The following is a 130672-nucleotide window of genomic DNA, read 5'->3' on the forward strand; positions in this document are numbered from 1 at the left end:
AGTGACACAATCTCAGCTCACTGCAACCTTCGCCTCCTGGGTTCAAGCAATTCTCCAGCCTCAGCCTCCTGAGTAGCTGGGATTATAGGCACATGCCACTGCGTCTGGCTAAATTTTGTATTTTTAGTAGAAGCGGGGTTTCACCATATTGGCCAGGCTGGTCTCAAACTCCTGACCTCAGGTGATCCTCCCGCCTCCGCCTCCCAAAGTGCTGGGATCACAGGCATGAGCCATCATGCCTGGCCACAAGTTCTCTCTTCTTGGCAGTTTATCCAACCTCACCCCACTCTACTTGCCAAGCTTAGAGATCACTTTATAGGCTAGGCCTGGTGGTTCATGCCTGTAATACAAGCGCTTTGGGGGGCCAAGGTGGGAGGATCACTTTGAGCCCAGAAGGGCTCACTTGAGACCAGCCAGGGCAACATAGCGAGACCCCCATCTCTACAAAAAAATGTTAAAAATTAACCGGGCATGGTGGCACATGCCTATAGTCCTAGCTACTTGGGAGGCTGAAGTGAGAGGATCACTTGAGCATATAAGGTCAAGACTGCAGTGAGCTATAATTGTGCCACTGCTCTCTAGCCAGGCGAGCGAGCAAGATTGCTCAGGAAAAAAAAAAAAAGAAAGAAAGAAATCATTCAGCCGGGTACGGTGACTCACACCTGTAATCCCTGCACTTTGGAAAGCCAAGGCTGGTGGATCACTTGAGGCCAGGAGTTCGAGACCAGCCTGGCCAACATGGTGAAACCCTATCTCTACTAAACATACAAAAAAATTAGCCAGGCATGGTGGCATGTGCCTGTAATCCCAGCTACTTGGGAGGCTGAGGAGGAGAACTGCTTGAACCCGGGAGGCAGAGGTTGCAGTGAGCCGAGATTGCACTACTGCACTGCCTGGGTGATAGAGTGAGACTCAGTCTCAAAAAAGAAAGAAAAAAAAAAAGAGATCATTTCACATCTCAGTTGAGAAAGGTTCCCTGACTCCTGTGCATCCTGCATCCATGACCATACGATGCTATTTGTTACACTGTCCAGAATCACCTCTTAGCTTATCTTTCCTCTACCCGCAGACCATGCTGTGTCAGGGTGCAGCACCTAAGCATCTTGTCATCCTCAGTATGCCCTGAGCCTAGCAGAATGCCCTGCTCAGAGCTGATGCTCTGTAAAGGGAAGACAAGGCCTACGCCCATCGTGCAGTTTGGAAAATAAATTAATTATGTCTTATGTGCAATCAAGGAATAGCAGATTGGTTCCAGAAGAGTTCAAAGGTCGTAGAGGGGTATAACAGTCTAAAAAGACTTCATAGACTGAGCCTTGAATAAGTAGGGTTTTTTGTTTTGGTTTTGGTTTTTTAGTTGTTTTTTGTTGTTGTTATTGTTTTCTTTGAGACGGAGTCTCGATCTCTGGCCCAGGCTAGGATGCACTGGTGCGATCTCGGCTCACTGTAACCTCCGCCTCCCGGGTTCAAGGAATTCTCCTGCCTCAGCCTCTCAAGTAGCTGGGATTACAGGCACCCACCCCCATGCCCAGCTAACTTTGGGGGTTTTTTTTGTTTGTTTTTGTTTTTTTGAGGCGGAGTTTACCTCTTGTCACCCAGGCTGGAGTACAATGGCACGATCTTGGTTCACTGCAACCTCCACCTCCCGGATTCAAGCAATTCTGCTGCCTCAGCCTCCCAAGAAGCTATGATTACAGGCACCCACCAGCACACCTGACTAATTTTTGTAATTTTAGTAGAGACGGTGTTTTGCCATGTTGGCCAGGCCGGTCTCGAACTCCTGACCTCAGGTGATCCTCCTGCCTCGGCCTCCCAAAGTACTGGGGTTAAAGGCATGAGCCACCATCCCCAGCCAAACTTTTTGTATTTTTAGTAGAGACGGTGTATCATCATGTTGGCCCGTCTACTCTCAAACTCCTAACCTCAAGTGATCTGCCCACCTTGGCCTCCCAAAGTGCTGGGATTACAGCCGTGAGCCACCACGCCCGGCCAGTTTTTGGTTTGGTTGGGTTTTTTAATTAACTTTTATTTTAGGTTTGGGGATACATATGAAGGTTTGTTACATAGGTAAACACGTATCACAGGAGTTTGTTGAACAGATTATTTCATCACCCAAGTAAGCCCAGTACCCAATAGTTATCTTTTCTGCTCCTCTCCCTCCTCCCACCCTCATCCTCAAGTAGACCCCAGTGTCTGTTGTTTCCCTCTTTGTGTTCATAAGTTCTTATAATTTAGCTCCCACTTATAAGCAAGAACATACGCTATTTGGTTTTCTGTTCCCATGTTAGTTTGCTAAGGATAATAGCCTCAAGCTCCATCCATGTTCCTGAAAAAGACACAATCTCATTCTTTTTTATGGCTGCATAGTACTCCATGGTGTATATGTACCACATTTTCTTTATCCAGTCTATCACTGATGGGCATTTAAGTTGATTCCATGCCTTTGCTATTGTGAATAGTGCTGCAGGGCTGGTTTTTTTTTTTTTTTTAATTAAATTTCTTTTTTTTTTTTTTTTTTTTTTTGAGATGGAGTCTCGCTTGGTTGCCCAGGCTGGAGTGCAGTGGCGCCATCTCAGCTCACTGCAAGCTCTGCCTCCTGGGTTCACGCCATCCTCCTGCCTCAGTCTCCCAAGTATCTGGGACTACAGGCGCCTACCACCACACTTGGCTAATTTTTTTTTTTTTTTTTTTTGTATTTTTAGTAGAGACGGGGTTTCACCGTGTTAGCCAGGATGGTCTCAATCTCCTGACCCTGTGATCCACCCACCTCGGCCTCCCAAAGTGCTGGGATTATAGGCATGAACCACCGCACCCGGCCTAAATTTCTTTTTTAAATAGAGACAGGGTTTTGTCATATTGCCCAGGCTGGTCTGGAACTCCTGGGCTCAAGTGATCCGCCCACCTCAGCCTCCCAAAATGCTGGAATTACAAGCATGAGCCACCATGCCCAACCTATAAGTAGGCTTCTGAGTCTTAAATAAGTAAGTCTGAGATGGGCAGAGCTAAGAAGGGAAGCCTTCCCAGGCAGGATTCACTGATGGGCAAGAGCAAGGAGGTGGGCAGAAAAATGATATGCACAAGATTGACCAGAGGCTGACCTGGTTGAAGCAGGAAATTCATATCCAGAAACAGTAAGAGGCCAGGCGCGGTGGCTCACGCCTGTAATCCCAGCACTTTGGGGGGTCGAGGCGGACGGATCACCTGAGGTCAGAAGCTCAAGACCAGCCTGGCCAACATGGTGAAACACCATCTGTACTAAAAATACAAAAATTAGCCAGGCATGGCGTGAGCCTGTAATCCCAGCTACTCAGAAGGCTGAGGAACAAGAATTGTTTGAACTTGGAAGGTGGAGGTTGCAGTGAGCTGAGATTGCGCCACTGCACTCCAACCTGGGTGACAGAGTGAGACTCTGTCTCAAAAAAAAAAAAGAAAAAAGTTGGAGGACTCATACTTTCTGCTTTCAAAACTTACTACAAAGCTGCAGTAATCAAAACAGTGGTACTGGCACGAAGACAGACATATAGACCAATGGAATAGAATAAAAAGCTCAGAAATAAACACTCATATATGAAGTCAAATAATTTTCAATAAGGATACCAAAACCATTCAGTGAGGAAAGGGCAATCTTTTCACAGATAATGCTGGGAAAACTGGATATTTGCATGCAAAAAAATGAAGTTGGTTCCTTAACACCATATAAAAAAATTTACTCAAAATGGATCAAAGACCTAAATATAAGATCTAAAACTATAAAACTTAGATGGCCGATCAACCAAGTTTATAGGATATTATAAATCCTTTGTTGTCATTTCAACAGTGTTCACACAATCTTCACCAGGAGTAGTTTCCATCTCAAGAAACCACTTTCTGGCCGGGCGCGGTGGCTCATGCCTGTAATGCCAGCAATTTGGGAGGCTGAGGCAGGTAGATCACTTGAGGTCAGGAGTTTGAGACCAGCCTGGCCAACATGATGAAACCCTGTCTCTACTAAAAATACAAAAATTAGCTGGGCGTGCTGGCACGTGCCTGTAGTCCCAGCTACTTGGGAGGCTGAGGCAGAAGAATCGCCTGAACCAAGGAGACAGAGATTGCAGTGAGCCCAGACGGTACCATTGCACTCCAGCCTGGGCGACAGAGCAAGACTCCGTCTCCAAAAAAAAAAAAAAAGAAACCACTTTCTTTGCTCATCATAAGAAGCAACCCCTTGCCAGGCACAGTGGCTCATGCCTGTAATCCCAGCACTTTGGGAGGCCAAGGCAGGCAGATCACTTGAGACCAGGAGTTCCAGACCAGGCTACCCAACAAGGCAAAGCCCCCTCTCTAAAAAAAAAAAAAAAAAAAAATACAAAAAGTAGCACGGCGTGGTGGTACACAGCTGTGATCTCAGCTACTCAGGAGGCTGAGGCATGAGGATCTCTTGAACTCACGAGGCGGAGGTTGCAGTGAGCCAAGATCACACCACTGCACTCCAGCCTGGGCGACAGAGCGAGACTCTGTCTCAAAAAAAACCAAGATGTAACAAAGAAGCAACTCATCATCTGTTCAAGTTTGATCATGAGATTGTAGCAATTCAGTCCCATCTTCACCCTCCGCTTCTAATCCTAGTTCTTTTGTTATTTCCACCACATCTGCAATTCCTTCCTCCACTGAGGTCTTGAACCCCTCAAAGTTATCCGTGAGGGTGGAATTCACTTCTTCTAAACTCCTGCTAATGTGGATATTTTCACCTCCTCCCATGAACCCTGAATGTTCTTAATGGCATCCAGAATGGTGAATTCTTTCCAGAAGATTTTCAATTTACCTTGCCCAGATCCATCGGATGAATCACTATCTATGGCAGCTACAGCCTCACAAAATGTATTTCTTAAATAATAAGACTTAAAAGTCTAAATTACTCCTTGATCCATGAACAGCAGAATGGATGTTTTATTAGCAGCCATGAAAACAACATTAATCTCTTTGTACATCTTCAGCAGAGCTCTTGGGTGACCAGGTGCATTGTCAATGAGCAATAATATTTTGAACAGAATCTTTTCTTTTTTCTGAGCAGGAGGTGTCAACAGTGGGCTTCAAAGATTCAGCGAACTATCTTGTAAACAGATGTGCAGTCACCTAAGCTTTATTGTTCCATTTCTAGAGCACAGGCAGAGTCGATTTAATGTAAGTCTTTTTTTTTTTTTTTTTTTTGAGACAGAGTTTCGTTCTTGCTGCCCAGGCTGGAGTGCAGTGGCGCGATCTCGGCTCACGGCAACCTCTGCCTCCTGGGTTCAAGCAATTCTCCTGTCCCAGCCTCCCGAGTAGCTGAGATTACAGGCAGGTGCCACCACACCTGGATAATTTTTGTATTTTTAGTAGGGACAGGGTTTCATCATATTGGTCAGGCAGGTCTCAAACTCCTGACCTCAGGTGATCTGCCCAACTCAGCCTCCCAAAGTGCTGGGATTACAGGTGTGAGCCACCGCACCTGGCTGATTTAATGTAATTCTTAAGGGCCCTGGGATTTTCAGAATGGCAAAGGAGCATTGGTTTTAACTTCAAGTCACCAGCTGCATTATCCCGAACAAGAGTCAGCCTGTCCTTTGAAGCTTCGAAGCCAGGCATTAACTTCTCTCTAGCTATGAAAATCTTAGATAAGCCGGACACAGTGTTGGCTCATGCCTATAATCCTAGTACTTTGTTTTCTTGTTTGTTTGTTTGTTTGAGACGGAGTTTCACTCTTGTCGCCCAGGCTGGAGTGCAATGGCACGATCTTGGCTGACTGCAACCTCCACCTCCCGGGTTCAAGTGATTCTCCTGCCTCAGCCTCCTGAGTAGCTGGGATTTCAGGCACCCAACACCACACCCAACTAATTTTTGTATTTTTAGTAGAGACGGGGTTTCACCATGTTGGCCAGGCTGGTCTTAAACTCCTGACCTCAAGCGATCCACCGGCCTCAGCCTCCCAAAGTGCTGGGATTACAGGCATGAGCCATGGTGCTGGTCAATCCTTTTGGTCTTAAAGCTTGAAACTTACATTTACTTGATCTGAGTTTCTTCTTTAGGAAATGACCATCAGCCCTCTCAAAAAGTATGAAAGAACTGAAACTCACCAGACCACGGCATCTAGACAATGAAATGCCAGGCCCCTCATTCATCATGATTGCTTCCTTACCCTTCCCCCAAGTTCTTGTTTTCCTATACATGGTTACATTTGTTCCCTGCTATATAAGACCCTAACTTCAGTCGATCAGGGAGATGGATTTGAGACCAATCTCCCATCTCAGCCACAGCACCCAATTAAAGCCTTCTTCCTTGGCAATAATCGTCTCAGTGATTGGCTTTCTGTGTGGCAAGCAGCAGGACCTCGCCTGAACCCCTGCTGTTTTGGTAACAAGAACAGTGCTTGGCATTTGTTAAGCATTACATAGGTGTCAACTGTTCTAATACCTCAGGGGCATCTCAAACATATAGAGCATTGTATAGGGAAAAGAAAGAGAGATCCGACTGTTACTGTGTCTACGTAGAAAAGGAAGACATAAGAAACTCCATTTTGATCTCTACTAAGAAAATTGTTTTGCCTTGAGATGCTGTTGATCCGTAACTTTAGCCCCAACCTTGTGTTCACAGAAACATGTGCTGTATGGCATCAAGGTTTAAGGGATCTAGGGCTGTGCAGGATGTGCCTTGTTAACAATATGTTTACAGGCAGTATGCTTGGTAAAAGTCATCACCATTCTCCAGTCTCGATTAACCAGGGGCACAATGCACTGCGAAAAGCCGCGGGGACCTCTGCCCAAGAAAGCCTGGGTATTGTCCAAGGTTTCCCTCCACTGAGACAGCCTGAGATGTGGCCTCGTGGGAAGGGAAAGACCTGACCATCCCCCAGCCCGACACCCATAAAGGGTCTGTGCTGAGGAGGATTAGTAAAAGAGGAAGGCCTCTTGCGGTTGAGATAAGAGGAAGGCCTCCATCTCTTGCACGTCCCTGGAAACGGAATGTCTATTCTGAGATAGGAGAAAACCGCCCTGTGGCTGGAGGCAAGATATGCTGGCGGCAATGCTGCTCTGTTATTCTTTACTACACTGAGCTGTTTGGATGGAGAGAAGCATAAATCTGGCCTACATACACATCCAGGCACAGTACCTTCCCTTGAACTTATTTGTGACATACATTCCCTTGCTCACAGGTTTTCCTGCTGACCTTCTCCCCACTATCACCCTGTTCTCCTGCCGCATTCCCCTTGCTCAGATAGTAATCAATAAATACTGAGGGAACTCAGAGACCAGTGCCGATGCGGGTCCTCCGTATGCTGAGCGCTGATCCCCTGGGCCCACTGTTCTTTCTCTCTACTTTGTCTCTGTGTCTTATTTCTTTTCTCAGTCTCTCATCCCACCTGATGAGAAATACCCACAGGTGTGGAGGGGCCGGCCCCCTACAGCATTGGGGTGAGAGCTAAGATGAATTACAGAAAATAATTTCATTGTGCATCTAAGTTTGTTATTGACATTTGGTAACTGCTAGAATGTCCCAAGTGGACACTCTAGGGTCTCCTTACTTGCACCCTATAGAGTGGAAACAAACAAACAAACAAAACCCACCTTCCCCATCTCAGTAAATAGCACAACTACTCGCCACCCGCATGTTCAATCCAGAAACCTGGGAGCTGTCCTTGGTGTCTTCCTCTCCCTCACCACCATCTTCCCCCCTCCCCATCCCATTCCTCATCAAATCCTGTTGATTCGAACTCCAAAATACATCCCAAATCTATCTTTCTTTCCCTACTTCCACAGCCACCTTCCAGTCATGTGACCATCATGCCTCAGCTGAATGTCTGCAATAGCTTCCTGATTTTGCCGCTTCTCCTCCGCTTCCCCTCTAATCTGCCTCACACCTTCTTCTACACAGCCAAATAGTCCTTTAAAAATGTAAATTGGGGCCAGGCGCGGTGGGTCACGCCTGTAATCCCAGCACTTTGGGAGGCCAAGGCGGGCGGATCACGAGGTCAGGAGATTGAGGCCATCCTGGCTAACACAGTGAAACCCCGTCTCTACTAAAACTATGAAAAATTAGTCGGGCGTGGTGGTGGGCACCTGTAGTCCCAGCTACTCGGGAAGCTGAGGCAGGAGAATGGCGTGAACCTGGGAGGCGGAGCTTGCAGTGAGCCGAGAACACACCACTGCACTCCAGCCTGGGCGACAGAGCGAGACTCCGCCTCAAAAACAAAAAAAAAATGTAAACCGGGCGGGGCATGGTGGCTCGCACCTGTAATCCCAGTACTCTGGGAGGCTGAGGCATGCAGGTCACATGAGGTCAGGAGTTCAAGACCAGCCTGGCCAAGATGGTGAAACCTCGTCTCTACTAAAAACACAAAAATTAGCAGGGCGCCTGTAATCCCAGCTACTTGGGAGACTGAGGCAGAGAACTGCTTGAACCCGGGAGGTGGAGGTTGCAGTGAGCTGAGATGGCACCACTGCACTCCAGCCTGGGCGACAGAGCAAGACTCCATCTCAAAAAAAAAAAAACAAATGTAAATGAGCTGGGCGCGGTGGCTCACGCCTATAATCCCAGCACTTTGGGAGGCCGAGGCAGGCAGATCACTTGAGGTCAGGAGTTTGAGACCAGCCTGGCCAACATGGTGAAACCCCGTCTCTATCAAAAATACAAAAAATTAGGTGTGGTGGCTCACACCTATAGTTCCAGCTACTCAGGAGGCTGAGGCAGGAGTATCGCTTGAACCCAGGAGGTGGAGGCTGCAGTGAGCCAAAATTGCACCATTGCACTGCAGCCTGGGTGACAAGAGCAAAACTCCATCTCAAAAATAAAAATGAAAATAAATAAAAGTGTAAATAACGGTGGTGTGCACCTGTAGTCCCATCTAGTCCAGAGGCTGAGGAGAAAAGATCGTTTGAGCCCAGGAGTTCAAGGCCAGACTGGGCAACATAGTGAGACCCCCATCTCTAAAACTAAAATAAATAAATATGTAAAATTAGCCAGTGTGGTGGTACACATCTGTAGTCCCAGCTACTCAGGAGGCTAAGGCAGGAGAGTCACTTGAGCCAGGAAGTTTGAGGCTATAATGAGCTATGATTGTTTTACTACACTTCACACTCCAGCCTGGATATGACACTGCAAGACCCTGTCTCTTTAAAAAAAAAAAAAAAGAAAGAAAAAGAAAAAAAAAAAAGAGGCTGGGTTCAACGTCTCACACCTGTGAACAATTTGAGAGGCTAAGGTAGGAGGATCACTTGAGCTCAGAAGTTTGAGACCAACCGGGTTATGTGGTGAAACCCCATCTCTACAAAAAAATACAAAAATTTGGCTGGGTGTGGTGGCACACACCTGTAATCCCAGCTACTTGGGAGGCTGAGGCAGGAGAACTGCTTGAACTCAGGAGGTGGAGGCTGTAGTGAGCCGAGATTGCGCCACTGCACTCCAGCCTGGGTGATAGAGCAAGACTCCTGTATCGCCTCCTCCTGGACTTGTCCATTTTGGCTCCTCCAGACATTTCCCTCCCTGGTCATCAGCATGATCTTTTAACAGCATAAAATATGCTTCTATGTTAATCTATTTTATTTTTTTGTACATTTTCCTGTTTTTCTGGGCTCTGTGTTCTGGGGTCTCAAACAAACAAAATTAGCCAGGTGTGGTGGCATGCACCTGTAGTCCAGCTACTTGGGAGGCTGAGGTGGGAGGATCTCTTGAGTCCAGGAGGCAGAGGTTGCAGTAAGCCGAGATCCTGCCACTGCACTCCAGCCTGGGCAACAGAGCCAGACCCTGTCTCAAAAAAAAAAAAAAGAAAAGGAAAGTCAGTTGGTTGTGGACCAATATGTATGGCATTCTAGCAGTTACCAAATATCAATAACAAACTTAAATGTGCAATGACATTATTTTCTGTAATTCATCTTAGTGTCCATCCTCGATGCTCTATTCTGCAGAAGCAGCTGGAAACAAATTTTTTTTTTTTTTTGAGATGGAGTCTCACTCTGTCACCCAGGCTGGAGTGCAGTGACTCAATCTCGACTCACTGCAACCTCCACGTCTCAGATTCAAGCAATTCTCCTACCTTAGCCTCCCATGTAGCTGGGATTACAGGTGGGTGCCACCACACTGGCTAATTTTTGTATTTTTAGTAGAGACGGGGTTTCACCATGTTGGGCAGGCTGGTCTCGAACTCCTGACCTCAAGTGATCCACCTGCCTCAGCCTCCCAAAGTGCTAGGATTACAGACGTGACCATCACAGCTGGCCTGGAAACAAGTTTAACCTCAGTCCTCCTGAGACTGGGCCACAATTCCTGGATACTCAACAGGGCCAGATTTGTTTAGAGAGGAGGGAGCCTGCAGGGAGTTGTACAGCATCCAGCCCTCAAGCAGCAATGACAAGACATCCATCATCCTGTGTCAACAGCCCCTCCAGTTCTGCAGGCTGCACTGTGTCTGCTCTGAACCCGGGAAACAGAGGAATATTTTGTAAGCTGCTTATGGTCCTGCCGGCCTGGCAGGCTCATGAGCCATTCTTCTCTGGGGACCCTGCCAAGAAGCAGGTGGCAGACCTTCCTTCCATTCTTGGCCAAGATACTGTCTCTGCTGAGGCATTCCCTTCCCTTAAGGGCTTCAGCTTTTGAAACACATAAACCAGCTTTTCCACTCTTAGGTCCAGCCGTATGCATCCCCCGGGGCAATGAGCCCAGAACCCAGAACACAGAAAAATAGGAAAATGTACAAAAGAAGAAAATAGATTAACATAGAAGCATATTTTATGTTGTTAAAAGATCATGCTGATGACCAGCGAGGGAAATGTCTGGAGAGGCCAAAAGGGACAAGTCCAGGAGGAGGCGCCTAGGCAGAGGAGAGATACGGCCCTACAGATGGAGGGCGCTGGATAGAAATCAGAGCTTGGCCGGGCCCGGTGGCTCAGGACTGTAATCCCAGCACTTCAGGAGGCTGAGGCCGGAGGCTCACTTGAGCCCAGGAGTTTGAGACCAGCCTAGGATACATGGCGAAACCCCATCTCTACCAAAAATACAAAAATTAGCTGGGCAAGGTGGCACATGCCTCTGGTCCCAGCTACTGGGGAGACTGTGGTGGAAGGATCACCTGAGCCCAGGAAGTTGAGGTTGCAGTGGCTAATACTGCACCACTGCACTCCAGCCTCGGCAACAGAGTGAGACCCTGTCTCAAAAAGTAATAATAAAATTAAAATTAAATTAAAAATTAGGCCAGGCGTGGTGGCTCACACCTGTAATCCCAGCACTTTGGGAAGCGGAGGCAGGCAGATTACCTGAGGTCAGGAGTTCGAGACCAGCCTGGCCAACATGGTGAAAACCCAGCTCTACTAAAAATACTAAAATTAGGTGGGTGTGGTGGCACACACCTGTAATCCCAGTTACTTGGGAGGCGAGACACGAGATAATCATTTGAACGCGGGAGGCAGAGGTTGCAGTGAGCCAAGATTTCACCACTGTACTCCAGCCTGGACAACAGAGTGAGACTCTGTCTCTAAATAAATAAATAAATAAATAAAATTTAAAAAGCAATCAGAGCTATTTAAGGGATAAAAATAAACAGAACCAGTGGGGCACGGTGGCTCATGCCTGTAATCCCAGCACTTTGGGAGGCCAAGGCGGGCGGATCACGAGGTCAAGAGATGGAGACCATCCTAGCCAACATGGTGAACCCTCATCTCTACTAAAAATACAAAAATATTAGCTGGGTGTAGTGGCGCATGCCTGTGGTCCCAGTTACTCAGGAGGCTGAAGCAAGAGAATCACTTGAACCTGAGAGGCAGAGATTGCAGTGAGCTGAGATTGCACCACTGCATTCCAGCCTGGGCAACAGAGCGAGACTCCGTCTCAAAAAAATACAGACACCAGGGCCAGGCGCGGCGGCTTACTCCTGTAATACCAGCACTTTGGAAGGCCAAGGCAGGTGGATCATGAGGTCAGGAGTTCGAGACCAGGCTGGCCAACGTAGTGAAACCCCGTCTCTACTAAAAATACAAAAATTAGCCGGGCATGGTGGCACATGCCTGTAGTCCCAGCTACTCAGGAGGCTGAGGCAGGAGAATCGCTTGAACCCAGGAGGCAGAAGTTGCAGTGAGCTGAGATCGTGCCATTGCACTCCAGCTTGGGTGACAGAGTGAGACTTCATCTCAAAATAAATAAATAAAGGCCGGGCGCAGTGGCGTCGCGCCTGTAATCCCAGCACTTCGGGAGGCCAAGGTGGGCAGATCACGAGGTCAGGAAATCGAAACTATCCTGACTAACACGGTGAAACCACATCTCTACTAAAAATACAAAAAAATTAGCCAGGCGTGGTGGTGAGTGCCTGTAGTCCCAGCTACTCAGGAGGTTGAAGCAGGAGAATGGCGTGAACCCAGGAGGCGGAGCTTGCAGTGAGCCGAGATCGTGCCACTGCACTCCAGCCTGGGGGACAGAGAGAGACTCTGTCTCATAAAATAATAATAAAAATAAATAAATAAATAAATAAATAAATTTAAAAAAATAAAGACACCAAAATGCAGACAGAGGAGACTGAGCTGTGTCCTGCAGGCAAGTGGGGTAGAGGTTGCTGGGTGTCAAAATACACAGACTCTCTCACCATCCTCCATTCATTCCAAAAAGAAGGTGTCCTCACCCTGCCACTTTAAGAATCACACCTGTAATCCCAGCACTTAGGGAGGCCGAGGCAGGAGGATCATTTGAGCCCAGGAGTTTGAGACCAGCCTGGGCAACAATAGCCAGACCCCGTCTCAATAAAAAAGAAAGAATCTGTACATGTGATGAGACTGTTCCTGGGAGACACTGGGTCTTCCACAGAATCAGGAGGCAAAAAAAAATAGTTGACAACCAGTGGGGCACAGTGGCTCATGCCTGTAATCCCAGCACTTTGGGAGGACGAGGCGGGTGGATCACCTGAGGTCAGGAGTTTGAGACTAGCCTGGCCAACACGGTGAAACCCCGTCTCTACTAAAAGTACAAAAACAGCCGGGCGTGGTGGTGTGTGCCGGTAATCCCAGCCACTCTGAAGGCTAAGGCAGGAGAATTGCTTGAACCTGGGAGGTGGAGGTTGCAGTGAGCCAAGATCGCGCCACTGCACTCCAGCCTGGGCGACAGAGCGAGACTCCATCTCAAAAAAAAAAAGAAAAATTGACAACTGTTACTGTCAGCAGGGCCTGTTGGAGGTTAGGGAGCAGAGGGAGGAGTGACTGGAAGCAGGAGAATCTGTGGGGCTGGTGGGAATCTGTGGACAATCTGTGGGAAGGCTTTGTGGGCAGCAGGTGCGGGTGAAGCAGAGAAATGGCAGAGAGAGCTCGTGGAGATGTTCTGGATACCAGAGCCCTGGCCTGATCCTGTACCGTCCCCACCTTCTCTGGATGACTGGGGCCAACCTAACCTGTTCCGAAGAAAATAAATACTCGGACATAATCCTTTGTTGTGAGATTGATTAATTTGTTGTTTTGTTCACGGCTGCGTCTAGGAAGGTGCTTGGCTCGCAGTGAGAGGCTCTAATGGATCTGGGCTTGTTGAAGCAAGGCAGGAAGGAGCCAGTGTTCTCAAAGTGTTGGGTGAGTCGTAGGGGAGGCGCAGCCGGCAGCAGACCTGCAGGGATTACCATTCCCACGTGGGAAAGGTTGCTGTGCGGATTAAACAAAATAATGTATATGAAAACCCCGGCTGCTTAATACATCAACTCAGGTTCAAAATCTGGGAGGAGAGAAGCTGGGCTGATGTGGGGGTCGAGATGGGAGGAGGTTTCGAGCGGAGTCACATAGGGGCCCCCTAGGGACGGCCCCACGGGAAAGCTCCAGGGGTCTTCCGGGAAGCCCCGACTGGTGCCAGCACAGCTGACACTCCTGCCCCACCCGGCCGGCCAGCAGGAATTTGCCCCATGACCTCCCCTGGCACGCTGCTGTCACCATGGCGACCGGCCACAAAACAAGCAGCCCGATTGTCCCTGCTCAGCGGGGCAGGTGAAACCCTGGCCACGTGACCGATACTGGGCCAGGTGCGGTTAAGGGACACCCGCCACCTCCCCTCCTTAACCCATTCAATGCCACCGCGCCACCTAGGCGCAGTGTCCCGGCCGCCTCAGGCCGCACCCCTTCGGCCCTTGGTCCCCACAGCCTGAAGGGTGGTGACGAAATACACAGAGCACTGCGTTGGGAGTCAGTGAAGGAAAGAATCCGAGCCGTGCACTGGCTGAGTGACCTGGAGCTGGGTTACTTCGCTGTCCAAGCCTCTCTTTCCTCATCAGCAGAATAAGGACAGCACCCTCCCACTTCACAGGAAGCCTGGGAACACGGATGGGGCAGTGTACACTTGACCTCCAAAGAGCAATAGTCCATTTCACCTCCCACCTTCACCTCTGCATGTCAGGGGCTCCGGAAGTCCTCCCCTCTGGCCTCCCCTAGAAGGAAGCCTTCGCCAACCAACAGCACGCTTCCTGGCCTGTTCCTAACAAGCTGAGAGGGCTGGGCAGCCCCCAGGATGACACCACCCCCAGATCCCTTCCCAGGTAGTAACGACCCTTCCCCTGCCCTCACCACTTTCTCTGGAATGTTCAAGTGGAAACATCAAACCAACTGGTTTTGCTGCTTGCCTTCACCAGCCACCTGATCAGGGCTGGGGCCCAGGACTCTGAGTAAATATCTCAAGGCTGCTTCTGCCCCTAGATGTGGGGCTTTTGGGCCAGGCTGAGATTACCTGGTGGAGGGTGGGGTGTGTGGCAGGGATCAATTTGAAAGCACCTTTGAGGCCAGGCACAGTGGCTCATGCCTGTAATCCCAGCACTTTGGGAGGTCGAGGCAGGAGGATCACCTGAGGTCAGGAGTTCGAGACCAGCCTGCCCAACATGGTGAAACTCAGTCTCTATTAAAAATACAAAAATTAGCCAGGCATGGTGGCGCATACATGTAATCCCAGCTACCTGGGAGGCTGCAAAAGAGAATCGCTTGAACCCGGGAGGTAGAGGTTGCAGTGAGCTGAGATTGTCCCACTACGCTCCAGCATAGACAATAGACTCTGTCTCAAAACAAACAAACAAAAAAAAGCACCTTTGAAATACTATTGTGCTGAATCTTCAACTCCCATGCCCTTCACCCACCAACTCTAAAAAAACACCCTCCAAAGACCCCTCCCAGGCCTGGGACCAGCCCCCATCCAGGGCTCAGATGTCCTCATCACTCCCCTAATTACTATGCGGGAAACATGATCACACCACCTGGTGTGCTTAGAGTCCTCGGTGACCTCAGCCCTCCTCAGATTAGAACCAAACACCTCAGGGTCCCATTAAGCAGGAGATGGAGCTTTACAGAGTTAGAACACATCCTCAGCTTGGCCAGCATGGTGAAACCCTCTCTGCCAAAAACAGAAAAAAATCAGCCGGGTGTGGTGGTGCGCGCCTGTAGTCCCAGCTACTCAGGAGGCTGAGGCATGAGAACTGCTTGAACCCGGGAGGCGGAGGTTGCAGTGAGCCGCGTTCCAGCCTCGGTGACAAAGCCAGACCCTGTCTCAAAAAAAAAAAAAAAAAAAAAAAAAGTTAATGGCCAGGTGCAGTGGCTCACACCTGTAATCCCAGCATTTTGAGAGGCTGAGGTGGGCGGATCACCTGAGGTCAGGAGTTTGAACCTGCCTGACCAACGTGGAGAAACCCCGTCTCTACTAAAAATACAAAATTAGCCGGGCGTAGTGGCGCATGCCTGTAATCCTAGCTACTCGGGAGGCTGAGGCAGGAGAGTCGCTTGAACCCAGGAGGTGGAGGTTGTGGTGAGCCAAGATCGCACCACAGCACTCCAGCCTGGGCAACAAGAGCAAAACTCTGTCTCAAAATATAATAGTAATAATAATAAATTAATTAATTAATTTTTTTTAAAAAAAGAGTTAGGACTCATCCTGTAGGTCCTGGACTGCCCTAAGGAGGTAGGGGAGGGGCCAGTGTAAGCCTAGCTGGCCCAGGTGTCATATCCGGGAGGGCCACTAACCCAGCCACCCGCAGGACTTTCACATAAGCATTTACCAGCACCCTGAAGCTCTCGAGGACTATTACCACTTTGCACCAGATGAACAAGACATAGCTCCCGCTGTGGACACACACAGGGAGGGCCGCCTCTATAATACTACACAGTAGCCTCTGAGAAATGCTTCGAGAACATTCAATCAAAGAGATTAGTTTTAACTCAGAAAGTCTGGGAAGGCTTGAGGAGGAGGCAGCAGTTATACAATGCCTTAAAAGGCCTATAGCTGAGGTCAGGCATGGTGGAGCACACCTGTAGTTCCAGCTACTCAGGTGGCTGACCAGCCTGAAACTGTCCCGTTGCTATGCCTAGAACATAGTAAGACCCTATCTCTACAAAACAGAAAAAAATTAGCCAGACATGGTGGTGCACATCTGTGGTCCCAGCTACTCGGGAGGCTGAGGCAGGAAGATTGCTTGGGCCGGGGAGGAAGAGGTTGCAGTGAGCCATGATTGTGCCACTGCACTCCAGTCTGGGTGACGCAGTGAAACCCTGTCTCAGAAAAAATAAAATAAAAGCCATATACCTCAGATGGGAGGGTCGCTTGAGGCCAGGAGCTGGAGACCAGCTTGAGCAAGGTAGCAAGACCCCACTTCTATTTTTTAAAAAAAATGTTTTTTGAGATGGAGTCTCCCTCTGTCACTGAGGCTGGAATGCAGTGGCAAGATCTCGGCTCACTGCAATCTCCATCTCCCAAGTTCACACGATTCTCCTGCCTCAGCCTCCCCAGTAGCTGGGATTACAGGGCAGTGCCACCACCCACGGCAATTTTTTTTTTTGAAACGGAGTCTGTCTCCATCCGGGAGGCTGGTGTGCAGTGGCGTGATTTCCACCCACTGCAACCTCCGCCTCCTGAGTTCAAGCGATTCTCCTTCCTTAGCCTCCCGAGTAGCTGGGATTACAGGCATTCGCCACCACGCCCAGCTAATTTTTGTATTTTTAGTAAAGACGGGGTTTCACCATGTTGGCCAGGGTGGTCTCGAACTCCTGGCCTCAGGTGATCTGTCCGCCTCAGCCTCCCAAAGTGCCGAGATTACAGGCGTGAGCCACCACGCCCGGCCTGAAAAAAAAAACTGTAACCATGATTCTGTTAAAAAAAAAAAAAAAAAGAAAGAAAAAAATGTTAAAATTAGTCTGCGCCTGTAGTCCCAGATTCTCGGGAGGCAAAGGCGGGAGGATCGCTGGAGCCCAGGAGGTCGAGGCTGCAGTGAGCTACGGTCGCGTCACTGCACTCTGGCCTCGGCGAGGGTAAGACCCCCCACCAAAAAAAAGTATAGGAGTCAGGCAACTGGCTATCTGGAAGACAGCACCCCAGCACGAGGAGGCGGGGTGTGGAGAAGACCTTGAAAGGCAGGGTGCCTGATAGGGGAGTATGACAATGTGGAGTTTGGGAGGGAAAGCAGGTGGGATCAGACTGGGGGAGGCTTCCCCAAATGTAAAAGGGACGAAGGGGCTTGGGGAAGAGCTCTAGAGTGCCCCCGAGCTCCTTCTAGATCAACGACTCCAGGATGGGTGGGTGCCCGTGCTCCGCCCAACCTGCCCGGGCCCCGGCAGTGGAGCACGGCGCCACCACACTGGCGCTCCGCCGCCCAGAGCCACCCTGCCGCCGCTCGCCCCCGCCGGCGGCACAGAAACGATGGCAGCCACCCAGGTCAGTGAGCGATGGCAGGTGCGGGGCGGGAACCGAGCCCTAAGCTGCAACCAGAACCGAGCACGCACAGAGCGGCGCAGACCCAATTCCCAGATTCTACGCACAGCGGCGTTTCGCGAGGAGAGGGGCAAGCACCTCGGGTTGCCCAGCCTAGGGCGAGGCCAGGTGCGGCGGCCAGGGCGACCGGCGCAAGGCCTGCGGGGATTACGTAATGGCGTAAGGGGCGGGGATGGAGGCGGGGCCGGACTGTTCTCGGCGATACGTAAGGAAACGGGACCGAGGGCGGAGAATCAGGCGATGGGGGCGGGGAGAGGGCGGGGCTCAAGCCGGAACTGGACAGGGCTGAAGACGGAAATGGGCGGGGCTCCAAGCGAGGGCGGGAAAAGTAGCGCTGGCAGGACGTACCTTGTGAGATGCGAGCCGGACAACAGCTTGCAAGCATGCTCCGCTGGACCCGAGCCTGGAGGCTCCCGCGTGAGGGACTCGGCCCCCACGGCCCTAGCTTCGCGAGGGTGCCTGTCGCACCCAGCAGCAGCAGCGGCGGCCGAGGGGGCGCCGAGCCGAGGTCAGTGAAGGGCACCGGGCGGGAGGCCATCCTCTGTCCTCCTTTGCCTGCCGGGCCCCAACGGCCCCATCTCCTCCCCTTGGGCCCGTCACCTCCTAGGCCTCTCCCCAAAAGCCCTTTCCCCCTACCCCTTTCCCCGTCTCCTTCGGCTCAGACCCTGACCCCGATCCTTCCCCTGCCAGGCCGCTTCCGCTTTCCTACAGGCTTCTGGACGGGGAGGCAGCCCTCCCGGCCGTCGTCTTTTTGCACGGGCTCTTCGGCAGCAAAACTAATTTCAACTCCATCGCCAAGATCTTGGCCCAGCAGACAGGCCGTAGGGTGAGCTTCCGAGTGGGCGGGGCTCCTTTGGGGCTGGGCGGGAGTGAGCGGGGCCTGGGAAGGGGCAGGGCAGGGGGTCCCGCTTCTCACTCTTACTTCCAGATCCCTCACTCTGAGTATGGACCCTGAACGGCAACCCCATTTATTCCCTCACGTTGCCATCTTCATTAATTCATGTTGTAGATCTCCATCGGTGCTGGCCGATGCCTAGGCGCCTGCACCCTTTCCATGAAGGGGGCTGCTTGTTCACTAGGGATGACCGGAAGCTCACCACCTCTTATGGCAGCCCATTCTTCTGTGCTCCTACTGTTGGAAAGTCCTGGAGTCTCGTTCCTGGCATTCTCCGAGATTGCCACCCAGCCAGGCCAGCCCTTCAGAGACATGGTCACAACCCTGGGGCCTGCTCTCCTCCGGCAGAGTGGCCCCAGGTTCTTCATCTGGGCCTCCTAGGTCTGGAAACTGGGCCCTTCCCCTCCGCAGGGTGTATCCCCAGGCTCTCCACACCTTTGACCTGCTGTCCCTACAAGCCTTTGGCTGTCTACCCCCAGAATGGGGATATCAACGCAGCCCCGTCTCACCCCACTCCCCAGGTGCTGACGGTGGATGCCCGTAACCACGGTGACAGCCCCCACAGCCCAGACATGAGCTACGAGATCATGAGCCAGGACCTGCAGGACCTTCTGCCCCAGCTGGGCCTGGTGCCCTGCGTCGTCGTTGGCCACAGCATGGGAGGGAAGACAGCCATGCTGCTGGCACTACAGAGGGTGAGCCGCCCATATCTGGGGCCTCCTCCCATTCGTTGTATACCCTGAGTGCCCCGCAGGCAACCTGGGACTCAAACGATCCTTGGATGACCAAGTTCAGGCTCCAGGAGCCATGCCTGGGACTCCCTATGTCTGCCTAAGACTGGTCCCAGTTTGGTTCTCTCCCACAGCCAGAGCTGGTGGAACGTCTCATTGCTGTAGATATCAGCCCAGTGGAAAGCACAGGTGTCTCCCACTTTGCAACCTACGTGGCAGCCATGAGGGCCATCAGCATCCCAGATGAGCTGCCCCGCTCCCGTGCCCGAAAACTGGCGGATGAACAGCTCAGTTCTGTCGTCCAGGTGATACACCCAAGGCCCCCCGGATGGTATTGTAGACCAGGACCTGTCAAGGGAAGAGTGGCACCCCCAGACCGCACAATGAACTCCCCCCAACTGCTGTACCCCCATAGGACATGGCCGTGCGGCAGCACCTGCTCACCAACCTGGTAGAGGTAGACGGGCGCTTCGTGTGGAGGGTGAACTTGGATGCCCTGGCCCAGCACCTAGACAAGCTCTTGGCTTTCCCACAGAGGCAGGAGTCCTACCTCGGACCAACACTCTTTCTCCGTGGTAGAAACTCCCAATTCGTGCAGTAAGCCAGCCTGAGTAGTAGGAGGAGCATGCTTTACTCGCCCAGGCCCCGGCCTGGGGACCCTACCAGGGGAGGCCTTGGGTGTGGAAGGGGGGTGGCTGAGAGGCCGGAAATACCACCTGGCATATGGGCTGACACAGCTCTCTCCATTTCTCCCCATTCTGCTTCCGCATGTCTCTTTCATTCCTCCTCATCCCACTTTCACCCCTTTTTGATGGCCGTCGCTGCGATGCACAGTCCCAGCCACCACCCTGAGATTATGCGGCTCTTCCCTCGGGCCCAGATACAGACGGTGCCGAACGCTGGCCACTGGATCCACGCTGACTGCCCACAAGACTTCATAGCTGCCATCCGAGGCTTCCTGGTCTAAGAGTTGCTGGCAAGAAGGTGGCCGGGCGTGGTGGCTCATGCCTGTAATTCCAGCACTTTGGGAGGCTGAGGTGGGAGGATCACTTGAGGCCAGGAGTTCGAGACCAGCCTGGCCAACATGGTGAAACCCCGCCTCTACTAAAAATACAAAAATTAGCCTGGCGTGGTGGTGCACACCTGTAATCCCAGCTACTCAGGAGGCTGAGGCAGGGGAATCACTTGAACCCGGGAGGCAGAGGTTGCAATGAGCCGAGATCACACCACTACACTCCAGCCTAGGCAACAGAGCGAGACTCTCTCAAAAAAACCAAAACAAAACAAAGAGGAGGCACAAAACCCTAGGCTTCAAGTCCCTGCAGCCTGCTCCACATTTGGGCACAGAAGGACTCAGATGGGCACTGAGTGGGCACGAAGTTTTACAGGGGTGGTCAGACCTCAGGCTTTAATGAATAAAGACACTACTCCCAAAGTCCTGGGCTGAGGTCTGTGTCACCACCAACGTCCCCAACCCAGGGAGAATCTGGACCCGGGGGTCCTGGCAGCTCCAGGGTCCACATGGGCTCCCTGAATACCCTTGGCCTCTCTCTGCAGCTGATTCTGGACCTGCTGCCACACCAGCTGCTGCACGTCCTCCTGTGGACAGGAGAGAAGATTCAAGGCTGAGCCTGTGCCCTCTTTCCCCACACCTCCCACGCCCTGGCAGCATTCCCCCTACCTCCCAGGCCTCCAGCTCCCGCCTCAGCCTCAGTTTCTCCTCCAGGACCTCCAGCAGCTGGGCCTCCACGGCGTGTAGCCTGGCTTTGCACCTCTGCAGCTCCGCCTCCACTGCCTGCTTCCTGTGGGTGGCAGAGAGAGTAGCTGAGGCTCGGACCCTGTGGGTCTGGTTATGAGGTCCTGGGGGTAGACGAATGTGGCCACAGCCCCCGCCTCAGTGAAGGGCAGCTGGTTGTGTGGCTTTCCTTCCAGAATGCCTGACTAGCTCCCCGCTCCTCCATTAGCAGGACAAGGCCCTGCAGGGGAGCTCCCAACTCCCCTCCCAGCCCCCAAAAGCAGCTTCCCCTTACTTGGCAATGGCTTCATCCCGTTCCTGGACCAGGACTTGGTCCAGGGAGGGTTCTGTCCGGGTGTCCCCCAGTGCTCCAGCCGCCTGGTACTCTGGGCTGTGTCACAGGGTGACAGAGGAGGAGGCAGCGACCAAGGCTTGTCTGGAAGAGGTGTCTCACTCTGGCCCTCCTGCCTTGGCCTCGGCTTTGATGTTGCTGTCAGGTGGGGAGGCGGCTGAGGTGCTCTGTACCTGCCCCTGCTGCTGCCCCAGTCTCGTGGACCTATGGAAAGGAAGAGGAAGTGGCTGGTGTGGCCACTGCCTGGCCTCAATGCAAGCAGCGTGGGCAGGGTATTTGGACCCCCAGGGAGCAAAGAATTTTCACCCAGTCATCAGGGAAGGACGAGGCAGCTGTGTTCAGAAGAACACTTACCCTCAAGGGCCGGGACTCAGGGTGGCCTGGTGACTGGGACTCTTGGCAGCTGGGTGGAGCAAGCGGAAGACATGGCCCTTTGCCCTCCCTTCCCAGCAAGGCGCTCCCTGGCAGGCCCCACCCCTGTCAGGCCAAGGAGGAAGGCCTGCTGCACCCTAGAAACCTCCGGCCAGGCCCAGAGCACACTCAGCCCCCTTCCTCTCTTCACCGCAAGAGGGTGCTCTACCCACGTCTTGTGAAAGGAAGGGCGGAGCTGGGCACAGTGGCTCATGCCTGTCATCCCAGCACTCAGGGAGGCCGAGGCAGGAGGATCTATTGAGCCCACTTCAAGGCCGCAGTGAGCCATAGGATCACACCACTGCACTCCAGCCTAGGTAACAGAGCAAGACCTTGTCTCAAAAAGAGAGGGAGAGATAAGGAGAGTAGGGAAGAAGGCATATGTTTCCAATGCTGAGAGACATAAGGTACCCCAGCCCCCATCCTGAAGGGTTAGCTTGGTACCTTGAACGGCATCATCCACACATAAAAATATAACCTTACTTCCACAGAAAGAAGGAAAAAGTGTATCCCTGGCAAATTCCTCCTCACATTTTATTTATTATTATTATTATATATATATATTTTTTGAGACAGAGTCTTGCTCTGTCACCCAGGCTGGAGTGCAGTGGTGCCATCTCAGCTCACTGCAAGCTCCACTTCCCAGGTTCACACCATTCTCCTGCCTCAGCCTCCCAAGTAGCCGGGACTACAGGCGCCCACCACCATGCCCGGCTAATTTTTTGTACTTTAGTAGAGACGGGGTTTCACCATGTTAGCCAGGATGGTCTCGGTCTCCTGACCTAGTGATCCGCCTGCCTTGGCCTCCCAAAGTGCTGGGATTACAAGCGTGAGCCACCGCGCCTGGCCATTTTTTATTTTTTTTTATTTATGTATTTTTTTGAGACGGAGTCTCACTCTCTTGCCAGGCTGGAGTGCAGTGGCTGCAGTGGTGCAGTCTTGGCTCACTGCAACCTCTGCTCCCGGGTTCAAGCGATTCCCCTGCCTCAGCCTCCCGAGTAGCCAGTGGCATGAGCCGGTGGCGTGAGCCACAGCACCCAACTCAACTTTTTTTTTTTTTTAAATGGAGTCTCACTTTGTTGCCCAGGCTGGAGTGCAGTGGCACAATCACGGCTAACTGCAAGCTCTGCCTCCCGGGTTAACGCCATTCTCCTGCCTCAGCCTCCCAAGTAGCTGGGACTACAGGCACCCGCCACCACGCCCAGCTAATTTTTTGTATTTTTAGTAGAGACGGGGTTTCACCGTGTTAGCCAGGATGGTCTCGATCTCCTGACCTTGTGATCCGCCCACCTTGGCCTCCCAAAGTGCTGGGATTACAGGCGTGAGCCAGTGCGCCCGGCGACATTTTTTTTTTTTTTTTTTTTTTGAGATGGACTCTCGCTCTGTCACCCAGGCTGGAGTGCAGTGGTGAGATCTCAGCTCCTTGCAACCTCCACCTCCTAGTTCAAATGATTCTTCTGCCTCAGCCTCCCAAGTAGCTGGGACTACAGGTGCCTGCCACCACACCCAGGTAATTTTGGTATTTTTTTTTAGTAGAGATGGGGTTTCGCCATGTTGGCCAGGCTGGTCTCAAACTCCTGACCTCAAGTGATCTGCCTGCCTCGAACTCCCAAAGTGCCAGGATTAGAAGTGTGACCCACATGCCCAGCCCACATTTTTTGTTCTTAGACTCAATGTGTTGCCCAGGCTGGAGTGCAGTGGCACAGTCATAGCTCACTGCAGCCTCAAACTCCTGGGCTCAACAGATCCTCCCTCCTCAGTCTTCCGAGTAGCTGGTACTACAGGCATTCACCACCATGCCCAGCAAATGTTTTTAAAATGTTTTGTAGACATGGGGTCTCTCTGTGGTGCCCAGGCTGGTCTTGAACTCCTGACTTCCAGTGTCAGCCTCCCAATGCACCCCGCCCTCCTAACATCTTCAATACTACCTCTAATATTCCCAGCATTCTGATCCAAGAGCATGGGTAGGTCTGCTGTGCCCCCAGGGGTCTCACTACCCCCCACCTCCCTTGAGGTGACCACCACTTCCACAAGTACCCGGAGTATACCAGCAACATATTAATAAATGTGTAAAAAGAAGCCTCCATTTCAGCAAAGGCCTTGTCAGCAAAGTTGCATATTAGGGATTAGGTCTTCAACCCAGCTCCACACAGTAAATGTCACCGGGTGCGGTGTCTGTAGTCCCAGCTACTTCGGAGGCTGAGGCAGGAGGATCACTGGAGCCCAGGAGTTCCAGGTTGTAGTGCAGTATGCCTGTAGTGCAGGTAGCTGTACTTGCACTAAGTTCACCACCAATTTGGTGACCTCCCAGGAGCAGGGGACCACCAAGTTGCCTAAAGAGAGGTGCACCAGCCCAGCTCAGAAACAGAGGGGTCAAAACTCCTTTGCTGATCAGTAGTGGGATCTTGCCTGTGAATAGCCACTGCACTTCGGCCTGGGCAACATAGCGAGACCCTATCTCTAAAATACATAAATAGGCAAGGCACAGTGATGCACTCTTGTAATCCCAGCACTTTTTGGGAGGCCGAGGTGGGTAATCATGAGGTCAGGAGTTTCAGACCAGCCTGGCCAATATAGTGAAACCTGTCTCTACTAAAAATACAAAAAAATTAGCCAGGCATGGTGGTGGGTGCCTGCAATCCCAGCCACTGAGGAAGCTGAGGCAGAAGAATCGCTTGAACCCGGGAGATGGAGGTTGCAGTGAGCTGAGATCATGCCACTGCACTCCAGCCTAGGCGGCAGTGCAAGACTCTGTCTCAAAACAACAACAACAAAAACAAATTTAAAACTGCTCTCCAATGTCCAAAAAATTTAACCTTTAAGGTGGAAAAAAAAAAAAAAAAAAACTGGCCGGGCGCTGTGGCTCACACCTGTAATCCCAGCACTTTGGGAGGCCACAGTGGGCAGATCATGAGGTCAGGAGTTCAAGACCATGGCCAACATAGTGAAACCCTGTCTCTACTAAAAATACAAAAATTAGCTGGGCGTGATGGTGTGGGTCTGTAATCCCAGCTACACAGTAGGCTGAGGCAGGAGAATCGCTTGAACCCAGGACCCAGGAGGCGGAGGTTGCAGTGAGCTGAGATTGCACCACTGCACTCCAGCCTGGGTGACAGAGCGAGACTCCACCTCAAAGAAAAAAAACAAAAACTGGTAAGTTGTGAAACCCTGTACCTAGTTGTGACGTCTCTATTCTCCCTCAATCTAGAACAATTTGCAGCCTTTGCGTTTCATGACCTTGATATTTTCAGAGATTACAGGGAAGTTATTTTGTAGACTGTCGTTCCATTTCGATTTGTCCACTCCTTCCTGACGATGAGACCACCGTGACACATTTTGGACAGAAATACCACAAAAATGATGCTTTGTTCTCACTGTAGCCAAATGTCCGTTGGAGCCATGAATGGTAGTACCAATGTCCATCACTTCATTAAGATGCTTTTTTTGGCCGGGCGCGGTGGTTCACGCCTATAATCCCAACACCATGGGAGGCCAAGGCAGGCAGATCATGAGGTCAGGAGTTCGAGACCAGCCTGGCCAACATAGTGAAACCCCGTCTCTACTAAAAATACAAAGAATTGGCCTGGCGTGGTGGCTCACACCTGTAATCCCAGCACTTTGGGAGGCCGAGACGTGCAGATCACTTGAGGTCAAGAGTCCGAGACCAGCCTGGCCAACACAGTAAAACCCCATCTCTACTACAAATTTAAAAGTAGCTGGGCATGGTGGCGCGTGCCTCTAATCCCAGCTACTCGGGTACCTGAGGCAAGAAAATCGCTTGAACCTGGGAGGCGGAGGTTGCAGTGAGCAGAGATCGCGCCACCACTGCACTCCAGCCTGGGCAAGAGAGTGAGACTGTCTCAAAAAAAAAAAAGATAAATACAAAAAATTAGTCGGGCATGGTGGCGAGTGCCTGTAATCCCAGCTACTCAGGAGGCCGAGGCAGCAGAATCACTTGAACCCAGGAGGCAGAGGTTGCAGTGAGCTGAGGTTGCACCACTGCACTCCAGCCTGGACTACAGAGAGAGACTCTAGCTCAAAAAACAAAAAACAAAAACAAAAACAAAAACAAAAAAAAGGAAGACCAAACCATGCTTTTTTTTTTTTCTTTTTTGAGACAGGGTCTCATTCTGTCACCCAGGCTGGAGTGAAGTGGCACAATCATAGCTCATGGCAGCCTCAACCTCCCAGGCTAAAGCGATCCTCCCTCCTCAGTATCCCAAGTAGCTGGGACTACAGTCATGAGCCACCATGACCGGCTTTTTCCTGTCATTTATTTTGATGCTCAAATTGTCCCAGATTTGATCAGTGGATGCCCCTTGCTGACCTCTTGTCATTTTGACAAGCCCCGTCATTCTTTAATCACTTCCTTTCTTTCTGGCTCAACAAGATATTTCAGGCTCATCTTGTTTCTCCCTGTCCCGGCCCTGAATTCTCCATTTCTTCAAGAATACTTGGTTTCTTTGTAAGGAGGAATAGTATTTAGAAACCAGGATTTCCATGGTAGGCACATTCAATGCAATTAGGGTCATTCTACGCCAGGGTCCACTCAGTGGACACACATTTATACACACACATAAACATACATATTTACATCTGTTTATTTTATCTGTCTACATAAACTAGGGGAAAATAGTTTATATTTACACCTTAAATTCCAGTCTAAAAGCACAAGTTTCATCCTTGCCGTTTTTTTTTTTTTTTTTTTTTTGAGACGATGTCTTGCTATTTTGCCCAGGCTGGGGTGCAATGGTGCAATCTCAGCTCACTGCAACCTCCGTCTCCTGGGTTCAAGCGATTCTCCTGCCTCAGCCTCCTGAGTAGCTGGGATTACAGGCATGCGCTACCACACCCAGCTAATTTTTGTATTTTTAGTAGAGATGGGGTTTCACCGTGTTGGTCAGGCTGGTCTCGAACTCCTGACCATATATATATATATATATATATATATATATATTTTTTTTTTTTTTTTTTTTTTTTTTTTGAGACAGAGTCTCACTCTGTTGCCCAGGCTGGAGTGCAGTGGCGCAATCTCGGCTCACTGCAAGCTCCGCCACCCGGGTTCACGCCATTCTCCTGCCTCAGCCTCCCCAAGTAGCTGGGACTACAGGAGCCCGCCACCATGCCCAGCTAATTTTTGTATTTTTAGTAGAGATGGGGTTTCACCTTGTTAGCCAGGATGGTCTCGACCTCCTGACCTCGTGATCTGCCCACCTTGGCCTCCCAAAGTGCTGGGATTACAGGCGCGAGCCACCGCGCCCGGCCTATATATACATTTTTTAAGACAGGGTCTCACTCCGTTTCCCAGGCTGGAGTGCAGTAGTGTAATCATGGCTCACTGCAGCCTCAATCTCCTGGACTCAAGCCATCCTCCCACCTCAGCCTCCTGAGTAGCTGGGACTACAGGCACTCGCCACCATACCAATTTTTTTTTTTTTTTTTGAGTTAGAATCTTACTCTGTCACCCAAGCCAGATCAGTGGCAAGATCTCAGCTCACTGCAACCTCCACCTCCAGGTTCAAGCGATTCTCGTGCCTCAGCCTTCTGAGTAGCTGGGATTACAGGCACGCACCACCACGCCCAGCTAATTTTTGTATTTTTAGTAGAGATGGGATTTTGCCATGTTGGCCAGGCTGGTCTGAACTCCCAGCCTCAGGTGATCTGTCCACCTCAGCCTCCAAAAGTGTTTTAAGATTACAGGCATGAGCCACCAAGCCTGACCTAATTTTTTTTTTTGTAGAGACAGGGTCTTGCTATATTGCCCAGGCTGGTCTCAAACTCCTGGGCTCAAGCGATCCTCCTGCCTTTGCCTCCCAAAGTGCTGGGATTACAGGTGAAAGCCACTGCGCCCAGGTCCCTTTCCTTTTTTTTTTTTTTTTTTTTTCAAGACAGGGTCTCGCTCTGTTGCCCAGGCAGGAGTGCAGTGGCACAATCTCGGCTCACTGAAACCTCTGCCTCCCAGGTTCAAGCGATTCTAACCCCTTAGCCTCCCAAGTAGCTGGGATTACAGGCAGGCACCACCATGCCCAGCTAATTTTTGTATCTTTAGTAGAGACAACGTTTCACCATGTTGTCCAGGTTGGTCACGAACTCCTGAGCTCAGGCGATTTGCTACCTTGGCCTCCCAAAGTGCTGGGATGACAGGCGTGCACCATGGCTCCCAGTCAGACTAGCACATCTTTCTAAGAGCTTTACAGTCATTCATTCAGCCCACAAATATTTACTGAGCACCTACTGTGTTCAAAGTATGTTTCCAAGTGGCAGACGTAAATCAAGACAGACGAAGTTCATTGAGCTCATGGAGCTCACATTCTTGTGAGGGGACATTGACCGTAAACAAATTAACAAGCGTATGAGATGGTAAGAAGTACTGTGGAGAAGAATTAAGCAGGGAGAGGAAATGAGGAGGGAACAGGCGATTGCTATTTTATTTTATTTTATTTTATTTTATTTTAGAGACGGAGTCTTACTCTGTTTCCCAGGCTGGTGTGCAGTGGTTCCGTCTCGGCTCACTGCAACCTCCACCTCCCGGGTTCAAGCGATTCTCCCGCCTCAGCCTCCGAAGTAACTGGGACTATAGGCGCCCGCCAGCATACCTGGCTAATTTTTTGTATTTTTGGTAGAGACACGGTTTCACCACGTTGGCCAGGCTGGTCTTGAACTCCTGACCCCAAGTGATCCACCCGCCTTGGCCTCCCAAAGTTCTGGGATTACAGGTGTGAGCCACTGCACCCAGCCCAATTGCTATTTTACATAATTCTCTGGTTACCCTAAGGAGATCACAAATATTCACCTACCATTTAGATGAAAAACAACCAACGTAATCACTCTCATGACTTGGAGTGATATTTTCAGTGACAGCATCATTAATGGGCTCAAAAAGTGCTGTGTCACACAAGTAGGAGTTAGCAAAACATAAAAAAATAGAAAAATTAAAAAGTGCTGTGTTTCCAAGCAAAAGCGAAGATGATGTGTTTGAGAAAACTAGGGAACTTTAAAGAGGCACTAGGGGATGACACCTAACAATGACAATGACCATGGGAGGCAGAAATGCGAATAAAGAGTTTGCACAAACTTTCACAAACCACAAGAGTGGAAAAGCAATGTTTCTAAATAAAACTATTCTTTAAAGTATAAGATTTTAGGCCAGGCGCAATGGCTCACGCCTGTAATCCCAGCACTTTGGTAGGCCGAGGTGGGCAGATCACTTGAGGTCAGGAGTTTGAGATCTGCCTGACCAACATGGTGAAACCCCGTCTCTACTAAAAATACAAAAAATTAGCCGGGCGCAGCAGTGCACGCCTGTAATCCCAGGTACTCTGGAGGCTGAGGTGAGATGGTCACTTGAACCCAGGAGGCGGAGGTTGCAGTGAGCCAAGATCGTGCCACTTCACTCCAGCCTGGGAGACAGAGGGAGACTCCATCTCAAAAAAAAGAAAGATTAAAATAACGCCGGGTGCAGTGGCTCATGCCTGTAATCCCAGCACTTTGGGAGGCCAAGGCGGGCAAATCACCTGAGGTCAGGAGTTCAAGAACAGCCTGACCAACGTGGAGAAACCCTGTCTCTACTAAAAAAAATACAAAATTAGCCTGGTGTGGTGGTGCATGCCTGTAATCCCAACTACTCAGGAGGCTGAGGCAGGAGAATCGCTTGAACCCAGGAGGCAGAGGTTGCAGTGAGCCGAGATTGTGCCATTGCACTCCAGCCTGGGTGACAAGAGCGAGACTCCATCTCAAAAAAAAAAAAAAAAAAAATTAAAATTAAATAAAATATGGGGTTTTTAAAGTCTAAATTTTAAATATTTAATGAAATATTATAAGTAGGGAGTTGATTATTCATCTGTATCTCTAAAAGTTTAAATTAGAATTTGGGACAAAATTTTTTTTAATCTCATTGAGAAAAAGAGGAAAGAAATTTACATTCAGGCATATAGTGAATTTCATCCCAAAGCACTATGCAAATGTCACACACTAAGTACCAGGACTCCTTCCCTGGCCGCCCACATCCTCCTTCTCTCCTGCTGCCCCAGGATGGCTGAGCCCAGGCCTGGGGTTGAGCCAGGAGACGGTTCCCAGCTAATGGTGAACTGGGATGGGGAGAGAGATCTACCAGGTGGGCTGCGGGGCTGGGCATGGTGATCAAAACACCAGGGATTGGCAAGGGTGGGCAATTTAAGCACTGCCACCCAAGCCTTATGACTTTGTATGCACCTCTAGGAGCCTCAATGTCCTCATCTGTGAAATGGAGCTAGTAGAGGGCCTCCCTAACAGAGTCACAGTAAGGGTTAAAGGAGGCAGGCAACTCACTCCATGGCCAGTGCTTTGTATAAAGCACAGGCCAGGGCACCAAACGCAGTAATCCCAACCCTTTGGGAGGCTGAGGCAGGAGGATGGCTTGAGCCCAGGAGTTCAAGACAAGCCTGGGCAACATAGCAAGACCCTGTAATTTTTTTTTTCTTTCTTTCTTTTTTTTGGACCCTGCAATTTTTTAAAATTAAATTACAAAAAGAAAAAAAAATGGACCAGGGCCAGGCTTCCCAGGAGAGGAGAAAAAGGGAATAAGCCTGCCAGACCCAAGAAAGCAACAACAAGAGAATTTCAACTACACACACACACACAGACACACAGACACACCCACAGACACACAGACACACACACAGATACACAGACGCACATACACACAGATACACAGACACAAACACAGATAGACACACAGACACACACACAGATACACAAACAGAACACACACACACAGGTACACACACACAGACATACACAGACACACACACACACATACACAGATAGACACACAGACATACACACACACAGATACACAGACACACACAGATACACAGACACACACACAGATACACAGACACACAGATACACACACACACACATACACACACAGCCATGCAGCCTGGGTCAGCCGCCCTTCCCATTCCCCAGCCCCCACAACCATGCTCCAGAAACAAGTCTGTTTCTGAATCCTACAAAAGCTTCCTCCTCCAGACCCCAGCAGCCCCTGGGCCTCCTCATCGTTGTCCTGTCACTGTCACTGCGCTTCTCCTACCAGCCCCAGAGGTTCTGGAGGACAGGTGGTGACTCTCTTGGTGCCAACCATCCACACAGTTACAAGGCAACGCAAGGCAATACCAGCCCTGCCCAGAAGGTGGTAGCAGCGCTCAACATCAGGGATGCAATGAGCCTGGGCTCACCCCAACCTTCCCAGCCTATGGGATGGAAACACCAAACTGTGCCCGGGAGCTCTGGGAGTTCCCAAATGCCCAGCCTTTGCCCTGTGCTTGCTTGCTTGCTTGCCTGTTTGCTTGCTTGTTTGTTTGTTTGTTTGTTTGTTTGTTTGTTTTGAGACGGAGGCTTGTTGTGTCTCCCAGGCTGGAGTGCAGTGTCACGATTTTGGCTCTGTGCAACATCCGCCTCCCAGTTCAAGCGATTCTCCTGCCTCAGCCTCCCAAGTAGCTGGGACTACAGGCATGTGCCACCGCAGCCGGCTAGTTTTTTGTATTTTTAATAGAGATGGGGTTTCACCATGTTGGCCAGGCTGATCTCGAACTCCTCACCTCAGGTGATCCGCCCACCTCAGCCTCCCAAAGTGCTGGGATTACAGGTGTAAGCCATCTCCCCAGCCTTTTTTTTTTTTTTTTTTTTTTTTTGAGACGGAGTCTCACTCTGTCATCAGGCTGAAGTGCAGTGGCAGGATCTTGGCTCACTGCAACCTCCGCCTCCCAGGTTCAAGTGATTCTCCTACCTCAGCCTCCCAAGTAGCTGGGATTACAGGCACACGCCACCATGCCTGGCTAATTTTTGTATTTTTAGTAGAGACAGAGTTTTGCCATGTTGCCGGTCTGGAACTCGAACTCCTGGCCTCAAGTGATCCGTCCAGTGGGGCCTCCCAAACTGCTGGGATTACAGGTGTGAGCCACTGTGCCCGGCCTGGCCTCACTTCCTTCGAGCGCATTCTCTTACCTCCTCTACTCCAGGCCTCCTCGCCTCCTTGCTGTTTGTCATTCACGCCAGGAAGTCTCCCTCCTCATGGTTGTTGCACTTGCTGTTCCCTTTGTCCAGAATGCTCTTCCCCAGATACCTACATGGCTCACTCCCTCACCTCCTTCAGAGATTTACTCAAATACCACCTTCTCAGCAAGGGCCTCCTTGACTAAATCATCTAGAATTGAAGCTGGGCGCAGCGGCGCTTGCCTGGAGTCTCAACTACTCAGGGGGCTGAGGCAGATGGATCACTTGAACCCAGGCATTCAAGACCAGCCTGGGAACATATCAAGACCCCGTCTCTGCAAAAAAATAACAAAAATTAGCCAGGTGTGGTAGTGTGCACCTGTAGTCCCAGCTACTTTGGAGGCTGAGGCAAGAGGATCACTTGAGTCCAAGAGTTCCAGGCTGCAGTGAGCCATGATCATGCCACTGCACTCCAGGCTGGGCAACATAGCAAGACCCTGTCTTTTAAAAAAAGAAGAAAAAGGCCAGGCGCAGTGGCTCATTCCAGCACTTTGGGAGGCCGAGGCGAGCAGATCACCTGAGGTTGGGAATTCGAGACCAGTCTGACCAACATGGAGAAATCCCATCTCTACTAAAAATACAAAATCAGCCAGGCATGGTGGCACATGCCTGTAATCCCAGCTACTAGGGAGGCTGAGGCAGGAGAATCGTTTGAACCCTGGAGGTGGAGGTTGCAGTGAGCTGAGATCGTGCCATTGCACTCCAGCCTGGGCAACAAGAGCAAAACTCCGTCTCAAAGAAAAAAAAAAAAGAAGAAGAAGAAGAAAAAAAAAAACTTGAACTGTACCAATAAAACTGGAATTCCTCACTCAAACCCAGTAAGTAGTTCCTACCCCGTCTTTCCTTGTAGCATATCATCACCATTATATATGTTATTTATTTGTGTGTTTGGCATCTTTACTAGACCACAGACTCCATGGGGGCAAGGGCTTGTCCATCTTGTTTTCTGCCATATTCCCAACGTCTAGAATAGCAGGCACATAGTAGATGCTCAATAAATACTTTTTTATTTGTATATATTTTTGGACAGGGTCTCACTCTGTTGCCTAGGCTGGAGTAGAGTGGCACAATCATGGCTCACTGAAGGCTCAAACTCCTGGGCTCAAGCAGTCCTCCCACCTCAGCCTCCTAAGTAGCTGGGAGTACAGGTGTGCACCACGATGCTCAGTTAATTTTTAGAAAAATATTTTTCTTTAGAGACAGGGTCTCCCTGTGTTGCCCAGGTTGATCTTGAACTTCTGGCGTCAAGCGATCCTCCTGCCTCGGCCTCCCGAAGTGCTGGGATTACTGGCGTGAGCCACCACCACACTCAGCCTAATAAATACTTTTTTTTTTTTTTTTTGAGATGGAGTCTCGCTCTTTCGCCCAGGCTGGAGTGCAGTGGCGCGATCTCCGCTCACTGCAAGCTCCACCTCCCGGGTTCACCCCATTCTCCTGCCTCAGCCTCTCAAGTATCTGGGACTACAGGCGCCCATGATCCGCCCGCCTCAGCCTCCCAAAGTGCTGGGATTACAGGCATGAGCCACCGTGCCCAGCCAATACTTTTTAAATAAAGGAATGAAGGCTGGGTATGGTAGCTCATGCCTGCAATCCCAGAACTTTGGGAGGCTGAGGTGGGTGGATCACCTGAGGTTAGGAGTTCGAGACTAGCCTGGCCAAAGTGGAGAAACCTCATCTCTACTAAAAACACAAAAAATTAGCCGGGTGTGGTGGCACATGCCTGTAATCCCAGCTATCTGGGAGGCTGAGGCAGGAGAATTGCTTGAACTCGGGAGGCGGAAGTTGCAGTGAGCCAAGATTGTGCCATTTTACTCCAGCCTGGGCGACAAGAGTGAAACTTGGTCTCTAAATAAATAAAGGAATGATAATGTGGCCCTCAATGGGCTTCCCTTGTCTGCACAATAGTTTAGCATCCAAGGCCTCACCCCTCCTTGGGCTCATCCCCCACCTATGTCCACCCATGCCCACCCGAGTGCCACAGCAGGCTCCTGAGGTGCTCCAGGTAGAGTGCTCCATTTTAAAGAGCTCCCCACCCCTACCCCTGCCCCAGCATCCTTCCTTTGTCCACTCTCTGCTGCAATCCCACTGCAACACCCTGTTCGAATGTCACCACCTCTGGGAAGCCATCCTGGTTCCCTCACCTACTAAAACCATGTCTGTCTCCCCCACTGCAGTGGGAACATCTTGAGTGCAGAACAGTGGCCCCAGAGCATGGTTTCCCACTTAATGTTTGATGAATGAATAAATGAATGAATGATTAAATGAGGAAAAGACTTAGCAGAAAAACAGAGTTTAAAGTGAAGGGCAAGGCCGGGTGCAGTGGCTCATGCCTGTAATCCCAGCACATCGGGAGGCGGGTAGATCGCTTGAGTCCAGGAGTTCGAGACCAGCCTGAGCAACATGACGAAACCCCATCTCTACCAAAATACAGAAATTAGCCAGGAGTGGTGGCTCATGCCTGTAGTCCCAGCTACTCAGGAGGCTGAGGAGGGAGGATCGCTTGAACCCGGGAGACAGAGGTTGCAGAGAGCTGAGATTTGCGCCACTGGACTCCAGCCTGGACAACAGAGTGAGACCCCATCTCAAAACAATAATAATAAAAGCTGGGTACAGTGGCTCACACCTGTAATCCCAGCACTTTGGGAGGCTGAGGTGGGTGGATCATTTGAGGTCAGGAGTTCAAGACCAGCCTGGCCAACATGGTGATGCCCCATCTCTACTACAAATACAAAAATTAGCCAGGCGTGGTGGCGGGTGCCTGTAATCCCAGCTGCTCAAGAAGCTGAGGCAGGAAAATCACTTGAACATGGGAGGTGGAGGTTGTAGTGGGCCTGGATTGCACCACTGCATTGCAGCCTGGGTGACAGAAAGAGACTCAGCCTCAAAAAAAAAAAAAAAAAAAAAGAAAGAAGAAAAAAAAAGTGAAAGGCACACATTCGTTTTTTTTTCTTTTTTTTAGAGATGGAGTCCAGGCTGGTCTTAAACTCCTGGCCTCAAGCAATCCTCCCTCCTTGGCCTCCCAAAGTGCTGGATTACAGGCACAAGCCACTGTGCCTGGCCACATTTATTTCTTTATTCATTTTTCATGCTACTATTTAATATGCGTCTCAATGAGTGATGCTTGGCATGACACCAAGGCTCTCAGAGGGCAGCAGCTGAGCCTCCCTTTCCTGCCCTCTCCCCACGGGGCCAGACACTGGGCTCTGGGGGCATACCGGTGACCCACCCCACTGACTCACCCTGCAGGCTAGACCAGGAGTCAGGCAGACTCCCCTGTCACTTGTCATCTCTGGGCAAGTTCCTGTAGCACTTACGTCCTTACTTTTCCTCTGTCAAGTGGGGCACCATCAATGCCCATTCTGCGGGGCATCCAAAGTTGAAGCCGGGACAACTGGAACGGGGTGTGGCTGTTCCCTCTGCCAGGCCACATCGGACCATCTTGGGCCAGATTTTCCAGGGAAGAAGGGAAAGCTGGAACAGTGTCCCTAGCTTGCCTGGCAGCCAGCTAACCTGTGCCCATAGTCTGGGAGAGGTGCCAGGCCCAGACACACTGGGCAGCAGGGGGCTGGATTGGCTCCAGAGCTCCAGTGCTTTGGCAGTCCTGGGGAAGGGAAGGGATGTGCTTGGCTTCAGGTCAAGAGGGTGTGGGCCACAGAAGCGACAGCTGGGGGTGGTGGAGGGCACAGCGGGCTTATGGGGGTGTGTGCGAGACCACTGTTGCAACAAGATGCTGGCAGGGACCTTCAAAAGAACATCTGCTGTTGACTGGCCTCCCCACTCCCACTCCTCCACAGGTTTTCCCATGAGTCCTAGAGGAAGCCAGGCCCCAGGCTTCTAGATAGAAAATAGAACCTACATTGGCCAAGCGTAATCCCAGTGCTTTGGAAGGCCAAGACAGGAGGACCGCTTGAGGCCAGGACTTCCAGACCAGCCTGGGCAACATGAGGAGACCCCGTCTCTACAAAAAGGAAAAAAGAGAAAATAGAACCTCAGGCCTAGAGCCAGAGCTCAGGATTGGGGACGCAGGGAAAGGAGAAGGAGAGGGGGGCTATAACTCAAATCTCTTTCCCAAAGATAGAGGAGTTCCTGGCTGGGTGCAGTGGCTCACACCTGTAATCCCAGCACTTTGGGAGGCTGAGGCGGGCAGATCACTTAAGGTCAGGGGTTCGAAACCAGCCTGGCCAACCTGGTGAAACCCCGTCTCTACTAAAAATACAAAAAAATTAGCCAGGCTAATTACAGGTTGTGGGTGCCTGTAATCTCAGCTACTCAGGAGGCTGAGGCAGGAGAATTGCTTGAACTTGGGAGGTGGAGGTTGCAATGAGCCAAGATCGTGCTACTGCAGTCCAGTCTGGGCAACAGAGTGAGACTCCGTCTCAAAAAAAAAAAAAAAAAAAAAAGGCCTGGCGCGGTGGCTCACGCCTGTAATCCCAGCACTTTGGGAGGCCGAGGCGGGCGAATCAAGAGGTCAGGAGTTTGAGACCAGCCTGCTCAACATGGCGAAACCTTGTCTCTACTAAAAAATACAAAAAATTAGCCAGGCGTGGTGGCAGGCACCTGTAATCCCAGCTACTTGGGAGGATGAGGCAGGAGAATCGCTTGAACCCAGGAGGCGGAGGTTGCAGTGAGCTGAGATAGCGCCACTGCACTCCAGCCAGTGAGCTGAGATAGCACCACTGCACTCAGACAAGAGTGAAACTCCATCTCATAAATAAATAAATAAACAAACAAACAAACATAAAAAGATAGAGGAGTTCCTTCATCCTGCAGGAAAAAGGGGTGGGTCACACAGCATCAGAGCTGTGAACTGAGAAATCCTAGGGAAAGAAGGGGCCAGTGCCTGAGTCCCTACTGGATGATGGGAGCAAGGGGGAAGGGTGGAGGCTCCCAGGCTGGAACTCTCCGGGAGGTTTTTGGCTGGGGAACAGAAGGGAGAGCAGGAGGTCCCAGGGTAATGAAATGAAGGAGGGAGTTACAACCTCCAGCAAATTCTGGGGAAGTGAAGGGATCTGAGGATGAGGACCGGATTCTGGGACAGCGATGCTGAGCGGCTAAGTCGGGAAGAGGCTGGAAGCCGGGCACGGTGGCTCACGCCTGTAATCGCAGAGCTTTGGGAGGAGGGAGGATTGCTTGAGGCCAGGAGTTCGAGACCAGCCTGAGTAACATAGCAAGACCCTGTCTCTACAAAATATTTGAAAATTATTCAGGAGTAGTGGCGAGCAACTGTAGTCCCAGCCACCAAGGAGACTGAGGCAGGAGGATTGCCTGAGCCCAGAAGCTCAAGGCTGCAGTGAGCTATGATTGCACCACTGCACTCCAGCCTGGGCGACAGAGCGAGACCCTGTCTCCAAAAATAATAAATAAAAAACGAGACAGGGCTGGGGCAGAGGAGGCAGCAGGGTCTCTGGGGACCCATCCCCGGGAGCGATCACGCGTGCTGAACGTCCAGGACGAGACCCCAGGGCTTCGACCCCCACGGGGCGGCTCGTGCGGGGTGGGGCGGGGTCTGGGCGGGGCCCGGGCGGGGTGGGGCGGGGCCGGGGTCCCGGGGGCCGGGGCGGGGCCGGGCTGGCGCTGCGCAGCCGCGGGGCGGCCGTCGCGCATGCGGGGCTCACACGGCTGCAGCCGGTGCCGCTGCCACTCCCGGGAGCATGAAGGACCGAACCCAGGAGCTCCGCACGGTGAGTCCGGCCCCAGCGCGCGGCCGCCCGCCTCCGCCGCCCGCGCCAACGCGCCGGACACTTCCCGCCCGGCTCCCGCGGCCAGGAGGGCGGCCGCTCCTGCGCCCCCAGCCGGGGCTGAAGGGAGCGGGGCGAGCCAGGGACCTCGACCCCCCTCCGGGTTCCGCCCCTCGGACCCACTCGGGGTCACGGGCTCGCGTGAGCTCGGCCGCGCTGACACGTGGACGGTCGGCTGGAGTCCGGGGTCCTGGATAAACTTTTCGGGGCCCCCTTGATTTGGGGGGTTCGGAGGGTATGATGGGGTTTGGGTGGCGGGACCTCTTCCCCCTCCCGCAGAGCAGGCCCTGTCTCTGGCCCCCTCACTGCCCCTCATCTCTGACCTCCCGTCCCCCCTCGGTGTAGACAGACGAGGGGACCGCGGTGGGAACCTCCTTGGTGTAGACAGACGAGGGGACCGCGGTGGGCCGGTGCCGGTCTCCTGCGCGGGGCCCCGCTGCGGGGCGCGCTGCGGAAACCTGGTCGTCGGGTGGGGGCGGCCTCCTCGGGCCACCGTGGTCACCTGTGGCTCCATCACCTGTGGCTCCCCCTCTGCTCGGTCGCAGTAGGGATCCACTGCCCGCCCCAGGTCTGGGGCGGGGGGCGTCACACCCGCCCCGGGTTCACCTGTCCACCTTCGGGCTTCCGGGCAGCCCTGGCTGGCGTTTCCAGACCCTTCAGGGTTCCTTGCGACTTGGATCTATTTTTCCACCTGTATCTGGGAAACCCCTGGGGTGTGGCTCCTGGGGCGGGGTTTGGGGGCAGTAGGAGGACGCACAAACGTTCTGAGTCAGAGCCCACCCTCTCCCAGCCCAGAGACCCCTGCAGCCTGCATGGGTCCCCTTCCCCTGGCCTCTGCCCTTAGGGATGAGGAGCCCAGGAGGATGGTGACCGGGAGTGGAGGACAGCGACGGAAATGAAGCCTCCCTGGGTGTGTCGGGGGGGGTGGGGATCAAGGCTCAAGACTAGATTGAGTCTCATCTGGTCATCTGGTCCCCTGGCTGGCCCCTGGCTGGCAGCCCTGCCTGCTGATCCCTGGGAGCACCCCCCACCCCGCGCCCTCGGCTAGGAACTAGAACCCTAAGGTCCCCTCCTATGGAAAATGTCAAGTGTCCTTTGGGCGTTTGACCCCACGGCTTGTCTTCTCCACCCAGAGGCTCCCTGAGTTGGAGCCTGTCTGCCCCATTATGTCATGGTTGCCTCCTGGGCATCCTGGAGCCGGGACCTGGGCTCCCCTGCCTTCATCTCCCCCACTTGCTCTGGCACCACGGCCTCCACTTTGCCTCCAGACCTGTTATTCCTGGCTGAGCGCCCGGCCCCTGGTGTAAACCCCATGAGGTTTCAAAGGAAGAAGATGGTCCCTCAAGTCGCATATGGGCTCTAAACACTTCCCCCGCGGCCCCTGTGGTTGCCCTCAAGTTTCCTGAGCTCCGTTGAGTCAGAATGAGTGTTTTCCTGGTGATGGATGGCTGTGTGGTGTAATTTGCTGATGTTTAGGCGCCTGGTAGGTTACCTGAGGGTGTGTGTGGGAACCATGGGCCCTTACATAGGATAATAGCCTCTGGCATGTCAGCCTGCATCCCCCTAGCTGAAGGGGAAACTGAGGCACAAAAGAAACACAGCTTGCCTGCTAGAGGGATGGTAGAAAAGGGCTTTGCCTCATCCCTGAAGATAGACTCAGGCCTGGCTGACACTGGGGGACAGCCAGTGGAGCTGGGGTTGTGAAGCGTTTGAACCCAGATCTTTTTGCTCTGATGTCTGTCTCTGTTACTACCTCCTCACCCCCTGATTAGATGGTGAAGCCAGGCTTTGCTTTGAATGGTCTGAGGCTTCCACTCCAGACGCCCCCACCCTCCCCACACAAGGCATTCAGAGCCCAGGGAGGCTGTACCCATTGCTGGGTGGCCCTGCCCAGGGAGGGCTTTCTAGCAGACAGGAGGACGGCTGGCAGGCAAGAGCCCACACGGGGTGGGGTAAGACAGTCAGTCTTGGTGGGGCCACCATTCCCACAGGCTGCTTTCCCTCTGGACCTGGGGTTCCCATCTGTGAAGTGGGGATGGGAAAGCCAAGAATTCAGTTTCTTGGGAGCAGAAGCAGGGCCACAGGTCTCCTGACTCCAGCTCCACATTTGTAGGAGGCCTGAAGCCCCAAGAGTCAGAATTTTCAGCCCAGAATCCCCAGGAAGGAAGAGGCCAGCACTGGCTGAGCTGGACTGGGCTGGACTGGGCTAGACTGGACTGGACTGGGACGGGCTGGGCTGGGCTGGGCTGAACAGAGATGGTGTTGGGGACAGCGGCTATGCACTGCTCCCAGCCCTCCCTCCCTCCCTCTTCCTCCTCCTCCTCCTCCTCCCTCTTCTTTCTCCTTCTTCCCCACCCAACGCCACCACATTTGGAAGGAGGCGAAGGGAGCTTATTTATAAAAGTCACACTTGGGGAAGGAGCTGGCGCGTTTCCTCACTCTGCAGGCCCGGCCCAGCCCTCCAGCCTTCTCCAGCCTTCTCTAGCCTTCTCCAGCTCCCAACTCTCCCTCTGCAGATGGGGAGTGAAGGGGGTCACTGGGGACTAGCAGGGGGCCTCAGTGCTGTCGCAGGCCCTCAGAGATCAGAAAGACCACTTGCAGGTTACAGGTAACAAAGAGAGACCGAAAACAGGGCCAGGGTCACACAGCCAGGGAAAGACTTTTGGGTTAGAGCATCCCCAGGGAGCCCCACTCAGGCTGTAGCTGCCTCCTCCCCTCAACTCAGAGACTCCCTAATTTTCTTCCTGGGGACTTTGCAGAGCTGACCTTTCTCCCTGGGCCCAGAACGTGTGTTTGTCTGTGTGCCAGGTCATGTGGGACAGACACATGGGACCTGTTGCAGGAGGCTGAAGATGTAGCAAGGAGGGAGAGTTGGAGCAGCACAATCCTGGAAGGCTTCCTGGAAGAAGAGACCCTGGGATAGCCCAGGAGCAGGAGCTGGATTTGAATAGGAGGAGAGGTGATCTAAAGGAGGGGACAGCTTAGTGAAGGCAGAGAGATTGGAATGCTCAACCAGGAGAGAATAGCAGGTGGCTCTGACAGCTGGTGTCTGGGGCCCCCTGAAGTGCCTTGAGGTCTAGACTAGGGCCCAACTCACTGGAACAGCCCAGGCAGGACTGGATGGGAAGGCCCAGGGCCCTGCTTTGCCCACCAGTTTCCCCTTCTCTCTTTCATTGCTGGGAAGAGTCTGGCAGTTGGGTGGCAACACCGGGCGGGTTCATCCTTAATCTCCCTCTGCTCACTTCCTCATCTGCAGAATGGAGCCAGTGTTACCTGCCTTGCAGGGTGGCAGGCACGAGGGTGTAAGAACAGGAGCCGGACAGGGCTCGCCCGATCCTTCCTCCCATTACCTCCCGGAGGTTTCCCAGCATGAACGATGCATTTGGGTACATTTTCATCTGGGGTGCAGGTGGAACGGCCTCCCGGGACCATCTAGTTCAACCTCCTATCTTACAGATCAGAAAACAGGTCCAGAAAGGGCCAGGTGTTTATCTGAGGTCACGCAGCCTGTGGGGGCAGAGCCTGGCCCCTTCCATGGCTTGAAGCTGCCTCCCTGAGCGGCTCTGGGGCCCTGTGAAGGGGCAGGCTCTGCAGGGCGGGGACCTGGTGTACACAGAGCTGGAGGCTGGGGACAGGGTGAGGAGGCTCAGATTGCACAGCCGTCTTTCCTGGAGACCCAGCTTGGCCTCTCACACACCCCTGACTCAGCTCCAGGCCTCTCTGCACTAGTGATATTGACTTTGATTAGTCATTTAAAAGAAGAAGGGAAAAAAATAGCCCTCGAGGCAGACAACAGCCATTGTGCTCAGCAGTGATGAATCAACCTTGCTGGCCTGAAGGCTTCCCCTGGGACAGGCCTGGAGGCTGCCTGGCCTCTGCACCTCTTGGAGGAGTCAGACTATTACATCCAGGAAGGGGTCCTGGAATCCTGGAGTCTCTGCTAGGAGAGACCACCAGGGCTGCCCCACCTCTGCCAGGGGAAGCTCAGGGCATCCAGCCCCCCGTGGTTCCAGCAGTGTCTGGCCTTCCTAGCAGTCTCCATGCTAGGGAGGTAAGGAAGCACTCCCTCCCAGCCTTCCTGGTTGGAGGTGGTGTTTTTTGTTGGTTTGTGTGTGTGTGTGTGTGTGTGTGTGTGTGTGTTGTTTTTGTTTTTGTTTTTTTAAGACGGAGTCTCGCACTGTGCCATCTCGGCTCACTGCAGCCTCCACCTCCTGGGTTCAAGTGATTCTCCTTCCTCAGCCTCCTGAGTAGCTGAGACTACAGGTGTTCATCACCACACCCGGCTAATTTTTGTATTTTTAGTAGCGACGGGGTTTCACCATGTTGGCCAGGATGGCCTCGATCTCTTGACCTCCTGATCTGCCCGCCTCGGCCTCCCAAAGTGCTGGGATTACAAGCGTAAGCCACCACACCCAGCCAATTGTTTTTTTTTTTTTTTTTCAGACGGAGTCTCGTTCTGTCATCCAGGCTGGAGTGCAGTGGCACAATCTCGGCTCACTGCAACCTCCACCTCCCAGGTTCAAGTGATTCTCCTGCCTCACCCTCCCGAGTAGCTGGGATTATAGGCATGCACCACCACACCCGGCTAATTTTTGTATTTTTAGTAGAGATGGGGTTTTGCCATGTTGACCAGGCTGCTCTTGAACTGCTAACCTCAGGTGATCCACCCACCTTGGCCTCCCAAAGTGCTGGGATTAAAGCATTAGCCACTGCGCCCGGCTACCCCTATAAATTCTGATTCAGCCTCTTTGGGATGGATCCCTGGAAGCCGTTTTTTTTTTTTTTTTTTAATCCCCCCAAAGGATTCTGGTGCTCGCCCAGCTTTGAGAACCGCTGAATGCAGAACAAAAAAACACGAGGATGTTAGCTGGGCTTGGGGGCTCACACCTGCAGTACCAACTACTTGGGAGGCTGAGGCAGGAAGACTGCTTGAGCTCAGGAGTTTGAGACCAGCCTGAGCAACATAGTGAGACCACCATCTCTACAAAAATTTAAAATTAGCCAGGTGTGGTAGCAGGCGCCTGTAGTCCCAGCTACTCTGGAGGCTGAGGCTGGAGGACTGCTTGAGCTTGGGAGATCAAGGCCGCAGTGAGCTATGATCTAGCCACTACACTCCAGTCTGGACAACAAAGCGAGATTCTGTTTCAAAAAAAAAAAATAAGAGCTGGGCGCGCTGGCTCACGCCTGTAATCCTAGCACTTTGGGAGGCCGAGGCAGGCAGATCACCTGAGGTCAGGAATTCAAGACCAGCCTGGCCAACATGGTGAAACCCCATCTCTACAAAAAATATAAAAACTAGCTGGGTGTGGTGCGGGTGCCTGTAATCCCAGCTACTCGGGAGGCTGAGGCAGGAGAATCGCTTGAACCTGGGAGGGGGAGGTTGTCGTGAGTCGAGATTGCGCCACTGTGCTCCAGCCTGGGCAACAGAGCGAGACTCTGCCTCAAAAAAAAAAAAAGTGCCAGGACAAATTGGATGTTGGTTGGATGGGAGAAGAGGAGGAAGATGGCAGATGTCCTAGGTTTCCGGCTTGGGGTTCTGCGCTAGGCAGTTCAGAGGAGGGGGCTCTGGCAAAACAGGTGGAGCCTGGTTTTGGCCAGGAGGCAGGCAAGGTGCCCGTATGATATCTGGGCACATCCGTCCGTAAGACACTTGGGTCTTTGAGTTTGTGCCCCACAGTTCCAGCTGCCACCTGCACAGCGAAGGGTTCCAAGTCCCCAACTCCAACCCAGCCCCCTCTCCAGAGCTGTGACTGCCACTCAGAAAGCACTGGTAGATCCCCAAGGGAGCTGGGCCCTAATTATTCCACAGAAATCTGTGTGTCCACTTTTGTTTTTTTGAGATAGGATCTTACTCTGTCACCTAAGCTGGAGTGCAATGGCATGATCATAGCTCACTGCAGCCTCGACCTTCAGGGCTCAAGCAATCCTCCCACCTCAGCCTCCTGAGTAGCTGTGATTTCAGATGCATGGCACCACGCCCAGCCAACTTTTGTAGTTTTTGGTAGAGATGGGGTCTTGCTATGTTGCCCTGGCTGGTCTCAAACTCCTGGACTCAAGTAATCCTCCCACCTCAGCCTCCCAAAGTGCTGAGATTACCGGCGTGAGCCATCATGCCTGGCCACTTTATGTATACAGTGCCCACCCTGGCCAGCCCGAGACACCAGAAAGACAGCATGCCAGGGCAGCCACATCACCTAGTTACATTTTGGTCAAGAGGGTGTCTGGGCTGGGAAACAGAGGAGGTGAGGGTGGCATTGGGGCTCTGCCATCCCGCGTCCTTATCAGTTTATTCCGTGTCCAGTGAGAACTGATTACGTGTCTGAGTTAATCTGGAGGACATCTCTAGAATGTTGCCACCAGGCTCTGGCTTGGATGTGGATGAGGGTGCAGGGGGCAACAGAGTCAGGAGCCATCAGAATCCCACAAACTGAAATAAGCATCGGAACAAATGAAGAAATGAAACAGGAAAAAGGTCCTTCGCTTGAACCCCAAATCCACTCCACAGACAGTGGTTGGGAAGGGCTTGAGGCTTTTCTTGACAGGAAATGCTACATGATCACTTATCTGATTCCTGGCTGTATTAATAGAGGTAGATCATATAGAAAGAGGGAGGGGATGGGCCAGATCTTTGGCATTGCTGAGACCACAGTCAGCAGCAGATTCAGTTTGTGTGCTGTATGACAGGAGACAGGCACAGTGGAACAACTCTTGGGCAGGGGCTGTAATTTGGGGTCCCTGGGAAGGATCTGAAAGGGAAGGAATACTTGAGAAGAAAAATCTAGGGAGGATGTGGATGCCGCCTTCAGATCTATAGCAGGGGTATCCCAGGGAGAGGGCACCTACAGGTTCTTTATGGCCTGGAACCAAACCACAGGGAAGAGAAGGACTCTAACAGTTGGGGCTGCCCAAGATGGGCAGAGCTGTTTGGGGAAGCTAGTGAGCTCACCGTCACAGGAGGTATGCAAGCTGAGGCTGGAAGCTGAAGCCAGGGGGACTTCTCAGGTCCCTTAGGGCCTGAGAGTTTTCAGCCATGGCTCCAATAGGAATGTGAATGGTGTGTGGAAGAATGAGGTGCGAGATACTGATTTGGGGAGGCAGGGAGGCTTCTGGAAGGAGGTGGCATTGAGGAAGAAGGGAATGTCACCTTCATGGAATCAGCATCCCGGGCAGAGGGATGTGCCTGGGGGAAGCTTGGGGGCAGAGGGTGGATTGTAGGGCCAGGAACCGGTTGTAGGTGTGGTGGAGTGGGGTCTGATCCCAGGGGAGGGCAGCGGGATAAAGAGCAGAGCTGGGGGTGAAAATTCCCAAGAACGAAGAAGTAGGAGGATGTGGGGAGGAAAGGCCCCCTTGGCCCATCCCCTCTAGGTTTTGCTTGGAGCCGTGGCTGGTTTGACCATGCCTCAGAGGTCAGGCCCTCAGCCTCCCGACTGGCTTTGGGGCCAATCTCAATGCCACCTCCAGGGTAGACTTGACCTGGGTGCCCCCATCAGACCCTGGCCCTGATCTCCCTTTCCCCAGCCCTACCCTTATAGACGCAGGGTCCGGAGGAGGATGTGGGCATCTCTCCTCCCAGCCCTTCTGTTAGAGAAGCTTCCTGGTCCAGCCTTCAGCCTTTTGGGAAGGTAGCAGGTCAGAGCTAGCCGGATGCCGGGAGAAGACCTGCCCCCATTACACAGATGGGCAAGCTGAGGTCAAGAGAGTCACCAGACAGGTGCCAGTGGTCTCTGAGGGCAGGACAGGGGTTCGGTGGGGCTGGCAGTGACGCTCGTCTCTGGCGGCGGGAAAGGAGCTGGAGAATTCTCCATCCACCCTTTGTCATCTACCCTGATCCTCTGAGCACCAGGGTAGAGAGGGCAGGACACTGAATGGCAGGAGCTCCTGGGGCCACTTCCCAACCTGGCAGCCTGCCCAGGAGGAGGAACTGGGCTCCTCCTGGCAGTGCTCTGCCTGTTTCCCTAGGGAGGGCTCCTCTGACTCAACTCCTAGGCCTGTCACGGTCTAAAAGCATGAAAACGGCTCCTGGATTTTCTGTGTCTGTGGGGAGCTTGGTAGGGGAGGGGGTACCACCTGGTGACAGCCACCGGCACTCAGTGGGGAGTGGGAACGAGGATTTATTTTAGCTGCTGGGGAGGTGGTATGATATCTTAAAGAGAGGAGGCCCCTCTGAGCCGCCTCTATCAAAGCTCCTAACTACCCCCTCTCCCGATGAGTCCCCACTTTGATGGGGTAATGTGAGCCCCTCACAGAACATGCTCAGGCCGGGCGTGGTGGCTCACACCTGTACTCCCAGCACTTTGGGAAGCCAAGGGGGGAAGATCACTTGAGCCCAAGAGTTTGAGACCAGACTGGGCAACATAGTTTGACCCTGTCTCTACAAAAAAAAAAAAAAAAAAATCAAAAAGTAGCTGGGTGTGGTGGCATGCATCTGGTGCATCTGTAGTCCCAGCTGCTTGGGAGGCTGAGGTGAAAGGATGACTTGAGCCCGGGAGGTCGAGGCTACAGTGAGTTATGATTGTGCCACTGCACTCCAGCCTGGGTGACAGAGCGAGACCCTGTCTCAATCAATCAGTCAGTCCATCCATCAATCAAACAAACATATATGCCCTGCTTCCCCACTTTTTCTCAGCCCTCCCTCCATGCAGCCAGGTGTCACTGTCCCCATTTCACAGAAGAGTAAACAGAGCCAGAGGGGTCAAGGCCCAGCCTGATGAGTCCCATCAGTTCTCTCAGCCCCTCAACCTCTACCTGCCTCTGTCCTGACGAGAGAGCACCGAGGTGAGGTCAGTGCTGAGCCAGGCAGTGGCCGCTCCCGTGAGGCACTCAGAAATGAGGTGGGAACAAGACCAGATGAGGTGGTTCATGCCTGTAATCCCAGCACTTTGGGAGGCTGAGGCGGGCGGATCACCTGAGGTCAGGAGTTCGAGACCAGCCTGGCCAACATAGTGAAACCCGTCTCTACTAAAAATACAAAAATTAGCTGGGCATGGTGGCAGGCACCTGTAATCCCACCTACTCTGGAGGCTGAGGCAGGAGAATTGCTTGAAGCTAGGAAGTGGAGGTTGCAGTGAGCCAAGATCACACCACTGCACTCCAGCCTAGGTGACAGTGCGAGACTCTCTCAAAAAAATAAAAATAAAAACAATAAATAAAAGAAGTGGGAACAAGCCCTGAGCCCCAGGCTGAGAGACGTCAGTCCGTGCCCCAGGGTGGCCACCCCGGATATCCTTGCCTTGGCTGCAGAGAGAGACCTGGCCTTGCCAGCAGTGTGGGCTGACCCTGGCCAACTCGCAGTATGAGGCAGACAGTAATGATTGTGCAGCATGCCGGGAAGTCAGAAGTATAATTACCCCTGCCCCATGATGGGGGTGGCTTTTGTACAGCTGCTTCTGGGACAGTGGAGTGGGGCCTGCACCTGTGGCTGAGGCCTAAGGCAGGACCCGAGCCAAGTGGCAGCATGACTGCCCCCTCGTGCCTGCTGGGCCCAGGTCTGGGGACTGGAAGGAGGCAGACCGAGGTCCGATGGCAAGACCGACAGGGAGGCCAAGTGCAGTGGCTCACACCTACAATCCCAGCACTTTGGAAGGCTGAGGCAGGAGGATCGCTTGAGGCCAGGAGTTCAAGACCAGCCTGGGCAACACAGTGAGACCCCCGTCTCTACAAAAATAAAAATTAAATTTAAAAACTGTTTTTAAAAAAGACTGACAGGAGATTCCTAAGAGATCTGATCCGTGCCACCTCGGGGCTGGGGTTTAGTGGTGCCCAGGCCTGGGACACAGCGGGCAGGTCTCCCCTTACAGGGCCCACTCTGGAAAGGGAGCTTGGGACCTCTGGGCTCCACCTGAATTAAAACCACTGGAGCCAGGCATGGTGGTGGAAACCTATAATTCCAGCTACTCGGGAGGCTGAGTTGGGAGGATCGCTTGAGCCCAGGTGTTCAAGGCTGCAGTGAGCTGCGATTGCACCCCTGCACTCCAGCCTGGGTGACACAGCAAGACCTCAACTCTAGGAATGTGTGTATGTGTTTGTGTGTGTATGTGTGTAAACCACAGGGCCAGGAGAGTAGAGAATGCACTTTCCAGGCAGCTGTCCTAGGGGCCTAGGGGACCCAGAGGGCCCAGACAGAGCGGCTGGCCCCAGGCTTGCTTGCCTCCCCAGCTGCAGGGAGGGGGCAGGCAGATAGGCGAGGGAGGAAGTCCCTGGCCCAGAGGCTGAGACTTGGCTTTGACACCAGTGTACCAGGCAAGGTTCCTCTCTCTGTGCCGGGCCCCCAGTGGTCCTCCAGATCTTACTGTGGCTGGGAGCAGAGGGCACAGCCAGGCCTGTTCTTGTCCCCTGCTCAGAGGCCCCCAGGGAGAGGGGGAGGGGAGGGGCCCTGGTGCTGTACCCTGGGCACCTGCGTGTGTACAGGTGGGTCCTGTACATACGTCTGCTCATGTGTGCACAACCCCGCACAGGCCAAGGACAGCGATGATGATGACGATGTCGCTGTCACCGTGGACCGAGACCGCTTCATGGATGAGTTCTTTGAGCAGGTGGGAGCCAGCACACCCCACCCTTCCCACACACTGGCAGACCTTGGGGGGCCACTCTCGCCTCTGAGCCAGGTTCTTTCGCACCTGCACCTGGCTCAGCAGCTCCGGGGCGCCAACGAATGAACCGTTTTGAGGGTGAATAGATGGAAGCTCAGAGCGGAGCTAAATCTGGGATCGCACTCCTCCCCATCTGGGTCTGGAAGGACGCACCCCCACTGCACCCCAGCACCCGGAGCCTGGCCCGTCCTCCCCGTGAGCCCTGACCGCAGCCCTACTCTGGGCCATCCCTGGGCCCCAGAAGCCTCCTCCCCCGATTTCCTCCTCCTGACCAACCGGCCTTGGTCCGCAGGTGGAGGAGATTCGAGGCTTCATTGACAAGATCGCAGAGAACGTGGAGGAGGTGAAGCGGAAGCACAGTGCCATCCTGGCGTCCCCCAACCCCGATGAGAGTGAGTGTGTGGGGTAGGGGACAGGTTTGAGGCCCCACAAGCCTCGGGAAGGGGCTGCTGCCAGGGAGGCCTCACGGGACCTCAGCAGCCTTCATGGCTGGTGGGCTTAGGAGTGCCTGGGCGGGCCAGGGTCAGGAGGGTGTCATGAGAAGCCTTGGGAAACGCAGCTGTCCCCGGCTTGGAACTGGGGGGTCAGTACCCAGCATCCCAGGCTGGCCAGACCAGGTCTCCATGAAAGACTTGGGTGATGGGAGAGGCGATCAGCCCTGCCCTTCCCAGGTGAACTGGGTTTTTTTTTGAGATGAAGTCTTGCTCTGTCGCCAGGCTGGAGTGCAGTGGCACAATCTCAGCTCACTGCCACCTCTGCCTTCCAGGTTCAAGCGATTCCCCTGCCTCAGCCTCCCAAGTAGCTGGGACTACAGGCACGCGCCACCATGCCTGGCTAATTTTTTGTATTTTAGTAGAGACGGGGTTTCACCATGTTGGTCAAGACGGTCTTGATCTCCTGACCTCGTGATCCACCTGCTTCGACCTGCCAAAGTGCTGGGATTGCAGGCATGAGCCACTGCGCCCGGCCGAACTGGCTTTTTTCTTTTTTTTTTTTCTTTTTTCTTTTTTTCGAGACGAAGTCTTGCTCTGTCACCCAGGCTGGAGTGCAGTGGCGCCATCTCGGCTCACTGCAACCTCCGCCTCCCAGGTTCAAGCAATTCTCCTACCTCAGCCTCCCGAGTAGCTGGGATTACAGGCATGCGCTACCACGCCCGACTAATTTTTGGTATTTTTAGTAGAGACGGGGTTTCTCCATATTGGTCAGGCTGGTCTTGAACTCCCGACCTCAGGTGATCCGCCCGCCTCGGCCTCCCAAAGTGCTGGGATTACAGGCATGAGCCCCCACGCCCAGCCCCAAGAAGGTATTTTTTTTTTCATTTCGAACTGGCTTTTTTCTAAGGCAACTGGGCTGGCTGCAGCCCTGGGCTTCTGGGAGCGAGGGAAGGAAGGAAGGAGGAAGCTGTCTGTGATCAATAGGAAGGCCTCTCAGTCCAGCCCCGCCCCTCCCCTCGCCTCTCAGGGGAGCAGATGGCAGCTCTAAGGCGTCAGCGCTGTGGGAGGGCAAGCTGGCCAAGCAGGCAGAGCTTCCGGAAGGAGCTGGCAGCCCTGGCACCTGGCCACGTGGCACCCCGGGGCAGGCATTCTCAGGGCTCCAGGAAGTCACCCCTCTCCCTCCACACTGGGAGCCTGTGTGTCAGGCTCGCACTCCGTCCCCAGACAGGTCCCCCTGACCCAGTCCTCACGTTCCTGTTGAGATGTTGGTTACTACACTGAGAGATGCCAGGCTGATGGCATAGGTGCCCTCCCCTGGAGGGGGGCTCACCGTGAGCCCCAGGGATGCAGCCATCAGGTGTTTGAGGGAGGCAAGCCCTGGCCACCCAGGTGCCCGGGGTCATATTTTCTTCTCACCTCCAGCACAGCCTCCCGGTCTATGACCCCTCACCCCCAAGCCCACCGGCATCTTCAAGAACCCAGAGTAAATCTTTCCACAGCCCCAAAGTGTGCATGAACCCAGGTCAGTGCCACACCAACTAAGCCAGTGCCCCGCCCTCAGAAGGCAAAATGGGTCGGGAGGGAGCAGGGTGGACTGCCTCAGGAAGGGCAGGAGGGAGAGAGGGACGCCCAGGGCTCACCACGCTGCGCTCCTCGCCTGAGAGATTTGTTGGATGGCAGCATGAGACGGATGTCTGTGCGCCCAGAGGTATCTGGGTCACTGTGTGTCCCTCTGTGGGCTGTTCCTGCTCAGGGTCAGGAGGTGGCTGATTGTGGGGTGGGGACGGAGGGCTCTAAAGAGCAGGGGAGTGGGTCTCTCACTGCTGGCAGGTGGGGCAGGCATGGGGCAGCAGAGCTGTCTGCTCCACACCTTGGGCTCCTGCAGGCCACCTCCTGCACCATCTCCTGCTGCAGTTGTCATGCACAGTCATAGGGACCGGTTCTGAGTCACCACCCGTGAGCTGAACAGTCAAGACCTGGTGGAGTCCCAGGCTCTCGCTAAGAGGAGGGGGCTCATGTTGGGGGTTCTAGGGCACAGGCGGCACAGAGTTAAGGAGAAGTCTCAAGGAAAGATGGCAATGAGTGAGGGGCTCTCCCGGGCAAGGCAGGCTCTGCCTCCTCTGGGGGCTGCCATCCGGCCTGGGCTATTTTGGGTCTGAGCAAAAGAGGCTGAGACGTCAGAGCAGCTGGTAACCGACTTTTCCTTTGTTCCTACGGATGAGGCGCCCTCCTCCGCGCCTCGGAACCCCCCCTTCCCCGCTCCACCTCACTGCATTCCACTTGGGAGGTGACCCCATCCGGGGCCTTCCTGATAGACCACTCTCAACACCCCTCCCTGTCCCCTCTAGGACAAACCCCAGCCCCAGGGGCAAGCAGAGGGACGGGTGGGAAGGTGATAGCCAGAGCTCAGTCCTGGCTTCTCCCGGGGCAGAGTCCTGGGGGTGTCCTGAGACTGGGGTGTTGCCAGGAGCACCCCCAGGGGAGGCAGCTGTCTTGTCCCACTTTTTCATCCAGCTCCTCTCAGGCAGGGGGGCAAGCTGGGCACCCCCGTGGCCTCTGCCAGCTTTAGGGAGATGGTTCTAGTTGGAACAAGGGCCACAAAACACTATGCCACCACCCTAGTCCAATTTCACCAGGGCCCCAGCTACCTGCCACGGCTGGGGCCAACTGTGCCCACCTCTTTGGACCTGAGGGCCCACATCAGCGCCCACCCAGGCCATCCACCCCTTGCCCCCTTCCACCCGCCAGGTACTTAGCACCCAGGGAGGCGCAGCTTTGTGGGAACAGCAAGGTCTGCCCCACCCAGAGTGTTTGCACGTATGACTCAGGGAGTGCGGGGTGGTCCCCTGTCAGCCCCCCGGCTGGCTGTGTACCCTCCTGAGCCACCAGGTAACACCAGGTGAGCCCACACCACCCCCCCCACACCTTCAACTCCAGCAAGCATCAAGTCACTGTTCCCGGCGCCAACTCCAGCATCGCCAGCTGCTCCACAATTACTTCTGCCTTAAATTTAGACCCATCTGTTATCTCCAGGGGGTGGGGGCGCCGGCAAAGGAGGAAGGGAGGCTCCTCCGAAGACAGCACAAGAGGGGGTGAAGCTGCAGCTGGTGCAGCCCTGGCCCAGAATTGGGGGAGGGGGGCAGGCAGGCAGAGCCTTAGCTAGGGGAACGGGAGAACCGGGATCTTCCCAGAGCCTACCACTGGGCCCCTGTGCTGGAGGCTGAGCCTGCACGTCAGTCCCGGCGGAGCCTAGGAGGCCTACCCCCACCCTTTCTACCTCCCCAGAGACGAAGGAGGAGCTGGAAGAACTCATGTCCGACATAAAGAAGACAGCAAACAAAGTTCGTTCCAAGTTAAAGAGTGAGTCAGGCTTGTCTGGGGGTGGGTGGGGGGCATTCTAGGCCTGCTTCCTCTGTGGAGCCCATGGGGTTTTGCTCGCCCTGAGGGGGTGCGCCGGATCTTGCTTTCCTTTCTGAGGGTGGCATCATGTGCCCATTCACTCAACAGCTACTTGGCAAGGCCCGTTGGTGCCAGTCTCTGGGCTGGGCCCAGGGACACACCCGCCCGAGGCTTTGTCGACGGAGGGCTCCACTCTGGATGGGCACTGCCCCTCACCTCTGCTAAAGAGGGTTGAAGAAGTGGCCAGTACTTCCTGGTCTCGTGCAGAAGCCCTGTACGCTGGGTGAACAGACACGTACACCCCATGAGTGTCAAGGCCTCGGGGCCACATGCCCTGCAGGAGGGGCCGCCTGGCTCTCCCCGCTGTGGGCATGGTCCCTCGTACACAGCCTCTCTGAGCAGAAAAGGAGCGGTACCCAGGCATAGGGTGGCCAGAGCTACCAGACCTCACACACACGCAGAGCTTGGAGTGGGTGTGCATTTACACACGTGCACACACCACACAGCGTCACAGCTGGAAGGGCCTCTGTAGGCCCCTCCTCCATCGGTGCCTGGCACTGACCCCACCAGCCACAGGCCACACACATACCCTAGGGGATGTGGGGAGGTGGATAGATGCCGGGTGTGCGGGTAGGGGACGGGGTTGAAGGGGCCTGGTTATGACTCAGCAACCACCTGTGCCCCCAGGCATCGAGCAGTCCATCGAGCAAGAGGAAGGCCTGAACCGCTCCTCCGCTGACCTGAGGATCCGGAAGACACAGGTGCGGCCACGGAGTCTAGGGTGGGCGGGCACCTGAGTCTCTGGGTCGGTCCCCGCGGGGCCTCACCCCTGCACCTCCATCTCGGGCCCCCAGCACTCCACGCTGTCCAGAAAGTTTGTGGAGGTCATGTCGGAGTACAACGCCACGCAGTCCGACTACCGCGAGCGCTGCAAGGGCCGCATCCAAAGGCAACTGGAGATCAGTGAGCTGGGGGTGGGGCCTGGGGCGGGGGGCGGGGCCCGAGTCTGCTGCTGAGTGCGTGGCTTGAGGCTGCTGCTTAGTTAGGGGCCCGAGGGGCGTGGCCCGAGGCAGCTGCTGAGTTAGGGGCCGGAGGGGCGGGGCCTGAGGCTGCTGCTGAGTTAGGGACCGGAGGGGCGGAGCCCGAGGCGGCTGCTGAGTTAGGGGCTGGATGGGCGGGGGCCTGAGGCTGCTGCTGTGTTAAGGGCCGGGGGGGCGGGGCCTGAGGCTGCCGCTGAGCTCGGGGCTTGGTGGGAGCCCGGGCCTGGGACTGGAGCGGGCGGGGCCCAGTGCCGCTGCTGAACTCCCCGGAGAGGGCTGGGCCCAGTGTAACCCCACTCGCTTGCAGCCGGCAGGACCACGACCAGTGAGGAGCTGGAGGACATGCTGGAGAGTGGGAACCCCGCCATCTTTGCCTCTGGGGTGAGTGTGGGCCCCATCCCTCCTGCCATGACCCCCTCACCATGTTCCCCACGTCCATGACCCCTAGTGCTGGGTCTGGACAGTATTTGGACACAGACCCCTTGTAAGGCAGGTTTTAGGGAAGGAAGAGTCCCAGAGAGGGGAAAACACCAGGCCGAGGTCACATAAATGTCGGTGGCGAAGGTGGACTCAAGACCCCTGTCTCCTGATGCTTCCCAGTTGGACATACTTTCGCCGGCGGCCAGCGGCTCCTCCTCTTATCCGTGGGCCCTTTTCCTCTCCTGGAGGACATTTGGCCATCTCTGTGTTCATGTGAAGCCGGGCAGGGGTGCTCCCTGAAGGACGTGGCACACAGGTGTTAGAGGCAGGCTTGGGGCTGTGAGTTCCAGGAGAGAGGGGAGGGGCAGTCACATTCGATGTGGGGGAAGGGACGGGAGAAAGGCAGTTCCAGGCTTGGGTCCACGGGGCAGTCAACTTCGGCCCTGCAAAATGCTGGTGATAAGGACTGTCACTGAGCACTCGCTCTGTGGCCAGCACAGGTGGAAAGTGTCACTAGCCCCAGGTTACAGGTAGGAGATTGGCTTGCAGAGAAATTAGGTAACAGCTAGCATGTGGCAGAGCCAGGTAGCAAGGCGGGGAAGGCTGCAGCTTGGGAGGAAGCCTCGGGCCCCCTTCCGGAGCAGCTCTGCCCACCCCAAACGCCCTCCCCCTCGGCCCTCTGCCCTGCCCCTCAGCAAGCCTCTGGGTCCCAGCCCCTTGCTCCCACCCCCAGATCATCATGGACTCCAGCATCTCCAAGCAGGCTCTGAGCGAGATTGAGACGCGACACAGTGAGATCATCAAGCTGGAGAACAGCATCCGTGAGCTACACGACATGTTCATGGACATGGCCATGCTCGTGGAGAGCCAGGTGAGCGCCAGGCCCCCTGCCCTCCACCCCAGCCCACACCAGCACCCAGGGCTGCACTAACCTCGCCCTTTCTGCCCGACACGCTGCCCTGCCGGGGAGGGACCAAGTTCTCAGGTAACCAATCACCCACTGTTGAAGCTGCTGCCAGGGCCCTGCCCACCTGAAGGTCCCTGTCCTCTGCATGGCTCTGCTTGAGCTTCAAGGACCCCAGGCCCTGCATGGCCCCACCCCCTATACCCCGCCGTCTCCCATTCCCCTCCTGTTTCTTCATGGGGCCACTGTGGGCCATGCATTTCCCCAGAGACTGAAAGTGTAGCAGTGACCAGGACTGCTCAGGGACCTGCCTCCTGGAGTGAATGGCTGTTGGGCAAAAGAGTTGCCTAAGAACAAATGGAAGGTTCTCCAGTGGGGCTCAAACTTGAATGAGTCACCTGGAGGACTTGTAAGTTTCCAGGTCCCCGTCCCAGAGACTGGCAGGTGACGTGAAGGTCCAGGAAGTTGCCTCTCTGACAAGCTTAAGGGTGGTGCCACCACCACTGTGGTTCCAAAGTGACACAGAGTAACACCGTGACCACGACGGGGCGGCTGCCTTTGTTGGAGTGAGTGGTCAAGGGAGGCCTCTCAGGAGGGGGCATTTGAGCTGATGCCAAAAAAGGGTGAAAAGGAGCCAGCTGTGAAGACTTCGCAGCGGAGATGAAGAGCTGGCCCCAGCAACACTAAGGTCCCAAGCCCAGCAAGACCCAGATTTATTTCAGGAACAGAAAAAGGAGGTCCTTGCTGCTGGGGCACAAGGAGTGGTCGGAGCTGAGATGAAGCTGGAGACGAGGTGGATGGGGCCTTGGCAGGCAGTGTGCTGGGGAATTTGCAGTCTCTTCTAGATTGGAGGGGGTTTGGGTTGTTTGTTTTGTTTTAGCAAAAGATGAGATCTTGCTGTGTTGCCCAGGCTGGTCTCGGAACTCCTGAGCTCAAATGATCCTCCCACCTCAGCCTCCCAAAGTGCTGGGATCATAGATGTGAGCCACAGCACCCAGCCAGGTTGGAATATTTTAAGTATGGGAGTGATGTGACCTTGGTTAGGAAGTACGGAGGCCGTCAGGAGGCTGCTGCTGCCGCCATCTGGTGAGAAACAGACCATGGTGACGTGGACGCCAGTGAAGGCAACCGATGGACTTGGAGAGGGAGACACGCCCTAGGAGTCTTGTGGGGCAGTGTCATGGTCAGACTGGCCTCTGGGGGCAGCATGGGACCAGATCACAGGGCTCAAAAGGGCTGTGGGCTGGGCAGGGGGTTCTATTTTTTTTTTTTTTTTGAGACGGAGTCTCACTCTGTCGCCAGGCTGGAGTGCAGTGGCAGGATTTCAGCTCACTGCAACCTCTGCCTCCCAGGTTCAACCAATTCTTCTGCCTCAGCCTCCTGAGTAGCTGAGCGTACAGGTGCTCGCCACAACGCCCAGCTAATTTTTGTATTTTTAGTAGAGATGGGGTTTCACCATGTTGGCCAGGATGGTCTCGAACTCCTGACCTCAAGTTCTTAAAGACCGAAGACCCCAGACAGCAGACAGAGCTGGAGGGAGCTGTCATGCCTGAGGATGGGGGTGTGGGAAGGCTCACCCATGGCCACCTCAGGAGCTATGGCCAGGGCAGGCCCAGACTCCAGCATACCCACTCCTGCTCCCACCTTCCTCTGCCTGGCACTGCCACCTCTTTGACAGTGTTCTCTGCATGGTCCCCAACCCTCAGCTGAGACTGCATGGCCAGCTCCACCCCCAGGATTGCTGCTCTGCGGGGAAACGTGGGAGCTGCCTTGGGGAGCCTGGCCCTCTACACCCCACCCAGGGTACCTGGCCCAGGTGAGAAGCTGTACCCCAACCTCCTCATGCCCCCTTTTTCTCTCTAGCCTCAGGGTGCTTTCCTGAAGTCCTGCCCTGAGCCCCAACCCAACCCTGAGGAGGGGGCCCTCTGGAGCTCGGGTGCCCCCGGCCCCGCAGGGAGAGATGATTGACAGGATCGAGTACAATGTGGAACACGCGGTAGACTATGTGGAGAGGGCTGTGTCTGACACCAAGAAGGCCGTCAAGTACCAGAGCAAGGCGCGCCGGGTCAGTAGTGCAGCCCTGCCCAAGCCCATGCCCCAGCACCCATTAGGGACCCCCAACCATCCCACATCCCTCCCCATCCCACCCCTCTCCCTGCTCTCAGGAGCTCCCCATGACAGCCCCCTCCCAGGCCATCACCTTCCCCTGCTTGGATCCCCCCCGACTGTCCAGCCCTCAGCCTTTGCCATAGTCCCACCCCACCTGCCGCCACCACTGTCTGAGGCCTCTCCTGCCCGCTTCCCATGCAGAAGAAAATTATGATCATCATCTGCTGTGTGATCCTGGGCATCGTCATCGCCTCCACTGTTGGGGGCATCTTCGCCTAGAAGCCACCCAAACTGCCACTCCACTCCAGGTGGGCCACTCCAAGGAGGCCCTGGCTGCTGCCACCTGGCTGGGCTGCCCTCCCAACCCCCGCCTCTGGCTCAGAGCACCCTCCCTCCCAGCCCCCACGCTCCCTTCTCTGCCATGGGCCCTCCGTCCCCGCCCCGTGTCGTGTGCATGATCTCTGTGAGTGTGCGTCTGTACGGGAAGAGGCAGAGGGAGGCAGTCAGCGGGGCGTGATGCAGTATGCACAGCGAGGGGCAGATCCAGGCAGGGCCGCCAGAGTGACACAGGCCACCCTTCCTTGCCTTCAGTAACTCGGTGGGCCCGGGTTCTGCTCTTCCCTGGGGACCCTAACCTCGCCTCCAACTGACCTGCCCTGTCCTCTGGCCTCTCCAGCTGTCCCCACAAGCAGAGCCCTGAGGGGTGGGGACCAGCTGGCCACATGGTGCTGCTTTTCAGGTTAGGGGAGAGGTGGCCCTGAGGGACAGCCCAGCTCTGAGTCTCAATCGCTGATCACTGCCAGGGAGGCTCAGGCTGCCATGGCTCCAGGCTCCCTCCCCTGCCTAGGGGCAAAGTCCATCGGGTCCTGGGCCTCAGCTTCCCTTCCCACATTTCTCCAGCCCCAGGAGCAACCCCTTGGGCTAGGTCTGACCCCAGGTGTCCCTCTGGAAGGGGCTGGCTGGTGCCCCATCTCCAGCCACCCCAGCAGCTAGGGAGGCAAAGCAGGCTGCAGTCAGGCCCTCGAGCCAGCGTTGCATGTTTGGGATAGTGGCTCCTGTTGTCTTGCGCTCTGGGAAGTCAGATGTCATTTCAGGCCTGCAGTCTCATCCTGCCCTTGCCATCCCCCCATCGATGTGCCACGTGGGTGTCAGGTGTCCCAGATGCAGTATTCGGCAGCCAGCCAGGGAGGGCTACCTCCTCCTCCTCCTCACCACCTTGGGGCTTCTCATGGGCAATGTGCCCCCGCCCCAGGACCCTCTCCCTCGGGGACAGGCAGGGAGACGCATGCGAGTGCATGCAGCAGGCAATGGGGCCGTGTCCGTGTGCCCCACCCTCCCTCGGCTTTACTCCTGCCCAGTGACTGTGACCACCGTCCGTGTTGCCTTCTTCAACAGCAACTCCCCCCAACCCCTTCACCAAAGGTCTTGGTACAACCAGCTGCCCATTTTGTGAAATTTTTATGTAGAATAAACATTTGTATCTGTACCAGGCCTCTGTTGTAGATTTCTTCCCCAGGTCTCCTGGGGGAAAACCTTAGGAGGGTTCTCCCTATTGCCCAAGCTGGCCTCCCACCTCAGCCTCCCACAGAGCTGGGACCACAGGTTGTGCCTGGCCTGGCTGCTCTAGACTTCTTGCCATCTGCAGTGTCGCAGTCTTAGAACCTGAGGATGAATGAACCTGGCACTAAGAGGAAGGGCTCAGAGGCGAGGATCCCAACTCAGCCTCAACCCCACCCTGGGCCTTCAACTTCCTCAGACCTGTCTCCGGCCATGCAGTGGAGAACATCCAGGCCTTATTCCCTGAGAACAGGCCCAGAGGCCACGCTCAAGGCCTGGAATCTGACACCTGCAGGAGACCCCACTGCAGGGCTTAGATCCTCAGGCCCCAAGCCTCACCCCACTCCCAGACACCCAGCCCCTCAGGCCCCTGCACCCCTTCCCTAATGTCTTAAGCTGCGGAACACCTAATCCAGCTCTGTACTGCAATGCCCATGGATCTTGCTCCTCTTCCCACATGGACCGAAAGGCTCAAGCAACCATTACACCTCCTCTCCTATCACAGCCTGCTGGACAGTCCCACACCACCCCAGAGCAAGACCTTCCCTTTCCAACCACTAGTGACGGGACAAGAGATCAGCCCAAGACATCCAAGCACTGGGCTGGTGGGCAGCTGACCGTGCAACTCAGTGCCACAGTTCAGGCTGGGGCTGCTGGACTGGCAAGGCCTTCACAGGAAGGGAAAATGAACTGGCCAGCAGGCACCACGAACACATTTCATGCGGGCCCTCTTCCGAACTTTGCTTGGTGTGATTACGATACAGTTATATATAAGCCCCAAATTAAAGGACTCTGTTCCTTGCAAATGGAAAGAATGCTTTCATCTAAGTTTTTTTAAACCTGATTGCTGCCTGGGGAGTCGAGCAGTAGCCCACCAGGAGGAACTGGAGTTTGGTGAGAATCACAGAGCTGGGAGATGCCAGAGCTCCACAAAAGGAAATTTTATTTCTTGCCTTTAAACAAAATAAGATGCTCTCAGAGCTTTTTCTTTTTTTTCCTCCCTAGAAAGGAAGTTTCATTATGTTGCCCAGGCAGGTCTCAAACTCCTGGCCTCAAATGATCCTCCCACCTCAGCCTCCCAAGGTGCTGGGATTACAGGCATGAGCCACCACGCCCGGCCCAGAGAATTTTTTTTAACTGCAGAAAACATTTTTAGAACTTTTAGAACTTTTCTAAAATACTATTTTGTCAGCTGAACAATATAGAAAAGTGCAGAGGCAAGTGCCTTTCCAGAATCGCATGGTGACTTAGAAGCGGGGCTTGCGCTTGCGGCCGGTGTACTGGGTGTCAGGTCTGACTTCCCTGTGCAGAAAAGGAATAGGACAGTCTCAGAAAAAAAGATCAAAGCAGCCCTGGACCCTTCAAATGCAGGGAAGCTCTTCATGGCAATAGTCATCCACCCCCCACCTACCCTGCCAGCTCCCAAGCTGGCACTCACCTGCCCTGGCGCCTGTGCCTCTCCTTCTTCTCCAGCACCCATGCCCGACTCTTCCTCACCATTCCCCGCCTCGACATCCTTGATGGGAACCTGTGGCGGAGACACAGCTCTGAGCTGATGGACAGCTGATGGATGGGGCTGCCCGACTGGCCCCCATGTGAATCCATGGCAAGCTTACTCTGAGTCTGGTGGCCTCGGATGCCCCTTCTCTCAAATGCTCCACCTTCCCTATAACACAAGTCCCCACTCTGGACACTCTCCTTCCCGATAACATCCACCCGGCCACACAGGTTGCTGGGTGGGCAGAGGAGGAGAGGGCTGGGCCGGGCATGGAGACCTAAACGCCAGCGAGCAGTCTGTTCCCTCTTCGGGAAGCAGCTAAGCAGCAGTAAGCAGGCCGCTTTCTACCAGTGCAATGACACATCATCACCTAGACTTCAAGAGCACAGTCGACAGTTCACGGCAGGAGCTTAGGGTCCCACAGCTTGGGGGCAGGAAGACAGGGATGGAAAGGAGGGGCTGAAAAGGAAGGACTGAGGGGTGTGAGGGAAGAAGGAAAGAGGGCGGGGTAACCCCGAAGACCCCTGTGACCATCCGTAGAAACCAGAGACAGGGCAAGCCAAGGAGCTGCCATTCGGATGCCTGAGCCTGATGGGCCAGCACAAAGCAGGAGCAGCCGCAGAGCAGGGCTGGGGACACAGGAGTCGTCATCTCAAGATTCTACAAGGAGGACAAAGTGAGGGCAGAGTGGCGAACCGGGGGCAAGAGGTGAGCCATGGGAGAAGCAGCAAGGGGGAAAGCCATCAACGGAGCTAAAGGAAGGAGGTGAAGACGGGGAGTGCCCCAAAGCACAGGTCCCAAGAGAAGTGGGGGCCCAGCCCTGCAGGAGGCACAGGAGAGGCATGGGAGGGAGGCAGCCAGGAGGAAGGGAGGGACAGGCCAAAAAGAGAGCCTGGAGACTGATTAGGTAAAGGCTTAAAAAACTTTTTCTTAATTCACCTGTTTATTTAAAATAAACAAGTGTCCTGAATGTGGTTAGACTGAGGTGACAGTAACGGGAGAAGCTCCTCCCTGCCCTCTATCTCATCTGAGGAACTGGAAGTGCGAGCCTACAGAACGAGGGATGGCAAGGTACATGCTGGGCACCCTCGACACACTGCCAAGATGGGTGGCACTACCCCTGCTTTTCAAATAGCTGAGGAATGGATGCTCAGGTCATTCAACTTACCCACGTTTACTTTTAGGACATGTCGTTTGAAGACACCAGTGTAAGGACAAGAGGGATCCTAAGACGCATGAAGATAAGGCAATGTGTACTTCCCCTGGGAGGGAGGAGATGGGAGTGCTCCCTGGGAGCACAAGATGGGCACCTCAGAGAAGAGGTCATCCAGAAGGGTCCCAGCTCCCCATGGGGAATGGACTAGGGAAACTAAGGGAAATGAGCAAAGACCCAAGGGGTCAGGCAGCATAAACCTATGGTGGACACGAGGAACATGCATGGCTGTGCCCAGCTGTGGGCCTTCCAAACACATGCATTTGGGGCTCATTTTTCCTCTTAAATGTCTTAAAGGTCTTAAGACCTTTCCCTCATGTCAACCGGAACTCAGAAATAACCTCCCTCTTCACTACCTTATAATCAATTATTCATTCAGAAAAATATTGAGCACTTTTTACTAACAAGACACTATTTTTAATGTCAGGGATATAATACCAGTCCTCACCAAGTTTTCACTCTAGCTGGAGATACAAATAATAACCAAATCAACTGGTATGTATGACTTAGAGCAGTGAAGGGTGTTAAGGAAAATCAACATGAGCGGGGAGCGGAACTGCAATGAAGACACTGAAAGAGCAATGACAAGATACAACTTACATTTTAGAAAAAAAGAAAAAGACCAGTCTTGCTGCTATGCAGAAAATAATCTGAAAGAGGCAAAGACTGCAAAGGCAGGGAGACAACACAGGCAGCTGTTCAGCAATCCAGGCTAGGGGCAGTGCTGGATTAGACTCGTTGGAAGCAGGGAGGGTCAGCACGGGGATACACACTGAGGGACGGACAGCAGGGCTCAATGACAGGCTGACAAGATGTAAAATGTAGGGAAAGACAGGAATGATCAAGAATGGTAAAGAATGGAGAATGAGGCCGGGCGCAGTGGCTCACACCTGTAATTCCAGCACTTTGGGAGGCCGAGGCGGGCGAATCACAAGGTCAGGAGTTTGAGAACAGCCTGGCCAACATGGTGAAACACTGTCTCTACTAAAAACACAAAAAATTAGCTGGGCGGGCGCCTGCAATCCCAGCTACTTGGGAGGCTGAGGCAGGAGAATCGCGGGAATCCAGGAAGGCAAAGGTTGCAGTGAGCCGAGATCAAGCCACCGCACTCCAGCCCGGGGGGAAAGAGTGAGACTCCATCTCAAAAAAAAAAAAAAGAATGGAGGATGGCCAGGCATGGTGGCTCACATCAGTCATCCCAGAACTTTGGGAGGCCGAAACAGGGGGATCGCTTGAGGCCAGGAGTTCAAGATCAGCCTGAACAACATGGCAAGACCGCATCTCTACCAAAAACTTTAAAAATTAACCAGGCATGGTGGCATGCACCTGTAGTCTCAGCTACTTGGGAGGCTGCAGCAGGAGGATCATTTGAGCCCAGGAGTTCAAGGCTGCAGTGAGCTAAGATTCCACCACTGCACTCTAGCCTGGGTAACAGAGAGAGACTACCCGTGGAAACTCCAGGTATAGCAGACACTGAGGAGGCATTGGGAAACCCCAGGTGGCAAGAGACTGAAGATACACATTTGGGAGTTAGGACCTTCCGGCTGGCATTGACAGCACCACAGATAGAGAAGGGATCCAATCCAGGCTGGGCCCAGCACTCGAGGAGGAAGCAGCAGTGGAGTGAGGAGCAGCCAGGAAGGCTGGGGAAACCACGACAGTGGGTGGAAGTCCAAGTGAAGGAAGCGTCAAGGAGCGAGCGCACTGCTGTCTTTGACCCTACTGAGCAGGCACGTTAAGGACATGAAAAAAAGTCGAAGTGACCAGATGTGGCTTGACGGAAATTGGTGGTGGAGCTGACAAGAACAATTTGTGATGAGACAGAACTGTCAGCCTGAGAAGTGGATTGAGAGAATGGCAGGAGGGGAAGAAGAGGCAGGTCTGAGTTCTGCTATGAAAGGAAGCAACAACGGGGTGGTTAGTTGTTGTTATGGGGTTAAGGGAGGAACTTTTCTAGAATAGGAGAAATTGTGCAGCATGTCTGTGTGCCGACAGGAGTGACCCAGGAGAGTCAAGATGAGGACGCAGGAAGGAAGGGAGAGCCACACAGCACCCAAGGGAGAGGGTCCCGGATGCAAGTGGAGGGCAGCATCAGGAAGGAAGGAGACAGCCTGCCAGGCGTGGCAAGGGGAAGGGGCACGTGTGGGCTCACAAAGGGAGTCCAGGCTGCACGGCTGCGCGCAGACATCCAGGACCCCAAACCCCTAGCCCCAAACAGGCACAGTCCAAATGGGGCCTGATGTTTCTACCGTCACCTTGGTGTCCCTGCTGCATGTGACCTGAGAGGCTTGGGTGAGGGCAGAGAGAAAGTCCACGTCTAACAAATGTGGCAGCCCCTGCTGCAGCCGGGGCAGGCTTCAGCAGTTGCTTTACCTCTCATTGGTGAACACAGACTCCCTGGGTTCATCTTCATCCTGATTTTCACTCAGCCCCTGCAGGAACCAAAGTGCACTCAGGTCACCCTGGAGAGTTCTCAAACCATCTGCCCCACTCCAGAAGCCCGGGCACCCAGGCCTGACCCTTCCGACAGGGACAAGTTCCAGTCCCACGAGAAGGAACTGACATGCCTTTCTGGGACCTGAAGAGCAGAGGTCTCTGCCTCCAGATTCCAGAGGATGTGAGCACTCCAGGGTCTGCACTCTGGGGCTGGGCCCTGCTTCCCCACCAGTGTTCTCCCAGCAGGCTCTGTAAGCTGAGCCCCACTGCCTGGAAGTCAAAAGACACAGGCCTGCCTGCAAACCCAGCGTCTCTCACCTCTGGTATAAAGGTCGAAGGCCCAGAAAACAAGCAGAGGTAGAATCTGAAAGGAGAAAGTGCAAAGTGAGGGTTGGGTGGAGAAAGCCCCACAGGGAGACAAGCCCTCAGCTCCCCCACCCGCACCCCCCTCCGCCTGCCTGGACCCTGGTGACCCACACCCCAGCACTCCTCTGCACCACTGAGTGGCCTGAAAGGGCTATGCCACTACCCTCCCTCCTGCAGCCCAGGCAGCACACCGGCCCCCAGTGCTCACTTCTTTGCTTTGGCACTGTTAGGGTAGTCTACCACCATGCCACCGGAGAAGCCTGCCTTTGTGGCCTGGGTTGTGATCAGCTCCAACTGAGGAAAGAAAGGCAGTGGGTCAGGCAGCGGAGGTTGAGAGGAACAGACAGCTTCACCTCCCTCCCCTCCTTCAGAAGCCAGTCTGCTCCAGGATGAATCCTGCCTGGGAGAACTTAAGGTCGCTGTAAGCCACATAGAGAAAAGTACAGGCTAGAATCTGGCATGGCCCACACCTCCCTCAGGAGAATTACAGAACAAAGCAACTCCCCTCATTCTCACTTTCCAGTGCAGGGACCCAGCTCCCCACTCAAGTTTAGGAAGGAGATGGCCACCAATTGGAATCCAGACTCATTCATGTTATTAGTCAGGGACAGCTCTTCACTTATCTTTCAACATCTACATCCTACTCCGCCATTCCTTAATTATACATCACACAACGGAGAACTGTCCGGTGCCCTCTCACCCTTCCTAAATGGCATTTACTTATTTGGTTATGGAAATCAGTCGCATCACCTTATCTGTAATACCATGTCATCTGCCAAGAGAAGGCATCCCACCCCACCTCCGCAGATGCCACCCCCTTAGGATATCAGGTCGTCAAATGTGCCATCAGGGGCCACACTAGGGTGCATGGTTCCTCCTTTTCCCGCCAATCTGCATAAGGTTCTTTGTCGCTTCCCCAGGACAGCTTACCTGTTGAGTCCCCCCACTCCCCTGCACACCCAGTAGCCGAGGGACTCACCTGCTCTGAGTTCTCAGGGTACAGCTGCAGGACAGCTCGGGATCCCCGGACCTGAAAGAAACAGGAACATCACTGTCTTACAAATGACCGCATGAGCTTAGGGCCTGGACACCCCTCTCTTCCTTCATTCACCGAGTATTTCCTGAATTTCCATTATGTGTGAGGCACTGTTAGGGCTGGGGATAGACATGAACAAAAGAGATCACCCTGAACTTTGGAGCTCACGTTTTAGTAGGGGAGGCAACTAATTCACAGTAGCAAATTTTTTCTTTGTTCCAAAAAGAGGAATTAGACAAAGTGACAGAGTTTCCTTTCAGTTCAGTTTACTTTTGGTTCCAAAAAGGCCTGTTTCAGATGGATACTTGAGCAGAGATTTGAATGGAGTGAGGAGCTGGCTATTTAAACGTATAGGGGAAGAGCCTTCCAGCAGGGAGAAGAGGAAACACAAAGGCCCTCGAAACTAAAATATTAACCCAGTGTGCCAGGAGGAGAACTCATGTGACACACAAGACCAGCAGCCAGATCGGCAGGGGCAGTCCACCCCAGGAAAGGCCAGCTGCCAGATCAGCAGGGGCAGTTCACCCCAGGAAAGACCAGCCGCCAGATCAGCAGGGGCAGTTCACCCCAGGAAAGACCAGCGGCCAGATCAGCAGGGGCAGTTCACCCTAGGAAAGACCAGCGGCCAAATCGGCAGGAGCAGTCCACCCCAGCAAAACTAGGGGTGGGCTAGATCAGGCTAAGGAGGCAAAAATCACTCAGATCCTTCAAAACGGACTCATTTTTAAGCTGGGCACAGTGGCTTACGCCTATAATCCCATCACTTTGGGAGGCTGATGCAGGACGATTGCTTGAAGCCAGGAGTTTAACACCAGCCTGGGCAACATACATAGACCCCATCTCTTAAAAAAAAAAAAAAAGTAAAAAATTAGCCGGGCATGGTGGTGTGTGCCTGTAGTCCAAACTACTTGAGAAGCTGAGGCAGGAGGATCACTTGAGCCCAGGAGTTCGAGGGCGCAGTGAGCTACGATCACACCACTGCACACCATCCCAGGCAACAGAGCAAAAGTCTGTCTCAAAAAACAAAATTTAAAAAGAACTCATTTTTAGGACTTAAAATCTCAGACTATCATCTAATCCTAGTGAACAACTGAAATTAACATCACTAATTAGAAGACAAAGCTAATAAAGGCTCTCTTTGCGGTAAATAACTATCCTGTTCCCCATCCGAAGAAAAGGATCAGCACTAGGAGGAGGGATAAGTGAGGAGTCAGAAGGATGTGGGCACTTTGGAAGGTACCCCTCTGGATGGTCTAGACACGACATCTCTGTCCTCACTCTGCTCAGTCCATGCCCCAAAACCAACTTCTGATTAAAACTCAGCGTAATAGACATAGGAATACCGATCAACACAAGTAGGCCCTATTACAAGTTAATAAATTGGTCTCCGATTTTGGTATCAGTGACTTCTGGGTTTGATTAGAGTATATCAGTCCACTGAGCTTGAACTTCCATTTAGGCTGAGGACCTGGACAGAAGTAACCACAGTAAGGTCCTGCCACCCCATGCGGTCCCATATGAGTAGCTTACCCATCATGGGACATCTCAATTTCCTCACTCTACCTGCAGGGCTAGGGAGGGACAGGCAGCTAACCCAGATGGGGAGAAGATCTTATACTCACGAGAACAGAAAAAAGAGAAGCAAAAAAGCAGTACAGGCGCTTGGCAGGGTTTTCAGACTTCTTGTTAGCATTACAGAGCCACTGCACAGCAGAAATGCTAAAAAGGAAGGGACCTAGTCAGGCAAGGGAGCAATCCACATTGCTCCCCCAACCACTTCAAGCCTCTTGACATCATCCGTCCTGGATCTCCAAGAGAAACCCCTCCTCCCACAGCTTCCCTTCTTAGAAAGTGCAGGTTGAGGCCACGTACAGTGGTTCACGCCCTATAATCCCAGCACTTTCTGAGGCCAAGACAGAATTGCCTAAGGCCGGGAGTTCAAACCAGCCTGGACAACATAGCAAGACCCCATCTCTACTTCAAGTATTTTTAAATTTAAAAATTTAAAGACAAAAAAAGTGCAGGTCCACTGCAGGTCATGACTCTACAACACTGGAAAAATAGGACATACAGAAGGACAGCATTCATGTCCCTTAGTCCCAAGAAACCTTTCCTCCACCTTGTTTCCATCTGCATCTCGAGTTGAAAAGTCCTCCGTGTCAAGGCTGTCTGCCCACACACCCCTCCTTGTTCCCTTCCTCCAATCCAAGGAAACAGGCTTTAGACTATTCACACACACACAGCCATCCCATCACCCTTCCTCCTAAATCACTCCCTTCCACTCTACCTGTTAAGTGTCTTCACAGCCCCCAGATTTAAAACCTCAAGCGGCCGGGCGCATTGGCTCACACCTGTAATCCCAGCATTTTGGGAGGCTGAGATGGGTGGATCACTTGAGGTCACGAGTTCGAGACCAGCCTGACCAACACGGTGAAACCCCGTCTCTACTAAAAATACAAAAATTAGCTGGGCTTGGTGGCATGTGCCTTTAATACCAGCTGCTCAGGTGGCTGAGGCAGAAGAATCATTTGAAACTGGGAGGCAGCGGTTGCAGTGAGCCTTGTGCCACTGCACTCCAGCCTGGACAACAGAGCAAGACTCCATCTCAAAAAATAAATAAATAAAACCTCAAGCAGTCACTATGTCTTCCTTTCTGCCCTTCCCCTCCGCCCTGCTGTACACACACAGAGCCCTACCTCCACCCCATTGGCTTGTCCCACAGCCTCTCCCAACTTTCACTTCCCCCCACCAATGCTCAGTGCTACCAGCTCAAATGCTTCCACCTAACTCCCTCTCCTCTTCCACCTGAAAATCACCTTCCTTAAACACACATCTGATCCCATCACCTGCCAACTTCCCATCATCTACTCCATCAAGCCCAAACTTCTTAGGACACACTTAAGCGCCTTCTAGGAACCAACCACACTCAACCCCATCTTCTGTGGAATCTCTCGTTCATCCCTCTCATCTCAGACCCCTTTCCCACCGGCGTCTGTGCCTCTGCCCACTGTTCCCTCACTCAGAAACCCTCTTTTTGACTACCCAAATTCCTCCCAGCCTTCAAGGCACAGCCCCTCCACCCAAGGCTTTCCTGTGCTCTAGCAGCCCCACGACTCCCTAGGGCACACACCACTCATGCCCTTATATTCAGTTGCCTGGTCCATGTCCTAAAGCACCTAATAAACTGTGGAGAGTCTTACACACAGAGACTGTTTGATTTCCCTGTACTCCACAGCACCTTGTACGCCTTACATGTAGCAAATGTTTAAAAAAAAAAAAAAAAGTCTGGGCCGGGTGCGGTGGCTCACGCCTGTAATCCCAACACTTTGGAAGGCTGAGGCGGGCAGTTCACGAAGTCAGGAGTTCAAGACCAGCCTGGCCAACATGGTGAAATCCCATACACTTGGCTAATACAAAAATTAGCCAAGCATGGTGGTGAGCACCTGTAATCCCAGCTACTCGGGAGGCTAAGGCAGGAGAATCGCTTGAACCCAGGAGGCGGAGATTGCAGTGAGCCGAGATCATGCCACTGCACTCCAGTCTGGGCAATACAGTGAGACTGTCTCCAAAAAAACAATTTGCTATACCACCTCACCTCTCCCCGAAGACAAACAAAACTGACCATCCCCTTCCGAAACACACAGACCATACTGCTGGCCTTCAGTTTTTCACAGCTTAAAACACCTCATCTGACCATTACCAAAAAGCATCTGCTACCCTTGAAATTATTCCCCAACCCCCCTGGGTCTTGTTCCCAGATGTAAAAGGAAAATGGTCTAATCTGAATTTTTACCTCTCACCTGGCTCCCCACTTCACATCCCCACCACTCAACTTAGGGTAACCAAAGGAAGTCTCCCCTGCAAGTAATGATTTGTAACTTCCTCCCCTATTTTCTCACCTTCACTCCCACACCACACCAAAAACTAAACAGAACTGATCACAGCAGGCTAAGAAAAACTTAATCAATTTTAACGTTCTAAGATCTGTTATCAAAGTGCTATGCGGATATTTAACCCGACTCTGATTACAGAGAAAGGACTGTGAAGCGCTAAAGAGATCAGAGCAAGCCCAGACGCTCTCCACCAGTTATCTGTTGGCAAATAAAGTAAGATGGCTGCTGGGGCCCACAAGATGGCTGGGGCCCATAAAATGGCCGCTAAAGGCTAAAAGACCACCTCCCCTCCCCCACCAGACATACAAAGCTGACATAGAATCTGTACCAGTGGTGCCTGAACCCGGCAATGCAAAATAATCGCAATAGTAGCACCCAGGCTGGAAGTGCAGTGGCGTGGTCTCGGCTCACTGCAACCTCCGCCTCCCGGGTTCAAGCAATTCTCCTGCCTCAGCTTCCTGAGTAGCTAGCTGGGACTACAGGTGGCTACCACCATGTCTGGCTTTTTAGGCTGGGCGCGGTGGCTCACGCCTGTAATCCCAGCACTTTGGGAGGCCAAAGCGGGCAGATCATGAGGTCAGGAGATCAAGACCATCCTGGCTAACATTGTGAAACCCCATCTCTACTAAAATACAAAAAAATTAGCCAGGCGTGGTGGTGGGCGCCTGCAGTCCCAAGTACTCGGGAGGCTGAGGCAGGTGAATGGCTTGAACCAGGGAGGCGGAGCTTGCAGTGAGCCGAGATCCCGCCACTGCACTCCAGCCTGGGCGACAGAGAGAGCCTCCATCTCAAAAAAAAACCAAAAAAAACAAAAAAAAACCATGTCTGGCTTTTTAGTAGAGGCTGGGTTTCACCATGTTGGCCAGACTGCGAAGTTTCAGAATCCAAAAAAAATACACTCTTGGGCCTTGCTCTAACCTTGTAAATCTGAAAATCCCACGGGATGTGTATTTGTAAATATCTGCGTGAGTCTGCTGCACAGCCAGGTTTGGGAGGCACTGGCCTGCAGGACTAAAAGCAGGAAGAAAGAGGCCAGGGTGGCTCACACCTGTAATCCCAGCATTTTGGGAGGCCCAGGTGGGTGGATCGCCTGCGCAACATGGCAAAAACCCATCTCTACAACAAATACAAAAAAAAGTTAGGCTGTGCACGGTGGCTCACACCTGTAATCCCAGCACTTTGGGAGGCCGAGGAGGGTGGATCACAAGGTCAAGAGATTGAAACCATCCCGGCCAACATGGTGAAACCTCACCTCCACTAAAAATACAAAAATTAGTTGGGTGTGGTGGCGCGCTCCTGTAATCTCAGCTACTTGGGAGGCTGAGGCAGGAGAATCACTTGAGCCTGGGAGGTGGAGGTTGCAGTGAGCCAAGATCGCACCACTGCACTCCAGCCTGGTGCCAGAGCAAGACTCCATCTCAAAAAAAAAAAAAATTAGCTAGGTATGGTGGTGTGGGCCTGTAGTCCCAGCTACTCAGGAGACTGAGGTGGGTAGATCACCTGACCCCAGGAGGTGGAGGCTGCAGTGTGAGCCATAATCACAGACACTGCACTAGAACCTAAGTGACAGAGTGAGACCCTGTCTCTAAATAAATATAAGCAGGAATTGAAGACCCTCACCTGATGCAACCATCAAATGTGCCTGGCTTGAATGGGATGCCCTGGCCCATATCCCCCAGCAGCAGGTCTCCCTCTATCTCTCGGTCCACGGCCTCATCTACATTAGAGAAAAGGCAGTCAGAGAAAGAGACAATACCTGTGGCTTCTCCACACCCATCAGGGTAACCCACCCTGGTGCCAGACAGGACATACTTACCCAGCATGGCAGGGCTGATATCCAGGCCCACCCAATAGTGCCCTTCATCTGACAGATAACCTCCACTCAGCCCAGTGCCACAGCTGGAAGACACGACCAGACACTCAGGGTCAGTTTGCAAAGACACTTCACCACCTTAGACAATCTGAACCAGGCCCCAGAATCTCACCCAATATCCAGCAGGTAACAGGGCTTATTCTCTGGCAGATAAAGAAGCTCCAATGCTCGCCCAGCCATCCTGGTCTGGATATCAATCATCCGTGAGCTGGGAAGGCAGAAACACAAGTGGACATGGTAAAGGAGTTCTGGGTGAATACTTCCCTCAGACCAAAAAACAAAAAACAAAAAAAAAAAAGCCAAGTTAAAAACAAACAAAAAAAAAGGATCAATCATCCCGAGGTACTCTTTTCTGACCCCTTCTAAGTTGGGATCAACAAATTCAACCATTTGAATGTGACCCCAAAAATTCCATGTAATTCAGGACCATGTTATTTTGTGGTAACAAATTATCACTGCACCAGCTGCCAAGCAGATGTGTAAAAGCAAATCACTTAGCTAGTAATAAACAACCACTGGGATCTGCAACTCTATTAGGCTGGGCTGCTCTAGCCCTTGTTGAAAACATTTTCTGCAAGAATTATTCTCCATGGTTTCTCTCATCTAGAAGGATCAACAATGCACAAAAACCTACAGCAGCACCGTCCGTGAGAAACAGAATGTGAGCCACGTATGACTTCCCAATAGCCAGTCAAGAAGAAACTTAAAGAAACAGGTAAAAGAAACTGGAGTCCTATTTTTTTTTTTTTTGAGACGGAGTCTTGCTCTGTTGTCGCCCAGGCTGGAGTGCAGTGGCGTGATCTCGGCTCACTGCAAGCTCCGCCTCCCGGGTTAATGCCATTCTCCTGCCTCAGCATCCCCAGCAGCTGGGACTACAGGCGCCCGCCGCCAAGCCCGGCTAATTTTTTTTGCATTTTTAGTAGAGACGGGGTTTCACCATGTTAGCCAGGATTTCTCGATTTCCTGACCTTGTGATCCACCCGCCTCGGCCTCCCAAAATGCTGGGATTACAGGCGTGAGCCACCGCGCCCGGCCTCTGGAGTCATATTTTTAACTCCATATATTTAATAATGAATTTCCATTAACTCAATATGTTCAAAATATCACTCCAACATATAATCGACATAAAAAGTCATCAGCAAGGACCGGGCCTGGTGGCTCACGCCTATAATCCCAGTACTTTGGGAAGCCAAGGCGGGTGGATCCCGTGAGCAACTTACCAGATCCCTGGGCAACATAGCAAAACTCCCTCTCTACAAAAAAATTACACAAACTAGCCGGGCGTGAGGAGGCGCGCCTGTAGTTCCAACTACCTGGGAGGCGAGGTTGCAGCCACTGCAGCACTTCGGCCTGGGCGATAGAATGAGACCCTGTCTCACACGCACAAAAAATTATCAAGCTATTTCAGCCGGTGTGGTGGCGAGTGCCTCTAGTTCTGGCTACTGGGGAGGATGGCTTGAGGCTGCAGTCGGCAGGGATCAAGCCATGGCACTCCAGCCTGGGCAACAGACAGACCCTGTCCCTAAAAAAAAGAAACAGTATCCAATAGCTATTTATTTATTTATTGAGTCAGGGTCTCACTCTGTCGCCAAGGCTGGAGTGCAATGGTGCGATCGCAGCTCACTGCAACCTCTGCCTCTCAGGTTCAAGCGATTCTCCTGCCTCAGCCTCCCGTAGGCCCGGCTAATATTTGTATTTTCAGTAGAGACGGGATTTCACCATGTTGGCCAGGTTGGTCTCGGAATTCCTGACCTCAGGTGATCCGTCCGCCTCGGCCTCCCAAAGGGCTGGGATTACTGGCATGAGCCACAGGGCCCGGCCAGTAACCATTTACTGAAATAGGGCTAGTCTCTCAGTGAGAGAGCATGGAAAAACCACAAAGTATCTTTTTTTTTTTTTTTTTTTTTTTGAAACAAAGGCTTGCTCTGTCGCCCAGGCTGGAGTGCAGTGCCGTGATGTCGGCTCACTGCAACCTCCTCCTCCCGGGTTCAAGCTATTCTCCTGCCTCAGCCTCCCGAGTAGCTGGGATTACAGAAACCCGCCATCGCGCCCGGCTAATTTTTTCTATTTTTAGCAGAGCCGGGGTTTTGCCATGTTGGCCAGGCTGGTCTCGAACTCCTGCCCTCAGGTGATCCGCCCGCCTCGGCCACCCAAAGTGTTGGGATTACAGGCGTGAGACACCGCGCCAGCCTCCCCCCGCCCCCACACCCCCCCCCTTTTTTTTTTTTTTTTTTAAGACTCGAGGTGCGGTGGCTCACACCTGCAATCCCAACAGTTCGGGAGACGAAGGCGGGAGGATCGCTTGAGCCCTGCGCTTGGACCACCTTGGGCAACACAGCGAGACCCCATCGCTACAAAAAATAAAAAAAAATAAGCCAGGCGTAGTGGCGCGCGCCTGTGGTCCCAGCTACTGGAAAGGCCGAAGGGAGCCACCACATCCGGCTAATTTTTTTATTATTTGCGGAGACGGGGGCTCGCTACGTTGCCCAGGCTGGTCTCCAACCCCTGAGCTCAAGCGATCCTCCCGCCTCAGCCTCCCAAAGTGCTGGGATTGCTGAGATTACAGGCGTGAGCCACCCCCACCTGGCTACAACTCAGTAGTTATACAAACTACCCTCTATGAAATTCAGACAATAATACATCAACGGCTGTCTTGGAAATTTATTGGCAACAAGGCGCCACGATAAGCATCCTGCAGCCATTACTTCCTTCCCCCCACCAGGACTGACCCCTCGCCCGTACCCACCGCCCAGCGCCTCTTTTACCACATGCTTAGAACAAGTTGTCACATTCGACTTTGAAAACCACCCACGGAAGGCAAGCGCGATCACCCCTACCTCAACGCTGAGGTACCGAGGCCCAGAGAGGTCGGCAATTTAAAGTTGATTTACCAGAGACAGAAATGGCACCCACCCGGGTCCTTCCCTCCCCGCACCCCCAAATTCTACGGGCTTTCCGGGCAACGCCAGGAACCGGGGCAACTTGCCGCTTCCCGACCCCCGGACGCCCCGCAGTACTCGGGCTCCCCTCACTTGCGAACGTATTTCCGGGCTTCTGTCTCGTCATAAAACTGCGAAAAAGAGAAAAATAAATGGCAGGTAGAGGAATAATTCAGACGCGGTGGCCGCAGAAGTGGGAAGAGGGGTGTCCGCGGGCCCCGGGACTTACCAGCTCTGGGGGTCCGCCATGCTCCGGACGCCGGCCGCGATACGCCATTCTCACGCCTCAGCAGCACGCCTGCGACTGGCGTCTGCCGGCACCCGGCTTTTATGTCATCAGCCCGGCGACCGCTTAGTAATACGCATGCTCCATCCCCACGACCGCCCCGCCCCCCTTTACGTGACTGGCCACAGGGCGACCAACCGACTCCTCTCATTGGCCGGTTTCTCTTGCACCGCCTGCCGAACCAATTCAAGATGGCAGCCATGCTCTGGCGATGGTGGCCCCGGCTGTTACCGTGGAGGTTCCTGCAGACCCGTGGCTTTCCACAAAATTCTGCACCCAGCCTGGGCCTAGGAGCGAGGACTTATTCCCAGGGCGACTGCTCGTATTCGCGCACGGCGCTGTATGATCTGCTCGGCGTCCCCTCCACAGCCACGCAGGCCCAAATCAAGGCGGCTTACTACCGTCAGTGCTTTCTCTACCACCCGGACCGCAACTCCGGAAGCGCGGAGGCCGCCGAGCGCTTCACGCGCATCTCCCAGGCCTACGTGGTGCTGGGCAGTGCCACCCTCCGTCGCAAGTATGATCGCGGCCTGCTCAGCGACGAGGACCTGCGCGGACCTGGCGTCCGGCCCTCCAGGACGCCCGCACCCGACCCCGGCTCGCCGCGTACCCCGCCGCCCACCTCTCGGACCCACGACGGTTCTCGGGCCTCCCCCGGCGCCAAGCGCACGATGTTCAACTTTGACGCCTTCTACCAGGCCCACTACGGGGAACAACTGGAGCGGGAACGGCGCCTGAGGGCCCGGCGGGAGGCCCTTCGCAAACGACAGGAGTATCGGTCCCTGAAAGGCCTCCGCTGGGAGGAGACCCGAGACACGGCTGCTATTTTCCTCATCTTTTCAATCTTCATCATCATTGGCTTTTATATTTAATCGGAGAGAGGAGGGAAGGGAAGTGTCCTCAGCCAACTCCCCAAAAACGGCCTTTTTTCCTGCCTCTGAACCCTTGGCCATTGATAATCTACCTCTGCTGGGATCCGAAGGAACTGTACTCCCCCTGCCCTCCCCGACCCGCCCAGCTTAGCCGATGACCTGCACATCGCTCCACTGTGGTCCAGAAAAGGAGGCCTTTCGATGTCTGAGAAAGAGGCTCCACGCTGTAGAGTCCCGAAAGCCCAGGAGTGAAGGGGTTCCTGGAGTCTCTAGGGTGCTTCTTCCAGAGTCTGTCTTCTTGCTTCCAGATGTGGTCAACTTCTGGAACACTCGCTGTAGCTTTATTGTAAAGCCCCGAGCAAGATTTATCTGCTCCTGCCCCGCATGTGTACGCTGGGCCTCCTCTGTAACCTTGAAATGTGCAATGTGACCAATTGTTGACTGCCAAAAGAAAAGGTCTGGGGTTGTACGAAACTTGTCTTTCTGTGACTTCCCCAAGCCGCAGGTGAGACCTGGTCCAGGGTAAGAATGGGATCGGTGGAGAGCCTGCCGTTCCTTCCGCTAAGGTCAGCCCCCTGGAGCACTCCTCCATCTGTTGATAGCATGTGGAAGTGAGAAAAAGTCATTGAGCATAAGGAATGAGTGTTCCTGTGCCCATATTTAGTGTGTGACCTTGGAGAAGTTACTCTGTGGGCATGACAGCAGAGGAGAAAATCATTTGGCATCTTGAGGTCTGTCATGCTTTATTATCCATAGTTTTTGGGGGGTTTTTTGTTTTGTTTTGTTTTTGAGATGGTGTCTTGCGCTCTGTTGCCCAGGCTGGAGTGCAGTGGTGCGATCTTAGCTCACGGCAACCTCCACCTCCCGGGTTCAAGCGATTCTCCTGCCTCAGCCTCCTGACTGTGTAACTGGGATTACAGGCTCCCACCACCACACCTGGCTAGTGTTTTGTATTTTTAGTAGATACGGGTTTCACCATGCTGGCCAGACTGAGGTCTCGAACTGCCGACCTCTGCCCGCCCAGCCTCCCAAAGTGCTGGGATTGCAGGCATGGGCCACTGCACCCGGCCCTATTATCCATAGTTCTGATCCACAGGGATTACAGCATGATGCTAGCAGGGCCAGGTTCATCCTTGGGACAGTGTGGCTGGCTGTCACCTGGTCCTCCCTTTACCAGCCAGCCCCATTGCACACTGCAGCCCATCCCCTCCCAGAAATAGAGTGACAAACTCCACACTTAAGTCCCCTGTTTCTGCTTAACTTGCAGTGCTTATCACAGGCCCTTCCTTAATTTTTTAAACAAGGCTGCTTGAGGCTGGGGTAAATTTTGGGACTGTGGGAGTACACAGGACTACTGAGGGACGGGGGGTTGGTGGCTTGGTGTTCAAGGTGGAGACTTGGTTCTTTACGCAGAGCTGGCTAAAGGCGTGTTTTTTCTGCTCTGTTTCTCATTCATGTTAAGTAGTTGGTCATCACTGGTCAGAGCTGCTGCTGTAGCTCTCTTAACTGTGAGTCACTGGACGTCGGCAGTGAGTTGGCTGTGAGATTGTAGGTGCTCAAGTGTTTATGCTCGGGACTGAATGTAAATCTGTAAAAGGGGAAAATCCTCGCAAGAGGTCTACGAGAAGGATGAGGGCCCAAGTCTAGGGTCTAAACAAAGCCAGGAGTGGTTTGGTATATTACTGAGTGCAATCATTGTGTGCCATTCCTGCACTCAATGTATTGTGTAAAATCCTTAGGTAAAATGGGATAAACCCACAGCTGGTCCTACTTGGCCTCTTGAAAACCATTCCATCATTGTGCCAATCTAGCCTGAAAAGAAAAAAAAAAAAAAAAACCATTGATTGTCTCTTGCCTTGGAGGTTGGGGGTATGCCCCTACTCAAGGCTTTGCAGTGACCATATGATGCAGTAGTGAAGATCTGGGGCCTCGCACAACACTTTGGGATCCACCCAAGGCGGTCGGATCACTTGACCTCAGGAGTTGGAGACCAGCCTGGGCAACACGGCAAAACTCCATCTCTACAAAAATCACAAAAATTAGCCAGGTGTGGCAAGTGCCTGTAGTCCCAGCTACTCAGGAGGCTAAGGTGGGAGAATCGCTTGAGCCTGAGAGGTCATGGTTGCAGTGAGCTGCGATCCTGCCACTGCATTCCAGCCTGGGCTACAAAGCTAGACCCTATCTCAAAAAAAAAAAAAAACGGTTTGAGCCCAATCTGGTTCAGACCTGTTTGGCTCAGTGAGCCTGGACTTGAGGGGAGGGGATATGTACTTTTTAAAAGAACATTTACTGTTACTATGTTTCATATTTAGAAAACAGGACAGAGACTTTTTTCTGGAAAAACAAAACTGCAGGAAGTGGAGTTTCTTTTTTCTGGAAAAACAAACTGCATGAAGTGGAGTTTAGCAAAATGTTCTGAAACTAGTGCTTCTCAACCAATAAAGCAGGCACGACAGAAACAGTGGGGCAAGGGCTTTTTGTTCTAGCCAAACAGGTGGACGCCTTTCGATGTGGGTTTGTAAAGCACTAGTGGTCTAATAGCATGGGCTCCTTGAGATAGACCTCTGAAGTTTGTTTTCTCAGTCAAGATCCCAGCCAGGAACCTTCCCTTTGAGCCCCCGAACCTGGGGTACATAGAAAGTTCCAGAAGGTTCAGACTGGGGGTGGGTCCAGACTAAAGTAAACTTCTGGGACATTCCATGAAACTCTAAGCAAAGTATTCTATAAGGTTTACTAACCATCATCCAATCCTAAGCCCCTCCCCTGGCCTAGCACAAGGCCTACTCCGTAATGTCATCCCTTTATGTCTCGGTTTTGTAGGCCAGAGCTAACCTCTGAGGGGCCCCACTCCCTGCCTGCCCTGAAACTGAGCCTGTACTCTTCATGGAAAGGAAAATGTGTAGGAGGCTTTTTGAAGGACCCCCAAAAGGTTCCCATGGTCACATTTTTCCCCCACTCACTCAGATTGGCTTGAGTCTTTTCTTTCTCTGCTACCTGGCAAGTGGAGGCTGAACTCGGCCATGACCTTAGCCCCTGCCTCCTAGGGGCTATTCCGTAATTCCTGGTTGTGGAGGATAGCTCAGACATGCCCAGCCTTAATCCTTTTTCTTTTTCACAAACTGAAACAAAACTCCCTAGAAGTTTGGACCTAGGATGGGAGAGTAGGGTAAAGGGGCCCAGCCTGGCCCAGGCTGTGCTCAGTGGGTTGGGGAGGGGGGTACTGGTATGGCACGAGGCCGAGTGAGCAGCAGGCGTGGTTCCTAAATGGGGAGACAGAGGCCACAAGACAGGAACCAAAGGCGCACAGGTCTGGGTAATTGTGGTGGTGTCTTTGGGCTTGAATGGGACTTTATTTCTCCTGAGCCAAACTGCTTTTTCCTTTCTGTTGCCGTTTATTTATTGCTGGGTGAGATGACCCTTTACAGATCCCAGTGTTGAGGAAGTAGGCTTTCTCCCTCTTCCTTTTGAGGTTCCAGCATTTCATTCATTGAGTGCACCTCTGTATGAGCCAAATTGATTAGGAATAGCTTACCTTAGGCCACAGAGCTGTTCTACTGGGTCACGATTGACTTGGAGTGGCCACCAACACTCCCTTTTTTGGAAATGGAAGAGGTCTGTGTTTCAAACCGTTGGGCTTCCTGGAAGGTCGTCAGACCCCGTGCAAACAGGCTGAGAGAGGGACGGCTGATAAGTGGTGGTGCTACCTCAGTCCACACTCTGGAATTCAGTGCACTAGAAAAGCGGGCCCTGTCCTGGCCTTTGCCTCCTCTCAGTTCCTCAGCACCATGATGAAGTCACACGCTGCCACCTGCCCACGGGGAAGATCATGAGGGAAAGCCTGGCACAATGGCGTGCACCTGTGGTCCCAGTTACTTGGGAGGCTGAGGCAGGAGGATTGCTTGAGCCCAGGAGTCCAAGACTGTAGTATACAAAGATCTCGCCTATGAATAGCTACTGTACTCCAGCTGGGCAACACAGCAAGACCTCATCTCTAAAAAGAAAAACAAGCCGGGCGCGGTGGCTCACCTCTGTAATCCCAGCACTTTGGGAGGCCAAGGCGGGAGGATCACCTGAGGTCAGGAGTTCAAGACCAGCCTGACGAACATGGAGAAACCCCGTCTCTACTTTTAAAAAATACAAAACTACCTGGATGTGGTGGTGTATGCCTGTAATCCCAGCTACTTGGGAGGCTAAGGCAGGAGAATCACTTGAACCTGGGAAGCAGAGGTTGCGGTGAGCCGAGATCGCGCCATTGCACTCCAGCCTGGGCAACAAGAGCGAAACTCCGTCTCAAAAAAAAAAAGGAAAAACAACATCATGGGAGAAGACCTACCTTGCCTGCCCTCAGCAGCTCAGCTCCGAGGTCCAGCTTGCAGCCGTCATGGTTTTGTGCAAAGTAGCTGAGTGTCCCTCTGTTAATGTGTGCAAACCATGGTGAGAGCTGAGCCTGGATCTCAAGACCTTGCATAGGCCAAACATGCTCAACGCATGCAGAGAGCTCATCTCTCACTATCTGTCCTGAAGTCACAGCGTTGCTATGGATCTAGCCACCTCACCAGTATCTCTTAAGGCTAGGGTCCTGTCAACTAGTCTTGTGGTGGGTTGGCTCTCCCATCCTGCCCTTATCCCTTCAAAATTCACATCCTCAGCCCTGAGAGGGGACAGCCACTTTAGACAAAAGAAGGCAGGTTTCAGGGCCTGGCACGGTGGCTCTTGCCTGTAATCCCAGCACTTTCAGAGGCCGAGGCAGGCAGATCACTTGAGGTCAGAAGTTCAAGACCAGCTTGGCCAATATGGTGAAACCGTGTCTCTACTATAAACACAAAAAAAATGGCCGGGTGTGGTGGCTCACGCCTGTAATCTCAGCACTTCAGGAGGCCGAGGTGGGCGGATCACTTGAGGTCAGGAGTTCAAGACCAGTCTGGCCAACATGGTGAAACCCCGTCTCTACAAAAATATAAAAATTAGCCGGGCATGATGGTGGGTGCCTGTAATCCCAGCTACTCAGGAGCTGAGGCAGGAGAATCGCTTGAACCTGGGAGGCGGAGGTTGTAGTGAGCCAAGATCGCGCCACTGCACTCCAGCCTGGGCAACAGAGCAAGACTCCATCTCAAAAAAAAAAAAAAAAAAAAAACACACATTGGCTGGGCGCAGTGACTCACGCCTGTAATCCCAGCACTTTGGGAGGCCGAGGTGGGTGGATCACGAGGTCAAGAGATCAAGACCATCCTGGCCAACATGGTGAAACCCCATCTCTACTAAAAATACAAAAAATTAGCTGGGCGTGGTGGCGCGCACCTGTAGTCCCAGCTACTTGGGAGGCTGAGGCAGGAGAATCGTTTGAACCCGGGAGACGGAGGTTGCAGTTAGCCGAGATTGTGCCACCGCACTCCAGCCTGGCGACAGAGCAAGACTCCATCTCAAAAAAAAAAAAAAAAATTAGCTAGGCATGGTGGCACACACCTGTAATCCTAGCTACTCAGGAGGCCAAGGTGGGAGGATAGCTTGAACCCAGGAGGCGGAGGTTGCAGTGAGCCAAGATCGTGACACTGCACTCCAGCCTGGGTGACAGAGTGAGACTCCATCTCAGTAAAAAAAATGGCGGGGAAGGCCTGTTTGAGGAGTACGAAGGGCAGACGGATTTGGGGTTCACAGGCCACAGTCACCTTGCAGACGGTATTTGGCTGGCACAGTGTCCTAAAACAACTTTACCCAACATTCAAAATTTGGGCATAAAAACCGATTTTTTTTTTTTTTTTGAGACGGAGTCTTGCTTTGTCCCCCCAGGCTGGAGTGCAGTGGCGCAATCTCAGCTCACTGCAACCTCCACCTCCTAGGTTCAAGTGATTCTCCTGCCTCAGCTTCCCGAGTAGCTGGGATTACAGGCACATGCCACTACGCCTGGTTAATTTTTGTATTTTTAGTAGAGACAGGATTTCGCCGTGTTGGCCAGGCTGGTCTCAAACTCCTGACCTCAAGTGATCCACCCTCCTCGGCCTCTGAAACTGCTGAGATTATAGGCATGAGCCACTGCCCCCATAAAAACAGGTTTCTAATCTCTCAAAAAATGAGAAAATCTACCGGGCGCAGTGGCTCACACGTGTAATCCCAGCACTTTGGGAGGCCAAGGCGGGTGGATCACCTGAGATCAGGAGTTCAAGGCTAGCCTGACCAACATGGAGAAACCCCATCTCTACTAAAAATACAAAAAAACCAGCCGGATGTGGTGGTGCACGCCGGTAATCCCAGCTACTCAGGAGGCTGAGGCAGGAGAATCACTTGAACCCGGGAGGGAGAGGTTGCAGTGAGCCGAGATAGCGCCATTGCACTCCAGCCTGGGCAACAAGAGTGAAACTCCGTCTGAAAAAAAAAAAAAAAAGAAAATCTGCCACCATTCAGTTCACGTACCTGCATTAGCGCTGTGGGAGAAGCTCAGTAGCATTTCCCCTTTGAGGCCAGGCGCAGTAGTGCACGCCTGTAATCCCAGCACTTTGGGAGGCCAAGGTAAGCGGATCCCTTGAGCCCAGGAGTTCGGGACCAGCCTGGGCAGCATGGCAAAACCCCATCTCTACTAAAAATACAAAAATTAGCCAGGCATGGTGGCGCGCACCTGTAGTCCCAGCTACTTGGGAAGCTGAGGTGGGAGGATGGCTTGAGCCTGGGAGGTTGAGATTTCAAGTAAGCTATGATCACATCACTGCACTCCAGCCTAGGTCACAGACAAAGACCCTGTCTCAAAAAAAAAAGACAACAAAAAAAATTTTCGTCCATTTAGATGAGACATCACTCCCCAGTTTGCTGCACTTCCACCAACAGGGGTGAAGTGTAAAAGGCCTTTTATCTCCACACTTGCACCGTTTTTCCCATAGCAGAAAAACATTTCTGTACCCCACGCCCATCAAGAGGGAGAGCAAAAAAGTAAAAAGGTACCATGCATTTTCAGAAAAATAGGGGCAGGAGAATTTCTTCCTGGAAAGGGACTGCTTTGCACCTCTGTGTCACCATCCTGGCCCCTGAAGGCATTTGAGTTTGCAAATTCCTATATCGTATGTTGCTGCAAGAGCCTGCACTTTATGCAGGGAGGTTGAGTGAAATCTTACTTTCATTGTGGGACAAGGGGAATCTCTCGAGAGGTCTACAGCAATGATAAGCTTAGACACAACCAGAGGCCCTTTGGTACAGTAACACCAGTTCCTTCACTCCGTCTTTTGTGTAAAATCCTTGTATACACTGGGATAAACTTGCAGCAAGTCCAACTGGGTCTCTTAGAAACCATTCGATTCTCTAGCCTTGGAGGTCAGGGGCAAGCTCTTAGCCATGGCTTTGCAGGGACTACACGATTCAGTGGTGAAGGTTTGAGCCCACACTGGTTGGAGCCTGCTTAGCTCAGTGAGCCTTGATTGGTTAGGAAAAAGAAAAAGCACATTTAATGTTACTATGTTTCATATTTGGAAACCAAGAGGGGGAAGGTTAGAAAAATGCAGAAGCTAGTGATTCCCAAACAAAGAGGTATAAATAATAGACTTTCTTGAGGAACAGGGAGCTGTGTTTTTATTAAAAGGGGTGGGAGTTTTATTTGGAGACTTCTTTGGTTTTGTTTTGTAAAAGCAAGCAAAATGGTATCTAATAGGTAGGACCTTTCTCATGAGCCCCCTGATGCAGACCCTCAAGTTTGTTCTCTCTCATAGATCACAGCCAGGAACATTCCTGCCTGCCCCCCTCCCCTGAATCTAGAAGCAGCAAGTTCAAGAAGGTTTTAGGCAAAAGGAAGGGCCCAGAGTGCTGCACCTTCCAGAACATTCCAGAACATTCCATGTACCTTCAAGCAAAAGGGGTTAATGATTTTTCAAACCATCCAACTATAAGCCTTTCCATGGCCCACCCAGAACTGGGCCCACTCCACTCTGGTGGTGTCCATCCTCACCTGCCTCTGATCATTTTCAGGCTGGAGCTGAACACAGAGGGGTCTCACTCCCTGCCCCTCTAAAGCAGAATCAGCTCTGTGCAAGACAAGGTGTGTGCGAGGCCTTCTGAAGGACCCCATCTGGTTCCCATGGTAACACTTCTTCCTAGTCCCTCTCTTGTCCATGTCTCAACTTTCTCTGCTTCTTACCTACCCTGAGGAGGGGAGGCTCAACCTGGTAGCTGCTGCCTTCTAAAGGCTGCTCCCCAATTCATGATAGTGGAGAAAGGTTCAGACCTGCCCAACCTTTGCCCCTTTTTCCCTTTTGGTTGCAAACTCTACACCATGTCCATCATGAAGGAGAGCCAAAAAAAAAAAAAAAAAAAAAAGTGGGGGCCGGGCGCAGTGGCTTACACCTGTGATCCCAGCACTTTGGGAGGCCAAGGTGGGTGGATCACGAGGTCAGGAGATCGAGACCATCCTGGCTAACATGGTGAAACCCCGTCTCTACTAAAAATACAAAAATAATTAGCCAGGCATGGTGGTGGGCGCCTGTAGTCCCAGCTACTCGGGAGGCTGAGGCAGGAGAATGGCATGGACCCAGGAGGTGGAGCCTGCAGTGAGCCGAGATCGCGCCACTGCACTCCAGCCTGGGCGACACAGCGAGACTCCGTCTCAAAAAAAAAAAAAAAAAAAAAAGGCCGGGCGCGGTGGCTCACACCTGTAATCCCAGCACTTTGGGAGGCCAAGGCGGGCAGATCACCTGAGGTCAGGAGTTTGAGACCAGCCTGACCAACATGGAGAAACCCCGTCTCTACTAAAAATACAAAATTAGCCGGGCTTGGTGACACATGCCTGTAATCCCAGCTACTCGGGAGTCTGAGGCAGGAGAATGGCTTGAACCTGGGAGGCAGAGGTTCCAGTGAGCCGAGATCGCTCCATTGCACTCCAGCCTGGGCGAGAAGAGCGAAACTCCATCTCAAAAAAAAAAAAAAACAAAAAGCAGAAAAAACAGCAGGGAACCATGCATTTTCAGAAAAATGGGACAAAGGTACTTTTTCGTGGGAATGGACTGCTTTGCACCCTGGAAGCTTGGACCAGGAATGGGAAGCCAGGGCAGGAGGGGCCCATCCTGCCCCAGACTGTGCTGAGAAGGAGAGCATGGGGGAGAGGTCTTCCAAGGCTGCTCAGTCTTTGGTCACATCAGCAGGAACTCAGCGGTTCTGGTGTCCCTTGGCCTCCAGCAGCTGAAGTGCCAGCAGTGAAGAGAGTAGAACCAAGACCAAGGTGGGATGGAGGTTCTGAAGTGGGCACTCTCAGTGCTTAAACTGTGCCTGTACTAGGGGGGCACTCTGACTGTCTAGGCCTGAGGCTCTAAAGCTCCCACAGCCCAATCCCTCTAGCTACAGCCGACATCTCTAAAAAGCCCATCAAGCAGTTGCTGCCCCCACATCATCAGGGATGGGGACCATCCACCTCACAGAGCACCCCTAACTTTTTTTTTGGGTGGGGGAACGGAGTTTCACTTTTGTTGCCCAGGCTGGAGTGCAGTGGCGTGATCTCGGCCCACTGCAACCTCTGCCTCCCAGGTTCAAGCAATTCTCCTGCCTCAGCCTCCTGAGTAGCTGGGATTACAAGTCCCTACCACCATGCCTGGCTAATTTTTGTATTTTTAGTAGAGATGAGTTTTCGCCATGTTGGCCAGGCTGGTCTTGAACTACTGACCTCAGGTGATCCACCCACCTTGGCCTCCCAAAGTGCTGGGATTACAGGCATGAGCCACCGCGCCTGGCCTCATCCCTAATTTAAGAGCCTCAAACGGAGCCAAAATCTGGCCCCTTATGGTTTCCACCGATTGGTCTTAGTTTTGACCTGTGGTTCCCACCCACTGGTCTTGGCTTTAACCTCTGGTTCTAGGTGACCCAACCCTTTAGAGATTCAAAGGCTCAATATCACACACAAACACACGTTTCAAACAGATCCCTCAACTGTTCCTCACTGACTGTTCTTTCTCATCCTTATTTCTCCAAAGGTGCCATTTGGGGTGGGTGGGGGGAGGGGCCCCTCTTCCAGTAAAAAACTTAAGTGAAAAGCAAATCTACCCCAACACCTCCCTCTTTCCAGATAGTTATGTCCTTATTAACATGGACCAAGACCATATTAGCTTTGTAGGCTTCCACAACACTGTGACTGTCCCCTTTTATTTGCAAGAACTTCCACGCACACCTCCCTGCCAAACTGCATCTCATTGGACTTGACCTAAGCTGATCCAAGGTATATCCCACCTCCTTGTCCCACAATCATCAGCCAAACTGGCACCTAGCGTTCCCCCTGGCTGAGGACAGATGCTATCAGTCCTGCAAAATGCCCTTCATCACTCCATGGGGACAGTCATTTGGCGGGCCAGAGAAGACCAGGTACCATCCCGATTGGGCTTACGGGCAACCCAGGAAAAGGTGCGTACGGGTGAGGCAACTGGAGAACCAAGGTGGAGCAGTGAGTGCTTCTGACCAGAAGTGCTGGGAAGTTAAGATTTAGGAAAGGCTCTGACGGGTTGGTAATCAGAGAAGGCTTCATGGAAGAGGCAGCGGCGGTGTTGGACCCGGACAGCTGGGCTTTGCATGGGCAGAAAGGAGGGGAGAGCACCTCAAAAGTAGGAAGTGGAAGCGCAGGAGCTGAGCTGTGGAGGCTGCAACAGCAGAGAGTAGTCGGGCAGCATCGTCATCCTTATCATCACATTTATTGACGGCCCCTAAGAGGCGGGGCTGGGGACAGAACGTACAAAGACAAGGACCTGCCCTCAAAAAGCTTCCATTCTAAGGAGACAGGGACAGAAAAATACAGAATGGTCTTTCCTGGGGATGGCCCACTCTCACCTGCGCAGGTCAGAAGCCCCTGGCCTACCTTGCCCCAGGGTCTGGAGCATGTGTGGACACGTAGTGGCCCCAGGGCCACAGTGTCCCTGGCCCCACAGCCGAGGCCTGACCACCTGGCTTCTAGGCCGTGGGCCCCAGAATTTGGGAGAAAGGTAGGCTCAGGACGTGATGTAAAACACTCCTGGTGGCCTTGGCGTTGTGCGAGCCCAGTGGAGTGGTGGGGTGCGACAGGTCCCCTTGGCAAGGCCCCTGGGGGACCCAGGCATCTTCCCAGGCCCCTGTAGGTGAGTCAAGTTCTTGAATGGGGCTGGTCCATCACCCTAGAGGCCCCGGGGCATGGAAACAAAAAAGGCAGGTGTCTTCAGCGCCAGAGGCATAAAGCCCTGCCCACCCACCCCCAGCCCCCTCTCGGGCCTCTTCCAGGGGACCCTCCTCCCCAGCTCAGCCTCCAGGGCCAGGGCCTGCCTGAGGCCAGGGGGAGGGGCCTGCCCCTCCCCCCACCCAGGCAGTGGGGGAGGAGGAGGAGCCACGCATCAAGTTTGTCTAGGCCCCCCAACTGGGGGGCCGCACCGTGGATCCTACCGGTGGGGGGGCTCTGGCTGCGAGGGCCGAGGGCTCAGCAGAGGGGCCGGGCCGAGGGGGCACCCGGGGGAGCCCTTCAGTGGGGGCACTGGGCGGGAGTCCAAGGGGGGCAGGCTCCGGGGCACTGCTGGTGGCCCCCGGGCGGCCCCAGTGGGCAGGACAGCTGCAGCCGGGAAGGATTTGGGGGGATCAGCAGCCGAGGTCGGGGCCGGCTGGGCAGAGCGCTCCCGACGCCGCAGCAGCTCCTGCAGCTTCTCTGCCTGCGTCCGCCTCAGGTGGGCCAGGGCGCGGCCACGCTGGAAGGCAGGCAGGAAGGCCTCCAGGCTTTGCTCCCCCAGCAGCAGCTGCTCCATCTGCTCCTGGGCCGGGAGGGAACGGAAGGCTTGGGAAGGGCACAACCACAGACTGGGGACTGGTCCTCACCCCTTCCCACCCTGAGGCCCTCCCCATGGTGATCACCCCTCAGCTGGGGGACAGGGGACCTGCGTTCCAGCCTGGGCCTGCCTCTGATTTACCTGCTGAATGAACTGCGGGCAAATGTCCTCCCACTCTTTTTTTTTTTTTTTTTTCTGAGACAGAGTCTCACTGTGGCCCAGGCTGGAGTGCAGTGGCGTGATCTCGGCTCACTGCAACCTCCACCTCCTGGGTTCAAGCGATTCTCCTGCCTCAGCCTCCCAAGTAGCTGAGATGACAGGCATGCACCACCACACCCGGCTAAATTTTTTTTGTATTTTGTAGAGACGGGGGTTTCACCATGTTGGTCAGGCTGGTCTCGAACTCCTGACCTCAGGTGATCCGCCCGCCTCGGTCTCCCAAAGTGCTGGGATTACAGGCATGAGCCACCGTGCCCGGCCCTAACTTCTAAAATAAGGATGCCATCACCAGACCTGCTGGATCAGAGATGAGGCAGGAGCAGAGGCAGGGACAAATGTGAAGTATAGACTTAACATGTCCTTCGGGTGTCCACCACCTTCAGCTCACTGAGCGGTGCACTCCCAACCCAGCACAAAGTCTGCCCCAGCTCCTCTGCAGCCCCAGATCCACGCTGCCCTGGCCCAGTCACAGGGGAGCCCGAAAAAAATTCACAGGTAGGAAAGTGAGCCCTGCTGGCTGACCAGTGCTAGTGGACAGCAATGCTAGGCTCTCCTATGGGCCAGACATTCAGGGTGGACTTCCCAGAGGAGGGGCTCCCCAGCCTGAGGTGTAAGAATGAGCCAGGGGGTGGCGGAGAATGGGTTTCCCTCCTGGTCCCCAGCCCCAGCCACCCCTCCCCTCACCTCTGCCTCCTGCTCCGCCTCTTCTAGCTCAGCCTGCAGCCAGCCCAGCGCGCAGTGGGGACTCCAGCGATGCATGCTCTCCTCTGAGGGCCACACAGGGACAGAGTGACAGACAGGCCAGGGCCCCTGGCTTGCACTCTCCCGCTGACCCCATGTGATTCTATATTTCCCTTTTCCCTGGTCTAGAGCCTCAGTTTCCTCATCTGTACCGTGCCCATGTGACCGCTTTGTGGATCCGGCCCCTACCAAGTTTCTGCCCCTCGTCCTAGTACAAAAGAGACGGGGGAGGCTTTGTCCCCCACAGCACCTCAGGGGGACCCTGGGTATTGGGTCCCCTTTCTCCCACCCAACCCTCCCCACTTCCTCTCACTTCCTCAACTCTACTGCCCAGCAAGCCAGGAGCAGGTCCGCCCAACTCCCATCCATCAGAGCCTGGCACTTCCCAAGGCCAACCCACCGGATGGCCAACTGCCCCCACCAGCCCCAGGCGGTTCTCCCAGACGTGCCCTCACCCAGTCGCTGTAGCTTGTCTGCGCAGTTCTCGGCCACCTCACGAAGCTCCTGGTATTTGATGGCCAGGGCAGCCCGGCCCATCTCCAGGCGGGGCCGCAGGGCCAGGTTCTCCTTGGCCAGCGCGTAGTTGGAGGCCAGGCAGGCCTCACGCTCCAGCTGCAGGCCCTGGAACTGCGGGCAGAGAGGAGCTAAGAGGCCCGCTCAGGGGATCTGCCCTGTCCACCCTACTGCCCCGTCCACCCTACTGGGCGACCGTGCCTGCGGGCCAGGCCAAAGGCACCTGTCAGGCACCAGCCTTCAGGGTGGCGAACCCAACAGGTGAAGGGAAAACGACAGGCCGGGACCAGACCTGGCTCTGCCCTGAGCTCCCTCTCTGGCCTCAGTTTCCTCTTTTACAAATCGAGTTATAAACATCCACCTTACGGGGTTGTTGTGAGACTTAAGTGAGGAAAACTATAAAGGCCTCTACAAATGTTAGTTAATTTTTAATTTTTCAATTAATATGTCTGCTCAGGTCCCGGAGGAGTGCCCCTCCCTCCTCTGCCCCATTTTCCATGCATGGACAGCTTCCCTCTCACTCCAGGCCTTTGTCTGTTTCCTCCTCAGGTGTTTGCACCGAAAACACTCCCACCCTCTGCTCATCCTCTCCAGAGGGCTGTCTGCACCCCGTCCCCTCACAGCACCCCCTCGGGTCACCCTCTCTTCCCTTCCCACCCTCCTCCTCTGCCTCCAGTGGAATCCTCACACCCCAAGGAATACACACCCCCTTTTCCTCCCTGCTCCGGGCTTACAGCAGCCCCTGGTCCTGGAGAAGGCTTTTTCCTTGTCTCTAGCAGGGCCCAGCCTCCCCTCCCTGCCCCTGGAGAACGCACTCCCCTCCATCTGTCCCCTGTGGGATGCACAAGCCCCTCCTCGCCTGCCTGCTTTCAACACACACTTTCCCTTTCTGCCCCCCACAGACAACCAGCCCGGGCCTATCTCCCGTGAAATATACAACTTTCTCTTACGGTGGCCTATGCAATACACACGGCAGCTTCCAGCACCCCTCCCCAACGCCAGGCACAAAGCCCCCTCTTGAGCCCCCAGAATGCGTGAACCCCCAACGGCCCCTCCAGGTGTCAAACAGGCCCCTAGTTCTCCCAGTGGAAGGCGCCTCCTCTTTCTGGCCCTTACAGAATGTGGGTGTGCGAGCCAGGGCCCCCCACAACACAGACCCCCGGAACACACCTCCCCGGAGCATCCGCTGTAGGACACGCCTCGCGGCCATCCCAGGGGTGCACAGGCGCCCCCCTCGGGTCACCGGCGCCCCACCCGCCCCAGGCCAGCTCCAAGCGCCCCCTCCCCCGGGGGTGGCTCCGCGGGGCCCACTCGTACGTGCCAGGCTCCGCGCCCACGGGCGGCCCCGCGGCCCGGCCCGCGCGGCCCTTCGCTCGGGCGGCAGGTCCCGCAGGCCGCTGCCCGTCCCCTGCGCCCCCCGCCCGAGCCCCCCGCGCTACCTTCCTGCTGAGCCGCACGATCCGGTCCAGCTTGGGCTCATCCTGAAGCAGGTCCCGGAGCTGCCCGGTGCTGAGGATCCCAAAGCGCCCCGGGCTGCCGGGCTCCGGCCCCGCCCGCGCCGCCCGGGCCCGGTACATGCCGCCCGCCCGCGCCCCCAGCTCGGCTGCTGGCTCGGCCCGCTCGGCCCGCTCCGCCCCGGCTCCGCTCCGCTCCGCTCCGGCTCCGGGATCCGCTCCGGCTCCGGCCGCACGCGCCACTCCGCCGCCAGGGGGCGCCCCGCCCGCTCTTAAAGGAGCCGCTGCGCCGGGGCTGGGGGTGGGGCAGGGAGGGGGCGGGCCTCACCCCTCCCCGCCCCGGCCGCGCCGCGCCTCCCGCACCCCAGGATCGCCCAGCAGCCCGATCTCCCCGCCCCTCCCGGAATCTGAGTCGCCCTGCTCTGCGCCCCAGCACCGGGCCTGGCTCACCACGCCCCCAGGCACGGACTCTCCCACCCCGGACGGTTACAATTTGCAGAGCCCGTGCACATTTTCCCCTCGGATGGCAACTACAAATTTCTGACTTTGGCCGGGCGCCGAGGGTTCCTGCCTTGCAGCCCTCCCCAAGCTTCAGTTTTCTCTTCTGTAAAATGGGGTTGGAGATGGTGAGCGCTGACTTGCTGGCCGGGCGCAGTGGCTCTCTCCTGTAATTCCAGAGATTTGGGAGACCGAGAAGGGAGGATCGCTTGAGGCCAGGAGTTTGAGACCAGCCTGGGCAACATAACAAGACCCCCGTCTCTATTAAAAAAAAAATTAAAAATTGTCAAAAGAGTGAAAAGAACAATTTTGAAAAGTATTAAAATGTTTTTTAAAAGTATCCGGACATGGTGGCATGCGTCTGTAGTCCTAGCTACTCAGGAGGGAGAGGTGGGAGATTGCTTGAGCTCAGTTTTGAGACCAGCCTGGGCAACAGCAAGACCCCATCTCTATAAAAATAAAATTAAAATGCTGAGGGATAGTGATATGGCTAGCAGTGTTATAATGAATACACGTAGTAGGTCAATACCCACTTGTTATTTTAGAGATGCAGAAGCATCACAGAGGCCGGGCACAGTAGCCCATGCTTGTAATCCCAGCACTTTGGGAGTCCAAGGTGGCTGAATCATTTGAGGTTGGAAGTTTGAGACCAGCCTGACCAACAAAAATTAGCTGGGCGTGGTGGTGGGCGCCTGTAATTCCAGCTACTCGGGTGGCTGAGGCAGGAGAATCGCTTGAACCTGGGAGGCGAAGGTTGTAGTGAGCCGAGATAGCACCACTCCACTCCAGCCTGGGCGACAGAGTGAGACTCCGTGCTCCCTCTCAAACAAAGGAAAAAAAAGAAAAAAAAGAGATGATGTCGCCTCCCTAAAGTCACATTACAGGTAAATGATACAGTCCCGTTTCTTCTTATTTGTACAGTGTCCACAGAGCATACGATGCCGCTCTGCGCTGAACACTGGGCTAGGCCCTGTGGGGACACTGTCCCTGCCCTCAGGGAGTTCATGGATTAAGGCAGAGTCCCATTCCCACTCAACTAACTCTAGTATAAGACAAATGGCAGGTGTCACCCCATGATGGCTTTGTGATTCCCATGTGATCCCCGATATGTCCTGTACCTTGTCTTTACAAATAGGTTAAGCCATTGTCCCCATCTCAGGAAATAGATACCCAGAAATTAAGTCAGACAATGAGTGACCCAGCCTGGGCAACATAGTGAGACCCCCATCTCTGCCAAACATAAAAAATAAAGTAGTCGGCCGTGGTGGCTCGTGCCTTTAGCCCCAGCTGCTCAGGAGGCTGAGGTGGGAGGATCACTTGAGCCCAGGAGGTTGAGGCTGCAGTGACCTATGATTTTGCCACTGTACTCCAGCCTGGGAAACAGAGCAAGACCCCATCTCAAAAAACAAAAACGACAACTGAGCTTGTTCCACCTTAATACACTGCTACAAAAGTACAAAGGGCAATTAGGAAGGCTTACCAGAGGAGGTGGCATTTGAGCTGGGTTTCAGAGGTTGAATAGGAGTTCTCAAGTTGAAGGAGAAAATGATGAAAGCAAACAGAAATCCATAAGCCAAGGCATAGGGGCGGGAAGAGCTGAGCAAGGACTCTCCCTATCCAGCCACAGCACGGTGGGCAGGCATGGTGCCAATGTCTGGGAGAAGCAGCAGGACAGGCTTGTTGACAGACCATAAAAGTAACACTTCTACTTTTTTTTTAAACACTTCTACATTTTTACGACAACTAAAATTGGCTTTCCCCTTCAAGACTCATCTGGAATATCACCACCTCCAGGAAGCCCTCTCCACCTTCCCAGGCTATGGGGTTATTCCCTTTTCCTCTGGACTCACACAGTCCCTTCACTTTCTTTTTAGACAGAGTCTCCCCCTGTCGCCCAGGCTGGAGTCAGTGGTGTGATCTCAGGTCACCGCAATCTTTGCCACCCAGGTTCAAACAATTCTCCTGCCTAAGTCTCTGGAGTAGCTGGGATCACAGGCATGCGCCACCACGCCCGAGTAATTTTTTTATTTTTTATTTATTTTTTTTTTTTGAGACAGAGTCTCACTGTTACCCAGGCCAGAGTGCAGTGACACGATCTCGGCTCACTACAAGCTCCGCCTCCCGGGTTCACACCATTCTCCTGCCTCAGCCTCCCGAGTAGCTGGGACTACAGGCGCCCACCCCCAAGCCCGGCTAATTTTTTGTATTTTTAGTAGAGACAGGGTTTCACCATGTTAGCCGAGATGGTCTCGATCTCCTAACCTCGTGATCCGCCCACCTCGGCCTCCCAAAGTGCTGGGATTACAGGCGTGAACCACTGTGTGCAGCCTTTTTTTGTGTGTTTTTAGTAGAGATGGGGTTTTCACCATGATGGCCAGGTTGGTCTTGAACTCCTGACCTCAAGTGATCCACCCGCCTCGGCGTCCCAAAGTGTTGGGATTACAGGCGTGAGCCACCATGCCTGGCCCCCTTCACCATTTATTTTAGCCCTTACCTTGCCTGTGGCCTTCTCTTTGGTTCCATTATTTTCTCCTTCAATTTCAGAACTCCTATTGCACCTCTGAAGCCCAGCTCAAATGTCACCTCCTCTGGTAAGCCTTTCTGAGCTCCCCAGTTTGCTCTGCCTCCTCAGGGCCCATTGTGTTCACTAAGTGTTCGGGGCTCTCCTGGATACTCCCTCTATCCAGCCCTCCCTCAGCCCCTCCCACTTTGTGTTACAAGCCTTCTTCAACCTAAAAGGCAGTGGTCAGCGCCAATGGGAGGTTCCTACCTCAGCTTGCCCCCTCTTTCTCGCTGATCCCCCTTTGTTCAGCCTCAATACCCCACAACAATGCCCCCTGTAAACCTTCCCCATACTCCACAGACAACCAAGCCCACTCATGTCCCTCAGCAGATAACTCTCCTGCCAGTTCCTGTCTCCACATCTTTGCTTTTTTTTTTTTTTTTTTTTTTTTTTTTAGAGACAGAGTCTCAATGTGTTGTCCAGGCAAGAATGCAGTGGCTCGTTCATAGCTCACTGTAGCCTTGAACTCCTGGGCTCAAAGGATCATCCCACCTCAGCTTCCCCAGTAGCTGGGACTACAGGCCTGTGCCACTGTGCCCAGCTAATTTTTTATTTTTTTGTAGCAATATGGACTTGCTATATTGTCCAGGCTGGTTTTGAACTCCTGGACTCAAGTGATCCTCGCACCATGGCCTCCCAAAGTGCTGGGATTACAGGCTTGAGCCACCGCGCCTGGCTGCATGTTATTTGCCTCTGTCCAGAGCCCTTCCTTCCCTACTGCCTCCAGGAAGGGCAACCTCTCTTCATTCCAAAGCCAACCCAGGTACCCTTGCTGTGGGTCTCACTTTCACCTGTCTCCTTTACTCCTTTAAGATGCCTTGGGAGGGGCACCGTGGCTCACGCCTATAACTTCAGCACTTTGGGAGGCCAAAGTGGGGCGAATCACCTGAGGTCAGGAGTTCAAGACCAGCCTGGCCAACATGGTGAAACCCTATCTCTACTAAAACTACAAAAATTAGCTGGGCGTGGTGGCTCACGCCTGTAGTCCCAGCTACTCAGGAGGCTGAGGCAGGAGAATTGCTTGAACTCAGCAGGTGGAGGTTGCAGTGAGCCAAGATTCTGCCACCGCACTTCAGCCTGGGTGACAGACCAAGAGTCCATCTTTAAAAAAAAAAGAGCCTTGTTCCACTACAGTAGTAATGAATGTCTGTCTGTCTGTCTGTCTCTCTTTCTGTCTCTTTCACCTGTAATTTCTGCCGTTAGACTTCCCTTTCTCTCTCCACTCAATATTTTGAAAGTACCCTCTACACCCTGCACTTCCTCTGTCCATTTTCTCACCACTTCCCCTTGTTCTGTTACTCAGTCTAATTTCAGTCCCTCCCACCATTTCAAGTGCATCCCTCTAGCCAAGGTTACCAACCACCTTCTTACTGCTAGGGCCCTGCTTTTTCACATTCAATACCATGGGCCACCCTTCTCTTCTTGATCACATAGAAATCAGAGCTCAGACATTTCATAGCTGTCAGGTTGGCACAAATTAAAAAGTCCAATAACATCAAGTGTTGGTGAGGAAGGGGAGCACCAGGAACTCTTAGGCAATGTTAGCAGAAGACAGAATCAGTTCACTCTGAAGAACACTTTAACAAACTGGGTAATTCAAAGATGCTCGTGTCACACCTACTCAGTTTTTTCCCTCTGTGGTAGATCCAATAATTCCCCCTGTCCCAAAAGACATCCCCATGCTAACCCTGGAACCTGTAAATATGTTACCTTATGTGGCAACAGGGACTCTACAAATGCAGTAGAGTTAAGAATCTTGGCCAGGCATGGTGACTCACACCTGTAATCCCAGCACTTTGGGAGGCCGAGGTGGGCGGATCACCTGAGGTTGGGAGTTTGAGACCAGCCTGACCAACATGGAGAAACCCCGTCTCTACCGAAAATACAAAATTACCTGGGTGTGGTGGCACATGCCTATAATCCCAGCTACTTGGGAGGCTGAGGCAGGAGAATCGCTTGAACCCGGGAGGCAGAGGTTGCAGTGAGCCGAGATCATGCCATTGCACTCCAGCCTGGGCAACAAAAGTGAAACTCCGTCTCAAAAAAATAAAAAGAGAAGAAAAGAACAAAATAATTTTGAGATGGTTGGGAGGCTGAGGCAGGATAATTGCTTGAACCTGGGAGGCAGAGCTTCAGTGAGCCGAGATGGCGCCACTGCACTCCAGCCTGGGCAACAGAGTAAGACTCCATCTCTAAAAAAAAAAATGCTGGGCGTGGTGGCTCATGCCTGTAATCCCAGCACTTTGGGAGGCCAAGGTGGGCAGATCACGAGATCAGGAGATCAAGACCATCCTGGCTAACACAATGAAACCCTGTCTCTACTAAAAATACAAAAAAATTAGCTGGGCGTGGTGGCGGGCACCTGTAGTCCCAGCTACTCAGGAGGCCGAAGCAGGAGAATGGCATAAACCCAGGAGGCGGAGCTTGCAGTGAGCCGAGATCACGCCACTGCACTCCAGCCTGGGTGACAGAGAGAGACTCTGTCTCAAAAAAAAAAAAAAAAAAAAGAAGAAATCTTGAGATGGGCCAGGCTTGGTGGCTCATGCCTGTAATCCCAGCACTTTGGGAGGCTGAGGCAGAAGGATCACTTGAGCCCAAGAGTACAAGACCAGTCTGCACAGTATAGTGAGACCCCCATCTGTACAAAAAAAAATTTTTTTTTAATTAGCCAGGTATGGTGGTGCATGCCTGTAGTCCCAGCTACTCAGGAGGCTGAGGCAAAAGGATCACTTGATTTCAGGAGGTAGATGCTGCAGTGAGCTATGATAGTGCCACTGCACTCCAGACTGGGCAACAGAGCAAGACCCTGACTCAAAAAAAAAAAAAAAAAAAAAAGACCCTTGATATGCAGTGAGCATCCTAGATCACCAAGTTGGACCCAACATAATCACAAGGGTTCTTATAAGAGGGAGGAGGGAGGGTCAGGATCCGAGAAGGAAATGCAATAGTGGAAGCAGAGGGTCAGAGTCAGGGAGAAACTGGTGGCTTTGAAGATGAAGGCAGAGGCCGTAAGCCAAAGAATGCAGGCAACCTCTGGAAGCAGAAAAAGGCAAGGGAATGGACTCGGCCCCTGGGGACTCCAGGAGGACACCTTAATTTCAGCCCAGTAAAGCTCATTTGGGGCAGGGCACGGTGGTTCACGTTTGTAATCCCAGCACTTTGGAAGGTGGAGGCGGGCAGATCGCTTGAGCTTAGGAGTTTGAGACCAGCCTGGCCAACATGGTGAGACCCCATCTCTACTAAAAATACAAAAATTAGCTCGGTGTGATGGCACCCGCCCATAATCCCAGCTACTCAAAAGGCTGAGGCACAAGAATCGCTCGAACCCAGGAGGTGGAGTTGCAGTGAGCCGAGATTGTGCCACTGCACTCCAGCCTGGGTGACACAGTGAGACTCTGTCCCAAAACAAACAAACAAAGAACCATTTTGGGCTCCTGACATCCAGAACTGTAAGATAATACATCTGAGTTGCCCAAAGCCACTGATTTTGTGTTAATTTGTTACAGTGGCTATAGTAAATTAATACAAACTTCTACAAAATTTTTCCCTCTTGGACTAGGAGGCAGGGACAGGAATTATTATTATTATTATTATTATTATTATTATTATTATTATTATTATTATTATTTTTGAGACAGAGTTTTGCTCTGTCACCTAGGCTGAGTGTGTGGTGGCACGATCTTGGCTCACTGCAAACTCTGCCTCCCAGGTTCAAGCGATTCTCGTGCTTCAACCTTCTGAGTAACTGGGATTACAGGCGTGTGCCACTACGCCCAGCTAATTTTTGTATTTTTAGTAGAGACGGGGTTTCCCCATGTTGGTCAGGCTGGTCTCCAACTCCTGACCTCAGGTGATCCGCTCACCTCAGCCTCCCAAAGTGCTGGGATTATAGGCGTGAGCCACCGCGCCCTGCCTGTATTATTTGTAGTAACAAAAAAACCTGGAAACAATCCAAATGTCCAACCATAGGAGAATGGCAAAGACACCAGCGTGTCTTCATACAATGGAGTACTTCATATATACAGCAACAAAAATGAGAAAACTACAGCCACGCATGTGAATTTGAATGAATCTCAAACAACACTGAGTGAAAAAGGGAAGCGGCAGAAAAATATATTCAGTATACTACTGTTTATATAAAGCTTAGAAACAGGCAAGATTGGCCAGGCGCGATGGCTCACGCCTGCAATCCCAATACTGTGGGAGGCCAAGGTGGGCAGATCATGAGGTCAAGAGTTCTAGACCAGCCTGACCAACAAGGTAAAACCCCATTTCTACTAAAAATACAAAACATTAGCCAGGAGTGGTGGCATGCGCCTGTAGTCCCTACTCGGGAGGCTGAGGCAGGAGAATCGCTTGAACCTGGTACGCGGAGTTTGCAGTGAGCCGAGATTGCGCTACTACACTCCAGCCTGAATGACAGAATGTGAGACTCCATGAAAGAAAGAAAGAGAGAGAGAAAAGGAGAAAGGGAGGAAGGGAGGGGAGGGGAGAGAGAGAGAGAGGGAAAGAAAGGAAGGAGGGAGGGAGGGAGGGAAGGAAGGAAGGAAGGAAGGAAGAGAGAAAGCCAGCCAAACTGTCCGGTCTAGTGGCTCACACCTGTAATCTCAACACTTGGGAGGCTGAGGCAGGAGGATTGCTTGAGCCAAAGACTCAAGGCTGCAGTGAGCTGTGGTCCCACCACTGCACTCCAGCCTGGGTGACAGAGCGAGACCCTGTCAAAAAAAGAAAAGAAACAGGCAAAACTATATTTTATATTGCTTAGAGATACATACAGAGTGAAAGTTTGGAAACAATAAACATAAAATTCAGAAGTGTAGCTGTCTGATAGAAGGGCTTTGGAGTTGGCAGGGAGACTCTGGGAACTTTAATGGCATTGATGGTTTGATTTTTTTCTTCTTAGAGACAGGGTCTCACTATGTTGGCCAAGCTGGTCTCGAACTCCTGGGCTCAAGCGATCCTCCCCTCTCAGCCTCCCAAAGTGCTAGGATTACAGGCATGAGCCACAGTGCCCTGTTGGCACAATCAATTGTAGAACATTTTCATCTCCCCCAAAAGAAACCTCGTACCCTGGCGGCTCACACCTGTAATCTCAGCACTTCGGGAGGCCAAGACGAACGGATCACCTGAGGTCAGGAGTTCGAGACCAGCCTGGCCAACATGGTAAAACCCCATCTCTACTAAAAATACAAAAATTAGCCGGCATTGGTGGGACGCGGTGGCTCACGCCTATAATCCCAGCACTTTGGGAGGCCGAGGCGGGCGGATCACGAGGTCAGGAGATCAAGACCATCCTGGCTAAAATGGTGAAACCCCCTCTCTACTAAAAATACAAAAAAAAATTAGACGGGTGTGGCAGCGTGCGCCTTTAGTCCCAGCTGCTGGGAAGGCTGAGGCAGGAGAATGGCGTAAACCCGGGAGGTGGAGCTTGCAGTGAGCCCAGATCGTGCCACTGCACTCCAGCCTGGGTGACAGAGCAAAACTCCGTCTCAAAAAAAAAAAAAAAAAAAAAAAGAGTTAGCTGGGTGTGGTGGTGTGTGCCTGTAATCCCAGCTACTCGGGAGGCTGAGGCAGGAGAATCACTTGAACCCAGGAGGCGGAGGTTGCAGTGAGCAGAGATCTCAACAGTGACTCTGCATTTGCCCCCAAGCCTGCCCACTCAGCCCTGGCAACCACAAATCTACTTTCTTTCTCTATAGATTGTCCTATCCTGCACATTTCCTATAAATGGAATCATATAATATATGGTCTTTCATGACTGACTTTTTTTTTTTTTTTTTGAGACAGTCTTGTTCTTGTCGCCCAGGCTGGAGTGTAATGGCATGATCTCGGCTCACTGCAACCTCCACCTTCCGGGTTCAAATAATTCTCCTGCCTCAGCCTCCCAAGTGGCTGGGATTACAGGCGCCCGCCACTACATCCAGCTACTTTTTAAATTTTTAGTAGAGACAGGGTTTTGCCATGTTGGCCAGGCTGGTCTCAAACTCCTGAACCCGTGATCCTCCCACCTCGGCCCCCCAAGGTGAGCCACCACGCCCGGCCAGTGACTGGCTGCTTTTATTCAGCATAATGTTTTCAAGATTCATTCACAGTGCAGCATTTATCAGTACCTAATTCCTTTTGATTTTTTTATTGTGATAAAATATATGTAACATAAAATTTATCCTTTAAACCACTTAAATGAACAGCTCAGTAGCATTAAATATATTCACATTGTTGTGCAACCGTCACCATCATCCACTTCCAGAATTTTCCTCACCTTCCCAAACTGAAACTCCATCCCCATGAAACACTCACTCCTCATTCCTCTTCCCCACAGCCCCTGGCACGCACCATTCTACTTTCTGTCTCTGTGAATTTGATTACTCCAGATACCGCATATAAATAGACTCATAGTATTTTTTCTTTTGTGACTGGATTATTTCATTCAGTACAATGTTTTCTTTTTTTTTGAGATGGAGTCTCGCTCTGTCGTCCAGACTGGAGTCCAGTGGCACGATCACAGCTCACTGCAGCTTCAAACTCCTGGGCTCAAGCAATCTGCCTGCCTCAGCTTCCCGAGTCACTGGGACTACAGACAGGCTACCATGCCTGGCTAATTTTTTTTTTTTTTGAGATGGAGTCTTGCACTGTCGCCCAGGCTGGAATGCAGTGGTGTGATCTTGGCTCACTGCAACCTCTTCCTCCTGGGTTCAAGTGATTCTCCTGCCTCAGACTTCCGAGTAGCTGGGATTACAGCCACGTGCCACCACACCTGGCCAAGTTTTTTTTTTGTTGTTGTATTTTTAGTAGAAAGAGCGTTTCACCAGTTGGCCAGGCTAGTCTCGAACTCCTGACCTCAAGTGATCCACCCACCTCAGCCTCTCAAAGTGCTGGGATTACAGGCATGAACCATCATGCTGGGCCCCTGGCTAATTTTTTATTTTATTTTATTTTATTTATTTATTTATTTATTTTGAGACAGTATCATTTTGTCACCCAGGCTGGAGTTCAGTGGCGTGATCTCAGCTCACTGCAACCTCCTCCTCCCGGGTTCAAGTGATTCTCCTGCCTCAGCCTCCCGAGTAGCTGGGATTACAGTCATGCACCACCATGCCCAGCTAATTTTTGTATTTTTAGTAGAAGCGGGGTTTCAAGATGTTGGTCAGGCTGGTCTCGAACTCCTGACCTCAAGTGATCCTCCCGCCTCAGCCTCCCAAAGTGCTGGGATTACAGGCCTGAACCATTGCACCTGGCCAACTTCATTCCTTTTTAAGGCTGAATAATATTTTGTGTATGTATGTTGTGCTTTTTATGGCTGAATAATATTCTATTATAATGAATGTACCATAAGTTGTTTACCCACTCATCAGTTGGTGAACATTGGGGTTTTTCCACTTTGGGGCTATTATGCATAATGCTATGAACATTCGCATATAAATCTTTGTGTGACATATGTTTTCGTTTCTCTTGGGTATATACTGAGGAGTGAATATACGATAACTCTATGTTTAGCTTTTTGAGAAAAGGCCAGACTGCTTTCCAAAGCAGCTGTACCACTTTACATTTACACGAGCAAAGCACAACGGTTCCAAATTCGTTATTTTATTTTATTTCATTTTATTTTATTTTATATTTTTGAGACAGGGTCTCTCTCTCTTCCCCAGGCTGAAGTGTAGTGGTGTGTTCGTGGCTCACTGCAGCCTCAACTTTCTGGGCTCAAGTGATCCTCCCACCTCAGCCTTCTGAGTAGCTGGGACTACAGGTGCGCACCACCATGCCTGATTAATTTTTTACATTTTTTTTTTTTGTAGAAATGGGGTCTCACTATGTTGCCCAGGCTAGTCTCAAACTCCTGGCCTCAAGTGATCCTCCCACATCAGCCTCCCAAAGGGCTGGGATTACAGGTTGAGCCACCACACCCAGCCAAGGGTTCCAATTTCTTTGCCAACACTAGCTTCCTGTCTTTTTTAATTATAGCCACCCTAGTGGGTGTGAAGCGGCATCTCATAATTTGATTTGTGTTTCTCTGATGACTAATGGTGTCAAACATCTTTTCATGTACGGTACTTATTGGCCATTTGTAGATCTTCTCTGTAAAAATGTGTATTAAGACCCTTGCCTCTGTTTTTATTTTTCCTTTTTCTACCTTTTTTTTTTTTTTTTTTTTGAGATGGAGTCTGGCTCTGTTACCCAGGCTGGAGTTCCAGTGGCACCATCTTGGCTCACTGCAACCTCTGCCTCCCAGGTTCAAGCAATTCTCCTGCCTCAGCCTCCCGAGTAGCTGGGATTATAGGCACCCGTCACCACACCCAGTTAATTTTTGTATTTTTACTAGAGACGAGGTTTTCACCCTGTTGGTCAGGCTGGTCTCGAACTCCTGACCTCAAGTGATCCACCCACCTCGGCCTCCCAAAGTGCTGGGATGACAGGCATGAGGGACTGTGCCCGGCCTCAACTTTTCTTTTTTCTTTTTTTTGGAGACGGAGTCTTGCTCTGTCTGTCACCAGGCTGGATCTGTCACCTGGCACGATCTCGGCTCACTGCAACCTCCGCCTCCCTGGTTCAAACAATTCTTCTGCCTCAGCCTCCTGAGTAACTGGGACTACAGGCGCACGCTGCCATGCCAGCTAATTTTTTTTAAATTATTTTTTATTTTTAGTAGAGATGGGGTTTCACCATGTTGGTCTTGAACTCCTGACCTCAAGAGATCCACCCACCCAAAAGTGCTAGGATTACATGCATGAGCCACCACACCCGGCCTCAAATTTTCTTTTAGAATCAGAAGGTACATGTGCAGATTTTTTATGAGGTATATGGCGTGGTGCTGAGGTTTGAAGTATGACTGAACTCAGGTACCGAGCATAGTGCCCAATAGGTAGTTTTTCTGCCCTTGTCTCCCTCTCTCTCCTCTCTATAGTCCCCAGTGTCTATTGTTACCATCTGAAATGTTTTGGCTGTGTCCCTACCCAAATCTCATCTTGAATTCCCACCTGTTGTGGGAGAGACCTGGTGGGAGGTAATTGAATCATGGGGGCAGGTCTTTCTCCTGCTGTTCTTGTGATAGTGAATAAGTCCCAGGAGATCCAATGGTTTTAAAAATAGCAGTTTCCCTGAAAAGCTCTCTTTGCCTGCTGCCATCCATGTAAGACGTGACTTGCTTCTCCTTGCCTTCCACCATGATTGTGAGGCCTCCCCAGCTACATGGAACTATAAGTCCATTAAACCCTTTTTCCTGTATAAATTATGCAGTCTTGGGTATGTTTTTATCAGCATTGTGAAAATGGACTAATACACCATCTTTGTGTTCATATATACCCAATGTTTAGCTCCCACTTATAAGTGAGAACATGCAGTATTTTATTTTCTATTTCTGTGCTAGTTTGCTTAGGATAATGGCCTCCAACTGCATTCATGTTGCTGCAAAGGACATGATTTTTCTTCCTTTTTATGGCTGTGTAGTATTCCATGGTGTATCCATACCACATTTTCTTTATCCAAACCACCATTGATGGGCACCTGGTTTGATTACAGGTTTTTGTTATTGTGAATAGCATTGCAATGATCAGACAATTTGCCCATGTTTTGATTGGGCTATCTTTATATTGTAAGAGTTCTTTATATTTTTGGGAAACTAGTCCTTTATCAGATATATGATTTGCAATTTTGTTCCCCTCTGTAGGTTATCTTTATTCTCTTGATGATGTCTTTTGAAGCACAAACGTTTTTTATTCTATTTTGGTGAAGTCCATTTTATCTATTTTTTCTTCTCTTGCTTGTGCTTTAGTGTCCTATCTAAAGAACAATTTTCTAAATCAAGGTCACAGAGATTTATTTATTTATTTATTTTTTGAGGCAGAGTCTTGCTCTATTGCCCAGGCTGGAGTGTAGTGGTATGATCATGGCTCCCTGCACCCTCCATCTCCCGGGTTCGAGTGATTCTCCTGCCTCAGCCTCCTGAGTAGCTAGGATTACAGGCACCTGCCACCATGCCTGACTAATTTTTGTATTTTTAGTAGAGACGGGGCCAGGCTGGTCTCGAAATCCTGATCTCAGGTGATCCACCCACCTCAGCCTCCCAAAATGCTGAGGTTACAGGTGTAAACCACTGCACCTGGCCCACAAAGATTTACTTTTTTTTTTTTTTTTTGAGACAGAGTCTCGCTCTGTCACCCAGGCTGGAGTGGCGAGATCTTGACTCACTACAACCTCCTCCAGGGTTCAAGTGATCCTCATGCCTTAGCCTCCCAAGTAGCTGAAACCACAGGTGTGCGCCACCATGCCTGGCTGATTTTTTTGTATTTTTAGTAGAGATGGGGTCTTTTTATGTTGCCCAGGCTGCTCTCAAATTCCTGACCTCAAGTGAGGGAGGTCTGCCTTGGCCTCCCAAAGTGCTGGGATTACAATAATTTCTTTTTTTCTTCTTTTCTTTTTTCTTTTTTTGGTGAGACAGAGATTTACTCTTGTTGCCCAGGCTGGAGTGCAATGGTGCGATCTCAGCTCACCACATCCTCTGCCTCCCAGGTTCAAGCGATTCTCTTGCCTCAGCCTCATGAGTAGCTGGGATTACAGGCATGTGTCACCACACCTGGCTAATTATGTATTTTTAGTAGATGCAGGGTTTCACCGTGTTGCCCAGGCTGATCTCGAACTCCTGACCTCAGGTGATCCGCCTGCCTCAGCCTCCCAAACTGCTGGGATTACAGGCACGAGCCACTGCGCCTGGCTGATTACAATAACTTCTAATCTGCTTTGTGTCACTACAGGTTACCCTACATTTTCTTGAATTTTATGTAAATGAATCATATAGTATATACTTTCTGGGGGGGGCTTTTTTACTCAGAATTATTATTATTATTATTTCAAGACAGGGTCTCACTCTGTCACCAAGGCAGGAATGCAGTGGCACAATCACGACTCACAGCAGCCTCGACCTCCTGGGCTCAAGCAATCCACCCGCCTAAGCCTCTCAAGTAGCTGGGACTACTGCCATGCACCACCATGCCTGGCTGATTTATTTATTTTTATTTTTTGTAGAGGTATAATCCCACTATGTTGCCCAGGCTGGTCTTGAACTCCTGGGCTCAAGCTGTCCTCCCATGTCAGCCTCCCAAAGTGCTGGGATTACAGGCGTGAGCCACTGTGGCTGGCCCATTCCCCAATCATATGCTGCATTTCCACACCTCTTCTGCCTTAGCTCAAGACGTAGTTTCACCTAGAATGCTCTTCGTCCTGGCTGGGCGGGAGACAACCAGGAGTTTGAGACCGGCCTGGCCAACATGGTGAAACTCCATCTCTACTAAAAATACTAAAATTAGCCGGGTGGTGGTACACGCCTGTAATCCCAGCCACTCGGGAGGCTGAGGCAAGAGAATCGCTTGAACCTGGGAGGTGGAGATTGCAGTGAGCCGAGATTGCACCACTGCACTCCAGCCTAAGTGACAGAGCAAGATTCCATCTAAAAAAAAAAAAAAAAAAAGGAAAGAAAAAAGATAAAGGAATGCTATTTCTCCCAATGTCTGATCCTAAAGCTGAAGGTTGTTGAAGAACTGAGTCATCCTTCTCATCCTAGCCTCCACTTCCCCTCATGCACAGACCGAATCAGTCCTTCTTTCCTGGCACGCTCCCTCACAGCTCTGATGCCAGCCTGCCCTGTACTGGAGTTCTTAGAGACTAACCTGTCCCCACTGTTAGACCAGAGGTCCTCTGAGGGTGGGGACAGCATTTATGTCATTTCTCCAGTTCCAGCTTCCAGCTTAGGATCTGTCACACGGCAGGTACAGAGAGCCAGGACACCAGGGCTCAAATTGCAGCTCCGCCACTTATGGCCGGTATGAACCTCAGACAAATGACCCAACCTCCCTGTGCCTCTGTCTCTTCATCTGTAAAATGGGGGAAACACACTCACTTCATCTGGTTGTGGAAGGGATTAAATGATTAACCCACATAAACAGCTTAGCAGGTATAGGCGGGACCCTGGCAAGTAGTAAGTGTTTGGTAAATGTTAGTCAGAAGTGATACCAGGGGGCCCAGCGCGGTGGCTCACGCCTGTAATCCCAGCACTTTGAGAGGCCGAGGCAGGCGAATCATGAGGTCAGGAGATCAAGACCATCCTGGCTAACACGGTGAAACCCCGTCTCTACTAAAAATACAAAAAATTAGCCAGACCTGGTGGCGGGCGCCTGTAGTCCCAGCTACTTGGGAGACTGAGGCAGAAGAATGGTGTGAATCCGGGAGGCGGAGCTTGCAGTGAGCCAAGATTGCGCCACTGCACTCCAGCTCCTGGGCAACACAGCAAGACTCCATCTCAAAAAAAAAAAAAAAAAAGAAGTGATACTGGGGTCAGGCATGGTGGCTCACACCTGTAATCCCAACACTTTGGGAGGCCGAGGCACACAGATCACCTGAGGTCAGGAGTTCAAGACCAGCCTGGCCAACATGGAGAAACTCCATCTCTACTAAAAATACAAAAATTAGCCAGGCGTGGTGGTGGATGCCCATAATCCCAGCTACTTGGGAGGCTGAGGCAGGAGAATCGCTTAAACCTGGGAGGCAGAGGTTGCAGTGAGCCAAGATCACTGCACTCCAGCCTGGGCGACACGAATGAAACTCCGTCTCAAAAAAAAAAAAAAAAAAAAAAAAAAGTGATAGTAACTTGTTGGGTCGAAGAGAGACTCTGCCCTAGGTATAGGGACTCTTCATATGAAGGGGAAGATAATTTATATTGATCTTCACAGCCAGGCACAGTGGCTCACACCTGTAATCCCAGCTCTTTGGGAGGCCACGGCAGGAGGATTGCTTCAACCCAGGAGTTCAAGGCCAGCCTGGACAACATGGTGAGACCCTGTCTCTACAAAAACAAACAAAAATTAGCTGGGCGTGTTGGAGCCTGCTAGTGATCCCAGCTACTCAAGAGGCTAAAGCAGAATGATCACTTTAGCCCAGGAGTTCAAGGTTGCAGTGAGCCATGGTGGACCCACTGCGCTCCAGCCCAGGCTAAGAAGTGAATCTCTCTCTCTCTCAGAAAAAAAGAGGAGACCCTCCATGCTTCTCCACCTCCATTAAGGGCAGGGAGCACTACACCAGAGGCCCCCTAATCCACCTCCCTTGCTTTCCAGCATTAAAGTAACCATGAAAATCTTCCTCCTTCAGAAAGCCCTCCAGGATTGCACTACCTCTAGGAACTTCTTCCTTCTGCCTCTTCTCTTTGATGCCCTGTGACCACAGCTGAGTCCTGCATCCCACTTCCCATCTTCCCCCTGCTCTCCTCTTTCTCTGCAAGGGATACAGAAAAACACCTCTGGACCACTTTCAGGTAGACCTGAGGTTTTTCACAGGGTGTAGCTGGAACTAACAGTGTTCATGAGAGAGAACATATTTTTTATTTATTTTTTTATTTTTTAGAGACAGGGTCTCACTATATTGTTGCCTAGGCTGGTCTCAAACTCCTGGCCTCAAGCGATCCTCCCACCTCAGTATCCCAAAGCGCTGGGGTTAGAGGCATGAACCACCATGCCCAGCTGGAGAACATCTTATTTATACCTCCCTGCCTCTCCTGTTTTACATATGGGTAGGGTCAACCCAGGATGCCCAGTTAAATTTGAGTTTTAGATAAGCATTATGAATAATCTCTTAGTATAAGTATGCCACAAATATGGCATGAGACATACTTATACTAAAAAAAGCCATTGTGTATCTGAAATTCAAATTTAATGGGGCATCCTGGATTTGTATTTGCTAAATCCACCAACCCTATGTGTGGGGAAACTGAGGCCCTGGGAGATGGAGTATCAGTATCATGCCCAGTTGCAGAGCCAGTCAATGTGGTGGCTCAAGCCCCACTTCCCTTACACACACACACACACACACACACACACACACACACACTGACTCTGGGTCCTGGCGCTGGCTGTGAACAGGTGTCTGTCCAAGGTAGCAGACTGAAGCCTACTAGTAGGAGGCCACGCGACAAGAAACTCATGCAAGACAGGAAACAGTGGGCACAGAAGGCCAAGCGGACCTACCAGGACGTGTGAGGCGGGTGGAAGAAGCAGGAGGTGTCTTCATCTGCTTCCTTCTCAAGATGCACCCCTCCACCACCACCGCCCACGCCCATACCAAGTGAATTCCAAATGGGGTGTGGGGCCGGGCTCAGTGGCTCACACCTGTAATCCCAGCACTTTGGGAGGCCAAGGCAGGCAGATCACTTGAGGCCAGGAGTTTGAAGCCAGCCTGGCCAACATAGCAAAACCCCATCTTTACTAAAAGTACAAAAAAACTGGCCGGGCATGGTGGTGGCATGCACCTGTAGCATGCACCTGTAGTGGTGCATGCACCTGTAGTGGCATGCACCTGTAGTCCCAACTACTTGGGAGGCTGAGGCAGGAGAATCACTTGAACCCAGGAGGTGGAGGTTGCAGTGAGCTGAGATTGCACCATTGCACTCCAGCCTGGGTGACAGAGCGAGACTTTGTCTCAAAACAAATAAATGGTGTGTGGGCAGAATCTGATCAACTCAGGGTCTCGTCTGGGCTCGGGCTCAGCCTCATCCTCCGGCATGCCCCCGGCCTTCCCCCGACCTCTACCTCCTGCCATCACCAGGGGACTCTGGGGGGCATTATTGGCAGGATCCCTTCTGCCTCTGCTGCCCCCCACTAGCCGTAGAAGGAAGGAAGCCGGTGGGGCCGGGAGGAAGATGCCTCATTGCTGGGTAGCGTGGCTGTGAAAGCCCTTTCTTCTTTCCATCCCACACTGCCCGCTGCTGGCCAAGCGGTGGCCAGGAGGATCCTTCCTTCTACCCCACACGGCCCCTTGAAGCTGGCAGGCAAGCTGAGGTCCTGAATGCCCCCTTCCCAGATGGTGCCTACTCCACAGGACCTCTTGAGGACTTGGAGGCCTCTGTCCTGGACTTTGAATCTGATACCACCGCTGGCCTATCCCGCTCTCTCGCTGGGCTGCTACGCCAAGGGTGTTTAAGGATGTTTGTGGAGTAAACGTAAGAGTCTGGGCCAGGCCCAGGGGCTTGCACCTGTAATCCCAGTACTTTGGGAGGTCGAGGTGGGAGGATCGCTTAAGACCAGGAGATAGAGACCAACCTGGGCAACATAGTGAGAACCCATTGCTTAAAAAAAAAAAAGAGTTGAGAGGACACAGCACTAAGAGCAAGAGAGGGGAAGTCAGTGGGCTCCGGAAGGCAGGAAGGGCCTCAGGGAGGGGTAAGGAATGGGGGCTCAGGGAGGGGAATGGGGTTTAGGGAGAGGATGTGATGTCAAGGGCAGGGAGGGCGGGGGCTTGAGGGGGGACTCAGAGGGAGCATGGGATGAAGCTGGTCAAAGAGGGAATGAATGGGACTCAATGAGCCAGATGAGAGAGAGACAGAGACAGAGGGAGAGACAGAGAGGGAAAGAGAGGAGAGGGAGGGGGGGGAAAGGAGGGGGAGAGACAGAGTGAGAGACAGAGAGAAGGAAAGAGAGAGAAGAGAAAGGGAGAGAGAAGGGGGAGAGAGAGAGTGAGAGAGGGAAAGAGAGAAAGACAAGGGGGGAGAATGAGAGAGAAAGAGAGAGGAGAGAGAGGGAGAAAGAGGAGGGGGTAGAGACAAAAAGAGAGAAAGTGAGAGAGAGAGGAGAGAGAGAGGGAAAGAGGGGGGAGAATGAGAGAGAAAGAGAGAGGGGGGAGACAGAGAGGAGGGGGCAGAGAGAGAAAGTGAGAGAGAGAGAGGAGAGAGAGGGAGAGAGACAGAGAGAGGAGAGAGATGGAAAGAGAGGGAGGAGAATGAGAGAGGAGAGAGATGGAAAGAGAGGGAGGAGAATGAGAGAGAGAGAGGGGAGAGACGGAGAGAGAAAAAGAGAAGAGAAGGGAGAGAGAGAGGAGGGGGTAGAGAGAAAGTAAAGGAGAGAGAGAGGAGGGTGGGGGGGGGAGAGGGAAAGAGAGAAGACAGAGGGAGAGAGACAGGGCAGGGAGAGATGGGGAGAGAGAGACAGTGAGAGAGAGAAAGAGGAGGGGGAGAATGAGAGAGAGAGAGAGGAGAGGGGGGGAGAGTGAAAAAGGAGGGGAATAGAGAGAGAAAGAGAAAGTGAGAGAGATAGAGGGGAGAGAGAGTGAGAGACAGAGAGAGAGGAGAGAGAGAGAGGAAAAGAGAGGAAGGGGGAGAATGAGGGGGGGAGAGAGAGAAAGGGGTAGAGAGAAAGTGAGGGGAGAGGGAGAGAGAAAGGAGCGTGGAGGAGAGAGGGAGAGGAAAGGGAGGGGAGAGAGAGAGAGAAAGGGGGGAGAGAAGAGAGTAAGAGTGAGAGATGAGAGTGAGAGACAGCGCTGGGGGGACTCGGGGACTAGGAGGAGGTTCAAAGCCGGGCTGGGGCTCAGGGAGGCGCCCGAGGCGGTCCCAGCGTCTTTCTCTGCCCACCTGGGGTGGCCCCACACCTGCGGCTCCTCCCTCCCCGAGCCCAGCCCGCGGTTGGGGGCCGGGCACCGAGCCCCCGGGGAGAGTAGAGGGGGTTAAAGGTGAGCGGGCACGAGCCGGCGGCAGACGGGGATTGGCAGGCGCCCGAGCCCAGGGCCGGGGCCATGGCTGCCCCACAGGCCTCTGAGCGGCTGAGCGGCTGCCGCCCACGTGCTAAGGAGGGAAGGAGGCACCGGATCAAGGGGCAAAGGACATCTCGGAGCGGGGCGGGGGTGCCCGCGTCCACACCCGCTGCTAAAAGCCGGGTCCGCGGCGCAGCGCACGGAGCCCTCTGCCGCCCGCGCGGAGAAGGCGCCGAGCGCGGTCGGGCGGTCCCAAGCATCCCCGCACCGCCCCCGCCGCCCGCCGCCCGCCGCCCGCCGCCCGCGGGACCCCCGGCCCTGGCCGCGCCGCGCCCCTCTGCAGGTCGAGCGGATTCCAGGTGAGGGCGTGGAGCCCCCGCGTCATCAGGTGGGTGCAGGGGCCTCACTCAAGGGGAATTGGATCCGCCCCTGTGCTGGGCGTCAGTTTCCCCTCTGCCCATAGACGCGCGCGTCTCTGGCTCAGCTGGGTTGAAGGGGTTCATAGGCTTATGTGGCCTCCTCGTTCAGCCTCAGCTGCCAGGAGGAAGGAGGCAAACTCATACCCCAGGGAGGACTCCGGATCAGGAATCCAATAATTCATCCTGCTAGAAGGTGAAGTGCACACGGGTCCTGGAAGCCCCGTGTCTCCCACTGGCTGGGCTGGGCTGGGCTTCCATCGTGGTCTGGGAGGTTCTCCCAGGAGCTGAGAGGGGGCCCAGGGAGTCAGGAGGGAGGGCCTTCCTCCCTCTGGCTCTCCCTGCCCTGGGCAGGTGACATGCCAGTGGAGAAACCCTGTCCAGGTGGGCCCTGGGATGAGGAGGACCAAAACTGCCCCTGGCTGGGACAGAAAGAAGCCAGATGGCAGGGTGGGGTATGTGGATTCTGGCCCCTAGGCTTCTAGTCAACAGGTAGGGGCCACAGAACTGGTGGCTGGCACTCCCACTGCTCTGTCCCGGGGAGGGGGGCGGGAAAGCCAGGGCTTCCTCCCAGCCACCCTGCCCCCACCTCTGGCCTGGGTTTGGGAGCTTTGGGTTCTTGTCTGCATCTGGCTGTGTGACCTTGGGTGCACGACTTTCCGTCTCTGGGCCTGGCTCTCCCTCCGTGACATGGGAAAGTTTACTGTTCCTGGGCCACTCGTGTGGAGATGGGGACAGAATAAAACAGGACACCAGGTTGCTTTGGGGGACAGGGTGGCCCACTCCAACCAAGTGCCTCTGGTCCTTCACAAGGGGGATGGTGTTACAGGGTCAGCTGAGTCAGGAAGTCAGAGGGACCAGGGATCTATGAGAGCTGAGCTGGTCCCCACTTTGCCCAAGAACTTCTCTTATACTCAGCAACTCCCCTGCCCCATGTCCTGCCCAGGCCCTCAGATGTAGAAGGCTCAGAATACAGGTCTGGAAATCTCAGGTCCGCCCCAGGGAAGCTCAGCTCCTCAGCCTAGGGTAGCTTCTGGGAGAGGAGGAAGATTCTGTAATACTAGAAGAGGTCTGAGCTGTAGTAACCAGGAGTTTCCCCATCTTGAGAAGATGACCCGTCTCACTTCTCCCTAATTCCCCCCTAAGGACACAGTCTGCTGGCTGAGCCAGGCCAGGGCTCAGTTTAGAATCAGGGTCGGGGCTCAGGCTGGGGTTGGGACTCAGCCTGGGGAGGGCAGCTCAGAGCCAGGGTCCAAGAACCATCCGCCTGGGGTCTTGGAATCCTGTGATTGAAATCCTCTGGCCGATGTGGGGGTGGCACTGGTGGAGATGATGTTTGTCAGCTGAAGTGGAGGGCTGGCATATGAGCTTCTGCAGGCTGTAGAGTGGGATGGAAGAGTGGACTGGAAGTGTGGAAGTGGGAGAGGTCATGTCTCCGAGTCTCCTGCAGCCACACCTGCCCAGAGTCTCTAGTGCCTTCAGGCAATGGCCCTCCCCAGGTCCCCTCCCCGGGGCTGTCTTTGGCCCTGCTGCCAGCCCTGTGGTGGGTAAATGCAAGCTTAGACATGTGTTGGGTTTGTCAGGGGCTGGGAGAGGCCATCATTAGTGCAGTCCTCACTCCCTGGTTAGGGCCAAAGAAAAAGTTTTGGCTACAGATGTGGGGCAGAGGAGGGAAGAGAGAGGGGACGTGCAGGCTTAGGATTGCTGTTCAGATAGGATAAGAGGAAGAGGAACTGGCATTTGCTATGCATTTACTGCAAGCCAGGCACTGCACAAGCTTTTCTGGCACTGTTTCCTTCTTCCTGATAACCAGAGAAGGAAAAGATCTCCAGTTTACAGATGAGGAGACAGGCTCAGAGAGGTCAAGGCTCTGGCTCAAGGTCACACAGCCTGGGAGCGGCAAGGCTGATATTCAAACCCAAGCATCTTGGCTCCAAAGCCCTGGTTTCTGTTCCCACTACTGTCAGTGACCTTGGCAAGCCCTGTCCTCCTCCGGGCTTCACTCTGCACACCTGTAAGCTGGGGTTAAACGGGCTTGCCTGGACTGTTGAGCAGAGCTGGGAGGAGGTCTGGAAGCAACATGGGTGGTGCATTCTCTGCATTCAGGGAGAAACACACAAGAGGGTATTACATTGACTGACCCCCAACCTCCCAGGTCAGCTCATGGGTGTCCATGTGTCCTGCGCCCACCTCACCCACCTCAACCCCCTCCCCACCCATCTTTCCCACTCCTGAAACTTAGGGGCAAGGTGGCTCTGTCTCTCCTCTTTGAAGTTAGCTAAGCTGACCTTGGAGAAGCAGGCCCCCAACAAGGGAAGAGTGAACAGAATATTCCCAGGGTAGGCCCTGGCACTGATAAATAAGAGACAGACAACTACTGTCCTAGGGCCAGAGGCAGTGGCTCACGCCTGTAATCTCAACACTTTGGGAGGCCAAAGTGGGAGGATTGCTTGAGGCCAGGAGTTCAAGACCAGCCTGGGCAGCATAGAAAGATCGGTGTCTCTGCAACAAATTAAAAAATTAGCCAGGTGTGGTGGCACAGGCATATAGTCATAGCTACTTGGGAGGCTGACACAGGACAATCACTTGAGACCAGGAGTTTGAGGCTGCAGTGAGCTATAATGGCACCACCGCATTCCAGCCTGGGCAACAGAGCAAGAACCCCTCTCTTAAAAAAAAAAAAAAAGTTCTACCCGGAATCCCAGGCCGCCCCCTGCTAGCTGGCTCTGGTAGTCACAAAAATTCTTGTCCCATATTCAGCCCCGTTAGCAGTGTGACTCTGGGTAAGAAATATGCTTCCTGGGATCCACTTTCTGTCTCAGTCCAGGGGCCTGATGCCCTGATGGGGCCGGCATGGGGCCAGTTATCCAGCAGGGGAGCGGCCAGGAGATTCTGGGCAGAGCAGAAGATGACTGTCACCTGCTGCAACAGTCTGAGAAGCTTTTTCCACCCCTGAGTTCCCTGGAGGAGGTTGTCGCCCTATCTTCTTTGTCCTACAGCTCCTGGTTCTCTGACATTGTAATCAGAGGTGTCGGTCAGGAAAGAAGGAAAGAAGAAAGGGCGGGCTGGGGGGAGGAAAAGAGGGACAGAAGAAGAAAACCCACATTTACCAGGTACCACTGGCTCTCACTTACATATTTCATTTCATCTTTGCGACAACTGCACAATAACATCACATAATCATAGCCATTTTAAAGATGAGAAAACTGGCCAGGCACAGTGGCTCATGTCTGCAATTTTAACACTTTGGGAGGCTGAGGCGGGTGGATCGTCTGAGGTCAGGAGTTCAAGACCACCCTGGCCAACATGGCAAAACCCTGTCTCTACTAAAAATACAAAAATTAGCCGGGCATGATGGCGGGCGCCTGTAATCCCAGCTACTTGGGAGGTCCTAAGGCAGGAAAATCACTTGAAGCCCAGGGGTGGAGGTTGCAGTGAGCCGAGATCAAGCCACTTCACTCCAGCCTGGGAGAAAGAGCTAAACTCAGTTTTTTAAAAAAAGACAAAACCAGTCCTCAGCCAGGTGCAGTGGCTCACCCCTGTAATATCAGAGCTTTGGGAGGCCAAGGCAGGAGGATTGCTTGAGGCCAGAAGTTTGGGACCAGTCTGGGCAGCCTAGTGAGACCCTGTCTCTACAAAAAATTAGCCAAGCATGGTGGCACAAGCTTATAGTCCCAGCCACTCAGGAGGCTGAGGCAGAAGGATTGCTTGAGCCCAGGACTTTGAGACTAGCCTGGGCAACATAGTGAGACCCCCATCTCTACAAAAATTTTTAAAAATTAGCCAGGGGTGGTGATGCACACCTGCAGTCCCAGATACTTGGGAGGCTGAGGCGGGAGGATCACTTGAGCCAGGAGTTCGAAGTTGCAGTGAGCCATGGTGGTGCCACTGCACTAAAGTCTGAGCAAAAGAGCAACACCTTGCCTCCAAAAAATAAAATAAAGTGTCTACTATGTGCCAGCTGTCCCCTCTGTCCTAGTACCTGCTGATTAGCTCAGTCTTGGGTGGATTCATCTGACACATGATGTTTGCAAGGAGGCCTAAGGGACGGGTCATCCTTCAGTTCCACCAAGCAGCCCAGCAGAAGGACATACTTCGGCTCTGCCATCAGACACAACTGGGTTCAAATTTGGGCTGCACTACTCATGAACTGTGTAACCTGGGTGACCATACTAACCTTTCTGTCGCCCAGGCTGGAGTGCAGTGCCACAGTCTCACCTCACTGCAAGCTCCGCCTCCCGGGTTCATGCCATTCTCCTGCCTCAGCCTCCCGAGTAGCTGGGACTACAGGCGTCCGTCACCACACCCGGCTAATTTTTTGTATTTTTAGTAGAGACGGGGTTTCACCGTGTTAGTCAGGCTGGTCTCGATCTCCTGACCTCGTGATCCGCCCGCCTCGGCCTCCCAATGTCCTAATCTTTCTAACATATTTCACTAGATGAGAGAATCAAATAAACACGTCTCTCAGCCTTGATGTGCTGTGTAGAATAGGGACCCTCAGCCCTGAGCAACGGGCTGGTTGAGCAGATTGATGGATGAGACTCAACAGCAAATACACAGGGCCAGGCAGCCCACTGGCATCCCTGGTTGTGGTGCAAGGGGAAATATATTTGTGGTCTTTGTGGCTACTGGCACACAGCTCCTACAACCCTTGGAATCTCCAGAATTCTAAGAGTGTGTTTTGAAAGCTATTAGGAGAACTGGTGGCTGGAGGCCCCTAGAGAGTTTCAGGATGGGGGCTGTTCACTAGAAAGACCAAGGCATGATTAGAGGATTGGAGCTTTCAGCTCCCTGCCCCTCCCCCAAACTTTGGGGAGAAGAGAGGGTTGGAGAATGTGTTCAATCACCAGTGGTGAGTGATTTAATCAATCATGTCTACGTAATGAAACTTCCAGTGGCCAGGCAAGGTGGCTCATGCCTGTAATCCCAGGACTTTGGGAGGCCGAGGTGGGAGCAGTGCTTCAACCTGGAAGTTCAAGACCAGACTGGGCAACATGGCAAGACCCTGTCTTATAAAATAAATAAATAAATAAAAGGGGCGGCACGGTGGCTCACGCCTGTAATCCCAGAAGTTTGGGAAGCTGAAGCGGGTGGATCATCTGAGATCAGGAGTTTGAGACCAGCCTGGCCAAGGTGGCGAAACCCTGTCTCTACTAAAAATACAAAAATAAATTAGCCAGGGGTGGTGGTGCCCACCTATAGTCCCAGCTACTCCAGAGGCTGAGGCAGGAGAATCTCTTGAACCCAGGAGGTGCAGGTTACAGTGAGCTGAGATCGCACCACTGCACTCCAGCCTGGGTGACAGAGTGAGACTCTATCACACACAAAAATAAATAAATAAACAAATAGAAACCTCCATAAAAACCCCTAAATGTTGAGCTTAATGGAGCTTCTGACTTTGTGAATACATCAAGGTGCTAAGAAGGTAATGCTCCCAGAGAGGGCATGGAAGCCCCATGCACCACCCCCATATTCTAGCCCATGCATCTGTTCCATCTGGCTGTTCCTGAGTTGTATCATTGATAACAAACTGATAAATGTAAGTAAAATGATTTACTGAGTGCTGTGAGCCATTCTACCAAATTATTGACACTGAGGAGAAAGTCATGAGAACCCCTGATTTATAGCTGGTCAATCAGAAGTTCAAGTGGCAACCTAGGACTTGTGACTGCTATCTGAAGTAGAGGCAGGCTTGTGGGAATAAGCCCGTAACTTGTGAAATCGGATGCTAACTCCAGGTAAATAGTGTCAGAATTGGCCGGGCACAGTGGCTCACGTCTGTAATCCCAGCACTTTAGGAGGCCAAGGTGGGCGGATCATGAGGTCAGGAGTTTGAGACCAGCCTGGCCAACAGGGGGAAACCCCATCTCTATTAAAAATACAAAAATTAGCCAGGCATCATGGTATATGCCTGTAATCCCAGCTACTCGGGAGGCTGAGGCAGGAGAATCCCATGAACCCTGGAGGTGGAGGTTGCAGTGAGCTGAGATTGTGCCATTGCACTCTAGCCTGGGTGACAAAGCGAGGCTCTATCTCAAAAACAAACAAAAAAAAAGTGTCAGAATTGAATTGCAGGACACCCAGCTGGTGTCAGACAATTGAGAAATGGTGTCATAAGTGTGAGTAAACACCATTTGCTGGTATACGGTGGCTATCAGAATTTTTACAGACAGACAATTGGCACAGTGGCTCATCTGGGTGAAACTCCACCTCCAGGTTCACCTTTGTGCCCTGCACTGCTATGATGCTGGTAGCACATGGTCCTCCCCTGGCTCTTCACAACATACCCAAGAGGCTAGGTGGCTTCCTCCCATGTTACAGGGAGGGCAACTGAGGCCCAGGGAGGACAAATGTCTTGCCTGAGGTGATCCATGGGTTCCCAATAAGCCAACCGCCTGGGGAAAGAAGAAAATCCCTTATAGGGTCTTTTTTTTTTAATCAAGGCTCACTGCAGCCTCACCCTCCCCAGCTCAAGCAATCCTCCTGCCTTAGTCTCCCTGGTAGCTGGGACTAAGGTACTCGCCACTACACCCGGCTAATCTTTGGTAGAGATAAGATTTTGCCATGTTGCCCAGGCTGGTCTCAAACTCCTAGGCTCAAGTGATCCTCCTGCCTCAGCCTCCCAAAGTGCAGGGATTACAGACATGAGTAACTGTGCCTGGCCCCTTACAGATCTTTAGGCCCCTCAGAATGAGATTGTGAGTGGCAGACAAGCTAGGGTGGGAAGCTGTGCCTCTGTCTTCCCAGTGTCTGCTCAGGGACAGACTCTGGTTTGGTCAATCAAAAAGGGAGCCTTTTCCTGTTGTTTGGACAGCAATAATCTCTGGACTTTGGGGTCCTCAAGAAGAGGGAGAGGGTTCCCATGCCATCATCTGTTCTTTTTTTTTTTTTTTTTTTGAGACGGAGTTTTGCTCTGTCGCCCAGGCTGGAGTACAGGGGTGCAATCTTGGCTCACTGCAACCTCTGCTGCCCATGTTCAAGCGATTTTCCTGCCTCAGCCTCCTGAGTAGCTGGGATTACAGGCATGCACCACCATGCCCAGCTAATTTTTGTATTCTTAGTAGAGACAGGGTTTCATCATGTTGGCCAGAACTCCTGAACTCAAGTGATCCACATGCCTCAGCCTCCCGAAGTGCTGGGATTACAAGCGTGAGCCACCGCGCCCGGCCGCCACTATCTGTTCTACTGCCTCTTCTTATTTTCTTTCCTTTTTTTGAGGGTTCTTCGCCTTTTTTTTTTTTTTTTTTTTTTTTTTTTGAGACAAGGTCTTGCTCTGTCACCCAGGCTGAAGTGCAGTGATGCAAATTTGGCTCACTGTAGACTCCACCTCCTCGGCTCAAGTGATTTTTCTACCTCAGCACCCCAAGTAGCTGGGACTACAGGTGCATGCTACCACGCCCGGCTAATTTTGCTATTTTTTTAAGAGACAGGGTTTCACCATGTTGCCCAGGCTGGTCTTGAACTCTTGAGCTCAAGTGACCACTCTGCCTCCACCTCCCAAAGTGCTGGGATTACAGGCGTTAGCCACGGTGCCTGGCTCATAACTTTCTTTTTATTTTATTTTATTTTACTTTACTTTATTTATTTATATTTATTTTTTGAGATGGAGTCTCGCTGTGTTGTCCAGGCTGGAGTGGAGTGGCGCGATCTTGGCTCACTGCAAGCTCTGCCTCCCAGGTTCACGCCATTCTTCTGCCTCAGTCTCCCAAGTAGCTGGGACTACAGTCGCCCGCCACCACGCCCGGCTAATTTTTTTTTCTTTTGTATTTTTGGTAGAGAACGGGGTTTCACTGTGTTAGCCAGGATGGTCTTGATCTCCTGACCTTGTGATCTGCCCACCTTAGCCTCCCAAAGTGCTGGGATTACAGGCGTGAGCCACCACACCCAGCCCATAACTTTCTTTTTAAATTGCATTGCATCTTAGTTATCTTTTCCTATTTCTACATCTATATTGATAATGAGAGCTAGCATTTACTATCTATGCACTTTGCAGGTATTAATTCACTTCATCCTCATAAAAACTATGAGATTATCTCCATTTTTTTTTTTTTTTTTTTGAGATAGGGTCTCATTATGTTGCCCAGGCTGGTTGTGAACTCCTGAGCTCAGATGATCCTCCTACCTCAGCCTCCTGAGTAACTGGGATTACTGGTTCAAGCCACCACATCCGGCTATCTCCATTTCACAGATGAGGTTGTGTTAACACCTGCGTAGTATTTCCCTGTAGGGATTTATCAAAGTGTATCCGACCATGCGGCTTTTCACTATTATAAACAGTGCTGTGAGGAATATCTTTGTTCATCTTTGCACACTCCTGAAAATATTTTATAGCACAAATTCCTAGAAGTGAATTTGATGGGTCAAGGACTACCAACATTTTTTGTTTAATAGATTTTTCCAAAATACAGTCCCATGTTACTTATCAACGACAGATTAGGGAAATGGCCTGTTGGCCCCCGCTGGCACTCCTGTTTCTTCCTGGCCTGGGGTGGGGTTTTAAGCCTCCCCTGGAAGCAGCCAAAGTGGTACAGAAGGGGAAGTTTCTGGGCAGATAACATTGTGCCACCGAGTTCTTCCTCCCCACCGTCCACTCATCCTCAGCCTCACCACAGGCTGCAGCCCAGAGCACTAAGGGAAAGTCTTCCCTCTCCTCTCTACTATTTTTTTTCTCCTCTCTACTTAATTTAACCTCTAGTCAAAAAGTACTGGGTTGGGAATGAAAGGCTTAAATGAGCCCCGGCGTGATGGCTCACGCCCGAAATCCCAGGAGGCCAAGGTGGGTGGATCACCTGAGGTCAGGGGTTCGAGACCAGCCTGGACAACATGGTGAAACCCTGTCTGTACTAAAAATTCAAAAATTAGCTGGGCATGGTGACAGGTGCCTGTAATCCCAGCTACTAGGGAGGCTGAGGCAGGAGAATCGCCTGAACCCTGGAAGCGGAGGTTTCAGTGAGCTGAGATTGCACCACTGCACTCCAACCTAGGTGACAGAGTGAGACCCTGTCTCGGAAAAACAAACAAACAAACAAAAGTACTGGGTTGAGAATTAAAGCCTTAGTTGAGGCCAGGTGTGGTGGCTCACACCTATAATCCCAGCACTTTGGGAGGCCAAGGTGGGCAGATCACCTGAGGTCAAGAGTTTGAGACCAGCCTGGCCAACATGGCGAAACCTTGTCTCCACTAAAAATACAAAAATTAGCCATCCCAGCCACTCGGGAGGCTGAAGCAGGAAAATCGCTTGAACCTGGGAGGCGGAGGTTGCAGTGAGCCGAGATTGTGCCACTGCATTCCAGCCTGGGTGACAGAGTGAGATTCCGTCCCCAAAAAATAAAAATAAAATAAATATAAAGTGTTAGATGACCTGTTCTGGTACCTCAAGCGAGTGACTTAATTTCTCTGAGCCTGTTCCCTCATCAGTGGCATGGAGTGATCAAAATCCCTGTTCATCTAGTCTCCCCCAGGGACAGGAGGAGAAAATGGTGTCCGAGGGTGCTGTGGTTCCTGCCAAGGGCCAGTCAGAGACTGGTGGGTTTGTTGGTTGAACTTTGGGCCAGCTTTGGGTGTACAGATGAATGGGACAAGACAAGACCCTGGCCATGGGGAGCTCCGGGCTTGGTTAATGGGGGAGGCCAAAGGAAAAGAGGTAGGAAGAACATAGAAAAGGATTGAGACAGGCTGAGCCTGGCAGTGGTGCCACTGTGTGTTCCCCAACAGAGAGCCCAGGGGACTTGCCTGGTCCTTCTAGGGCCATCTTGGGAAGCCCACACTGACCTCCATCAGTGCCCTTAGCATAAAGGGCAGGCCCTGGACCCGACCTCTCACCCTGCCTGACATTCTTTTTCCAGCTACTTCTCTCTTCCTCTCCTGTGTCCTCCCTGTCCCACGCCCCAGCTCAGCCTAGCCTGGAACATGAGCTCACAGGAAGTTGCTGTCTGATGGGGAACAGCTGTGGGTTCAAATCTCAGCCCTGGCATCTACCATCAGTAAGAACCTTGGGCCAGGTATCCTATACAATGGGGCAATAGGGACCATGGTCCTTGCTCTGTCTGGCTCATAATGAGATAATGACCATGAAGCCACATTGGCAAAAGACATATGAGTGTAAGCTGTCTTGCGTATCAGTGCTTCTCAAACTGACTGAAAGACCCCTTTTTGCTTTTTTTTTTTCCAGACAGAGTCTCACTCTATCACTCAGGCTGGAGTGCAGTGGTGTGATCTCGGCTCACTGCAACCTCCACCTTCCAAGTTCAAGCAATTCTCTTGCCTCAGCCTCCCAAGTAGCTGGGATTACAAGCGTGTGCCACCATGCCTGCTAATTTTTGTATTTAGTAGAGGCGGGGTTTCGCCATGTTGGCCAGGCTGGTCTGGAACTCCTGACCTCAAGTGATCCTCTTGCTTCGGCCTGCCAAAGTGCTGGGATTACAGGCGTGAGCCACTGCACAAGGCCCCTTTTTGCTTTTTTATTTTCAATCTACATGGACTTGTGGGTATGCAAAATACAACAGAAAATGGATTACCAGAAAAACTGAAGTGAAGGAAATATGTAAATTATAAGACCAGTTTGTTATTCTTTTTTTTTTTTTTTTTTTGAGACGGAATCTCACTCTGTTGTCCAGGCTGGAGTGCAGTGGCACCATCTCAGCTCACTGCAAGCTCCACCTCCTGGGTTCACACCATTCTCCTGCCTCAGCCTCCTGAGTAGCTGGGATTATAGGCATCCGCCACCACGCCCAGCTAACTTTTGTATTTTTAGTAGAGACAGGGTTTCGCCATCTTGGCCAGGCTGGGCTCGAACTCCTGACCTCATGATCCACCCGCCTCGGCCTCCCAAAGTGCTGGGATTACAGGCGTGAGCCACCGTGCCCAACCTAAATTTTTTTTTTAATTGATGTAAGTGCTTCTAGACACTCTGAATTTTTGTGTTTATCTTGTTGCAAACTCATAGTAGAATCCTCAGCCTGGCAGTTGTCCATGGGCTACTCTCTGAGAAGTACAGATACCTCGGTGCCCACTGGAGCTAAGCCTAGCATGGAGTCACAGGGTGGCTGCCTGTGCTCCAAGGGAGCTGGGGACATGGCAGCTATGTAGGCTGCTGGCACCCTGCTGGCACCCCAGCCAGTTGAATGACTCATTACTGTGGTTCCCCAGCCCCCGCCTTTGTTTCTCCAGCTCTTTCCTCCCAGAATACCTTCTGCCCTCTCTGTGTGACTAATTCTCACTTCGTCTTTTTTTTTTTTGAGACAGAGTCTCACTCTGTCGTTCAGGCTGGAGTGCAGTGGCTCAATCTCGGCTCACCACAACCTCCACCTCCTAGATTCAAGCAATTTTTGTGCCTCAGCCTCCCGAGTAGCTGGGACTACAGGCATGCACCACCAGACCTGGCTAATTTTTGTGTTTTTAGTAGAGGTGGGGTTTCACCATATTGGCCAGGCTAGTCTTGAACTCCTGGCCTCAAGTGATCCTCCCACTTTGGCCTCCCAAAGTGTTGGGATTGCAGGCATGAGCCACAGTGCCCAGCCTCCACTTTGTCTTTTGAGGTCCCCCTCAAGCACAGTTTCTTCTAGAGAGCCTTCCCTAATCCCCCAGGCTGCAAGTCCGGCCGCCCTTAACTGAACTTCCACAGTCCCAGGAACTGGGACTGGCCCCCTCTAGTTGCTGGAGGGCATGCCTCACTCTGCGTGCTGAGCTGCGCAAAGGCAGGAACCATGTTGCAAGCATCTGAGCATTCCCCCACCTCTGCCTGAACAGAGGGCATGACATCAGCAGGCAGTTAATATGTGTACTGGGTGGGCAGATGAGTGGGTATTTGAGTGGATGGTTGGATGAATACAAAGTTAGGTAGGTGTATACATGGAATGATGGATGGACAGATAGATTGGTAGATGAACGGATTGATGGAAGAAGAAATGGATAGATAGAGAGGGGGATGGATGGATGGGTGGATAAAGAGATAGATGGATGGATGATGGATGGATGGATGGATAGAAGAGATGGATTGATGGACCTCTTTTTCAAGAGATGGGTGGATGGAGAGAGATGGATGGATGGATAGAAGAAGTGGACTGATGGAAGAAGAGATGGGTGGATGGATGGGTGGACAGATGGATGGAAGAAGAGATGGGTGGATGAAAGAAGAGATGGGTGGATAGTAAGGTGAATGGACAGATTGTAAATGAGTAGACAGGTAGATGAACAGACAGATGGGTGGGTAGATTGACTATTAGAGTATAGATGAATTAATAGGTAAATAACTAGATGGACAGATGAATGGATGGCTGGGCAGATGACTGGATACTCACTTTGTCTTTACCCTGCTGTCCTTCCTCCCCTTCTCCTCTTTCTCTACCTCCTCCTCCACTCTCACAGCCTGAGAGCACAAAGATCAGTGATTTTCAGTAGAGACCAGAGGTAATCTACACAGGACTTTTTGTCCTACACAGGACTTGGTATTTGTATAATTTAGAAATGTATGAGCAATATGACTGATATTTATAGTATTATTAAACATAAATATAGGCCGGGCACCATGGCTTACGCCTGTAATCCTGGCACTTTGGGAAGCTGAGGTGGGCAGATCTCTTGAGGTCAGGAGTTTAAGACTAGCCTGGCCAACATGGCGAAACCCAATCTCTACTAAAAATACAAAAAAAAAAAAAAAAATAGCTGGGCGTGGTGGTGCATGCCTGTGGTCCCAGCTACTCGGGAGGCTGAGGCAGGAGAATCATTTGAACCCAGGAGGCAGAGGTTGCAGTGAGCCGAGATCCCGCCCCTGCACTCCAGCCTGGCCGACAGAATGAGACTGCGTCTCAAAATAATAATAATAATAATAATAAATACATATAGAAGCAGAAAGCCTATAAAAGTGTACTTCTTGCAAAGAAAAGTGGGTTATTCATTCCTAGTATGTTGAATTCATAATTTTAAAAAATTAAGTTAAAATTATTGGCCAGGCACAGTGGCTCACGCTTGTAATCCCAGCACTTTGGGAGGCCGAGGCAGCAGGCAGATCACTTGAGGTCAGGAGTTCGAGACCAGCCTGGCCAACATGACGAGACCCCATCTCTACTAAAAATATAAAAACTAGCCAGGCATGGTGGTGCACACCTGTAGTCCCAGCTACTTGGGAGTCTGAGACAGGAGAATTGCTTGAACCTGGAAGGTGGCAGTTGCAGTGAGCCGAGATCGAGCCACCACACTCCAGCCTGAGCAACAGAGCAAGACTCTGTCTCAAAAAAAATTTCCTTTTAAAGTAAATAATTATTTATTTATTTTTGAGATGAGGTCTCACTCTGTCGCCCAGGCTGGTCTTGAACTCCTGGCCTCAAGGAATCCTCCCACCTCAGCCTCTCAAAGTGTTTTGGATTACAGGTGTGAGCCACTGCTCCCAGCAAACTCATAATTTTTGGTAGAACAATAGGGGTACTTCTGATATGAAAACAAGTCTGGTCCAATTTCTTCACTTCGATGTAGTCATATTTATCCAATTTTTGTTCATGGTTTGTTCACCCATTTTACAGATACAGAAACTGAGATCCAGACAGGGGAAGTGACTTCCCACCTTGCCGCCAGTTAGAGACACAGTTCGAGACTCCTCTCTCTCACCCTTGTCCGCTTCTCCATCCTCTTCTCACTCAGTTAGCTTTGTGAGAAGCTAACTGCCAAGTTAATCTTGCCAAGCTAACTTTGCCAAGTCCTCACATAGGCCTGATACATCATCTTCCTCGTGCCCGCACCTAGATGCCAATCCACCCCTAGCCACGGCAGTGGCTTCCTGAGTATGTAACCTGGTAGGAGGAGCTGAGGGGTCAGTGAAAAGAGGCAGAGGCATGTTTCTCACTTTGAGATGCTCAGGCTGTTTAGGGCACCATCAAATCCCAGACTATCAGCCAGACACCATGGCTCACGCCTGGAATCCCAGCAACTTTGGGAGGCTGAGGCAGGAGGATTGCTGGAGCCCAGGAGTTCGGCACCAGTTTGGGCAATATAGCAAGATCCCATCTCTACAAAAAATAAAAGTAAAAATTAGCCTGGCATGGTGGCTCCCACCCGTAATCCCAGTACTTCGTGAGGTCAAGGCAAGAGGATGGCTGGAGCCCAGGTCAAAACCAGCCTGGGCAACATGATGAAACCCTGTCTCCACAAAAAAATTCAAAAATTAGCCAGGCACGTTGGCACACACCATGGCGGGAGGACTGCTTGAGCCCAAGGAGGTCAAGGCTGCAGTGAGATGTGATCTGGCCACTGTACCCCAGCCTGGGTGACAGAGTGAGACTTTATCTTAAAAAAAAAAAAAACACTTTGGGAGGCCGAGGCAGGTGGATCACAAGGTCAGGAGATTGAGACCATCCTGGCTAACACGGTGAAACCCCGTCTCTACTAAAAATAGAAAAAAAATTAGCCGGGCGTGGTGGCGGGTGCCTGTAATCCCAGCTACTCGGGAGGCTGAGGCAGGAGAATGGCGTGAACCCGGGAGGTGGAGCTTGCAGTGAGCCGAGATCGAACCACTGCACTCCAGCCTGGGCAACAGAGCGAAACTCCGTCTCAAAAAAAAAAAAAAAAAAAAAAGGCAGGGTGGGGTGGCTCACTCCTGTAATCCCAGCACTTTGGGAGGCCAAAGCGGCAGATCACCTGAGGTCAGGAGTTCAAGAACAGCCTGGCTAACATAGTGACACCCCATCTCTACTAAAAATACAAAAACTAATCGGACGTGGTGGTGGGCACCTGTAATCCCAGCTACTCGCAAGGCTGAGGCAGGAGAATCACTTGAAGCTAGGAGGTGGAGGTTGCAGTGAGCTGAGATGGCGCCACTGCACTCCAGCCTGGGCAACAGAGCAAGACTCCATTGGAAGGAAGGAAGGAAGAAAGGAAGGAAGGAAGGAAGGAAAGGGAAAGGTAGAGAGAAAGAAAGCCCCAGACTGTCACACTGAGGCACACACAGGAACACAGGGCAGGTGAGGAGGGGAACAGGGCTGGGCCCTGGATCTGCACCAGGACATCAGTGAAGATGGTTGTGGCCGAGGGAAATAACCCATGGAACACCTCTCAAACTACCTTGTAAGGGCGAATCAGGATGTAGAATGGCTGATTTCATATACGTACATGGGTGCAAAGTCGGTTTCTTTTTCAAATAAAATCACTAAGTCTAACATACACGTAAATGGTGCAAATGTCATAAATATCTAACTCCATGAATTTTCACAGAGAACATCCCCATATAACCAGAATCCAGATAAGGAAGCAAAATGTGGCCAGGCACAGTGGCTCATGCCTATAATTTCAGTGCTTTGGGAAACTGAGGCAGGAGGATCACTTGAGCCCAGGAGTTCAAGACCAGCCTGGAGAGCATAATGAGACTCCACCTCAAAAAATAAATAAATAAAATAAATAAATAAATAAATAATAAAAAAATTTAAAAAAAATTAGCTGAGTGTGGTGGTCCCAAGCTACTTAGGAGGCTGAGGCAGGAGGATGGCTTGAGCCCAGGAATTTGAGGCTGGAGTAAGCCATGATTCTACCACTGCACTCCAGCAACCTAGGTGACTAAGGGATACCCTGTCTGGAAAGAAAAGAAGAGGACAGGAGAGGAGAGGAGAGGAGAAAAGGAAAGAAAAGAAAAAAGAAAAGAAAAGAAAGGAGGAGGGGAGGGGAGGGAGGGGAAAGAAAAGAAAAGACAGGAGAGGGGAGGGGAGGGGAGGGGAGGGAAGGGAAGGGAAAAGGAAAGAAAAGAAAAAAGAAAAGAAAAGAGAAAAGAAAAGAAAGGAGGGAAAGAAAAGACAGGAGAGGGGAGGGGAGGGAGGGGAAAGAAAACAAAAGACAGGAGAGGGGAGTGGAGGGGAGGGGAGGGAAGGGAAGGGAAGGGAAAAGGAAAGAAAAGAAAAAAGACAAGACAAGACTGGAGAGAAGAGAGGAGAGGGGAGTGGAGGGGAGTGGAGAGGAGGGGAGAAGAGAGAGAGAGGGAGAGAGGGAGAAGGGGAGAGAGGAAGGAAGGGAAGGAGGAAGGAAAGGAAGAAAATTTGGCCAGGCACAGTGACTCGTGCCTGTAATCCCAGTACTTTAAGTGGCTGAGGTGGGAGGATCACTTGAGGTTGGGAGTTTGACACCAGCCTAGGCAGCATAGCAGACCCCATCTCTACCTAAAAAAAAAAAAAAAAAAAAAAAAGTAGCAACATCCTTCATAGCTCTCTTCTTGAGCCCTTCTAGTCACCCTGAGGCTAAACACAACCCTGACTCCTAACACCATAGATGAGCCTGTTTTGGAGCTTTATATGAATGAAATCTTACAACATATACACTTCCATGTCAGGCTTATTTTGTTTAATACATTATCAGTGAGATTCACCTATAGGGCTGCACTTAGCTGTAGAGCGTTCATTCTCATTGCTGCATTAATATTCCCTAGTGTGGGCCGGGTGCGGTGGCTCACACCTGTAATCCCAGCACTTTGGGAGGCTGAGGTGGGCAGATCACAAGGTCAGGAGATCGAGACCATCCTGGCTAACACAGTGAAACTCGGTCTCTACTAAAAATATAAAAAAATTAGCTGGGCCTGGTGGCAGGCGCCTGTAGTCCTAGCTACTTGGGAGGCTGAGGCAGGAGAATGGCGTGAACCCGGGAGGCAGAGCTTGCAGTGAGCCGAGATCGTGCCACTGCACTCCAGCCTGGGTGACAGAGCAAGACTCCATCTAAAAAAAAAAAAAAAGTATTCCCTAGTGTGACTGTTCTGCAATGTATTTATGCGTTCACCTGTTGATAGACATCCAGGGCGTCTCCAGTGTTGGGCTAATAAGATCAGTGCTGCCATGAATAGTCTTGTGTTTTGGTGCACATATGTTCACATTGCTGGGTTCTAAGGTGGGAGATGCTCAATGTTAGTAGACACTGCCAAATACTTTTCCAAAGTGATTTTGCCTCCACTGGCGGGAGCAGTGGATGAGTGTCTGCTCGTACCACATCCTCCTGCACAATGGCCAGCCCTTTGAGTTTGAGAACGTAGGTACTTGTGGAACAGGCTGGCATTCAATTGCCTGTGTTTGAATCCCAGTTCTCTTCTTATCATGTGACCTTCAGCAAAAGTTGTTTTCTTATCTGCAAAATGTGTTGAAAATCAAAGGGTAGGCCGGGCGCAGTGGCTCACACCTGTAATCCCAGCACTTTGGGAGGCCGAGGCGGGCAGATCACGAGGTCGAGAGATTGAGACCTTCCCAGCTAACACAGTGAAACCCCGTCTCTACAAAAAATTAGCCGGGAGTGGTGGCGGGCGCCTGTAGTCCCAGCTACTTGGGAGGCTGAGGCAGGAGAATCGCTTGAATCCGGGAGGTGGAGGTTGCAGTGAGCTGAGATCACACCACTGCACTCCAGCCTGGGCGACAGAGCAAGACTTGGTCTCAAAAAAAAAAAAGAAAGAAAGAAAAGAAAAGAACAAGGGTGGTGGGAACTCAGAAATAACCTGGAGAACTTGGGGAAGATGTCATAGGTGGGACTTCAAGGACAGGTGGGCTTTCCCAACAAGGAAGGGCAGGCTGGGTGAAGAGTCCTGAGGACCAAGACTGGAAGGCAGAGAGGACGTGACATCAGGTGGGATGGCTGGGGACAGCCAGGTATTCACACCACAGTTAGGATCTTGTCTTGCATCTCCATGGATCATGAGCAAGACTTGTTTGTACAGAGGCTGTAAACTGCTGGTTATAGTAACAGAGGCTAGAGAAGCAGCAAGAGGGTGAGCCAGCTTACACGTACATGGCTGTGCTATTATCTGGGCAATGGTGCCCTGAACAAGGGGTGCGCGCCTGGGATCGCATTACAAGTGGCTCACACTTCTAATCCCAACACTTTGGGAGGCTGAAATGGGAGGATCACTTTGGCCCAGGAGTTTGAGGCTGCAGTGAGCTATGATTGCGCCACTGCACTCCAGGCTGGGTGACAGAGCAAGACCCTGTCTCTAAACACAGGAGAAATCAGAATCTGTGGACCTCCTTGCATTTATTGGACACTCTAGTGTTTGGATGTTTTGCATTGTGCAGTCAGGGTTTGTCTTTTCAGCGGTTAGGCTTCTAGAGGTGTTATTAAGCCCTGGAGGAGGGCAGAAATTAGATGCAGATGCCTGTTGAGGGGCAATTCATGGCTGGGGAAGGAAGGATGTTGGCTGAAGGAGAGAATTCACTCATAATCCTGCCACCTGCTCAGATCCAGCTCAGAGGAAAGTCCCTGAAACTGCAGGAGACAACTCTGATGTTTTCAGAGCATGGGGAGAGCATGGTGGGGTGATCTGGAGACACGGCCAGCAGAGACTTGGAGCCAAGATTTCAGGATCCCCAAAAAATCACTGAATTCAGGCCGGGCATGGTGGCTCACGCCTGTAGTCTCAGCACTTTGGGAGGCCGCGGCGGAAGAATCGCTTGAGCCCAGGTGCTCGAGATAAGCCTGGGCAATACAGTGAGAGCTCATATTTACCACAGCAAAAAGAAGAAAGAAAGAAAAACTGATTTGGCCTCCCAATTTTACAGGTAGTGAGACAGATCGCCAGTAAGACAGAGAGACAGAGATTTGCCCAGTGTTATTCATGGAATTAGCAGCAGAGCAAGGATCAATTCCGGTCTTCACCTGAGCCAGGGTCCCCGGAGCCAGGAGGTCCCAAGCGAGAGGCGAGGGCGGAGCTGACACTTCCTATCCAACCTCCCCCACAGCACCCCACCCGCTCCTCTTAGTCTCATGCCCCTTTCTTCAAGCATCCCCCAAGTCTCCAGGTACCCAGTGTGGGGGTTCAGAGATGCTAGGACACAGTCTTGCCTCAATGGCCTATGGGGGAGTAGGGGGAGAAGCCAGACAGGCATATAGGGATAAGTAATGCTCCTGTTAGCCTCTGTACCAAGGGCCTCAAAAGATGGTTAACTGCCACCTGACAGCTGGCCACCATGCCTCACGCCTGTAATACCAGCACTTTGGGAGGCTGAGGCAGGTGGATCACTTGTGGTCAGGAGTTCAAGTCCAGCCTGGCCAACATGGTGAAACCGCATCTCTACTAAAAATACAAAAATTAGTCGGGTGTGGTGGCACGCGTCTGTAATCCCAGCTACTTGGGAGGCTGAGGCAGGAGAATCGCTTGAACCCAGGAGGCGGAGGTTGCAGTGAGCCGAGATTGCGCCACTGCACTCCAGTCTGGGTGACAGAGTGAGACTGGCTCAAAAAAAAAAAAAAAAAAAAAAAGAGAGCCACTTGGGGATGGCTCTCTGAAGCAGGGCAGAGCCCCTCCAAAGGAGGGAGAGCATCAGAACCCCCTTTCCTAACCTGGCGGGGATGGGCAGAGAGAATGCACATCCTACAGACGGCAGCAGGGAGGATGGAGCAGAACAGCTGGGGCTCCTGGGAATGTGATGTGACCATTTGGCAGAGACAGAAGATACCTGGCCAAGGGAGGTGTGTGGAAGGGCTGGCCTGTGAGCAGCCTCAGATAATCACTTTCCTCCCACAGCCAGTGGCTGGGGCCCTCAGGGCACTGCCATTGTGATCCCAGGTGCTGTGTGATCCTCCTGTGGGCTGGAAGAAAGCGCTGTGTGTCAACCTTTTCCAAGGCTGCAACACATGGGAAACCACCTCCTCCGCTTTCCCTAACATGACCACACATAGGATACCTGTCAGAAAGCCAGCGGAGCTTAGCACGTGCCTGCAACTCTTTCCTGTCCGCACCCACTAGGGACATCCTTGGGGGGAAATCTGGAAATCTACTAGACCAGGCTTTGCCGCTGCCCCTCAGAGATGCTTGGGTGTGTTTTTGCTCTCCTGTGCCTCTGAACCCATCTTTGAGGCTGTTAGTTAAAGGCTCCAGTGAGGTGTCAGGTGTGAATGCCTCAGTCTGGTTTCTGTCCTCAAGGTGAGAAAAGAGCCTTCAGAAGCAGAAAGGCCATGCACGGTGGCTCACACTTGTAATCCCAAAACTTTGGGAGGCTGAAGCAGATTTCATCTCTACAAAAAAAAAAAAAAAAAAAAAAAAAAAATTGGCCAGGTGTGGTGGCATGAGCCTGTAGTCCCAGCTACTAGGGAGGCTGAGGTGGGAGGATCGCTTTGGCCCAGGAGTTTGAGGCTGCAGTGAGTTACGACTGTGCCTCTGCACTCCAGCCTGGGTGACAGAGCGAGACCCTGTCTCTAAAAATATATAAATAGGCTGGGCACGGTGGCACATGCCTGTAATCCCTGCACTTTGAGAGGCCGAGGTGGGCAAATCACTTTAAGGTCAGGAGTTTGAGACCAGCCTGGCTAGCATGGTGAAACCTCGTCTTTACTAAAAATACAAAAATTAGCTGGGGATGGTGGCGCGCACTTGTAATCTCAGCTACTCAGGAGGCTAAGGCAGGAGAATCGCTTGAACCCGGGAGGCAGAGGTTGCAGTGAGCCGAGATAGCGCCATTGCACTCCAGCCTGGGCGACAGAGTGAGCCTCTGTCTCAAAACAATAAATAAATAAAAATATATAGATAAATAAAAATACAAAGAAGCAGGAACAAAAGCTGGACCTCAGTGTCAGTGAGAGAAGGGGCTCAGAGCTTCTGGGTAGATGCCTGCCTGGGGGATGTCCACCTTCCAGTGAGCCACCCATCCCTACCAGTAACAGTCCCTCGAGGCTCCCCTTGGGCCTCTGTGCAGGTGAAGTAATGATAACAATTTTTTTAATATATATTTTTTCTTAAGTATTTTATTTTATTTTTTGAAACAGGATTTCACTCTGTTGCCCAGGCTGGAGTGCAGTAGGGCACGATCTCGGCTCACTGCAACCTCCACCTCTCGGGCTCATGTGATGCTTCCACCTCAGCCTCCCGAGTAGCTGGGATTACAAGCCAAGCACGCACCACCACATCCGGCTAATTTTTGTATTTTTAGTAGAGAAGGGGTTTCACCATGTTAGCCAGGCCTCAAGTGATCCACCCACCATGGCCTCCCAAAGTGCTAGGATTGAAGGCGAGAGCTACAGCGCCTGGCCACCATGTTAACTAGAGGTATTAACAACCTCCTGTGGGCCAGGCCTTTCAGGGACATTGCCTTGGGCTTACCACATCAGGCTCCTGAGAGGTGGGGGCTTCCAGCTGTGTGGAGGACCCAGAGGAGCTAATATGGGGGGCGGGGGGTGGAGGTGGAGGGCAGGAGTTAGGTGAGGGGAGGTGGTGATCTCTGGCCTCACAAGAGGGTGCCCCTGAAAGCACAAACCCCAGGTCCTGAGGCACTTTCAGGCTTAGGTGTGATAGGGGACCCTTTTGTTGTGGAGACAGGGTCTCACTCTGTCATCCAGGCTGGAGTGCAGTGGTGCGATCTCCGCTCACTGCAGCCTCAACCTCTTGGTTTCAAGCGATTCTCCCACTTCAGTCTTCCGAGTAGCTAGGACTACATGCACACGCCACCATGCCTGGATAATTTTTGTATGTTTTGTAGAGACAGGGTTTTGCCATATTGTCGAAATCCTGGGCTCAAGGGATCCTCCCACCTCAGCCTCCCCAGTAGCTGGTATTACAGGCTTTCTCCACTATGTCCGGCTAATTTTTGCATTTTTTTGGTAGAGATGGGGGTCTTGCCATATTGCTCAGGCTGGCCTCG

The 130672-nt window shown here is 52.5% G+C and overlaps 6 protein-coding genes and 1 long non-coding RNA gene across 13 annotated transcripts; 3 read left to right on the forward strand and 4 right to left on the reverse strand.

The window, feature by feature from the left end:
- Positions 1-9528: 9528 nt before the first annotated feature.
- Positions 9529-17849, reverse strand: LOC129060611 (uncharacterized). The gene is made up of 3 exons (XR_008527412.2): positions 17745-17849; positions 13370-13610; positions 9529-9750 (listed from the first exon to the last, which is right to left on the reverse strand). It is a non-coding gene; the product is annotated as an uncharacterized LOC129060611 (long non-coding RNA).
- Positions 17850-17963: 114 nt separating this feature from the next.
- On the forward strand, positions 17964-20758 carry ABHD11 (abhydrolase domain containing 11). Of its 2 annotated transcripts, XM_024250439.3 has the most exons (6): positions 17964-18205; positions 18388-18523; positions 19114-19287; positions 19458-19628; positions 19739-19920; positions 20158-20758. In XM_024250439.3, the coding sequence occupies exons 1-6, from the start codon at positions 18054-18056 to the stop codon at positions 20288-20290; spliced, it is 948 nt and encodes a 315-aa protein (XP_024106207.1). In that variant the 5' UTR covers positions 17964-18053; the 3' UTR covers positions 20291-20758. The 2 variants fall into 2 exon arrangements, with proteins under 2 accessions (XP_024106207.1, XP_054416386.1); XM_054560411.2 differs by lacking the exons at positions 19458-19628; positions 19739-19920 and having other exon boundaries at positions 17987-18205.
- Positions 20704-35294, reverse strand: LOC112134419 (uncharacterized). The gene is made up of 6 exons (XM_054560120.2): positions 35179-35294; positions 21765-21813; positions 21584-21614; positions 21354-21449; positions 21005-21216; positions 20704-20922 (listed from the first exon to the last, which is right to left on the reverse strand). Exons 1-6 carry the CDS (start codon positions 35292-35294, stop codon positions 20779-20781), a joined length of 648 nt encoding a protein of 215 aa, XP_054416095.1. The 3' UTR covers positions 20704-20778.
- A 2132-nt stretch (positions 35295-37426) lies between these two features.
- Positions 37427-57980, forward strand: STX1A (syntaxin 1A). Of its 4 annotated transcripts, none has more exon segments than NM_001133472.1 (10): positions 37493-37537; positions 48049-48126; positions 48476-48575; positions 51903-51977; positions 52704-52777; positions 52871-52979; positions 53364-53437; positions 54210-54347; positions 56335-56445; positions 56691-57980. In NM_001133472.1, coding segments are annotated over 10 exon segments (867 nt in total). In that variant the 5' UTR covers positions 37493-37507; the 3' UTR covers positions 56769-57980.
- Positions 57981-58972: 992 nt separating this feature from the next.
- BUD23 (BUD23 rRNA methyltransferase and ribosome maturation factor) lies at positions 58973-73682 on the reverse strand. Of its 3 annotated transcripts, XM_002817861.5 has the most exons (12): positions 73530-73682; positions 73394-73431; positions 70474-70569; positions 70305-70387; positions 70109-70205; positions 66218-66314; positions 64539-64589; positions 63768-63853; positions 63512-63557; positions 63131-63189; positions 59485-59574; positions 58973-59348 (listed from the first exon to the last, which is right to left on the reverse strand). In XM_002817861.5, the coding sequence occupies exons 1-12, from the start codon at positions 73575-73577 to the stop codon at positions 59294-59296; spliced, it is 846 nt and encodes a 281-aa protein (XP_002817907.1). In that variant the 5' UTR covers positions 73578-73682; the 3' UTR covers positions 58973-59293. The 3 variants fall into 3 exon arrangements, with proteins under 3 accessions (XP_002817907.1, XP_009240985.1, XP_054416387.1); XM_009242710.2 differs by lacking the exon at positions 73394-73431 and having other exon boundaries at positions 73530-73616; XM_054560412.1 differs by lacking the exons at positions 73394-73431; positions 73530-73682 and adding an exon at positions 72622-72725.
- On the forward strand, positions 73631-82039 carry DNAJC30 (DnaJ heat shock protein family (Hsp40) member C30). The gene has a single exon (XM_054560413.1). The coding sequence runs from the start codon at positions 73631-73633 to the stop codon at positions 74456-74458; it is 828 nt and encodes a 275-aa protein (XP_054416388.1). The 3' UTR covers positions 74459-82039.
- Positions 82040-85078: 3039 nt separating this feature from the next.
- On the reverse strand, positions 85079-89366 carry VPS37D (VPS37D subunit of ESCRT-I). The gene is made up of 4 exons (XM_024250036.2): positions 89106-89366; positions 87609-87780; positions 87097-87179; positions 85079-86178 (listed from the first exon to the last, which is right to left on the reverse strand). Exons 1-4 carry the CDS (start codon positions 89241-89243, stop codon positions 85816-85818), a joined length of 756 nt encoding a protein of 251 aa, XP_024105804.1. The 5' UTR covers positions 89244-89366; the 3' UTR covers positions 85079-85815.
- Positions 89367-130672: the final 41306 nt, after the last annotated feature.

This window comes from Pongo abelii, chromosome 6 (assembly GCF_028885655.2).
Source record: "Pongo abelii isolate AG06213 chromosome 6, NHGRI_mPonAbe1-v2.0_pri, whole genome shotgun sequence".
Taxonomy (NCBI): Eukaryota; Metazoa; Chordata; class Mammalia; order Primates; family Hominidae; genus Pongo; species Pongo abelii.

Bases quoted from the DNA above. Each gene is read 5' to 3' on its own strand.
- ABHD11 (XM_024250439.3), top strand. From the start codon at position 18,054: ATGCGAGCCGGACAACAGCTTGCAAGCATGCTCCGCTGGACCCGAGCC. The intron at 18,524-19,113 runs GTGAGCTTCCGA...CCCACTCCCCAG, and splicing joins CCCAGCAGACAGGCCGTAGG to GTGCTGACGGTGGATGCCCG. The intron at 19,288-19,457 runs GTGAGCCGCCCA...TCTCTCCCACAG, and splicing joins TGCTGCTGGCACTACAGAGG to CCAGAGCTGGTGGAACGTCT.
- LOC112134419 (XM_054560120.2), bottom strand. From the start codon at position 35,294: ATGGTCCGATGTGGCCTGGCAGAGGGAACAGCCACACCCCGTTCCAGT. The intron at 21,615-21,764 runs GTAAGTGTTCTT...TCCTTTCCATAG, and splicing joins CTGAGTCCCGGCCCTTGAGG to GTCCACGAGACTGGGGCAGC. The intron at 21,217-21,353 runs GTAAGGGGAAGC...CCCTTCACTGAG, and splicing joins CGGGATGAAGCCATTGCCAA to GCGGGGGCTGTGGCCACATT.
- STX1A (XM_054559044.2), top strand. From the start codon at position 37,508: ATGAAGGACCGAACCCAGGAGCTCCGCACG. The intron at 48,127-48,475 runs GTGGGAGCCAGC...CTTGGTCCGCAG, and splicing joins TGGATGAGTTCTTTGAGCAG to GTGGAGGAGATTCGAGGCTT. The intron at 52,980-53,363 runs GTGAGCTGGGGG...ACTCGCTTGCAG, and splicing joins CCAAAGGCAACTGGAGATCA to CCGGCAGGACCACGACCAGT.
- BUD23 (XM_054560412.1), bottom strand. From the start codon at position 72,710: ATGGGGTCTCGCTGTGTTGCCCAAGGTGGTCCAAGCGCAGGGCTCAAG. The intron at 64,590-66,217 runs GTGAGTATAAGA...TGTTTCTTTCAG, and splicing joins CTTCTCTTTTTTCTGTTCTC to GTCCGGGGATCCCGAGCTGT. The intron at 59,349-59,484 runs GTGAGTGCCAGC...TTTTCTGCACAG, and splicing joins AGGCACAGGCGCCAGGGCAG to GGAAGTCAGACCTGACACCC.
- DNAJC30 (XM_054560413.1), top strand. From the start codon at position 73,631: ATGTCATCAGCCCGGCGACCGCTTAGTAATACGCATGCTCCATCCCCA.
- VPS37D (XM_024250036.2), bottom strand. From the start codon at position 89,243: ATGTACCGGGCCCGGGCGGCGCGGGCGGGGCCGGAGCCCGGCAGCCCG. The intron at 87,180-87,608 runs GTGAGGGCACGT...TGTGGCCCTCAG, and splicing joins AGACAAGCTACAGCGACTGG to AGGAGAGCATGCATCGCTGG. The intron at 86,179-87,096 runs GTGAGGGGAGGG...CTCCCGGCCCAG, and splicing joins AGGCGGAGCAGGAGGCAGAG to GAGCAGATGGAGCAGCTGCT.